Source organism: Anopheles funestus, chromosome 3RL, assembly GCF_943734845.2.
Source record: "Anopheles funestus chromosome 3RL, idAnoFuneDA-416_04, whole genome shotgun sequence".
In the NCBI taxonomy this organism is placed as follows: Eukaryota; Metazoa; Arthropoda; class Insecta; order Diptera; family Culicidae; genus Anopheles; species Anopheles funestus.
Genome location: NC_064599.1, coordinates 13,909,713 through 14,053,891, shown reverse-complemented (window position 1 = coordinate 14,053,891; position 144,179 = coordinate 13,909,713). Strand labels below are relative to the sequence as shown.

Here is a 144,179-nt window from a genome sequence, read left to right as displayed (position 1 = left end):
GGTGTCTGTGCCAGAAGTTATTCGAGAAACCAAGTTCCTTACCCTGTTTGAGAAAATGTAAGATGTTCCTCATTTTTCTGCAATTCAGCAAAATTTTTAAATGTGATATATTTTATTGCGAATTTGTTGCAATAAGTTTGTTTTCACTCAAATATTGCTTTAAATTAAAAAAAGAATAAAAAATCAGAAAAAAATTTCAAAAAAATTTTCCACTCGAAAATTTCATAAGGGGTACCCCTTGCCATTTTTTTGAGAAATTTAGCAAAATTTAAAAATTTGTTTTATTTTAATGCGAAATTGTTGCAATTAGTTCCTTTTCACTCAAACAATGCTTTAAATTAAAAAAAGGTAAAAAATAATGAAAAAAATGAAAAAATCTATAAATCTGTCAATCCAGTAAGGCTCATTTTCGCACCAAGTTTTGCCTATAACTCGGTCGGTATCCAACGGATCGCCAATCTTTAACCTGTGGTCGATAGATGGCACCAATGGCTACATTTTCTTCGTGGACGGCCATGCCCTCAGATGTCTGTGCCAGAAGTTATGCGAGGAACCAAGTTCCTTACCCTGTTTGAGAAAATGAAAATTTTTCCTCATTTTCGCACCAAGTTTTGCCTATAACTCGGTCGGTATCTAACGGATCTCCAATCTTTGCCTGTGGTCGATAGATGGCATCAATGGCTACATTTTCTTCTTGGACGGCCATGCCCTCAGATGTCTGTGCCAGAAGTTATTCGAGAAACCAAGTTCCTTACCCTGTTTGAGGAAATGTAAAATGTTCCTCATTTTTCTGCAATTCAGCAAAATTTTTAAATGTGATATATTTTATTGCGAATTTGTTGCAATAAGTTTCTTTTCACTCAAATATTGCTTTAAATTAAAAAAAGAATAAAAAATCAGAAAAAAATATCAAAAAAATTTTCCACTCGAAAATTTCATAAGGGGTACCCCTTGCCATTTTTTTGAGAAATTTAGCAAAATTTAAAAATTTGTTTTATTTTAATGCGAAATTGTTGCAATTAGTTCCTTTTCACTCAAACAATGCTTTAAATTAAAAAAAGGTAAAAAATAATGAAAAAAATGAAAAAATCTATACATCTGTCAATCCAGTAAGGCTCATTTTCGCACCAAGTTTTGCCTATAACTCGGTCGGTATCCAACGGATCGCCAATCTTTAACCTGTGGTCGATAGATGGCACCAATGGCTACATTTTCTTCTTGGACGGCCATGCCCTCAGATGTCTGTGCCAGAAGTTATGCGAGGAACCAAGTTCCTTACCCTGTTTGAGAAAATGTAAAATGTTCCTCATTTTTCTGCAATTCAGCAAAATTTTTAAATGTGATATATTTTATTGCGAATTTGTTGCAATAAGTTTCTTTTCACTCAAATATTGCTTTAAATTAAAAAAAAGGTAAAAAATCAGAAAAAAATTTCAAAAAAAATTTCCACTCGAAAATTTCATAAGGGGTACCCCTTGCCATTTTTTTGAGAAATTTAGCAAAATTAAAATTTTTTTTTTATTTTAATGCGAAATTGTTGCAATTCGTTCCTTTTCACTCAAACAATGCTTTAAATTAAAAAAAGGTAATAAATAATGAAAAAAATTGAAAAAATCTATAAATCTGTCAATCCAGTAAGGCTCATTTTCGCACCAAGTTTTGCCTATAACTCGGACGGTATCCAACGGATCGCCAATCTTTAACCTGTGGTCGATAGATGGCATCAATGGCTACATTTTCTTCTTGGACGGCCATGCCCTCAGATGTCTGTGCCAGAAGTTATGCGAGGAACCAAGTTCCTTACCCTGTTTGAGAAAATGTAAAATTTTCCTCTTTTTCGCACCAAGTTTTGCCTATAACTCGGTCGGTATCTAACGGATCTCCAATCTTTGCCTGTGGTCGATAGATGGCATCAATGGCTACATTTTCTTCGTGGACGGCCATGCCCTCAGATGTCTGTGCCAGAAGTTATTCGAGAAACCAAGTTCCTTACCCTGTTTGAGAAAATGTAAAATGTTCCTCATTTTTCTGCAATTCAGCAAAATTTTTAAATGTGATATATTTTATTGCGAATTTGTTGCAATAAGTTTCTTTTCACTCAAATATTGCTTTAAATTAAAAAAAGAATAAAAAATCAGAAAAAAATTTCAAAAAAATTTTCCACTCGAAAATTTCATAAGGGGTACCCCTTGCCATTTTTTTGAGAAATTTAGCAAAATTTTAAAATTTGTTTTAATTTAATGCGAAATTGTTGCAATTAGTTCCTTTTCACTCAAAGAATGCTTTAAATTAAAAAAAGGTAAAAAATAATGAAAAAATTGAAAAAATCTATAAATCTGTCAATCCAGTAAGGCTCATTTTCGCACCAAGTTTTGCCTATAACTCGGTCGGTATCCAACGGATCGCCAATCTTTAACCTGTGGTCGATAGATGGCACCAATGGCTACATTTTCTTCGTGGACGGCCATGCCCTCAGATGTCTGTGCCAGAAGTTATGCGAGGAACCAAGTTCCTTACCCTGTTTGAGAAAATGTAAAATGTTCCTCATTTTTCTGCAATTCAGCAAAATTTTTAAATGTGATATATTTTATTGCGAATTTGTTGCAATAAGTTTCTTTTCACTCAAATATTGCTTTAAATTAAAAAAAAGGTAAAAAATCAGAAAAAAATTTCAAAAAAAATTTCCACTCGAAAATTTCATAAGGGTTACCCCTTGCCATTTTTTTGAGAAATTTAGCAAAATTAAAATTTTTTTTTTATTTTAATGCGAAATTGTTGCAATTAGTTCCTTTTCACTCAAACAATGCTTTAAATTAAAAAAAGGTAATAAATAATGAAAAAAATTGAAAAAATCTATAAATCTGTCAATCCAGTAAGGCTCATTTTCGCACCAAGTTTTGCCTATAACTCGGACGGTATCCAACGGATCGCCAATCTTTAACCTGTGGTCGATAGATGGCACCAATGGCTACATTTTCTTCGTGGACGGCCATGCCCTCAGATGTCTGTGCCAGAAGTTATGCGAGGAACCAAGTTCCTTACCCTGTTTGAGAAAATGTAAAATTTTCCTCATTTTCGCACCAAATTTTGCCTATAACTCGGTCGGTATCTAACGGATCTCCAATCTTTGCTGTGGTCGATAGATGGCATCAATGGCTACATTTTCTTCTTGGACGGCCATGCTCTCAGATGTCTGTGCCAGAAGTTATTCGAGAAACCAAGTTCCTTACCCTGTTTGAAAAAATGTAAAATTTTCCTCATTTTCGCACCAAGTTTTGCCTATAACTCGGTCGGTATCTAACGGATCTCCAATCTTTGCCTGTGGTCGATAGATGGCATCAATGGCTACATTTTCTTCTTGGACGGCCATGCCCTCAGATGTCTGTGCCAGAAGTTATTCGAGAAACCATGTTCCTTACCCTGTTTGAGAAAATGTAAAATTTTCCTCATTTTCGCACCAAGTTTTGCCTATAACTCGGTCGGTATCCAACGGATCGCCAATCTTTAACCTGTGGTCGATAGATGGCACCAATGGCTACATTTTCTTCGTGGACGGCCATGCCCTCAGATGTTTGTGCCAGAAGTTATGCGAGGAACCAAGTTCCTTACCCTGTTTGAGAAAATGAAAAATTTTCCTCATTTTCGCACCAAGTTTTGCCTATAACTCGGTCGGTATCTAACGGATCTCCAATCTTTGCCTGTGGTCGATAGATGGCATCAATGGCTACATTTTCTTCTTGGACGGCCATGCCCTCAGATGTCTGTGCCAGAAGTTATTCGAGAAACCAAGTTCCTTACCCTGTTTGAGGAAATGTAAAATGTTCCTCATTTTTCTGCAATTCAGCAAAATTTTTAAATGTGATATATTTTATTGCGAATTTGTTGCAATAAGTTTCTTTTCACTCAAATATTGCTTTAAATTAAAAAAAGAATAAAAAATCAGAAAAAAATTTCAAAAAAATTTTCCACTCGAAAATTTCATAAGGGGTACCCCTTGCCATTTTTTTGAGAAATTTAGCAAAATTTAAAAATTTGTTTTATTTTAATGCGAAATTGTTGCAATTAGTTCCTTTTCACTCAAACAATGCTTTAAATTAAAAAAGGTAAAAAATAATGAAAAAAATGAAAAAATCTATAAATCTGTCAATCCAGTAAGGCTCATTTTCGCACCAAGTTTTGCCTATAACTCGGTCGGTATCCAACGGATCGCCAATCTTTAACCTGTGGTCGATAGATGGCACCAATGGCTACATTTTCTTCTTGGACGGCCATGCCCTCAGATGTCTGTGCCAGAAGTTATGCGAGGAACCAAGTTCCTTACCCTGTTTGAGAAAATGTAAAATGTTCCTCATTTTTCTGCAATTCAGCAAAATTTTTAAATGTGATATATTTTATTGCGAATTTGTTGCAATAAGTTTCTTTTCACTCAAATATTGCTTTAAATTAAAAAAAAGGTAAAAAATCAGAAAAAAATTTCAAAAAAAATTTCCACTCGAAAATTTCATAAGGGGTACCCCTTGCCATTTTTTTGAGAAATTTAGCAAAATTAAAATTTTTTTTTTATTTTAATGCGAAATTGTTGCAATTCGTTCCTTTTCACTCAAACAATGCTTTAAATTAAAAAAAGGTAATAAATAATGAAAAAAATTGAAAAAATCTATAAATCTGTCAATCCAGTAAGGCTCATTTTCGCACCAAGTTTTGCCTATAACTCGGACGGTATCCAACGGATCGCCAATCTTTAACCTGTGGTCGATAGATGGCATCAATGGCTACATTTTCTTCTTGGACGGCCATGCCCTCAGATGTCTGTGCCAGAAGTTATGCGAGGAACCAAGTTCCTTACCCTGTTTGAGAAAATGTAAAATTTTCCTCTTTTTCGCACCAAGTTTTGCCTATAACTCGGTCGGTATCTAACGGATCTCCAATCTTTGCCTGTGGTCGATAGATGGCATCAATGGCTACATTTTCTTCGTGGACGGCCATGCCCTCAGATGTCTGTGCCAGAAGTTATTCGAGAAACCAAGTTCCTTACCCTGTTTGAGAAAATGTAAAATGTTCCTCATTTTTCTGCAATTCAGCAAAATTTTTAAATGTGATATATTTTATTGCGAATTTGTTGCAATAAGTTTGTTTTCACTCAAATATTGCTTTAAATTAAAAAAAGAATAAAAAATCAGAAAAAAATTTCAAAAAAATTTTCCACTCTAAAATTTCATAAGGGGTACCCCTTGCCATTTTTTTGAGAAATTTAGCAAAATTTTAAAATTTGTTTTATTTTAATGCGAAATTGTTGCAATTAGTTCCTTTTCACTCAAAGAATGCTTTAAATTAAAAAAAGGTAAAAAATAATGAAAAAATTGAAAAAATCTATAAATCTGTCAGGCTCATTTTCGCACCAAGTTTTGCCTATAACTCGGTCGGTATCCAACGGATCGCCAATCTTTAACCTGTGGTCGATAGATGGCACCAATGGCTACATTTTCTTCGTGGACGGCCATGCCCTCAGATGTCTGTGCCAGAAGTTATTCGAGAAACCAAGTTCCTTACCCTGTTTGAGAAAATGTAAAATGTTCCTCATTTTTCTGCAATTCAGCAAAATTTTTAAATGTGATATATTTTATTGCGAATTTGTTGCAATAAGTTTCTTTTCACTCAAATATTGCTTTAAATTAAAAAAAAGGTAAAAAATCAGAAAAAAATTTCAAAAAAAATTTCCACTCGAAAATTTCATAAGGGGTACCCCTTGCCATTTTTTTGAGAAATTTAGCAAAATTAAAATTTTTTTTTTATTTTAATGCGAAATTGTTGCAATTAGTTCCTTTTCACTCAAACAATGCTTTAAATTAAAAAAAGGTAATAAATAATGAAAAAAATTGAAAAAATCTATAAATTTGTCAATCCAGTAAGGCTCATTTTCGCACCAAGTTTTGCCTATAACTCGGACGGTATCCAACGGATCGCCAATCTTTAACCTGTGGTCGATAGATGGCACCAATGGCTACATTTTCTTCGTGGACGGCCATGCCCTCAGATGTCTGTGCCAGAAGTTATGCGAGGAACCAAGTTCCTTACCCTGTTTGAGAAAATGTAAAATTTTCCTCATTTTCGCACCAAATTTTGCCTATAACTCGGTCGGTATCTAACGGATCTCCAATCTTTGCTGTGGTCGATAGATGGCATCAATGGCTACATTTTCTTCTTGGACGGCCATGCTCTCAGATGTCTGTGCCAGAAGTTATTCGAGAAACCAAGTTCCTTACCCTGTTTGAAAAAATGTAAAATTTTCCTCATTTTCGCACCAAGTTTTGCCTATAACTCGGTCGGTATCTAACGGATCTCCAATTTTTGCCTGTGGTCGATAGATGGCATCAATGGCTACATTTTCTTCTTGGACGGCCATGCCCTCAGATGTCTGTGCCAGAAGTTATTCGAGAAACCATGTTCCTTACCCTGTTTGAGAAAATGTAAAATTTTCCTCATTTTCGCACCAAGTTTTGCCTATAACTCGGTCGGTATCCAACGGATCGCCAATCTTTAACCTGTGGTCGATAGATGGCACCAATGGCTACATTTTCTTCTTGGACGGCCATGCCCTCAGATGTTTGTGCCAGAAGTTATGCGAGGAACCAAGTTCCTTACCCTGTTTGAGAAAATGAAAAATTTTCCTCATTTTCGCACCAAGTTTTGCCTATAACTCGGTCGGTATCTAACGGATCTCCAATCTTTGCCTGTGGTCGATAGATGGCATCAATGGCTACATTTTCTTCTTGGACGGCCATGCCCTCAGATGTCTGTGCCAGAAGTTATTCGAGAAACCAAGTTCCTTACCCTGTTTGAGGAAATGTAAAATGTTCCTCATTTTTCTGCAATTCAGCAAAATTTTTAAATGTGATATATTTTATTGCGAATTTGTTGCAATAAGTTTCTTTTCACTCAAATAATGCTTTAAATTAAAAAAAGAATAAAAAATCAGAAAAAAATTTCAAAAAAATTTTCCACTCGAAAATTTCATAAGGGGTACCCCTTGCCATTTTTTTGAGAAATTTAGCAAAATTTAAAAATTTGTTTTATTTTAATGCAAAATTGTTGCAATTAGTTCCTTTTCACTCAAACAATGCTTTAAATTAAAAAAAGGTAAAAAATAATGAAAAAAATTGAAAAAATCTATAAATCTGTCAATCCAGTAAGGCTCATTTTCGCACCAAGTTTTGCCTATAACTCGGACGGTATCCAACGGATCGCCAATCTTTAACCTGTGGTCGATAGATGGCACCAATGGCTACATTTTCTTCGTGGACGGCCATGCCCTCAGATGTCTGTGCCAGAAGTTATGCGAGGAACCAAGTTCCTTACCCTGTTTGAGAAAATGTAAAATTTTCCTCATTTTCGCACCAAATTTTGCCTATAACTCGGTCGGTATCTAACGGATCTCCAATCTTTGCCTGTGGTCGATAGATGGCATCAATGGCTACATTTTCTTCTTGGACGGCCATGCCCTCAGATGTCTGTGCCAGAAGTTATTCGAGAAACCAAGTTCCTTACCCTGTTTGAGAAAATGTAAAATGTTCCTCATTTTTCTGCAATTCAGCAAAATTTTTAAATGTGATATATTTTATTGCGAATTTGTTGCAATAAGTTTCTTTTCACTCAAATATTGCTTTAAATTAAAAAAAGAATAAAAAATCAGAAAAAAATTTCAAAAAAAATTTCCACTCGAAAATTTCATAAGGGGTACCCCTTGCCATTTTTTTGAGAAATTTAGCAAAATTTAAAAATTTGTTTTATTTTAATGCGAAATTGTTGCAATTAGTTCCTTTTCACTCAAACAATGCTTTAAATTAAAAAATGGTTAAAAATAATGAAAAAAATTGAAAAAATCTATAAATCTGTCAATCCAGTAAGGCTCATTTTCGCACCAAGTTTTGCCTATAACTCGGTCGGTATCCAACGGATCGCCAATCTTTAACCTGTGGTCGATAGATGGCACCAATGGCTACATTTTCTTCGTGGACGGCCAAGCCCTCAGATGTCTGTGCCAGAAGTTATGCGAGGAACCAAGTTCCTTACCCTGTTTGAGAAAATGTAAAATGTTCCTCATTTTCGCACCAAATTTTGCCTATAACTCGGCCGGTATCTAACGGATCTCCAATCTTTGCCTGTGGTCGATAGATGGCATCAATGGCTACATTTTCTTCTTGGACGGCCATGCCCTCAGATGTCTGTGCCAGAAGTTATGCGAGGAACCAAGTTCCTTACCCTGTTTGAGAAAATGTAAAATGTTCCTCATTTACGCACCAAATTTTGCCTATAACTCGGCCGGTATCTAACGGATCTCCAATTTTTGCCTGTGGTCGATAGATGGCATCAATGGCTACATTTTCTTCTTGGACGGCCATGCCCTCAGATGTCTGTGCCAGAAGTTATTCGAGAAACCATGTTCCTTACCCTGTTTGAGAAAATGTAAAATTTTCCTCATTTTCGCACCAAGTTTTGCCTATAACTCGGTCGGTATCCAACGGATCGCCAATCTTTAACTTGTGGTCAATAGATGACACCAATGGCTACATTTTCTTCGTGGACGGCCATGCCCTCGGATATCTGTATGGCTGTGTAGATGTTTCAGATGTTTCTATAAATATGCCAATCACCTAAGGCTGTATAGCCTTAGGCTTTTTTTTGAAGTATTATTGCTGTAATATTAAAGTTTATTTGATTGTTCACCACTTAGCGGACTTCGGATTTACACTTCACTTTTACATTACTTACACTGTAAAGCTTCCTTCTTAAACGTTGGTGTCATCGAGGCCTTACCTTCGGTAGGGGGACTCTCGATGCTCTTGAAATAACAACACGAATAATTTGATTTGGATTCCCAATTTTGTATATGATCCTTGACAACTGTCAACTCACGATCGATCACTGGGGACTGGCCGCGTTCTAACAGTTTTGGTTTATTTTATACTCTGAGTTGGGAAGGTGTACATGGTTTTTACATAAGGGCTTATGTAACGAATGTTTCTATTTCTGTGTTTCTATTTGCTTGTAATAATTAGTAATGCATTTCTGTAATTTTCGGCTGATGCGCATTAGCACATAAATCATGCGTCGAGTTGGTCTTGCGAAGGAGGGTTAGAGAATGAAAACTAAGGTAACTTTTTCAAGTGCAATTCACAGCGTGAGAAAGTAATGAGTGGCCTTCGATTATGTCAACTTTCAGGTACTTGAAAGGGATGAAACAGATGTGTTTAGAAAAGGCGTAAAACCCCTAGCCATGTGTTTTATGTTATGTGTCAGAATGAGAATGGAAGAAAATAGGAAAGGACCAACGCGGTTGTACTAACCGATTTTATATTTTGAATTTTAATATGCTATTTGAGATTTCCAATATGTTAGTTATTTAATGTTTAGCAGATATGCTACAATTATTTCCGTTGCTACATTGACGTTTAATTATGACACTGAGTTTAAGTTTTTTTTTTAATTCTTTCTTTATCAATTTCTTATCCTTCCCGTGACAAGATCGCTTTTTAAAATAATGTAGTATTAATGAATGTTTTAAAATACTATCTCAGTAAAGGTACAACATATTTAAAATCTTGGCTCAAGCTAGCAGCTTAAATTCTCGCTCAAAATTCCACGCAGTTCATCAACAACGAAGCATTCTCTATTATTGTACATACAGTAAGTTTCATGGTTTGATAGTATGGACGAACAGAAATGTAACCTTTTTACTCTTTTTGCACCGCGGTCGTACTCTTGTCAGTACAGTCAGGTTCTTCAGTGCCCAATGTTTTATCGCATACCTTTGAAGGAAAAAGATAATTTAAATGTAAAAACAATCCATTGTACTTTTGCTTGTTTAATCACTCACATGTAAACTGCTCGAAAGAAGTTTCTCAATCTTTTCCACGTCGAGATTTTCATCCATCGCGGACACTTTTTTCAGTGCGGACGAAACAATGCTGAGATCGCCACGCAACTCACTCACGACGGCGGTTATCTTCTTTGCGTTGCTCAACACTTCCACCGTTTGGGTGTATGGATTGTAACGCACACCGAATGGCCTTTGTATTGTGTCAGCATAATCCCTGTTCAAAGAAAAAAAAATGATTAAAAACATGTCCTCAAATTAATTTTTTTAACCAAATTTCACCTCATCTTCTCCTTAGCTTCCTCGAAAGAGTCCGTGTAGTAGTACGCATTCTGGTACGCCGTGATGATACACTCCTCCTGACACGTAATCTCCGGATCAAACCGCTTAATCTTGTCCGATGTAGTGATGGCATGCTGTAACTCCGCCACAGATGACAGTAAACCCGCTCCGAACACCTTGAAGCTGCCATCCTTCTGACGGCAAAGACCAAACTCCACCGTAAAGAAGTACAGTGTTGCCAGCTTGTTAATGTCATCCTCCGAAGCACCTAACGACGCCAGTCCAATCTCCTGCGAGAACTGGGCGAAACTTGAGTTGGCCAGCAGGGGCATGTGCCCCAACAACTCGTGGCAACAGTCGCTGGAAATACAAAATTTCAAATTATACTTTGCCCGCTCGCAGTTGGTATAATTCGAAATTTCAATTTACGGTTCCGGTGTGTAGAACGGATCGGACGAATGGCGGATGTACTGGGTGCAGTGAAACACCCGAAACGCCAACCCGGACAGGAAGTCTCTCGGCGAAAGATAGCCGGCAACGGGACGAATCTGGAAGCCTGTCTTGCGCTTCAGAAACACGTTGATATCCTGGAGCTGGGGCAGATTGTCCTCCCGGTAGCCGCAGTACTTTACCAGCTCGGGCCAATTCTCCAGATACTCCGGCACGGCATGTATGATGTAAAGTTTGTGCAGCTCACGAAAAACAGTTCCCCTGGTGAAAAGGAAGGGAAAAAGAAGGGAAAAAGGGAGGAAATGTTATCTATACCGACCACACGACTTCTCATCGACTTGAAGTGAAAAGTTGACTCTTGAGAACGTTTCTTCCGAGTAACTCAATTAACCCTTCTGAATGGAACACTCGTTAGACGCAACGGAACAACATTAGATTGATTACTCCGTCAAGCACAACCGGATATAGAGACGGGGCCTTTTCTTCTTTTAAAAAATGTCCACAGCTTGTTGAACGATGCACAACCCCGATCGATGTCTCGAGACATGCAAAGTCATTGAAAAGTGTAAATCTAATTTACCAGGTTTTGATTTCTTCCGGTGTGTACTGAACCCTCGGGATGGGACTGCCACTGTGCGTGCGTGAAGCAGATGAGGAAACGGGATTAGTGAAAATGCCCTTTCGAAAGCAGCACACGATCACACACACACAAACACTCACTGTTTGTAGGAGTTAGCAATGGCCGCAAATTGCTCTCGTCGCTTGCGGTAGACCGGGTCCTTGAAGCCAGGATGGTCCGCATCAAGCTCACTGCCGTACATCAGCACATTCTGGGCCCGGTCCAGGTCGGAAATTTTCCTTGGAAACCAGTGCATTTCTCCGAAATCTATAGAAGCGACAGTAAAGAAGTTAAATGTTTACAAGCTTATTCCTTGAAACTTACCAAAACTTCCACACGCGGACAGTGGCGTCGGTGGAGGTCCATCGCTGTTCACCTGTGCTGCATAGTTTACCGATTGGACCTCGCGTTTCAACAATCGCAACACTTGATCCAAACGATTTGCATCACACTCCACATCAACGAGGACGTCCGCACTGTCACACGTTTCGCCGCTCTTGTTCAGCTCCACGTGCAGGACGTTAATGCCGAGCTCTTGGAAGACGCGCAATGCACTGGCCAGACCTCCGATTTGATTTTTCAGCGTAAAAATAATGGAAGTACGATCGCCACCAATCCGTTCATTGCCATTGCTATGATCGACGGATTTCTGATGGATAGGAAAGAAGAATTGAAGAGAAAAAGAAGAGATTTACATTTTAAGATATTAAATTAACTTTTTTTGTTTGTTATTCAAACATTGTTCTTGAGCTTGGAAGATGGGTTTTATGTACCGACGGACATTAATTGCATATAATCTCGATTGATCCTCCGTAGCATGTAGCGAAAATTATGATACATTAAGATTTATTCACAAATATATTAATTTAATGGCGGGTTAGCCGTGTATGAGACAAACGATGCCAGTTCCACACGACAGGAGTGAGTATCAAACCTCGTCCGCGTCGACCGTCCCTCCGTAGGAAGGACTGACTATTCGACTACGTAAAAATAAGTCTAGTAGGCCAGAAATGGTCGGTTTAACCTGTAAGGTCGTTGTGATAAACGTTACATATATTTATTAATTTTTTATATTTTAAACATATTTCAGCAAATTTCTATCACTATTATCGAATCATTGTGATTACGAACCACCTCAGATCTGTAATTTCATCGTTAAAATAATTCACAGCGTTAATTCACAATAATTCACCTTCTAAACGGTTTAAACATTTGAATTTAATTTTCTGCTCCAAAAACCAAATTGTTCATATAATTAATGCTCTTAAAACAATTTTAAATAGGGATTAAGTCTGAATAACAACTAATAAAAGTCGAATTAAAAAATTATTTAAATCGTCATTATCTCAAAAAGATTTTCAACATTTACGGCATTGTTTTAAATAAATGAAGTATTTGAAAATAAAATTTTCATTACATTGTCGCACGTACAATTACACAAATTAAACAAACAAATTAAGAGTTAAAATGTTCACAATTCTTATTTATTTATTTCTTTATAATTAAGGATTACGACTTCGGCAGTATTGTCAGAATCAGAATGCTGAAGTAGTACAATTTTCACAGGGCATTTCCTCCTTGTTCTTTGCCTTATCCCGGGCATTCTCGAATGTTCACAATCTTTATAAGACAAAAAAAAGTTTTTTTTTAAATTGTTTCAACTAATTTGATCGATTAAAATTGATTTAAAAAAAAACTTGTTCAACGAACAGGAACTATAAGCTGTTTGAAGTATTCCAAATTTTTGAATTATTTTTTCTTGATTCCATAGAGGCCACCATTACAATGTATTTTGAATTATAGAATATGATTCAATTGAACAAAGTTGAAAAAGCACTATTGATAATAAAAAAATTAGTATCCATAAGCATAAAATAAATAAGTTACTACAGAATATTTATAAGCTTCGAACCACTTGCAAAATCCATAAAACTTTAGAGATTTTAAAAACTGTCCACACGAAATTAATCAGCTATGAGTATATTCCCATGAAGCACCGAGCAGCTTTAGCACGTTAATCCACACCATTCAATCTTTTCACAGAGTCACTTTTTTTTGTAAAACATTTACAACAAACCAGCATGGGCACTTCTTTTTTTTTAATAATTACAGCAAATTCCTTTCGCCGATGCAGTGGACTGCCCTCCTTGACTGCCCACTCCTGATCGCCACTGTGATACAGCCATAATCCCAGTAATCCTTTGCCGGAACCACTCATCCTGCTGCTCGAACTGTTTTCGGCTCCGGAAATATTGCGCTCCAAACACACAAATCGGTTGCACCCGTTGGGAAAACACTTCAAACTTTGGACCACACAGTATTAATTCCTGTGATGCACCCGGACGACGACACGACACGCACGACGTACTCGAATCAACTGGTGAGTTTTTCAATCACTAATGGCCCTTTTATACCTCCCGATGTGAACCTTCGAACAAGGCGGGGGAAGCTATCCCACAAGGTGAACGTTTCGTCCCACGACAAATGGAACGGGTGACTCCCGATTGCTCCTTCTCCTTGGGAAAGGCAAGTAGAATGAAGGCGAATGATTTGGAGAAGGATGGAAACGTGTGGAAATATATTCTAGGCTGCTTACCATTCATTCACATGCCACTCTAACCCGTCCCCTTTCAGGATGGTTTACGGTTTACCGTACCGTAGCAAAACCAGCATAAAATCTTCTCCTTTCAACACATTTCCCGACTTCCGAAGCATCCTTCCCTTGTTCATAGATCGTAAGCGTTTGTGTGTGTCCGTTTTTTTTTCCTCCAGTAACAGTTTTGCTCATACTCACTCCAACTTCGTCCCCAGAATTCCCGCACGATGACGATGGTGGCGCAGTCGGTTCGGTTCGATGTTCTTTCTCGTCGGACATCCTTAAGAAATTTTTGCCCTCCCGATTGGCTGAATCACGATAATGTCAGGAATAATCTAAACTTTATCGTCGATGTGATTTTATGCTGGTGCTGGTGAATTGGAGCACGCGAGGAGATTAAGGGAAGGCAACTCGGAATGAGGAATTGTGAAACGTTAAACCGAGCACGAGTTGTTGATTATGACCATTCGGATTGAACTGGGCGCATTTTGTACTACCGGAAACCAGGATAATGACGATGATGGACCCGTTTTTCAGCGAGTGAGACAAACTTATTACTTCCTAGTATACGGTGTGGCGTGAGGAATGATGGGGAAATTGAAAGCGAGACTGTTAAAACGGGCATTAAAATGTCTTCCGTTGGAATTGATGACAATTGAAAATAGAGGTGACAAACTTTTCTCGACGAAATTAATTTCTGTAAATGCTTTATTATTTCAAGCTTGAATGAAGCTAAAATGTGAGACATTTAACAGAAAGATTTTAAAGATTTATAAACATTGTTAAAAATCGAATGTGAATGCTTTTTGCCTCACAAAACCCTCGTTTTCCATCATAATAAATCAGCAAATCGCGTCACCGAAAAATCATTAGAAACGTTCCATCCATTCTCCATGGTGGATAATACTTACAGATACCAGTAAGCATCTCAGCAAGGAAAAAAAAAGCCAACGGATGAGAAAAACGAATCTCATCCACAAGTGTTTATCTACCAGCTCGAGTACTTACCGGGGTATTCTGTATAAAATCACTATTTGTTCCGTGGCTTGGCGCCGTTTATTCTTAGACGGATTGGACTGCATATGCCCACACACATACGCGCGCCTCCCCACGAAAGGGAATCGAGATCCCTTTTGCCCTCAAGTATCACTCGTCCTTGCTTGGTACCGTCTAGTTTTAAGGGGGTTTGGGACAAGCACAAAGACAATCTCCCTTTTCAGCTTCCCATCCGTTGTCACTCGAGACAGCGCTAAAATCATTCTGGGAAAGTCGACGTCACACCAAAGTTCAAACCTTCATGCGGAAGGAGTAGAATTAATTTCTTTTCACCATTGTACGCGTGTTCCCTAGTTCCATCTCGTTCGAACCATGTAGCGTTAAAGATCCAACACTGACCTTTTCCGGGAGGTACTGGATCGTTTGTTTTTTGGTTAATTTCACAGGATATCATTCACGTTGGCACAGTTCCCTGCTTGGAGAGAAGCGAATAAGATGAAGCGATGGAAAAGGAAAGTTCTGAAAACACCCACAGTAGGTCTTCAGACGGAATGCAGAAAAGGAAAAGCAGGATACCAAAAACTCTTTGAAGAAACGGAACGCTGAAGCGCACTTAAACGACCGCAAGCGTGCACTACGCAAAGGGACACAGACAAACAAGATACGCTTCAATCGCTGCCCCGTAGCTTTAGGAAAAGAAGCATTGCATGCGTGGACCGTGCGGTGGATAATGATAGTGATGATAAGGGAAAACCATGTAACAATGCTGGCAGCATTTTCCACTTGTTGCTGACGGAATCAGCCAGGTTCGGACGAGCGACGTCTTCCCATGATGGAGAAGAGTGAACCTAAGGGATGGGAAATAAAACCGATTCTCTGTAGAACCATCAGCACAACCGTCACCGTATAACGACTGTGAGGTTTGCTGGTTTTGTTCTTTAACCACAGCAAAGAAGCTACGGTACCAGGTCTCTGTTCGGTTTGATTTCTTCTGCGGTGCCACAATGTTTGAATAGGAAACCAATCGAGACTAGATTGAAAAGTGCAGGAAGATATGGGAAAGCACAAAAAAAAACAAACTACGCTTTTTCCAACAGGAAGTAGTTGATTCTATTGCTATTCTTTCTCGTTTGGTAGTGTTACGGGAAGTGAAATCGATTGACGACTGTGAAGTACATCTTCGAACTTCAGCACTGTCCAGTATCGATTCACTTAATGTAACGACTTGCGGGTTGGAAGATCGTTTCGCAAAAGTCACTCTCAAAATGGACGGTACGGTAAGCGATAAGCGCTAATTCATGAATATATTCATCAAGTGCGGGGTAGGAAGGATCGGAATCGGTTAGAATCAACTGGTGCTGCTTACTGCGTGGCAGATTGAACGTGAAAAGCGAGCGAAGATTTCTTAACGAACCTTCATTGATTGATTATCCTACCACGTTATCGGTTGGATGTCCATACATTTTCTTTAGCTGTCTGTTGTTTGGTTGAATTCGTTGTAAAATGGAGTATTATCTTTTATTTGTTAAAAGTTTTCCGAAACTATACGCATACTGACTAAACTGAGAAGTATGTTTTCATGATTTATGATAACTTCTTAAACTTTTGCTTTAGATTACTGATCAGAACACCTTAACTCGATCTGAACATAATTGACGGAATAAGTCGTCTGGTGTCGCTTTAATGACCGCAGTTTGACGAATATAATACGTTACACAAGCTCTCCGTTGTCCTTGTGTACACACAAGTGTGACAAATGCAATTCTTCTAAAAACTTTTCTTATAAAAGCATAATAGACGATCTCATTCGAGTGGGACAGGATCCTTGTATCAGAGGTAAATGTGAGTCCTTTACAGTTCAAAATTTTAATTCAGACTTCAAGGATACGATTAATTTTCTGTAAATAACTTCTGTGTGAGTTGACATTTGTTAGCAATACCTTTTTACCGTCCGAAACTTTGACAATGTTTGACGACGGGTTTTTGATTAAAATCCAATAGGACAGTAATAAACAATGTCTATGTCGCGAACTTGTTCTTCTTTGACACTAGAGATGAAAATAACTTTTTAGTGAGTCAACTCAGAGTGAATGAGTCGTTATTAGGAGTCAGCTCGTTTAACGACTCATTTTGGAATCATAATAAACCCGGCATAAAAGCATAAGTTAAGGTTCGGTCATTTTACTCAGTCATGAGTGTAAGCATGTAGCGGTCGTTAGTCGAGTTGCAAAAAGATTAAATTCGTGTGTTGTGGTAGTATCGCTATAGCCTTGGGAGATTTTCAAAAGTATAATTTTTTTATTATTTTTTATTCTTTTTTTATTGAAAGCATTATTTGAGTGAAAAGAAACTTATTTCAACAAATTCGCATTAAAATATATCAATTTATACATTTACACTATGTCCATTGATCGGGTACCACAAACCGCTGCAACGAACCATAGTTTGGGCAAAACAAATGTATTTAAGAGCACAACCTTCTGCATCAAATTGAGGTCTCTAACACGATGATGCCCGATCAGGTGACGGAAATGCTGCATTACGTTCTCCCAGTTGTGGCCCGCAGCCTCCCGTATGTTGTTGGTGAACAATATCCCGAGCAGGGGAAGACACAGTTTGCAGCCATGGAATATCTATTGTGGTGTTTGGTGCTATATGACGGATGTCCAGTGCTGTTGTTTTTTTTTCAACTTGTTTGTTGTTTTTTAAATCAATGAGAGGATTTAGATAGACTAATCCTGGATTAAAGCCCATTATAATAATTATAACAAGCTTATAATCAATATTAAGGAGGGATATGGGTCGAAAACAAGATACGGTGCCCGTGATTCCTTTCTTCTTCAGAAGAACTATTAACCCATCAACAAAGTTCCGCCAGTTATTGTTGGTTCGACAATCCTCTTGAATTATTAGATTACAGGTAAATCGTCTGTCGGTAAGTCTTCGTCAGTGTATAATTGTGTGTGTAGTATGTGTGAATGTGTTGTCTGATTTCTTCCTCATGATCAATCACTCCGCCATCATCAGACATCAGTTTGTCAATTACGGTTCGAGTCCGTCTGCGTTCCTCTAACTGGAACGAAGTTCAGAGAAAAGTCTCTGAAATGAGAGGATCTTTCCCTTCACACGATTTATAGTTACCAGCTCATCAGGATTTGTCAGATAGTTTTTTTTTTTTTTTTGCTCGGTTAGAACGGCCTGGCCGTATCAAGACTTATTTTACCACGTAGCAGGATAGTCAGTCCATGCTACGGGGAGACGGTCCGGATGGGATTTGAACCCGGTCCCTGCCGTGTGGACGGGCGCCGTTTTTCACATGCACCACCGGGCCGCCCCGTTTGTCAGATAGTTATCGTAACTGTTTTTAAACACTGTATAGAGAATGTCCTGTCGCAGGCGGAACGCGGAGTATTTGTGATTCGTATTCCAGCGAAAGAACGATTTAATTTTCAGTTTGGCGAAGTGAATCCACCAATCCATCCAGGAACCGAAATTCCTTCTTTGTCTTGTCCATCAATGCGAGAACCCGAACCACGTGTTTTTTTTTGCCTGGAGTTTAAAATCTTCTTAGACACCCATCGGGCGACATGGGATTTTTACCCATGTAAAAAAATCTCCTTGAACCCTATGCACCATCTAACGGGATCCCCTCAGGCCATTACTTCTTGAGAGAGGCAGGTTTGAGTGTCTTACCTCCGCATGTCGTTCAACTGTTGACGTTGACGAAGAAGTCTACGTGACCATGCGTCCTTCCAACACATGCCTCAACATCGGGAATCAGCAAGTATGTCTATCTGCCTTTTGCTGAACTTTACCAGCTGCTCTGCCATTTCTGCGTCGTCTCTGCCCTGATGCAATTCTTCATCGCTGCAGTGAGAGGTTCCCTCGCACGTGCTTTCCGGAAATTCTCCAAGTCCTCCTCAAGAATGATGCATAGGGGTACGGTGCAAATGGTACGGTAAGGACTAGCAACACGCATGACCAATCGCCGATGTACTCTACGAACAGAATTTTGATGCTGCTTTTCCGACATAATATGCGCCCAGACTGGCGCTCCATATCTTATGACAGATATGGCAACAGTTGCGTGAAGGCGTCGTATGCTGCTGCTAGGTACACCTATGTTTGGCATGAATGTTGCCAATGCATTTGCGGTCTTCATAGCTTTATTGCATGCATCAACCAGATGGTGCATGAATTCCAGTCGGTCATCGTTTCGAATCCCAAAGTATTTGAGATTCCTGACGAACTCAATGTGCTCTGAGCTCACCAGTATCGATGCCTTTTGCACCTCCTTGTGGCTGCTGATAAGCATGAACTCTGTTTACGCGTGCGCAATTTCTAAGCAGACTGCTTTCATCCACTCATCGATTCTACCAACAGCGTCCTTGGCTAACATTTCAACCTCCTCGATGGATTCGCCGGTGACTGTCAGCGCGATGTCGTCAGCAAAACCAGTGAGCTCAGCTTTTGGAGCAAGAGCGAGGGTTAGTACTTCGTTATACATGACGTTCCGCAGGCTGGGACCAACGACTTATCCCTGTGGAATCCCAGTTGTAATGTTGGACGTTTTAACCACCTTGCCCGTTTTGTATTGCAGTACGCAACCGTTGAGGTAGCTCCTCAGCACCCTGCACAAATTTACTTTTCAGTACCTGTTCGTGATACAGATTATACCTCTTACTTCAAATGAAATCATACCTAATATGGAACTACTTCAAATGTTTTTATAACCCTACTGCGGTCATACCATCCAACCTAATGTGTTCAGTGTGTCAGTACTCGAAAGTACTGATCTTTCAAGGCAGAGTACTTTTGTGCATCTGTCGACTGCCAGCCGACACACAAAGACAAACTTGTGTGTAACGCAAAGTACCAAACGATAGTATAAATACAGTACATTTTGAGAAAATTTTAAGAACCATATATTAATAAAGGAAAGACAATCCAAAGGCAAAATAAAATATTTTCTGATCAAACCGCTGTATGAAATTTAATGTCTGATGGGGACGCCCAGTACTTTACATATGTACCCGTTCTCAAAAAAGTTGGTTTTAAAAAACGGTCAGAAAAATCGCACAATATCTCTTCACCACGTGAAAGTACACATGTTACACTATTATGTGGTATTAATCACACGACTCGACAAAACTCCCAGAATGGTTTCAAGGCAAAATTTAAAAACATGATATTTTTCACGGACTTTTTGCAAACATCATCAAAGTTATTAGGGTTTTGTGTAGTATGTCACAAACATGAGTACATATGCATAAAGAATATTAAATTTCTTTTCAAAATCACAAAAAGTTATCAAAACCGGTCGAATATTTCATGAATTTTATTAATTGATTGAAAAACATTTTTTTAAACAATTTTCACAAATCTTTACTTTGACAGTCTCGTTCTCAGAAAAAAGATTAGTTTATTTCTATAGATTAAAAAAGCGTGTTTGGTTTGCCACCAAGTGAAAGTTGTTTTTTTTTTTCATTTCATCCCGGTTTATGGCTAACGTGCACTGTCTGGCGGTTAAGACCGAGTTCGTATTTTTTATTACATATTGGACTGTTTATTGCAAAGTTTGTTTGCTAAAGTGTGCATGGCAAAATACCTTAAGAAATTTATGAAGGAAAAAAAAAATCCGTTGAAGAATGGAGTGTGAAAAAAATGATTATTTTCTCTTTTTTTCTACGTGACTACGTAGTTAAACAGAAGAAAACAGAAACAGATACTCTACTTAATAAGAATCCTTTAGTAATCCTCTAGTAGTAGAGAGAGAGAGCGAGTTATCGTCATCAAGAGCATAACAGCCTAGTTTAATATTGAAAATGATATGAAGGAACGAAGAAGATTAGATATTGTTAAACATTCTTTTTCTTGGATGTATCTATTAATTAGTAGTGCTTTGGATTTTAGTGTGGGTATGGCAAGATTGAGTCCTCCTTCTGATTTTTTGAGAGATAGTTGGTCTATTGCTACTTTGAGAGAATGGTTTATTGGTTTGTGTATTTGCAAATAAGTAGCAATGTAGGATTTGAAAGATTAAAACGAGTTTAAAACGAAGACCACTTTGTCAGCGCTAATCACCGAATGTTGACAAAAAAGTTTCTCTACAAGGGATGATTCAACAATTGTGAAACGCAAAACTTTTAAATTTGTGGCTTCTTTTCTCATAAAAAAGAAGGATCGAATGAAATTAACACCTTCAATAATCCATCTTGTAACAAGATTAACAAAATTTAAGAATACTGCTAAGAATATTTTAGAGATCTTGTGAAGGTTAGCGACATACGAAAAAAAGTTTAATTTGTACTAACACATATCTTCTTCGTTTCTTCATAACATTTTCATAATGAAACTAGGCTGTTATGCTCTTGATGACGGTTCTTCAGGAGGAGAACTCTTACGCTGGTGCCGTAACGCTGATAGTAACCCTCTCTATCTTTCTCTCTCTCTCGCTCTCTCTTTCTCTCGCTCTCTCTCTCTCTCTCTCTCTCTCTCTCTCTCTCTCTCTCTCCTACCAGCGTTACGTAATAGTTGAATGATTCCTTTGAAGCCGATTTCCTCGCAACACCTTTCTTTAGCTTATTCTGAATACTGTTTAGCGATGATTGATTACTAGAGGATTCTTATTTCATCAAGTATCTGTTCATCTGTATCAGTTTTCTTCTGCTTAGTTACCTAGTTACCTAGTAGAACAAAAGAGAAAATAATCATTGTTTTCACACTCCATTCTTCAACGTATTTTTTTTTTTTCCTTCCTAAATTAGGATTGCGAGTTATTTTGTCATTCACACATTAGTAAACAAACTGATAAAAAGCAAAATTTTCCGAAAAGCAATTACATTTCAATATTATCTGAAGTAAACGGTGTTGCTTTCTTCAGATGAAAATAGTTAAGTTCGCTTTATTATTTATGCATTTGTTAATATTTTTATAAATTTAAGTATCTATCAACTCCTTCCTGTCCTGTCTCATAATGCAAAACGAAAGAGGTTATCAAGTTTTCAATTTTGGAGCTTTTTCTCGGCAAACGGCGTGGAGCTGCGTGTACTTATTAACGCGGATTGTGATCGGCACCGGATGGATGAGCACCCAGTGGTTGCGCCACTTGCAACCCGTTTCCGTCCACCAGCTACTGTAGCACATAGTAAATTCCATCCAGAGCAACGTATCGATATTATCTCGAGATGACGACTTTACCGGTTTGCGGATCCCAGGATGTTCTGGCTTTGCGTGTATGAACTGAGTAAAGACGGAATGTTTAAGGTCAAAAGAACCGGCGTTAGACACGTGAGTCAGTTTTATATGCGAATTCTCAATTTTCGTTTTCCTCTTTCTATTATTACTTTTCACATGGAACCAACATTTTATCGATATAAACCAGTTTTTGCGGATGTATTTATTTGGGGCTTGTTTCGCTGACGAAAAGGAGTGATATATTAAGTTGCAGACCAACGTTTTGTTTCAGTCTTCAATCGTCATTCTTGTGTAGCGGACGGAGAAACTTCTGGAAAACAATGGTAAGAACCATTGCTGCTTATCAAAGGAGAGTTTACAGACATGTTATTTCTTTCTTTTATCATTTAAGTATTTCAGATCGCTTTACTGGATTTTAGCTGCAGCGTCGTTGCTGATTGTAACGAGTGTCCTTACAGCGTCGGTACCAGATGGTGATGTCTACCACGAAAACACGCTTTCGGAAAATGGGCGTTTCTTTGCGAATCAAACTAAAGATGGAATCTACCAAGAGGAGGAAGGATCCCTTGAATCGTTTATTATAACAGTGAGGGGATTGATTCGTTCAGAGGGCACACCTGATAAAACATATGTGTACTTCCTGTATCCAGATGAAAATGGATATCGTCTCCAAGAAGAATGTCTTTTTCCTATACCAGGAACGAAACCACCTGCACCAATTGAACCGAAACTTATACTTTCCCTTCTTGGTGGTGGTAAATTTTGAATTACTCCTCGATGAACTGTAAAGACGACACTGTGAACAATGAGCTTTGAAATAAATTTTATGCTGCATTGAAACTATGACATGTTTTACACAGACTGACGATGAGAAACATAATACATGAAATGTTTTGTGCTTTGTAACCTCATTGGCGAGTTTATGAAAAATGGAACAATAACATGCAAGATAAAATTTCTACTGGTTGATCGTCTATATCCCTTCTACAAATTATGTTTGTTCGTGCATAAGAGTATACATAAAAACTAAAATTTGAAAATGTAATTGTGTGTTGTTTTCTCCATTGCAACTCCTGTTTCAATCTTCAGCCAAAGCAACAGCACAAAATCAACCATCGACGCCATTTAGCGTTGAGAATGTTAGCCAATGGAATATTAACAATGTTGTGATGTTTCCGATCCCGAGACCAACAGACATGATGTAAGCAAATAGTGATGAACTCGACACAAGATTTTAGATATTTAAAAGGTGTACGAAGAAAAGCAAACTTTTTCAGCGGTCAAACTCATAATCATTCGGTCCGAATCAATCAGATTTTATCAGCGCTAGCTGGTGTGGAGATTAAGAATAGCTGTTTCACTGACCCCGTTTGTTATCTATCGTTTTGTAGTTATTAACAATGTTAAGTATGTACTGCAGTATATACTTGTTTGCATATGGAGTTTTGTACGAAAATTATTGATTGATTTGTTTGCCGCTGAGGATCACTTTGACTGATATTGTAATCTTCTTGTGTGTAGCCATTTGTAAAATAAGCAATGGAAACTTACAGCAACATTTTGTGTAAATCTTCTTTTCTTCTTCTTCTTCTTCTTCTTCTTCTTCTTCTTCTTGGCTTGACTACCTCTAAGGACATGTCGGCCATTTTTGGCTTATTAGACTTATACTTCCCACGTAGCCGGGAAGTCAGTCCTTGCTACGAGAGGATATAATATTTGTTACTTTGTGCGGATGAAAAAAAATACAATGTATATAAAAACCAAAATTATACTTAGATAATTGAAAGAGAAGATGTGAAATGTGTTCATTATTCCTATCAACTGCTTCGTATTCTATCTCATGCACACATTGATGCAATACGGCAGAGATTACTAACGCTTTCTATACATCCAACGGTAGGAGCACAGTTTTGTAAATTCTGCCCGAAAACGGTGTGGAAAAGGTGTACAAATCTTCACGAAATCCGTTTTCATCCGCCACATACTGCACCGTGTGGGAGACTGCATCCGGACCAACTCGAGATAACGAGTTGGCCGAAATCTTTATTATACGGTCATTCTAAAGCAACCTACGATCGTTATCGAAACGGACGAAATCAACCATATCATTGAATATAACTTTGAATTATAAACTAGTTAAACTAAGGTCATGGGTCATAATGAAGTCGTTCAAATCGTTAACTTAGAAAGTGAAACCGGTCTGCAAGGAGAATGCAACCAAACTAACAAGGAATTTATTTTTGGAACCGTTACTAGAATATTTTTTTTTGATAACATACTGGGCGGCCTTGAAGCAGCATCTTTCCTGTATGCAGATGTGTACCATATCAGTATCTCTGACTGACTAGTAGTGTGGACGATAGTTTGTGTATTTACACAAACGAACTCGATATCGACACATTCTTGTAATCGCGAATGTATTTATTTGGGGTTTGGAGATATATAAAAGTCGCTGACCGTTGAAGGATTTAGTCTTGAATCATCTTCCTTGTGAAGTGGACGGAGAAATCCTTCAAAAAGCAATGGTAAGAAGCATTGTTACGTATCTTAGCTGAGTTTTCATACATGTGTGGTTTCGTTATTTTAACGTAGAAGCAGTTGAGGTCGCCCTACTGGATTTTAGCTGTGGCAGTGTTGCTGCTTGTAACGACTGTCCTTGCAGTGCCAGCCCCACAGGATTATGGCATCATGGAGTATGGAGAAGGTGGTGATGGAGGCAATGGTTATGGAGGCGGTGGTGAAGGCGACAATGGCGAAGGAGGTGGTGGTGGTGAAGGAGACAATGGATATGGAGACGGCGGCGAAGGAGGCGGTGGCGAAGGAGGCGGCGATGAAGGAGGCGGTGATTATTAAGGCAATGATTATGAAGGCGGTGGTGATGGAGGAAGTGTACTAATTTGTAACAGTTGAAAAAACGACATCGCATCGTTGGGAATGTTGCTGTTACCAGTAGTACGAAAAGATCTGTAAAGGAAAAGGTTTTGAACCAGAAAGTAAATCTGAAAAACAGCAAGAAGTCCAACAAATTCTTTTATCTGCTTTTCTTCGTGATAACACGCACAGTAAGAAGATAATGTGTACTATACATGTTGAAAGAAATGATATGCTATATTAAAACTTTTACCTGTTTTTTTATAGACTGAAGATGACAATGAAAAAAAAGTTTTAGGTAGTTGGTAAACTAACAAGACGATCGTTTGCATTTTTTGTGAAACCATCTGTTCCGTGTCGTCTGTTTTAGGGTGATTAATATCAAATGTGGACTCGTTTCGCTGGAGCTCCGTATATGTTTAGTTTGGGTAGCTATAAACCAGTTTTCGTGGATGCATTTGTTTCAGTTTTGATTCACTGACGAATGTGAGAGAAAATAAAGTCGCTGGCCGTTGGATGGTGTAAGTTTTAAATCATCGTTCTTGTGTAGCGGCCGGAGAAACCCCTTGAAAAAGCAATGGTACGAACCATTGCTGCTTATCACAGGAGAGTTTACATACGTGTAATTTCTTTCTTCTAACATTGAAGCACTTGAGATCGCTTTCCTGGATTTTGACTGTGACAGTGTTGCTGATTGTGACGACTGTCCTTACAGCGTCGGTACCAAATGGTGATGTCTACCACGAAAATACGCTTCCGGAAAATGAGCGTTTCTTTGCGAATCAAACTAAAGATGGAATCTACCAAGAGGAGCTAACAGGCCAAATTATGGCCGTCTATGAGAAGGTTCCTAGAGACGATATCCATCTCCATCCGGTATCAGGAGGTACCTATATGTTTTATCGCGTGTGCCCTCTGAACGATACAATCCCTTCACTGTTATAATAGACGATTTCGGATCAATTGATCCTTGCTTCTCGTAATATTAGCCATCTTTAGTTTGATTCGCAAAGAAACGCCCATTTTCCGAAAGCGTATTTTCGTGGTAGACATCACCATTTGGTACCGACGCTGTAAGGACACTCGTTACAACCAGCAACGATAATCCAGTAAGGCGATCTCAACTGCTTAAGTTAGGAAAGAAAGAAATCACACATATGTAAACTCTTCTTTAAAAAACAGAAATGGTTTTTACCATTGCTTTATGAGGAGTTTCTACGTCCACTCCACTGAAACGACGATTTAAGACTAAAACCATGCAACGGCCAGGGACTTTATTGTATGTCGCTTTCGATAGTGATTTAAAACTGATACAACTACATCCATAATAACTGGTTTATATTGCCAAAGTGTTTGTTTCTACACGGCTTGCATTCGTAAAAACCCAAACTAAACATATACGGAGCTCCAGCGAAACGAGTCCACATTTGATATTAATCACCCTAAAACAGACGACACGGATCAGATGGTTTCACAAAAAATGCAATCGATCTTCTTGTTAGTTTACCAACTACCTAAAACTTTTTTTTCATTGTCATCCTCAGTCTATAAAACACAGGTAATAGTTTTAATATAGCATATCATTTCTTTCAACATTTATAGTACACATTATCTTCTTACTGTGCGTGTTATCACGAAGAAAAGGAGATAAAAGAATTTGTTGGACTTCTTGCTGTTTTTCAGATTTACTTTCTGGTTCAAAACCTTTTCCTTTACACATCTTTTTGTACTACTGGTAACAGCAACATTCTCAACGATGCGATGTCGTTTTTTCAACTGTTACAAATTAGTACACTTCCTCCATCACCACCGCCTCCATAATCATTGCCTTAATAATCACCGCCTCCTGCATCGCCGCCTCCTTCGCCACCGCCTCCTTCGCCGCCGTCTCCATATCCATTGTCTCCTTCACCACCACCACCTCCTTCGCCATTGTCGCCTTCACCACCGCCTCCATAACCATTGCCTCCATCACCACCTTCTCCATACTCCATGATGCCATAATCCTGTGGGGCTGGCACTGCAAGGACAGTCGTTACAAGCAGCAACACTGCCACAGCTAAAATCCAGAAGGGTGACCTCAACTGCTTCTACGTTAAAATAACGAAACCACACATGTATGAAAACTCAGCTAAGATACGTAACAATGCTTCTTACCATTGCTTTTTGAAGGATTTCTCCGTCCACTTCACAAGGAAGATGATTCAAGACTAAATCCTTCAACGGTCAGCGACTTTTATATATCTCCAAACCCCAAATAAATACATTCGCGATTACAAGAATGTGTCGATATCGAGTTCGTTTGTGTAAATACACAAACTATCGTCCACACTACTAGTCAGTCAGAGATACTGATATGGTACACATCTGCATACAGGAAAGATGCTGCTTCAAGGCCGCCCAGTATGTTATCAAAAAAAAAATATTCTAGTAACGGTTCCAAAAATAAATTCCTTGTTAGTTTGGTTGCATTCTCCTTGCAGACCGGTTTCACTTTCTAAGTTAACGATTTGAACGACTTCATTATGACCCATGATCTTATTTTAACTAGTTTATAATTCAAAGCTATATTCAATGATATGGTTGATTTCGTTCGTTTCGATAACGATCGTAGGTTGCTTTAGAATGACCGTATAATAAAGATTTCGGCCAACTCGTTATCTCGAGTTGGTCCGGATGCAGTCTCCCACACGGTGCAGTATGTGGCGGATGAAAACGGATTTCGTGAAGATTTGTACACCTTTTCCACACCGTTTTCGGGCAGAATTTACAAAACTGTGCTCCTACCGTTGGATGTATAGAAAGCGTTAGTAATCTCTGCCGTATTGCATCAATGCGTGCATGAGATAGAATACGAAGCAGTTGATAGGAATAATGAACACATTTCACATCTTCTCTTTCAATTATCTAAGTATAATTTTGGTTTTTATATACATTGTATTTTTTTTCATCCGCACAAAGTAACAAATATTATATCCTCTCGTAGCAAGGACTGACTTCCCGGCTACGTGGGAAGTATAAGTCTAATAAGCCAAAAATGGCCGACATGTCCTTAGAGGTAGTCAAGCCAAGAAGAAGAAGAAGAAGAAGAAGAAGAAGAAGAAGAAAAGAAGATTTACACAAAATGTTGCTGTAAGTTTCCATTGCTTATTTTACAAATGGCTACACACAAGAAGATTACAATATCAGTCAAAGTGATCCTCAGCGGCAAACAAATCAATCAATAATTTTCGTACAAAACTCCATATGCAAACAAGTATATACTGCAGTACATACTTAACATTGTTAATAACTACAAAACGATAGATAACAAACGCTGATAAAATCTGATTGATTCGGACCGAATGATTATGAGTTTGACCGCTGAAAAAGTTAGCTTTTCTTCGTACACCTTTTAAATATCTAAAATCTTGTGTCGAGTTCATCACTATTTGCTAACATCATGTCTGTTGGTCTCGGGATCGGAAACATCACAACATTGTTAATATTCCATTGGCTAACATTCTCAACGCTAAATGGCGTCGATGGTTGATTTTGTGCTGTTACTTTTGCTGGAGATTGAAACAGGAGTTGCAATGGAGAAAACAACACACAATACATTTTCAAATTTTAGGTTTTATGTATACTCTTATGCACGAACAAACATAATTTGTAGAAGGGATATAGACGATCAACCAGTAGAAATTTTATCTTGCATGTTATTGTTCCATTTTTCATAAACTCGCCAATGAGGTTACAAAGCACAAAACATTTCATGTATTATGTTTCTCATCGTCAGTCTGTGTAAAACATGTCATAGTTTCAATGCAGCATAAAATTTATTGCAAAGCTCATTGTTCACAGTGTCCTCTTTACAGTTCATCGAAGAGTAATTCAAAATTTACCACCACCAAGAAGGGAAAGTATGAGTCTCGGTTCAATTTGTGGAGGTGGTGCGTCTCCTGCTGCGATAGTAACAGTAAGATCCAAGATACGATATCCATCTCCATCCGGTACCAGGAAGTAGCTAACCTTACTATTAGGGCCCTCTGGACGAATAAATCCTTCCACTATTATAGTACCTGATGGCGAATGTAAGATTCCTTGTTCCTCGTAATATATGCCATCTTTAGTTTGATTCGCAAAGAAACGCCCATTTTCCGAAAGCGTGTTTTCGTGGTAGACATCACCATTTGGTACCGACGCTGTGAGGACACTCGTTACAACCAGCAACACTGCCGCAGCTAAAATCCAGTAAAGCGATCTGAAATACTTAAATGATAAAAGAAAGAAATAACATGTCTGTAAACTCTCCTTTGATAAGCAGCAATGGTTCTTACCATTGTTTTCCAGAAGTTTCTTCGTCCGCTACACAAGAATGACGATTGAAGACTGAAACAAAACGTTGGTCTGCAACTTAATATATCACTCCTTTTCGTCAGCGAAACAAGCCCCAAATAAATACATCCGCAATAACTGGTTTATATCGATAAAATGTTTGCTTCCATGTGAAAAGTAATAATAGAAAGAGGAAAACTGAAGATGACAATTCGCATGTAAAACTGACTCACGTGCCTAACGCCGGTTCTTTTGACCTTGAACATTCCGTCTTCACTCAGTTCATACACGCAAAGTCAGAACATCCTGGGATCCGCAAACCGGTAAAGTCGTCATCTCGAGATAGTATCGATACGTTGCTCTGGATGGAATTTACTATAAGGTACAGTATTTGGTGGACGGAAACGGGTTGCAAGTGACAACCACTGGGTGCTCATCCATCCGGTGACAATCGCATTTCGCGTTAATAACTACAAGCGACTCCATGCCGTTTGAGGGCAAAATATCCAAAATTAAAAACTTCAAAAAAATCTCTGTTGTTTTGCATTAACTTCTGCATGAGACAGGACAGGAAGAAATTGATAGACACATAAATGTATAAAAATAAAAACAAATAATAAAACGAACTTAACTATTTATACCTGAAAAAAGCAACACCGATCCCTTAAGATTATGTTAAAATGTGATTGTTTTAAAAGAAATTTTGCTTGAAGTTTCCACTGTGTATTCAATTTATTAATTTCTTAGATTTAAAATAATTTTCCATCTTCTAACACTTTGTAAATATCTAATACAGGTTTAATTCTGTTTTGCCTCATATCGAGTTCGTCGCTATATGCCAACAAAAGTCTTTTGGTTACGGTCAACATCCGAACATTGTTAATGTTAATGTTAACGGTTAACATTTCCAATGCTAGATGGCACTAATAGTCAAATTCTTGTCACTGTGGCTGGCTGGAGATTGAAATAGTAGCTACAATGTGGTATTCAACGTACAACTAGAAAATTCTTAACTTTTAACAATATAAATTGCTACTGAAATTAACCATAAAATTAACACTTGAGAAATGAAATACTTCAAACGTAGGATTCTAGTTTTTTGGCAGTTTCTTACAAATTAAATTAATCGCTTATATTATTTAGCTATGAAAAAACGTTGTTGTCATTTACAAAAAGTCGAAAAAAGCAATAATAAACAAGTCAGATAAATCCAATTATTTTCCAAAACAAAGAAAACTAATGTATGTAGCTGTGTACGAAATTAAAAATTTTAATATTCAATACATCCTGAGTTATTACAGGTTTAAGACGAAAAAGTTCCACTCGCCATACAAAATATATGGCATACCCGGGTATGCCGGTCGTAGACTTGAGGGGTATGAAAAGAAAATCACGAAAAAAAATATTTTCAATTAACATAAAAATAAACTAAAAATGCATTCTAAAAGAGGATTAAATTTGCTACAGATACTAAAAAAATCAGCAGGATATCTTTTTTCTGGAAAAAGTTATTGAAGTTTGAAAATCAAAAACATACCCGGGTATGCGGTCGTAGACATTACGGTTAAGAACGCCCAGGCCGTATCAAGACTTATTTTACCACGTAGCAGGATAGTTAGTCTTACAAGGGGAAGACGGTCCGAATGGGACATAATACCCAGTCCTGTCTTGTGAGTCACATACACCACCGGTCCGCCCAATGTTTTTGTTTGTTAGTGTGCACCCTGTGATAACCCATCGACTAGCGGAGACGTCAAGCACTCCCCTTCACAGTAGCTGTCAAGGGAAGAGTGGCTTAGTTCGCTCTCTTCGCTCCCGATCGGCACGATCGACGGACGTATCATTGTAGTCCCTTTTTATGTAATTGTTCTGTTAACTAATTGTAACGTTTTTAATTGTAGTAAATAAATCATTGTAAACAATACAAAAGTTAGTTTCACAACAACAGCAAATATTCGTTTCTCCTTATCCACTTGAGTGTTTAGAAAACACATAGCTTTTGGTGCATTTATTATTATCTTACACGTACACAGCAAATACTTTATGTTTTATCAACTCATCGAAATTTACCACCACCAAGGAGGGAAAGTATAAGTTTTGATTCAATGTCTACTGGTTTTCCAATACGCCCGAATGGTACGATGCGATATCCGTTTGCATCTTCCTCAAGATAGTACCGGTACATTTTAACGACTGTACCCTCAAACCGATAAAAGCCTACCACAGCTATGACACCCAAGTTTGGCTTAAAGGTTCCTTGTTCCTCCTGATAAAGGCCATCTTCAGTTTGATTTACAAAGACACGTCCATTTTCCGAAAGCGTATTTTCGTAGTAGAAATCTTCACTGGGCATCGAAGAAGTTGCAAGGTTAGACGCTACAATCAGTAATGTTGTCGCAGCTAAAACCCAGCAAGGAGATCTCAAGTGCTTCTACAATAAAGGAAGAAAAAAAAATCATATGAAAACTCTACTACTAAGTTACTCTACTAAGTTCGGCAAGAATGGTTCTCACCATTGCTTCTGGAGGTGTTTAATCCGTTCACTTCACAAGGACGATGAATCAAGACTAAAATTTTTGACGATCAGCGATTTTATATATCACTGGAAATGGTTCTAAAAATAAAAATTCTTGTTTAGAACAGCATGTCAGTATGACTGGATCTTCCTCACCAGCCGGCTAAAATTTGAATAAATCTAGTCTTGCGACAGGTTTTTGTTCAACTACAAAATTAAGCAAATGATGAATTTTTTATCATGTTTCTTTTAGTCTGCTAAATATTGTTGTCGTTTTTGCTAATCTCCCGCTATGTTTTACTACTATCCTTGATTGCCTTCAATGCCAACCAGCCAAAGTTGACCGGAAAAGATGCACCAACACAAAGAATGGATGAAAATTTGAATATCTTCATCTCCGCATGGATTCTACATGTATTGCGTGAAGTCTACTGGAATGTGGTGAACTAAAACGGGTTACCACCACTGAGTATGGTTCGATCCCAATACGGATTCGTACCACGCCGTATGCAGGCGAAATTCTTAGCAAAAGGTTCCTATAATTATTAAGCACCTTTATTTGCATCTTTATTTGATTGACGATCGATCAATTGAGCAAATCTCACCCCCGAAAGGGTGACGATATCAGGATGGGATAGATACACCAGACCGGATGGCATTATCTCACGACCGTATTCGGTTTCCGTTACCAACAGCACTTCACCAAAGCAAGCAAGCGCTGCTATAATTTCAGCTTCGGTGACGTAAGAGGGAAGGTCGTGCAGCCGCATCTCCGTTGCTCCGTCCTCCAAAAGAATCGGCAGTGTGTAAGCTGTCCCGTCGATCTGCAGGAAATGCTTTCCCTGGTGCTGCTGCACCACTTTTTGCGCCACAAAAACAACAGCAGTAGACGTGCACATTTGAATCCTTGTCACGATCTCCCCGGCCTTCAGTGTGTATCGACTATAAAGTCGATCACTTCTGATCGAGAAGGGCGTTTTGGGATTCCCTCGTACACGATCTTAAAGGTCTTGTCAGTAATGGGCCTCACTCCTGTTGCCTCCATGGCTCTTCTTGTTTTTACTTGTATTTGTTATGATTTGTACTTTTGCTGATACGAAACACATCCGATCTACTCGACAGTCAAGAGCAAACTACTAACGTCTTAGGATATTTTCAAATTTGTAGTTTTTTTTTATTTTATTATTATTTTATATTCTTTTTCTATTTAAAGCATTATTTGAGTGAAACGAAACTTATTTCAACGAATTCGCATCAAAATACATCAATTTATTAATTTTGCTAAATTTCCCAAAAAAAAGCTAAGGCTATAGCCATAGGGGATTGGCAAATTTATTGAATTGTTTTATTTTTTATTTTTTATTTGAGTAAAAAAAAGGTATTTCAACAAATTCGCATTAAAATACATCAGTTTTTAAATTTTGATAAATTTCTCAAAAAATCTAAGGTTATAGCCTTAGGAGATTGGCAAATTTATAGATTTTTTAAATTTTTTATTACTTTTTTATTTAAAGTACTATTTGAGTGAAAAGAAATTTATTTCAACAAATTCGCATTAAAATACATCGAATTAACAGCTATTCTTCTGTTTTAAAAGTAGTATTCACATTCACATTCACAATAATTATATACAACACGTACGTACTTTAAAAAATATAAAGACACTCGATTGTTTCAAACTTTACAATATGTAATGACATTCAACCGATCTAATTTTTGAATTTGTATTTGTTTACCTTGTAATTGCCAGCAAAATCGAGCTATCCTGGAAGCCAATACAAAAACCTGTCATGGCGTCAAGTCACGTTTCGAATAGCTATTTTTTGTTGAAAATACACGTATAACGACTTTCGTTTGAAGACCGGTTTCGCTACATTTAGAAGGAACTGCGCCGGCAATGTCACAAATTGATATTTCGTTTAGAAGATGATCTTCCGAGTTTCCACCACCGAGACTTGCGGGGCCAGTTAGTACAAATTTGAAGACGGTGCACGGTGCAAAGAAATATAAATAGTTTAGTATAAAAAACCTAGAAACTAGAATTTTCTGTTTTAAAGTGGCAAGGACTTTGATGAAGTATATTGAAGACATAAAAATTGAGACTTTTAGTCAAATTCCATTTTCTATATTAAGTTACGTTCGAGTCTTAACTTATTTCTTCTTGATATTCACAACTGTGTATCGCACAAGTAATGCCACACGTGCCGGCAATATTAGAAATTATAGCAACGGCCATTTTCACTTTAAACCCATTTACGTCATCAACCAAAAGCGTTTCTTCGTCCTCCATACATCCCATAAACCAACTGACAGACAAGCTGTCCTGTTACGCCAAGGAAGAAACCTTCCACTGTTTCACGAATGCGCATGCACCCGAACACATTTTCCCCTCGCTCACTTTTGCGTGCCATAATCGATACGCAAAGGGCGCCTGGCACATGGTGACCGGAATGGAAAACATATACTCTCTCACGCTCTGCCTTTGCTTGTGAATTAAAAAATTGATCCCTGTTCTCTCATTACCATCATGCAGGAAACGTCATCATTTCCAAGGAAGAAAACGCTCTCCCTCTCATTTCGCTCAGTCGCTTTTCAACCTGTCAGTCGCAGCAATCGCAAGGCTTCCTTGCTTGGTCTGCCATGATGGAAAATGGTGCGTTCGGGGAAAACTGTCAAACGCTGAGAGGGAGAGCATATATGCCATACTATCTTCCCCGAGGAGGAGATCGGTGCGGGCCATCGCATAGACGCAGCCTCGCGTAGTAATCCAACTGAACGGGCAAACTTCAGTTGATTTTTCGCTGAGGTTTGCAGTGAAGCAATAGATTTGCCAACATTTGTGTGCTTAACATTTCCTTCGTGCCGGGGGGGTTGGGAGGAAAACTTTAACCAGTTGGGCCCTCGGTTGGGCCCCGGTTCTGACAAAACAGAGCACGGGTGCGGTGAGCTTATTAGGTGTGTGCGTGTGCGTGTTTGTGAAAATTGCAGAAACATCCTCTGGTGACAGTGAGAAAATTTCCAGCAGTCGTGCGCTTGAACCACACAATAGTTCAGTGTTGGAAAAGCTAGTTTTCCCTGAAAGCAATATAACCCATAAAAGGGCAAGTGCGTTGTGTTCGATATTTGTGTTACAGGCACGATTAATCTACCATGGCCGATACGGAGTTTGAGGAACTCCGTCAAAATCTCGACACATTGCCAACGTTCCGAAAGGCTCCAGCACCGTTCTATTCGTAAGTAAAGGCAACGGTGAAAGTGTGCATGTTAAAGTAGCAAAGGCACCAAACGTATAATTTTCTTTAAACTCCTATTAAAACCACTAACAAGCAAGGATGGTGAAGGCAGCTTAATTTTTCCTTCCTTATTTCCCCCGTCCTTGTGCAAAAAAGAAAATTCCTTCTGCTTAGTTCGTGTGCATGTGTGTGTTTACCTGTGTTTATGAATGTATGTGAAAGTGAGCGTGTGTGTGTGTGTGTGCATTGAATCAGTTCTACTAGGAAGGAAAAGGCAACAGCAACAAAAAGCCACAGCAGCATGTCATCATCCTTGACACGTTCGAGAGCGAAAGGGGCACCCCGTGCGAGTTTTGCACATGATGATGCATAAAATCGTGCCAGACCGCCAGGAGCGTACCCACTGGGCCTATGGCATCCCCACAAAAAAAAAAAAACATCCACTGCGGGACGATTTGCGTATTAGTTACGTACGTTCCGTCTGTACGTCGTCAGCAGTGCTCACGGCTACAGTTTTCGTGAGCGCCGCACAGAAGAGGATGTGGCTGTGTGTACACACCTCTGTTCCGGATGTGCTGGGCAATGGATGCAATAACATCTGCCCGTTTTGTGTACGTGTCCACACCACACCACAGGTGTATCTTCCCATATGTCCGTGTGAGAATTTGTGTTTGTGTTCCGGGGAGTTTTTTTTTTGTTTTGCTTTTCGAGAAAATGTTTTCCATCTCCTACTAAAATGGATCCTTTTTCCCTCTATTCGGTCCCTTGATGAAGGCGACCTATCTGAAGAGGAAAACATCATTGTAAGCAATGCCAAGGCTACACCAATGGAAGGAATAATGGAGTGCCAGTGCTATGTGTGTGTGTCGGTTGTCTCCAGCGTGGAACTGTTTGAACGTGATTTATTGAAGAAGTTTAAAAATAGTCACCTACTGTCCTGAAGACCCACCTCACGTCCTTCTCTCTTTACCCACCCTGGGAAGCATATTTTTGTACGATGCAAACTATTGACAATTCACTTTCCTTTCACACATTTTGCACTCTTGTTTCAACGTTGGTAAAAGTGGATGAGAAAGCTTCCACACAATATGACGAGGCTTTAGCAACATCCGTTTCACTATTAAATAGGGATGCTTCACGGATTGCTACCGGATGACACGGACGAAGGTCCTAACAGCGCGTGCAAATACGTACACAGCAAAGAACGAAAGAAGTTGTGCTTTTGAAAAGCTGAAATAAAGAGATTTTTCCACCTCCACCGGTTCATGGGTGGAAACTCATTTTCTAAAGATGCCCTGGAAGTGGAGATCCACGCCAAAGGAGCATAGTTATGAATTAAAAAACATTCTCTTGCCCATGCAAAAATGTTTGCCACGATTGTTGCCTTTTCCTTTTCTGTGAAATTAACATTGTGCGTTTAACATGAGGTGGCCGTTAGGTAGCAACCCACCCAAGACCCGCACGGATGAATGAAGGTAACCGGAAAGGTACAGGGAGTACGTGCAATTTGATGCTTGATTTTCCTCGCGCCTAATGAGTCACGTTTGACTGTAGCGGCTCCATGACGAGCATTTTTAATCACCACACAAATCGGGCAAGTGGACATGCATTTAGGAAGGTCAGGTACTGCTTGAATGCGGCGAACTTTGTTAGCATGTATCCGTTGATACTTTTTTCATGGTGACTTTTATATGGTTTTCCCTTTGCGATCTAAATTAAAGGGACACTTAAAATGAGTCTTGATCAACAATTAACTAATTATAACGTGAGAACTCCTTTAGTTTACAATAAAAAAATAACAGAAGATTTTAGCAGATTATCACAAATTCCAATTGGAAGTAAAAAAAGATAAACCCCGAGAACTATTTTACACCTCCCCGAGAGCATTCTGTTTGTGGCGCCTTAATCGGGGTTGTTAAAATTAATCGAATTTCCGCACAACCTTCACGGCCATTGCTTGATGTTCCATTGTGCTGCCTCCATAAACCTTCATTAGATGCATGTGTTTCGGATATTCGCCTTAAGGATCGATTCAATTGGATATCGAAAAAAACAGGGGGGGGGGAGTCACATACTCTTGATATCACTTTACGACGCCGGCAAATAATTGCGTTGAAGCGTGTCGCCCGCAACGACCGTATCGTTCTAAACGATGGACTGCGAAAGAGAGCGTAGTAGAAGACAAAATAAAAAAAAGAAGGAGATCGACACAAAAGTGATGTCACTCGAGGAAGATAAAATCCGATCAATACTTACCGTTCAATAGAAGCGCCATTAGTCTTCGGATAAGATGAAGCGGAAGTTTGCACGATTTTTCCCCGAGTTCTTGGAGTCCAAATGGGGATTGTCCCATTTTTTACGCCCGACTAGGTCGTCTCTGACATTTTGGACAATGCGATGCTGCTCCTTAATGTCTGTCGTTTGCAGCAGCAGCCGTTGTTAGCAACGTTCACACCCCAACTCGACCGATTGCGAAGGGGAGCGAATTGAAACTAAACTGAAAATGGGGTCATCCTTTTCCGTCACTGGGAATGGCTTTTTTAATTTATTTAGCAACAAATTTTCCACCTCGATTGCAGTTCTGGGTTTTTTTTTTCTTTTTGCAACTGAGATGAGAGCTAAATTAATTACACCAACCCAGAGTATCGTCGACTAATCTATTTCCATTTCGTACGCCATTCGTGATGTACTCCTGGTGGACGGTTATTTTTTTTATTGCAGATTGGTTGCGGATCTAGATTTGGATGATTCGCCATCCTCGAAAAGTGATGCATCATCCGACCACGAGGAAGATGGTCCGCTTTCGACGAGCGATGGTACGGCGGAATCAGTACTCAAAGGTACGCCCAGCAAGACGCAGCAGATCATCCAAACGATTAGTACGATCAGTAGCAGTAGTAGTACGGGGGAGGATGACGAAATTGGTGACGGGTTGCGCACCGTGACGCTCGGACCACGGAAATCGTCGATTGTGACCGACGACGAAGAGTTACTAGTGGTGTCCGGTGGTTCCGGTCCGGAAAGCTTACTGCAGCTGCACCTAACAACACACAGCCCCAGCGTTACGTCGGTGGATTCCAAGAGCGCGGCAATAGGTTCCAATGTGAGTGCAGCACATCATCAGCCGAATGTAGGAGTGTGTGCCGCCGTTACTTCTGTGCCGGCGGATATTACATCGACGAACAGTTCCCAGCTAGCACGGACGAGCTCTCTACCATGGATCCCGGGACAGGTGGAGCGAAGAAGGCGCAAGCTGCCGGAGATTCCGAAAAATCGTAAATGTAAGTCCAGTCGGTAGATACTCCCGTTGCTGAGATATCTCCCGGTATACTCCTTCTTTACATATTCGATTTTCGTTCTTGCAGCTTCCGTGCTACAGCTGCTAGCCGGTCAGACCTCGCTGGCAGACGAGCTGAGCGCCAGTAATCGAAAGCCACACTATCCTTCGGCACAGCATCATCCTGGTTCGAGCTTCTTCAAACAGAGTTCACTACTCGCACTCAAATGCAGCTATCTGCTGGACGAAGACTCGAGCCCAGACTCGGAACGGTTGCAGAGCCTCGGTGATGTGGATAGCGGTCACAGTACGGCTCACTCGCCGAACGACTACAAGAGCATGTCCCCACCTCCACCGCAAGTGGCATCACCGGTCACGTCACCCTTCCCACCGCCCTACGGTGGCGTACCGTTCAGCCAGCTGGAGATGCTCGAGGCCACCCATCGGGCACTGCACAAGTTCATACCGCGACATCACGACGAGATCGAGATCGAGATCGGTGATCCGATCTACGTGCAGAAGGAAGCGGAAGATCTCTGGTGCGAGGGCGTGAATCTGCGCACCGGTCGGCAAGGTATCTTCCCGTCGGCGTACGCCGTCGATCTGGACTATAACGATTTCGATCCGACCTCGATCGAGATGAAGCGGGAAAGGTATCTGCTCGGGTACCTCGGTTCGGTGGAAACGATGGCCCACAAGGGTACCGGTGTGGTGTGCCAAGCCGTACGGAAAATCGTTGGCAATGGGACGGAGTCACCGAAGGCGCAGCCCTGCATACTGGAAATATCTGACCAGGGGTTGCGAATGGTTGACCGATCGAGGGTAAGTATGGTGATGTTAATTTCTCCGAGTGATGGCTTTCGCGTGAGAAAAGTTTCAAACATTCAGAAGCGAAACGTTATTAACAAGTTTGTTACGCTTTGGCAACTCAATTCGGGGTAGATGTTGCATTTTTAATGTGTGTCAAATTTACGCAAAAACCGCGGTTAATTTTCGTAAACCTACTCTATCGACAGCTTCATTTCTTGAGTGTCAGAAAGTATAATTCGACCGATATCAGTTCCGCGTGGATGCTGCCCACGAACTGTAAAGCGTAACCGTTAGTAAACCTGTTAAATGGTCATGTTTACGCGAAACGAATCAAGGCGTACGAAGTAAAACATCGTCGAGTGTAGTTAATTCGTACCGGGCATTTCTTTATTATTTTTTTAGAATATCAAATCACCAGCTGAACTGAAAGGAACAAAATCCAGGACTTTTCTTCATTTCCAATATTTTTTCTCTACATTTTGTGTAGCTTAATTGTTTGTCGACTTTCCGTTCTCCTTCCGCAGAACAAAAAATCGAAAGGCCCCTGTATAGACTATTTCTACTCGCTGAAGAACGTGTCATTCTGTGCGTTCCATCCAAGGGATCATCGCTATATCGGCTTCATCACGAAGCATCCGACAGTGCAGCGGTTCGCGTGTCACGTATTCCAAGGTACCGAGTCGACCCGACCGGTAGCAGAAGCAGTCGGGTAAGACATCACAAACGATTCGGCAAGCTGCAATGAATATTGCATGGGCTACAGTAACGATTATCTCCCAACTTTCTCTCTCCCTGTGGCTCGCACAAAACAGTCGAGCTTTTCAGAGATTCTACCAGAAGTTCATAGAAACCGCATATCCGATAGAAGACATCTACATAGACTAAGCAGTTCGGCGGTACGGTTGACATAAATTATTCCAATGGTCAGATGAGCTGACCGGTGCTCATCGAGGATGTACAACTTCCACCTTATACGCTCCCCGACTTTAGCCAGTTAAAATCACGCAATAGCATCATTGGGTACAGAACACACGCTGGTCGTCTATGTGGAGCAGCCACCTCTATGTTTGTGCTCAGTTCAACCTCATTGTGCGTTTCAGTTAGTTACATGGTGTGGTTATTTAGACTTTTGTACAGGTTTAGTTCTTAGTAGTTTGTGATGGCTTCACTAACGCCCCCCCGAATGATACCAATGCAACCAAAGAAGAATAAATGTTAGAACAATTGGTCAGAAGTAACGTACGCTTCGGTGCCAGTTATTAGAATATGTTGTTTATGTTTTGTATTTAGAACAAAAAAAAAAGGATAAGGGATGCTTTTGCAATCGCTTTGATGCATTTTGTGCCACCGAGGGAATAATGTTTCGGTTGCCCTTTACGATAACGCTATTAGTGACGAGCATATGTACTGAACGGAACGCGGTGCACTTGAACAGATAAATACCACTTACATGCGCACGCTTTCTGATGGCTTTGCAAAACATTTTTGTAACGACAATTTTTTCTTCGATCTAGTGCAACGTTTTGCTTTTTTTGCAAACGAATCATACGAGGTATGTAGCTATGCACAACGGTAACAGCAAAGTTGCTGGAAGGCTCAGATATCAGAGCAACGCTCACGGTTTGGTTTTTTTTAGAGTGGAACGATGGTACGTGCATCAGATGTGAGGTTAAGAAGAAATAAAAACAAAATGAACAAAAGTCGATTGAATTGGATTTGTGACAAAATTTTTCACATTTATAGCAAAGGAAAGAGCGTGCAATTTGCAGCAAAACTAGTAGCAAATATCATCATTCCTTTTACAGCAGCTAGTAACACTTTTCCATAACTCTTGAGACTTTAACGATAGACAACTCTACAAAAGAAAAACTCCTAATTCTTCTGCTCTCTAGTCTTACGTCATTTTCGTTCACTGTACATAAACGGTAGATAATGGAAAACTTGTCACAAAAACCAACAAGAGATAAATTAAAGATAAAATCCGCAATGTAAGGAACGAGGAATGAATCGATAGTAGTGCTTTTCTGATAAAGAAGAAAAAAAAACAAAGAAAAATTCAGATAAATCTATATTTATAGCACAGAGAAAAGCAAAAACAAGCTTAGAAATAATGGAAGGTAAAAGAAAAAGGTACAGATAGAGCTATTTGCTTGAATAAGAGCACGAACAGAAAACCCATGTAATATAGTCGCTTCTCTTCCAACCGAAACAAAAAACGCGCTGTTCAACATATAATAATGGGGCGTATAGATTTGACTTGAAACTTAACTAATGCAATATATTTTTTTCCCCAATTCAATACAAAACAAAACAAAACACATATACTCAAAGAACAAACCGAGTGATTCATGTTTGTTACACTTCAAACGCGTGGAATGTAATACAATCAGCTTCATTAGGCAGTTGAATGTTTTCTGATTTACATTTCTTCTTCTCTGATTTTACATGATCACTTAAAATTGTGCAAGTTGTGCTAAGCGAGTGGCTTGAAGGTTGAATTGAAAGTGCAAAAAAGCTTTAGCGACAAAGAGTTTGAAAAGTGAACAAAACAAAAAAAAATCAATGAAACAAATGCAAATACAACATAACTAGTTAAATCGATCATCAGCTTATTCGAGCTATCAAAGAAATAATACTCTCTACAAAGAAAAGTAGTTACATTGAGCATCCAATGCAAAACACATATACACAAGCAAACAAGTAAACACAAACTAAACAAAAACTCGTTGTCGTTCTACTGTACTCATTTGGGCTCGAAAGGCTAACTATATACATTGTACCAATAAGTGGAAAACGGAGAAGAAAAAAAGAAAACTACACAAAACATATACTCCGAAGCATTTACACGAAAACTGGTTCACGTATAATTGCTATTTCCTTGTAAATGGAGAAAAGTTGACAAAAAAACAAAACGCGTTTTACGCAAAAACTTGTTAACTGACACTAACAACAATCTGATGAACAATAACATTAAAGCAAGTGAATCTAAAAACAAAAACACGGTAAACAACTCTATGTTGCACGTACTGTCGATGCAAACTCACCATGTATAGCATCGTCTCTACTCAAAAGAATAAGGAGCAAAAGCAAACAAAACAACTGAACAAATACTTTCTATTGCACAACTTGTGAGCGAAACATTCGAGTTGGGAGCACTGATATCAGGGAAACTGGATTACGAAATGATGAAAAGTGTCTTTTATCGTTAGCAAGCGCGTCCCGCATGGAACGCAACACAGCAGGATGAGACAACGGTTGCAAAGATGTGGTGTAATGGAGGGGTTGTGGGAGTACCGAACAAAGGGGGAAAAGGAGTAAAGCAAGCCTATATAATGTTTAGTGCAAAATGTACAAGCAAATAAATAACTGTGAAAAAGTCAACCTTAATTACATTAATTTGTCGCTTCACTGCTGCGTTCGTTTTCTGTCCGTTTGATACTCGAAACGCTTTTCGGAACGTTTTGTGTGCCTAATCAGGACCGTGTGTCGGTATTTTCAATTGGTTGTATTGTGTTTTATTTTTTTTTTTCCCGTTTCGTGACATGTTAATTTTTTTCTCCATTTTTTGGTTGCTTGCTGTACTGAACGCCTACATAATTATATGCAATTGTGAATCATCGAACAAAAACAGGGAAAAAGTTACGGATATTTCTTCACATAAGTGGTCAGCAATGGGGCAAGGGATGAGTAGTAATTAATTTATATAATAATGTTCCACGAGGTTTCTGAGTACAGAAAAAAAATATTGCCGGGATACTTGCTTTCACATAATTATCAACATAATCCACCGTGGTATGATGCCATAGCTAAAAGGTTACTGTGAGCGGGGAAGAGAATGGACATAATCACTAAAACTGATTTGTATTAACTAACATTGCATGAAATATCGTAGCGGTGTGATAACGCTAATAATTGGTTGTAGAAATATCCCACAGATTCATATCCCTTGCTGACCTGCATTGCTCCTATTCTCTCTCTCTTGGTGTATCGTGTTGTACCAATGGTAGGTTCCTATGAGCATGGTTCTGAATGGAAACGTTTAATAAATATCATAAACATATTGTTTTGCCTGACTCCGAACTGCTGGCACAGAATGCTTTAGTACATCATATGTGTTATTTTTTTGTTTGTATTTTTCTTCTGCTTTGTTGTAACGCTTACATCTGGAATTGACCAGGTTTTGCTCTTTGCACATCCGCCCGTATGTCGCAACGCCACAAAGGATAAGAAGATGCCGGTTACATCTTCATATCCTCACATATCCTTCCACACATTCACACACGCACACATATAAAAAGTAACGTTTTGTTCCATTCTACTAATTACACCTTATTTTATCAGTAACTTGTTTCTTTGTGTACCGTTGGTCGCCTTGCTTTCTATCACTTCCGCGCTGTTCAACGAACATTGTCGTTTCACTTAAGAAGCGAACTAACATCAACAAAATTAACCATTCTTTAAACATCTGTTTTATCTATCCATACTCGTCAAGCTCTCTTGCTTTTCGCTTTTTTTTAGTTCTCTTCTTAAAACAAAGCAATAAAAATATATCATTTGTCTTAGAAAACGATTATTCGCTTTCTGTCACCCCCCCTTTTTCCCATGTGCCGAACATGCGTAAAGCGTTGTCCGTTGGATAAATTACAATTATGAGACTTGTTAAACTTATTACACCCTACTTAGAGTTTTTTTAGATTTTACCTTTCATATGTAACAAAACAAAGTACATTGTACGACTCTTTCTTTGAATGTGAAAACAATAGAAATTAGGAAATCTTGTTCGTTTCTTCTTTTCACACAATGACTCTTTCCAATGCCTAGCCTACAACAAAACAGTAGCTAAACTACGCGTGGTACAATAAAGTTGAAGAAACATACGCAACATATTTACTATCATTATTTGGATTTCGTCACAACAACAAAAAAATCTTCCGAATGGTGGATCAGTAACGGAAGAGTTCTATTCACTACCGTGTACGAGAATACTTTATAATCATCACTTCCCAATCATGTAAATATATATGTAAAAATATATACATTCATAGCAGAAAGGTTAGGGGTTTTTCGTTAACGTTCTAACACATTCGTATGATCAATTCGTTGACTTTATAAACATCCCTGCTGTATGGGAATGTTTATCCCTTTTTTATCTCATCGATATCTTTCCACCATCTGCTACATGCATCGTTTATACAGTTCATTTCTTTTTTCTGCTTCATTTATCTGACTGTGACTCTCAAACAAGAAGAAAGATCAATAGAGCAATCGGTAAACGATCCTCATAGAACGCCCAACACAACGCTGTGGAATTTAAACGTGACTGAATCGATCGGTTCGCCCCTCTAAGAACAATCACCAAAACATGAGTACAAGCAAAATGCGTGTAAAACGTTCTTCGTGATTGTTCATTACCGATTCAAAAGACAACTTTTTAAAAAGATGGAACGGAAGTATCAAAACCAAAACAATCTAACCTAAATTATTCATGGCATGACATTAACACACCAACGTTGATTGCTGATCAAACAACGGAAAGGAACAAAGAGTGAATAGAATGTTTTGATTGACAGCTATTAACTTCCCGCATCCTTTTCGGATCGTACATTGCCACCGTTTGGCGTCCGCTGAACAACGGTAGATGTTATGACGGAAGGCATCATTGACGTCGTTGTCGTGGTGGTGGTAATCGTGCTGACTCTTCGCCGTGCGAGCGGACCCTCGGTTAGGGAATTGCACAGCATTCCATCGGCACTACCAAACAAATGTGAGGCGGCTGTTGTGTTCGTTGCCAAACCACCGCCACTGGCCTCATTATGTACAGCTACGGCCCCTATTGCATCACCTGTCCCGTTGGATTGCATTTGCAGTTGATACTCTTCCTGAATTGACTGTAACATTTCCCGCTGTTCCTGATGTTCTTCCTGCAAAGAAATCGAACGAAGGAAAGTAAGATACGGTTACACTTTTGAAACGACTGTGAACAGCTGTTCTACACACCACTATCCTTTCCAGACGATCCTGCGATTCGTGTAGATTTGAGTAGTTGCTTACTCGATCTCGGATGAAGGTTGTTGTTGTTTCCATCGTTAGTAACGATTGATCAAGCGCATCGAAAGAGTTCGGTAGCAAAGAAGTAAGATCTATGGTTCAAGCAGAAACGTGGTAAATGGTATTGTGGCACTATACAAGCTGCACTTGACGCGATAATAGCCTTACCTGTGCCAGGATTAATTAGATCGCTGAAGCAATTGACCAAATCGGTGTTTGCCAAATTCATTCTAGTTCGCTTGCTGTCACCAGTACCAACATCACCATCCCCAAAAGTATCTAAGGAATTAAGACTGCTGATGCTACTGTTACTGTACGTCCGCTTCAGCACGGACGTGCTCCGATTCAGCAAGCCTCCACCACTGCCTGAATGTAGCGCCGCAGGAGGGGATGCGATACCACCGCCACAACCACCGTACGGACTACGGGAATTTCGCTGACTGTAATGTGACGAGGCCGGCGATAGAAGCGATACCGGTACGGTTCCTCCGCTACTCGACGGTGAAAACGGTTGCGTAAAGTAATGTTCGGAACTCGGCAAAGGTGGAACGCGTTGTTCTACGTTTGCTCCACCTGCCCCTTCCTCCATTAGCTGAATGGTTGGATCGGTTTTTTGCAAAACCGTGGGCCTTTGGGTGTGTGCCGTAGAAACGCTCACTGCAGGCGACAGCGACGGAGGTGGCGGCGATGAAATCGGTTCACTCGACGAGCCACCTCTATCCGTCCCTAACGCACAAGGACTTGCAACACCGGTAGTGCTGGTACTGCTGCTTCCATTGCTGTTCTGCTGATCACCATCCATCGGTGACCATTCGCCCGACACCGACGAGCAGCGAGTTTCGCGCATCGTTTTAGCGGCAATAGACACCACATTGATGCTCTTCACAATCGCTGACTTGACGGAATTTTTCTCCGGCGCAACGATCGCCAACGGTGCACCTTCGCCGAAACCCGACTTGATGCTACTCGCCGGTGAGGCGGGCATCGTATTTAGCAGCTTATCCTCACTGTCCGGCTGCAGGTTGGTGATCAGATTTAGGACGGCTTCCTCGATCTGTTTCGGATTTTCCACCACCGGTTCGCCACTCTCATCCGGCAGTTCCACCTTGTCCACGATGACGGAAAATTTGCGCTTCATTTCCCGCACCAACCGTTGTCCTTCTTCCTCCGAAACGAGCGTGTTGATGCAGACGAACGACTGCACCACTTTGGTATCGCTATCCACCTCCAGATAGCCGCGCGTTTTTAGATAGATAAAGTCCCCGGTACGCGACATCAGTCGGTAGCAGGATTCACCATTTTGATTATAGTCATACACTGCAAACGGATAAACATCAGTAAATATGGAAAACTTTAAAACATTAGTTACAGCTATCGATAACCTACTTTGCCGTAACGCTACTATCACCCATCGGACGTCATCGCGATGCATAAAGGTGAACGGGGACAGGCCGGACACTTCGTCGGTCAGATAGCCGGCTACTATCGATATACGCTGATCGCATTGCACTATTCGCCCGTCGATCAGGTGGCGTGTTTTGTACTCATATTTGCAAGCCTCAATCAATCGATCACAGATAGATGGCATTTTCATCACTCGCGCTAAACCAATTAGAACCTGAAATGGTGGCATGGAAGCGAATTAGTGCAAACAAATAAATGTCCCTAGACAATTGTACTACATTGTAGCGTTTTCAAATGACGTGCTAAATTGAATCCGTTACAATGTAGGCTTCTTAACACTCTAGACCTACTAACCGTAGAGTTGGCAACCAAATTTACACACGTAAGTTGGCAACCGGCATACCCGGGTATTCCATACGTTTTGACGCATACAATTAATGGTTTTTTTAATTATATTATATAAATTATATACTATATACTATACTATACTATAATATAATATAATAATAATAATATAATGATAATTAAATATTATCATTTATTATATTTCTTTAGATACGATAATACTAACGATCCATTTGAAATTCTAAATCCGTAAAGAAGAAGAAGAGAAACGTCATTCTCCATACAAAATGTATGGAATACCCGGGTATGCTGGTTGCCAACTTACGTGGTAAAGTTTAAAATAAATCAGAATAAAATACTTACAGCTTGTTGCAAACTACAATGTATGCTCTTAAAAATCGGAAATTAAAAGTTGGGAGGCTACTGAAAATTTCAGGTCAATACAAGCAATGAATCAAAAGTTATTGCAGTTCAAAGTTGAAAAAAATACCCGGGTATCCGGTTGCCTACTTGAAGGCTAAATAAAAAAATAATACCGAAACTCGACAAATATTAATTTTTATCAGTTTGAAAGAATAAAGCATAGCACAACATAGGAATCGCTCGTTAACTTTTGGTGCCGTGACCAGGATCAGTCGTGAAAACTAATCAGTTCTAACACTACAGAAGCATCATGGCTTAAGAAATCATCACTAAGTTTATATAAAACATTCTAATAATAAAGCAACTAATCGTCGATATGTTTGTGGCAACTCATTTTGTAGTACGAAAACAAACAAATTGATATATTTTTTTAATAACTCTAAAGAGCAGAAATAGAAAACCATTCACTTACGATATCGTTCCCATTGATGCTATGCAACGGCATAGCATCGTCGCGGCCACGGGCTCTCCGTATCATCTGCATACCGGACGTACCACCTGGTTTCGTGGTACCCCGGGGTGCTGCGTCCGCCCGCCGAAAGCTTCCATTGATCGTAACAAGCTCGTAAGTCGTTGACTCGGATCGTGGTCCAGCACGGGCCATCCTGCAAGTCAAGCCACGTAAGAAATTTATTTTCGGTTACTTATGCTGCTTTGTAAGGTCGGTCAACACCGTCCGTCAGCTGCCAGTTCTTACCTGATGGAGAATCGGCGATGATCCAGTCGCAGCTTTTTGTCAATATCTTCCTCCTCATCATGGGTTCGCTGGAACTCACCGCTATCTGTACCGTTAGCGGTTGCCCCGTCGGTTGGACTGAGCAAGGCAGGCGTGCCACCAGAATTGCTGCTGCTTGTTCCGGGCCCGTTGTCAAACATGTTGACCAAGTTCGACGGTATCAGCTGTTGTTTGAGCAGCGCATGGTCATCCGGGTGGGTTAAGTTAAATAGATTTTGTCCGTAAAGATCAGTCTGTGGAAGGTAGGAGGGAAACGGAAGAATGAAATAGTCAGGGTCAACCAGTGTCGCGTGTGTTTGAGCTTTAAACCATGTCAACCATCCGATGTAGACTGTAACCTATTTCCGGCGTAGATAATGCACTCAAAAAAATGCCGCACATGCGTTGAAATATTGATATTGTTGTCTGCCCGAATGTAAATAAAATTAAACACCTTGAAATGATACTACGATGCTGACAAAGTTTAAAGTATCAATGAGATCCATTTTGTAATGGTTTTTGGTATGATTTATCAACGGTAAACAGTTTTGCTAACACTGCTGGGTTCTGCTTCATAAAAATGAAAGAACCTCTTGTGATCAGCCAACGCTAATCTTGTTGAGATTACAGAAAAACTCACCGAAAACATGTTTTTTGCTGTGCACATCTTTTGTCGAATGATTATTTTGTTCCTTTTTCTTATCTTTACAACACCACCCAGCTCTAATCAAAAACCTAAGACAATGAAGCATACTAATTTGCTACATATTTCAGCACATTAAGCCATTGCTCTGTTGATAAGTATTTGCAATCAAGTAAGAAGTTGTGTTACGTGGCTATGATCACCAAGTGAAATTGAATGTTAATGTGTTTCACATGAGCTAAGATGTTTCCGCTGGTAGTGAGACACAACGTAAAACGCTTTAAGTTTGAAACGATTGAAAAATCTTTTTTTTACGGAAAATAAATGTATAAACCAAGAATTATAAAAGCACGTCCAGAGTTGGCTACAATCCATGTCACGATCCACAACCAGGGCATTGCTTGTTTATCTTTAATCATAAAACAAGGTATATATATACACCCAACAAACCGGCATATGTTAGGCTGGAACTGTACAGATGGTGCGCTTAAATTAAAAGCATTTATGTAGTTGTTTAATTTTTTGGCCAGTATTGCCGTGACAGGCGTTGCAGCATCATATTTTAAAAGCGGTCAAGATACGATTGGATGGAAGAGCAACATAAGCCGGACGCGGGAAACCGCGCACCGTAACGGCACTTAATATGCTGACATGTTATTCAGGTTTTCGTAATCGAATAAAGTGCCGTACTGTCCGAAAGGGAAGAGGCGTAACCTTTTGGTTAAGTTTTTTTTTGTTTTTTTGCAAAACTTGGCAAAGAAAGACAAACGAAACGGAAACATTAGGCGAAATTTACAATATCTTTTTACAGCCGACAGTAAGTAGAACGAGGAAAACGGAAAAAACCAAGCAAGTTTCGCCAAGATAGCTCTCTCGAGGTTCGCCCACTGTATCTCATGCACTGACCTTGAGAGCCCCTGGTTGGGGTTGCTGGTCAGCTGGCCAATAACGGAGAAATCGCGCACACTCACACGCACATAGCAACATTCGACATCGGTAAACAAACAAGTGAAGACATCCTTCTGTTAGGCACGTAGTCACGAATGTTTAAGTTTTCCTTCTCTGCCCATACGGACCGTATAAGGGTAGTTGGTGCAACAACAGCAACAAAAAAACGGTACAATAGTGGCCTCCCATTGCATTCCGATGAGGATGCAATCGACTGTGTGCATCCGTGGAATGTGCCACGATGATGTCGCACAACCGCTGGATGGATGGTGGTTGGTGCTGCAAATGCGTTTTCTGTGGTATACAAACAATATTGCTATCCTACAGTGATATACTTCGGTCGCAGCTATTTGTGGACTCTGTCCTCAAGCGTGTGGCATTATGTTCGACCGCGAACAGGAACGGAACCATTCTTAATGGAAGATCATAGCGTTTGTCCACTGGCAAACGTTTGTCGACTTTGTTTTGGGGCTATTCATTATTTATTAAACAAAGCAACAAGTTTGTCTTGCAAATGTCTGTATTGTTTTGTCTTTTGAGTAAATCTTTTTACAAAGTTTTTGTTATATTATAAAATATATATTTAAGTTATATATTTAAGTTTTTTTATATCAGTTAAGAGTACCAGATACTAAACTACTATTTAAAATAAATTATAAACAATTATAATTACTGTTTATAATTTAAGAGCAGTAAAAAAAAAACAAAGAAAAAATGGGACAATGAGCCTGTTTGTTTTACGAACAGCAATCAACAAGAAACAATCACACACAGCATCTTAAATAACAGTTCGAATTCACGATGCACTAACACCATCATGTAACTTCTAATGTTTTTTTTTCAAAAAAATAATATTTTTCACAAAATGTGCATGCATCGTTTAAACTCGATTTAATTTCTCTGTTTCTTTATTTGTTGCTTCTTTGTGTATAACCATCATACACCATCACCACAACTGCGCCGTTGACAGTGCGCTGACATTTGATCGTGCGATCGTGTAAGAAAGGCATTAAATGGATCATTAAATTGATTTCGATGCATTCGAGGGCAGTCGCACACAGAAGAAAAAGCAATAGGCAAAAGCAATTTAAGCCCACCGAAACGTTACTCCCTCCGCTACATTTTGATAAATGTTTGAATCAGTGAATACACACGGGTAAAGGGGATTTGACACAATTAGTAAAATCAGCTTTGTGTTATGGTGCGTGCAAGATACACTGGATCACCAGCAACTCGTCACGTGATAGCGAATTTACAGCAAAGATAGTCATCATTTCGCACGGTTGTGCGGGCTTGCGTCTTGCGTCAATTCGAAAACAAATGGTTGGCAGGCCAGATTAGTTATGTATTTTCATAGTGGCATTCGGCCCAATGTGTTTGATGCACAACTTTCAAGGTTATCCAGTGTCGAAATGGCCGGTTATGCGTTTCCACATCGAACGTAGATGATTTTAGCTGAGGACGTACTGATAATGTCAACAAATACCAAACGAAACTAGCTACTTAACGGAAAAAATAGCAATATTTATTAGCAACTTATTATTGACTATGTATGCGAAGGAAAAACACACACCTAATTAAGATTGCACGACGATAGGAAGATGTCCAAAATAAAAAAAAAGATTTTTACAAAAAAAGTCTTAAAGACATAGATGAATGACATCAGAAAAATGAGGATGATAACATCTAAAATGTCCAATGTTAAATCAATTACAACATTTTAGAGAAAGTAAATTACAAAACTTTATAGCAAAACATGAACTGCTGAACGTGATATATTGCATAATGCAGGCTTTCATTAGTTAGAAATAAAATAAAATATTAATATTTATATTTTGTATTTAACTTAAAACATGCATCGAACAGTGAGTAATTAGCCGGTTTCACCGTCTTCCATCGCATTCATTTTCAAAAATATTCAAAAAGCGTCTCGACTAGCGTCTAGAGCAACCAGCTGTTCAAATATGGTTCAAATATGGCTGTCTAATGCATCTTTAGCTAATAAGACATTGTAAGAAAGAAAGAAAAACACAATCCCCACCCATTCCTTATATTTAAGCAATAATCCATTTCGTTCACATGTTGTGTAGATCGTTCTGATAACTTACCTGACAATGTCCCAAAAATTGTTCCACCGATGGTGAAACCAACACGATCTGTCCTCGGCATGTCACCGTTAGCAAAAACCCATTCAGCATACGAAACAGTGAGTCCTGTGCTTCCGGTTTGACCGTTTCATCCGGTTTGGATTTGCCGAACACTGAAAGCAACAAGTTGATTCATTTTTTTTTTAACGATCATGCAGCGATTCAGCTACAATACAATAAATTAACACTTACCGTAGTCCACCCGCAAACCGTGGGCTGAAAATCGCAGCACGGCCGTTTTGTCCACACGCCGGGGTGATTCCGCCACGTGTGGGACCATCGCGGACAGTTCCTGTATCGATCCATTAAGCTTGTCGCGCCGATTTTTCTCCGCCCGGTTGCGCGCTTCGCGTCCATTTCTGTAAACCAAAACAAAAAAAAAGGAAATAAATAATGGATTCCGGGTCAGTTATCGTACCACTACAGCAATATATTATGCTGAAAAAAAAACTTGTTTCTCATTTTTGTTTTGTTTCCAACGTGATTTTCTATCATTCCCAACATTCTACCAGATTGCGAATGGACAGTTGCGATTGTTCCGAAGTTGACCTATTAGATAGACATTAGGCCACAGTACAGCGCCATGATTAATGGTTAGGCGTATTGAAACAGACTAGTCGTTACCCAAAGTCCAACTGGCAGGTGAGATTCGAAACAAAACGCAAACACTTTTAATAGCTTGTGCTACTCACACGCACACCAGCAGCGAAATATAAATTAAACTCTCCATACTCGAACGAGGTTAGCCTTGTCAGGTAGCTAAATGATCACCTAATTTGCTACCATCCAGTAAAGGGGATCTAATTTGTTGATGATTAGCATTGCTACTGCATCGTACTTAACAAGCTTCGTACTTAAATCGTCACTGAATTGATTTGTCCGAAAAATGCTTACAATATGGTAAATGGTACTTGTGCACAACAACTGTCAATTCATCGAATGATTTAACGGATTTCGTAGTGAACAAAGTGTTGATGCTCAAAAGCTTTTACGAACGCTGGCTTCACTTTAAAGGCATGGATTTTCTGGTGGATGGGTAACTGCGTTTTGATGAACAAAAAAAAGATAATTTTTTAGCAAAGTAATGAAAAACTAAAGATCAATAATGAGTTTTTTTGTTTACCACATTTTAGAACAGTCTTTAGGTTTCTTTCAATTACGCTACACGCGTTCCTACGGGCGTTTAGTCGTGATTGGGTTTTAGGAAATCATCTCTCGCAAGTAATTGATAAGGAAAACGCAAAAGAGCGTAAAACTCCTGTCTAGAAACAAGAACGAGGCGACCAACACAAATCGTTTACCATTTCCGGACAGCACATACATTTACTTTTCGAATGCTTCACAGACAAAACCTAAAAAAAAACTCGCGTACACACACACATACGAACGAGCTTTTAATATGCAATTCCAAATTAATATACTTATTTCATTGCTGGTTCCGATCATAAATTGGATCCATACATTTTGGCCCGTTCTCAATTGGCAATACACAAGCCGGTAACAGGACGGTAAAATGGAAATGGAGAGGTAATTATTAACGAATAACAACAATCGTCGACTTGTTTCTGCAATACGCACTACCACCATAGCATGAATGTAAGTCCAATACGTGGATGTAATTGCGCAATGTTATCATACGGTTCGCTAGAAACGTTGGTGGAAAATATTGGAGCAAAATAAATCGATATTTGTGCGCCCTGATATGGATCGCTACAATAAATAAAAAGCACAGAACACACATTCGAATAGCGTACCTTCAGTTAAAATTTGAACTTGAAACTCACAACCATTGAAGATCTTGTACGTAGAGGAAGGAACGATACTCAAACGGTTGCACAGAGCAAAGAATCTCAAATGCGATTCAGATAGCTGATTTTTTTCCCCTGTTTTCCTTCGTTGTGAAGTTTCCACATAAATGTCTTTACAGAGAAACACGGACGAAGAGCTTTGCTAAGTAGGATTACTAAACAGGGCAACGGAGCAGAAGACCGAATGTGCGTATTTCGTGCAAGTGGAAAAGCGTTGAATCATCCGTAATTAATTTATTTTCATTAATTATCCTAATTCTATATAAGAAAGCAGATGTTGCACTAAATCTTGAAAATGAGAATGTCAATGGAGCCAGTTGTCGAATTCAAATCAATGTCACATTTTACAAAACATTGAGGTATTTCAGGAGGAAAGATTTCATTCTCCATATTCTATTTATATTTATTTGTAATAATATTTTCACCTATATTTGTAATGTTTATACAAACAAATTTTATTTATATAAATTCCGAATATATAAATAACAAAATATTCCCACACTTGGCTGTTAGCCAGAGTACATTCAATAGGTTGAATTATGAGCAGGATTCTTATGATTGCCGAAATGAAAGCATCACAATTGAGGATGCTTATCGTGAAGATATGGTATGTGATTACGCAAGAAGAGAAATTAATTAATCAACCATGCGCTATAATACGATAAGTCTCTTTATGCTGAAAAGCATATCGAATATATTTTAAGCTGTACTAATGAACTTCGAATGGTTATTATTGTTCAGGCGCTGCGGTTGACGGGCGAGAGCTTAACAGCTCATCACTATCAAAGGCAGGCTAATATTTTAATATTGTGACTTAATGTAGTATAATAGTCATGTGTAAGAAAAATGTATTAATAAATCTTTAACTTATTAAGAAAAAATATAATAATTACAATAACTTCATCACGTTTAAGCTTTTGCTGTGTTATGGTTTCTTGAGAAATACGACTGAATATCCTTGAGCACACAAATTTGATGTTAGTTTACGTAAAGATTTGCTGTCTCGGCAAGAAACTAGTATCAAATTATTATTATCTATGAGTGATAACGAGTTCCACCGTGATAAACCTCACAGATGAAGCCGATTGAAGAAGAATTAACTTAAGACACGTGAACGTCTAGACACTCAACTTTGGACAAATTGCTACGAAGTTTGAAATATCAAACCTTCCAAACCGTTTCAAAGTCAAAGTGCAGGGGGAACCGGTGTGGAGATAATATTCGAGTGCGGATGAAGGCGGAAACTTCCCAAGATCTGAGTTCTCACGAGTTACCCGGAACGATGGTCGAAACTAGCGCGCATTCGTATACTCATATCGCTGTCTTTCTATTCCTCAAACATTCGTACCAGTAAGCCGGGTCAGCCTGTCAGGATTTAGAGACCGTGTGTGTGTGTGTGTGTGTGTGTGGGGGTAGGTCCGATGCGGTTTGGAGTGTTTGTTTGCGGTTTGCCCGTTGCACACCGGCATCGAGTGATGAAGGTGCAATTGGTGCATGGACGGTTAGTGCAATCGGTGCCCTCCACTAATGCGCGCTACCACTTTGTTTGGATAGGCAACAATGTTGCACACGGACGGGGTTGGAATACATACACTCCCCCGTTCATCAATCCACTACCCTTGCCTCGCTACCCATCAGCATTAACTATCTTCATGGCACGCGGCCTGGCACGAGCGAAATACGACAACAGTGGCAAAAACTTCGGTTGCATTGAGAAATTAGTTTCGCTGTCTGTTGCATTCTAAACCAAAGTTTTTTTGTTTGTACTTTTCATATGGAAGAAAACCCTGTCGATACTTTTTTTTTGCCTTGGGAAACAAACTCATGCCGTCTGGGTCATATTGCAAAGGGAGATGAAATAACAGCACACAACCGTCTAGGAACAAAACACTCACGGTTGGATCATTTCTTGGGCGCTAAAGAAAGCAAAAAAAAAAGGAGGACAAGGTCAACCCGTTGTCTAGCGCCAAATACTGTCTGGTGTCTTGATCGTTTTTTTGCCACATTTGGTGTTGGAAATAGAAACCTTATACAAAAACAACAAACAATTAAATAAAACCCCCGTCGTTCTTAATTTCACTTCCGTTTAAACTAGCTCGATATAATCGACACACACAACAACAATACAAATTCATGATCGTGATCATCTATATTTAACCTGCCCACTTCGGAATCCCTAACAGGTCCTGCTTTAATCGGCATCTGTAAACTATATTTATACATGGTTAAGTTTTCACGCTCCCGTATTTTCCACACGAAGCGCACATTTCATCACGAACTGTTAAAACCTTGACTGTTGGTCGAATGGTTGAAACCGAGCACCAACAAGCGGTGATCGTTTTGGTGATTTTTCCGAAACATGTAGGAAGTATTTGCATAATTTCCAACCTCGTTCGAAAGAGTGCTTTTGTGTTTATCTTCATTTTACACGGAAGGAAAACTTTATCTGCAAGGGATGTTTGGTTCGATAAATTGTATAGCAGTTGTATAACAGTAAGAAGTGATATCAATTTTTATGTTAAAGATGCTAGATACATTTAGATATTTATGTTATCATCCTAAAGGAAGAATTAAATAATGGCGAACGACCTTAACTTGCGTTTGAAGAACGGTAAAACGTTTATCCTCTAATTAATAATATTTGAAATAGCGAAACAACCTCAAAAGCTCGCTGTAACGGTGGCCAAAAATTAGAAGCGTGCAGCTTACATCATTAAGAGCCGTTTGCGAATAAATTCGATGATTAATTAAATGTCTCATTCAAAACTTCCCACACCGCATACATTCTTGAAAATTTCTTCAATTCCTCTCTCGCTCTCATTTCCTCCCCGTATACCTTCGAAGGTGATTTTTGATCCTTTCGATATTCCACCCCCCCCCCCAAAAACTTCTCCATTTATCATGGGGCGTGTAAAATGAATAGCATAAATTATAGACGAAGGTGACACTGGCGGAAAGCATGGGAAGCAAGCACACGGTGAGTACTCTTAACCGTCCTCTACCGTCCGTAGTCGTTTTATCCTTCGCCTCCCGGAACCACTCGTTCGAAACGTTGTAAGAAGAGAATCTTAAGGACGTCAAAGGATTTCTGAGAAAGCTCCTTAATACGGCGAAGAGGACACGCCGGCAACGGACCCTTCAAACTGGGTTCTTTCTTGTCATCGACATTACCGTTTTGTGTGCGATATCTCCAAAAATCCTTTTACCAGCATATGCGTCTGTTCACCGTTCTACGGTTGAAGAGATTTTTCCTTTCCAACTTGGAGTTCACCCAAAAAGGATGACGAATTTTTTTTATCCCTCGTAGCTAATTCATCCTTAAGCACCATTCTGGCACTGGGATACATACATTCGTTAAAGAAATGATAGAAAATCTAAGAATTGTACGAAAGCTTCGAATAACAGAATCATTCCAGTGAACAAAGAAAGCAAGCTTGAAACTCGTGCTTTATTTCAAATGGGATAGAAAGATTGGAATGGAGATCGAGAAGTATAAATAAACAAGAATTACAATGTAACATACCATTTCTTCCCTAGACACAAACACCGCGTAAAACGCCACTGGTACTCCACAGTACACTTCACCCATGCTCAGTCTCGCTAATCCTCACAACCATATGCCCTGCCGTATCTAGCTCGTTGAGCATTTCGTTTCAAATCGGAATTATTTGGACTATTTTCTCTCAGCATTAGAACTCATCAAAGCTGTACGTCAGCCAGAAACATGTTCAACAACAGCAACAAAATCAAATGGAAGCCATCACGAGCTATGCTTTTCCGGAATCTCTTGCCCAAAACTGACAAGACTCATCATCATGGCAGTGTAGGTTTCGGTTTAAGGAACGGAACAAATGTATGGCTATAGGGTTAGGCACCCAGGAAATATGGGGCGAACTTGCAGAAGGAGAAAGATTACGTTTCACTTTCTCTTGCGAAAACCCAAAAAAAAGAAAACCAGCGGAAGCCGAACAGTTCAATAAAGCAAAACAGGGCACAGACCTTTTTACTCTCCTGCTCATGCTGCTTGTACAGGACCAGAAAAAAAAACTTCACCGAAAGAGAGTCAAAGAGAGCCGATCCTTTACGCAATATTGCCGTTTCAAGTGCACGCTTTTGAATGGCATTCCAAGAATTCGCTAATACAAGGTCGAAAACCTGTATCAAGCTATTTCCCGGGACCGGGTTCGGAAAACTGAGCCCTACCGCCGAAACAGTGAAATAGACGAAAGCAAACAGCCTCGGGTCGAATGGGTCGTGAAGCTCCCCAGTCTGTGCGTTAGCATCTTTATTCCCGGGACTAAGACTATGGCAGAAGTTAGTAACCGGCAGTTGCTGGGAGAAACTTTTGGTACCGGATGAAAACTGTAGCTGGATGTTTATTTAAACTATTATTATGTACTTTTGGGGCATTTTAATGCCATTAACCGTTGATAGGGTTTGGCCGAGTATGAATTATTCTAAAAATAAACCTTTTATACATTCATTTTTGCCAGTTAATACAAAAAAGTGAAATGAAACGATCAATGAGTGCTGTTTAGCTTCTGAATTATATATTGGAGAAAACCGATTGTTAGATATGGACCGTACGTAAACATCGATTCCAATCTAGCTCGAGTACCATGTTCTATCGATACAAATAGAGATGCTCCGATAATGATGCTAAGAAACTCTTGAGGAATTTCCCAAGGAATGACAGGTGAATGGCCGTTTCGGCTTTATGGACTGAGAACTTGTTATTGTTAAGTTCGCCGAATGAAATAATTCGCCGAATAAAGCATTCTTCCATCTTCAGGGTAACTTCAGGGGCTTTATCATCCCCTAATGGAATAAGGAGGGAATTAAAGCAAACACAACACGATGGAGCCGATTCAGCAATAGGAAAATGTCCGATTAAGCTTGATAGAAAGAGAGTGTATGATGAAGAGTAGAGAGTATAGCATGCTAAAGGGATTACAAAAGTATAACAGGAGAGTAAGAAAGTTCACTATATTCAAGAAATTATTAACATGTTTTTTGCGGCACGTATTACAGACAGCAAAAAAAAAGTGAATTGAGAAATTAATTACCCAATACTGGAAAGCGCGTAGATCATTAAGTAATTGGGCAATTATCCTTTTAGTTGGGAAGCTGTGAGAGGGTCAGCTTTGTTGGGGAATAACCAATAAAAGAATTTACCCAAAAAATATGTGAGAATCATTGAGAGATTAGAATATTAATTGCTAACATGTAGAATTAATTGCATTGCTTCCGACATCTTGGGAGCACTAAGCCGAATGGTAATTACAAAATGGCCGATATTCAAGAAACGCAAGCTATTTTCTGCAACCAGTATTCAATACTAAAGGGTCAAATTATTAAATTGTTGCAATTAATAGTGAACGATGATGGAGTAAAAATGCTTCTAGAAAGTAATTTCATATCACAGAAGAGACAAACCAATCAGCACAGGAGAACGGTGTCAGAGTTGCATGTTTGTCGCAACAATGTTGCACCACGTATCAAACTACCGCACGTCCCACTTGTTGACGTCGCAGTTGATAATTAATCAACTATAATAACAGAATTTGCCACCAACGATTGCCGGACTATGCGCATCAAATACGAATCAGTTTCCCGCCATATTGCTAACGTTACAGGGGTGTAACAGAGGATGTTTACGTGCAAGCCTTTGGTCGTTTGAGAGGGGTCACAACGATTAAAAAAGATCACGATCATCAGTTGACGATCAGTGACGCGAACGTATTACTGATGGAGCTGAGCAAATAGTTTGCAATCGTTGTGTCTAGTGCAAACCGACAGTTCTACACCCCATCTGCCTCTAAATCCTTAAACTATTAACGCTAAAGCTAAAGGACGCTACTGCCTCAGGAACATTGTTCAATTAGCGTGCGCTAGTTGAGAGTAACTTTTGACGCAGTTGCAACACTCCTAACAATCAGATAAGCCTTGTTGAAACATCGAACGATCGAGTGACCCATCATCTGGCCGTTATGGGAAATGAATTTATTAAGCGTCCGACAAATGGTGTCCAGTGAGCGTTACTAAAGAGCAGAAAAAAGAGGTTTAAATGCGCTCAAGTGGTGCAAGTTTGTATGGTTTCTAGCCCCAGCGTAACGATCAGACCGGCGGCACCATTTGTTTTTGTTTGACAGCGACAAGATAAAGCATTAACTATACCTGTGCCCATTGAGCGGAATCAAATCCGGAAGACAAGGTTTGGGATTTAAGCTAAATGCTTCACTTGTCCATCTTGGCGTGGGACTCGAGAACCGGTCACGTGTATCGCTTGCCACTGGTTCCGAGTGAACAGCAAAAAAAAACGGGGGGACCGCTTCAAATCGCGACTAGGTCAGCAAACCACACCACCATAATCAAGGCATCGCACACCCTCCTACTACACCTGCTACTGCGCAATTTTCCAACTGATGTGCTAGAACGTGAAGTGCCCCAATCGAACAATGGTAACACTAATTGTTGCTTATTACATTTACATTATCGAACCCTTGGAAAAGCTGATAGTGGTCAGAGTGGTGTACCGTACCTCTTTCTCTACCTGTGCGGTAAGCTTGTACGGATCTAACCAGCATTCCATTACCCAAAAAAAAAAAACATGTACATACCACCGACCGAGGATATGGTGACGCATGACGAATGCCTTTTAAAGTTCGCCCCGTTTCACGAGATCAGGTGGGAATGGAGTTGATGATGATGCTGATTATTCAAATCCTTCAATTTACTACATTGCTTCCAGATACAGTGTGTACGTGAAATTTTTCCACACTGTCAACAACACCGCACCGTAAATTACACCTACACACCATCGCACACCGCACCACCACACAAGACTAATTCCAATCGGCAGAAACATTGTAAATATGCAAATAATTACTGGACAAACAGCAAACGCTACTAGTGCGAGAAGCGCAAAAACGACATTGGCACCGCCGACATCCACAACTCCCACTGTCACGGCTGGTAACACCCTGCGGAATAACACTATTTACCAATATTTTGTAACAGCGCCTGGAGCCATTTCCTTCATGCTGTAAAGCGAGAGTAAAACAATCCTTTTTGGACGCGGCGGAAAGAACCCTTAAAAAGGGGTAAGTGTGTGTTTGTAGACAACTGAATTGGAGGGGTGGGCCTGGGTGATTATTTCATCCCCCATCCGAGTTGGGGGGTGGTTTGTTGCACATTGTGCTGCAAGGAAAATGGAAGCCGCAAATGGGGCAGATAAACACACCCCTAAGGGTCCGTGCAGGGGTGGGTACGATGATGGAACAGGCGATAGGATACTGAAACGCTTAGTTTATGTCCGAATGAATTGGACCACCTACATGCATCCTGCATACGGTACGATGACGGTAGAGTGGCTTCTGCCAGTTCGATACTTCATGGGAAAATTCACTGCTCGAGGAAAACAAAATAGTCGTAAGAAGCTTACAATGTACGGAGGCAAGACATGGAAGCATTCAAATGCAATTTGATTCGTTTCGAACTCGCGCCAATGCAAGAAACAGATACCTAGATATTATATTTAGAAATTCCCTTAATTTATTCATGCTTGTCAGGTAATTAAATTTATTTTATTGTAGTTTTTGTGGCTGTTTTTGAGAATTTTCAGACAAATTCATTCAACTTCAACTCGCTGAACTTCAGAGAATTCGTATTTACTGACTGCTAGTAGCTCGGTGTAAAAAAAACATCCTTTTTATTACGTTTATTTAAAAAGTTTCATAAAATAAAGTTCCATTTCATTTAACAGCCAAAGGAAGCATCCACCAAGTAAATGAGTAACGAGTAGAGATTAAGACAAGATTAAGGAAAAATAAATCCTAACACTTTACGGTCACACGGTGAGCATGATGGCACGGTCGCTCATTGACGCACACTAATAAACACACTTGACTTATCCGCCCTACCGATGAGGGTGTTTCGATTTACCGGCCAAGATCGAGGGTGGTGTGGTTGGCATCGTCGTAGGGTACTGCCGCACTCAACCGTTCTGCACTCACTTGTGCAAGTGCAAATAGTAATAAAATTTGGCTGTAGTAGTGTACGGTACTTGTTGCAACAATGTTGCAAGTTTCGCTCAAGTGGAACGTATCATCATTTTGCAATCGATACAAATCGCACCACCCTCCTGCACCCCCGGGGGCACTGCAAAAGCTGTAACCGACCGTTTGAACTACGCCCGGCAGAGGTGCAACGTTTTTGATTTGCGTTTGCCGCGCACCCTGCTCATGCTCATCGGAACATGGGAATTATTTTCAATAAAGTGAAGTGATGAAAACGTTCACTGCTGAGGTGTGTTGGGCAAAGTGTGAGGAGACAGTTTTAAGTTTTCATTAGTTACAGCGCAACTTGATGAGTTCACATGCTTCTATTACAGATGGTGAGTTCTGTGCTAATAGTTGAGCAGCAATTCTGGATTCATGGGATCAGCATGTATAGCAATTAGGAGCTATTATATTGATTTCTGTATATTTAGATTATATCGAATGAATTTTTCTCTAAAAGTAACAATATTTTTTCTAGGTTTATATAATCCAATTGGTACATTAATTTTAAATTCTTCAAACTCTCTTCAAACTCAAACTAATGATAGATTCAATAATTTCGCTTGAAATGGAAATGCCCATTTTGCAAAACGCTCCACTGCAATGTGCACACAAGAATACCTTTTCGAAACTTGTAACTTAACGACCGCCTGACACAAGGGTTTGATTTTCGGAAGTTTCTGCATGATACGACGATACCTGCTGTGACGGAATGGACAGAAACGTCAAACTCTTCTGAAAAAAGAAAAACAACCATTACCTTCAACGAAACCGTACTCAATCGACGGAACACACGAAACCGGCTAGAGTTTGGCCAATCATTGGAGAAGGCGAAAACCTTACAATCCTACGGTCAGGAATGGGGGCAACCAACGACCAAACGGTTTCCTCTCACTTACCCCACCCACGAAACCTATTGCAAAAAGATTTACTTTTTGACATTTTGGTACAAATTTTCTACCTTCCGAGAAATGGTTTTCCTAACTTTATTTGCATTGCGAGATGGAGCCAATGTCGCGAATGTCTGGAGTTTATTTGATGTTCCTGTTACTCCACAGTTGGTCGGAAAAAGAGCAAACGAAAGATGCGTAATCACATGGAAATTTTCTGGGACGAAAAATAATTCACAGAAAACTCCAGTCGCATAAAAGGAGACACGAAATACGCCATCCGTTATTGTGCTTATTTTATCTCCACAAGTCGTTTCGAGTGGGTGTTGGAACGGAGTAACAAGATTTGGCACAGGACATTAAAATAACACATGCTTCGGCGGATGTGAGTAATATAAAACATTTGTCGAAATTAGTTTTTCCACGGTGTATGAACATAAAATGGGTACTATGAGTTGAGAAAAAGAAAAGTCTAACAAACGAATGCCGGGGATTTGTTGGGGTTTCTTGGTCTAACTTGGACGAGTGAGACTAACTGTGGGGGAAAATGTTGGAGTTTAATGTAGCTTTACATGACCATTGAACGTTTAGGACACCCATAATCGAATAAACGATCTGCATTTGACAGATTTCGGCCCTCAGAGAAACATTACCTGTTAAAGTTAAACATATTGTACATATGTTCCGGTGGCATCGGATAGCTTCTCGGTGTGACCGAATGTTGCTGATGCTGCTGCTGCTGATGCGAATGATGATGACCATGGTGTGGATGATGATGATAAGACGAATGCTGCTGATGATACCATGGTATAGGTGGAGTTCCGTAACATCCTCCATAAACTCCATGCTCCGGTGGCATTCGCAGCATACCCTGTTGGGAATAGCCTGCCGCACCGTAATAATTTGCCAGATACGCTGGGTGTCTTTCATCCGGACCCGACGATGCATAAGAATCGGAACCGAGTGGTGGAGGTGCATAGAATGGCTTTTCACTTCCATGCGATCCACCCGTATCTCCGAAACTTCCGACCATCGTAGTCGGTGAATGTTCATGATGGCGTCGAGAATGATGTCCATCCATCGCACCGGTGTACGGCGGAATATTTCCCGGTCCTGGGCTACCCGAACCGGCATAGTACCGGCTGTGGTAGGATGATCGTGTGTGATAGGATCGATTCATTCCGTCGGTCGGTGCGTACTCGGTGGAAATGTTCATCGTGTGCCGCTCCTCCGGATATAATTGTTGGTGGCGGGATGGGTCGCGCACTGACACCGGTTGATTAGCTGCTAGAACCGTTGATACCGTGGACGGTTGGGGTACGGTAGCTGTGCATGACGTCGGTTCCGCACGTTGCTTACCGCTGGACGAATCCAGTTTGGTACGGTGCTCTGGGCCCGCTTGTCACAGCAACGAATTGCTGCTCAGCTTCGCTGCAAACATTCAATTCCCAACGTTGCAGCACTGGTAAGCATCATCCTCGATTTTAACTGGTTTTGCTTCGAACTTGCACACTTGAAACACTTGGACACTTGGTGTGTTTTTTTTTTTACTTTACACAATCGAAGAATACACTTTGATCGCTTTGAATAAGCAACTCGTTTCAGTCACACAACTGTTCCACATTTAATATTTTACGCCACAAATTTCTACTTTTAATGCTTTGCAGCGGAAATCCTTGGAAATGGAAAACAAATCAACAATAAATTTAAAACCCCCACTAAAGTTGATTCCGATATACGAAATAAGGATATAAAAATGAATTCTATTCTCACTGTGCTATTTGCATCCCATTACTAATATTTAACAGAATGATTTAAGGTCAAAGATTTTCTGTATTATGTGCCGACTTGCAAGAGTTGATACTGTATGTGCTTTTATTTTATTTTCGTGACCATTTTCAAAACTTCTAATTTTATTCTACATGCATCATTCTTTAGCAATGTAATCAACCTATTTGTTTCTGATTTCTCACCCTGCCAAACGCTGAACCTTCAAGAACAAAAAAAGGGCAACCGATAAGACCGGAACCACAACTAGCATTGGAATCCAATCAGCCCCCAAAGCCAAGAGAAGGTGGAGGAACATTCCCTATCAATAAAAGATGCCTCTGGTTTTTGGGTGCGCATGGTGGAAGGATTTGATAAGACGCTGCGGTATTTTGATTTCACGACGCAACAAGATGCAGTACAAAGAGAGAAGTGTCCGGGGGTTTAATCATGGGTGTATGTGATTTTATTGCAAAACTGTTCCAATTTACACATCGGTGGGCAAACAAAAAATTAATCAAACCATGTTGAATGGTTTCAAAAAGGAAAAACTTCATTGACGTAGCGTAAATTCTTAATGTGGCCTCCCTTGTACTGCAAAGGTCTATCATCAAGGGGTGTTGTTGGCTCTAATCTGTTTTTACAAAGCCTTTATTATTATTCGATCTCATATTAATGGATTGCTTGAGGTAAAACAAAAAAAGAGCTGAATTATGATTGGCGTTTCGTTAAGCGCGACCTTGGCTGCAAACCATTTTCAAACCCATCAAAAGCGATGTTGATATGATAAGCATACAACTACATCAAGGGTTACACTGTTACGGACAGGTTTTAAAATCGGTAAGACAAACTTCAGTCACCTGCTCAGCAACTACGTCACATCTCCCGACTTGCTTCTGGTGCCTGGTACGGGGCAAATGGGTGGGAAACTCCTTTAATCACAACTTTTCACCACCATCCCACTCCACCTCGGTTTTCCCACACTCTGTTGAAGACGTTTCGTGTGAAAAGAAAACCCTCCCATTTTGCATGATAAGAAACCCGTAACGACCAAACCCCGGTTCGCAAGGATCAATTAAATTAATTAGACATTTTCCAAAAACTGAACAGCTCGACGGATTGCCGTGCAAGCGGCGATGAAAACTTCTGGAACTGATGCTGCTTTTCTCGGGTTCAATTACTTTCATTCACCCGTGAATGTCAATCATTTCTTTCGTCAAAAAATTCGCCAAAAAGCCGTTACCGGGTGGTTCTGCAGAACTCGCTCGTATAGCAAGAGAAAGGGAAAGTGCTCGAAACATAGAAAATGGCAACCGGGACCAGCAGTTTGCATGGAAAACCGGTACGCCAAACGAGCAAAGCTTTTTCATTAGAAAGAATACCTCCAAGCGGTAGATGGTTGTTGGTTATTTAAATATTACAATCGTGGGTTTTCGGGGATGGTTCAAGGTCGCTATTCGTAGTAATACCGAATCTAAGTATCTTGAGTTCCGCCTGACAGCTTTTGCTATCATATTTCGTACACAATTATTTCCTCGCTGTGGGTAGCAGCAGTGACAGAGCCAGAAAAGGAACACGTGCTAAATAATATGTTTTTCGCACTAATAAACTTTCCTAACATCCTCAAAGTTTTTTTTCTCTCTCTCTCTCTCTCTCTCTCTCTCTCGTTGCCGGCAGGAACCGACTGTTCGTAGAAGGCGATGGAACACCACACAACTCCACAAACCCTTGTCCCCCCAACACACCAAACACATTCACTTTTTTTTGGAGGACCAGTCGAATTCGGGACGTATGTGGCGTTGGCACTTTTTGGGGGCCAAGAGTTTCGTTGGTTTTGGTTCGGTGCCGAAAGGAAAACGTAAAGAAACAACTCTCAGGCCCAAAAAACCGAAGCAAACGCACGAAATGCCGTTTTTGGGCGTTTTGGTAAAGGTGTCCGCTTCAGTTCCTTCCATTGGTGAGGTTATAGGAAATTCGTCATAAGTTTTCTGACAGCATCCATTTACCCGGGGTTACATACGAATGCACGCGATCCGTTCACACACATACAGCGATATGTCGCAAAACCATTATCAACTGCAAATATGAAACAAGCTTTGGCTTTCCTTTCCGAGACCCTTCATGTTTCGTGTGTGTGTTTTTTTTTTAGTTTCATTTGATCCACTATTTGTTTATTTATTTTATTGTGCTCGTGTCACATTTTTTTATCGTTTTCCATTCTTTACACATGCTTTATTTTTGTTTCTTTTTTCCACTCTCTGTCTCTCCTTTTCTGACTCCGCGGTGAAGGCAACCTTGTGTTTTGGCGCCGTAACATTTTTGCAGATTTTTTTTTGTTCTTCTATGTTTTTGTTTGACGACACACCGCATGCCACAGGTATTGGATTAGGTTTTAAGATACCAAACAAGTGCAAGGTGGACGAAACTAAAGCAAACATTCATAGCAGTTTGTTATTAGTTTTGAAGCACGAACAGAGATCTACCGTGTGGAGTGGGTTTTTTTTCTTCTTCGTCTTGTTTTGCTACTTCTATTTTTAATCTATCGTTTAGTAATGCTTAACACTTCGGTTTGGTTAACCTCTTTTTTTTTGGCCTGGCAAAAAATTAACAATTTTAAAAACAAAATAATAAAAATAATTTTAATAATCACAATAAAAAATCACAACGAAACGGCATATGCAGCGAAACGGAACGGTTTCATTAATAAAGGGAAAGCTTAAGAAACAAAACAAAGAAGAAAAAAAAACTTTACTGCATCGGTTTTCTTATATATGTTTTGCCGGGCTACACGATTTTTACTTTCGTCATGCTTCACCTGCTTTATATTGGCCAACTAAATAATAAATAAGGAAAGATACAACAAACGAAGAAAAAAAGCTTGTCACTCAATGTAATCTTCTGCACAACGCAGTGCGTATTGGGTGCTGTTTTATCCCAATTCGCTTGGTATGGGCATTTTCTCACGACCCGCGCGCCCCATAAGAGACGATAAACTTTTGCAACCACACACTTACACAACTATCTTAGTATTTTTCATTTTTTTTTTTGTTTTGTTTATTTTTGGCACATACAAACGCAACCGAACCGAAACCGAATAATGCCGGCGTCGCCGTCGGTTTGGAAACCGTTTTTCCTCCGGTTACATTTCGCAAAAACTGTTTTGATAAGCGATGCAGTCGGGCTGGGTGTAGCAGAAGATTTCTCTCGAGAAGCCACCAAAACGGCAGCAAGGCACATGGTCACACATCAGCCGTTTTTTTGCGGATGGGGTGTTCTTTAAATAAAACACATTGAGGGTGCTACTTTCCTCCGAAAAAAAAGCCACTTGCAACACCTGTGGAATATTCCAGCACGAATGAAACAGACACTTGTCTCGGGACGAGATTCTTTGTAAGCATCCATAACAAAACAGCACACGAATGGAGGAAAACATAAACGCACCACACCCCAAGTTTATTAACCTAATAAAAGCGCTCAGAAGCTTTACGCAAGCACGCATTAAAAAACACTACCCTCTAAAGCCCTATATTTCTTGCAGCAACACAACGGGTGCATATGTGTTCGTCAAACACTAAAGGACGCACAAAAACGAACCAAAATAAAAAAAAACGACCCTCACAAAGACAAAACAACGCACCGGGACCGGGAAAATCGGAAGCCACAAGTTTCACCTAACACTGTCACGAAAAACACTTTGCTGTCTGTCTTTGTCGGTTTCGATTGACAACGTTCCGTTCTGGTCGCGTTTTCCAAGCTGTGGCAGCTGGTAAAGACAGGGATGACAATAGTGGAAAGGGCATATTTTAGGCACACATTCTTTCGAAACCTCACGGACGCACACCTACACATAATACCACACGCACATACATCCCTTGGAAGAAGAATGGTTCCGCTTTTACTCAGCGCACAGGACAAAAAAAGAGTGTCCTCACAATGTGTAAGATCGATCAGACACTAACCCGGACACAAGTGGAGAGATTGTGAAGGAAAAAAAAAACGATAAAAAGGACATTCTCTCCATCAGAATATTCGGTGGTTGGTCGCTCGGTAAATGCTAACCAATGACGCAACAGGTGGTGAGCGTAAAGGAACATCTTTGATTTTTGCTTACACGACGAACGACACTTCGTATCGGTTGACACTTTCGATGCTGTATCGAATTAATGCCATTTTTTCTGGCTTGTTGTCATTTGTATTAAATTTAGATTTATACAAAACACACACACACACACTAAAACAACAAGATCACACCACCAGCGAATTAGTTTTATAGTCACTGTTTTCAACTAAAATAAAATCACACGTTTGCACAGGATATGTGCGTACAAAAATTTTCCATCCGATAAGTGGCCCGAGTACGCCCAGCTGTGGCACGAGGCATTCGCGGTGTGCCGTTCAAGGTGACAGACGGGCCCGACCGCTAGGGCATCAAATTCACGTACGACCCGCAACACGGCAAAGGAATTCGATTGCGATTTCGCACAGCAGCGCTGCTAACCAAACGAACCGTGCACAAACAAAACTTCCCGATAGTACCACGTGCAAGATGCGACTGAAACGTTCGCGTCCGCCAGTCGGTCGGTCGGACTGTCGGGTGTTGTTTCCGTTCGGTACCGCGCGCGTTCGGCCCCAGCATCGGTGGGTGGTGTATTGTTGGGGCTGGCACGGCCTACCTACCCCCAAGGCAATGGGGAGCTGTCGATGTGATAACGTCGTCGTCGTAGTCGTGTGGGAGCGATTGAGAGTAGCAAAAGTGTAAGCGCACGGGCACTCGGGCACGGTGTGATAATGTTACCAACATTGCTAATGTTTGATGTATGTTTTTAGTGCTTCGGCTGTGATGGTTCCCGTGTCATTTCCCAACACACATCGCGCGCTACTTCTTGCTGTGTGCGTGTGCCGTTTGCTTCTGTACTGCTGCCGATAGTACTGAGTGTCCAACATTGCTACTTCGCAAAATATTCTGAGAGCAGACATCGAAAGCTTCTTTTGGGGAGGTGTAGAAATAGATTCTGTTAAAAATTAAATTTACTAACGTTTTAGTCGCTTAATTTGCTTAACGATTTAACATGTTTTACTCACCATTTAATGTGAGTACTCATCAATAATTATACTCACTAGGACTCTTCAAATATTTTAAAACATTAAAATATGTTTAATAAAAATACAAGTTAATATATAGCTATCAAACTATTAATCGAACTCACATCAATGAGTGTCTCGCATTCATCAAAAAGGTCGCTCAGTAAAAAACAACCCCCTTTTTCGCGAGTATCGCCATGAGTAACCAACCCCCCAGCGGGGCACTCAGAGGAGAAATTCGTTTCGTTCGGGGTAGCGAAACGAAAAACACACATTTCCACACGGGGAAATGCGTGTGGTTGTGTGTGCGATCGTGTCGACCGTGTCTGGGATAGCCGAGTGAGAGATCGCGTAATAAATTCATAACTATGCCTACAATGTAACCATTTGTTGACGAACGCAAATGTACCACCCCATCTCACGACACCTTTCGCTAAACTCACCCTTCCACCAGTCGCCCCCCTCCTCCCCCCCAAAAAAAAGGTCCACACACCGTTGGAAATGCTTGTTGACTTGGCAACCATGACCAACCGCACACATACATGGGCAGCCACATTAGCGATAGATTAGAAATGGCCGATGGTCTAGGGGGTTTAGAGGTGCCGATGGTGCGGACCGTTTCTTTTGTGATCGAATGCAAAAAAAAACCAACCGGCCACTCAAATTGACGCTAGCGAAAACAAGACGTAATGTATTTTGCTTCGTTCGCTGATTATCATTAAACAGGTTGATTTGTCTCGTTCTCACCGCGGACGATCGGCTTTCTCATTGCACCGCATGCTTATCTGTGATGGTTGTTGCTTTGTCTTTGAAAGGAAAAAAAAAATCATCATCACACAGTCTGCAAATGCTTTGATTGGATTCGATTTCATCTTCACTTCACATCCCAAACCCATTAACCCACCGAAAGATGTCGAACATTCAGCGTGCTAATTTGTGCTTGCCTCCTTCGTTGATATGACAGATCGGGTGGTGGCTTCCCACTTTACGACCATTTTTTTCCTATCTCTCTTTCTTCTTCCCGTCCCCCCCACTGCTTCTACCGTCCCGATCAAGCTTTCCTTCTTTTGGAAATGGTGTGTACTTTTGGTTTAAAGCTTGTTTTTTTTGTTGGCAATCTTTAAGAAACCAGACCGAATGGCATCAACAACCGTGGAACGGGAACAACACACCGAAGCGTTACCATTTCTCTTATACGATAGTATTTGCCGTGTTTTTTTGTTTTGTTTTGTGTGCGGCAAGTGAAAATTAGAGGCGTCATTTATCTGCAATTTTAGTTTTTTTTTTTATATGCGGGTGCAAAGATCGAGCGTAGATTTTGATCGTTTTAATGGTTATCGTTAAGCATGAGGTTGAAATGAAAATTATTTTTTAACGACGCACTTATGCTCTTTTCAAAGCATTTTCATGCAATTCAAATATAAGGCAAACCATTGATAAATATTTTTTGTTCACATCTTTCTGTGATGGAGACGGATGGTCGTTCACGAGAACAATTTCCCAAAGGGAATCAAATTTAAAAAAGGAATTTTTTTTTTATTTATTTTTTATATTATATTGATGAGACGAAAAGAAAACTGTTTTAGTAGAATGTTAAAAAAATCCTGTTTGTTCCTGTGAATCCGATCTGTCCGTTATCATACTCGAAAAGCGTGTAAATTGCATTACACAGATGACATTTATTGCAAGCTTTCCATTCCTGGGCAAACGAAATTCATTTCGCAATGAAGCCACACCAAAGCATGGCCCTTGCAAAACTAATGCACTGGAAACCATTGAAATCACTGTCGGGCAACCATCGTAGAAGAAATCTATCACATTGAGAGAAATAAAGTATATATCTGTCCATCCATTGCAAAACTCACCTGGAAGAGCTGTTATCGTTGAGGTCTTTCAAATTCGTGCTCGGATCCTTTCTATCGTCGTTCGTGTTACCAGTCGATGGGTCTTCGCCATCGGAATCGTAGCTCGCAATCGAACCGGGCTGATGATCGGTACCAACACCCGTGGGACTGAAGGTGGTTCCACTGGTACCGCTCCTTCCCGATGGTGTGCTCTTGTCACCTTGGATCAGCATTGCATCGGTTCCATTTTTAATGCCCGCACTCGAACCAATCGACGACACCAATGTTGCACCAGAATGCCCACGCGATTCAACACCTACAGTAGGAACAAGGCTTCGGCGGGATTCGTTCATTCCGGCAACCGGCCACCGACACACCAGCAGAACTTCCTCGTCTGGTGATTGACTTCCACGACTGCGCCACTCGGTTGGTTGCTTTGCTTCAGTTTCTTTATTTATTTTATTTTTTTATTTAGTCAATCTTGAGTCGAGCTATCGTAGCACTTCCACTTTTTCAATGATAAACTCGTCCGGCAGGAATCGTCCAGCTTGTTTTTACTCATATCCTAGTTTTGCATTCGAGTGTGATTAGCGTTGGATACTGCAAATGAAACAAATAACAATGACACAGAAACAGATCAGTTGCAGATATATTTCATTCTCGAACTCGAGCAAATCATATAATGAAGGATATGTAGGAGTAAACAATCAAAATAACAAACAGAAAAAAGAAGCTGCAATTGACAAACAAGGGAAGAGCTAATATTGGAGCATATGAGGAGGTAAGGAAGCAAACTGTAACTGGAGTATGCATCCTGCGCATAACCGACGCAGACTGCGACCACACACTGGAACACTAACAGGTTTTGATTAGAACACCCGTGGATGGAGGTTTCCATTCATCGCTGCAAAGAAAGTTAGGTCGTTAGATATGCGAACAAAATATTTGCTTATCTGGAGGAATTTTCTCGTGACGAGAATAGTGGGAACATACTAGCGGCACCATCCATCTTCTGCTGCCAATGCCAAATGAGGACACACCGAGCGACAATTGGACAGGCAATCAGAGGCACATGCTACACCATAATGAGGTCCATAATCTTGCTGCCATAAAGTGCTTGACAACCAGGCCCCCCCCAAAAGGAGGGAAATGGAACCACGATCGACCGAAAATCAGGATACACACACTGTTCAAGGACTGTCTATTTACATTAGAGGGTGCGGAAAAAAAAGCAACTTGGTTTAGTTATTTTTTACTTCCAGATATAGAAAGTTAATCATGGTTGGTGGCTCGCAACATGTTACGTCGCACTTGGTTTTGATTGAAAGAAACGGTTTGGGCGGGTAAATGTGTTGAAAGTAGTTTACACAAAACTCCCACATCCTGTGGAAAGTCACCGGGAATATAGTCCGTCGCTCTGTACGCCTTCATTAATCACGTCGCATACTTTTGATTGTAAAGGAATTCTTCCTTCCTGTGGTTTCTTGTAAAATCAGTCATTCGGTCACGTACGCTTCATACAGTAGCGATTGCACGGTTAGCTGCGAACTCACCAATGTTTTAATATTTATTTCTCAAGATATTTCGCAAAAAACATGATGAAGAAACTGTAGTAGAAAACAATGTTTTCCATTACATTCACAGCACAATAGAATCGCACCATAGACAATCCATACACATCTCGAAGTTCATTGATTTCCAGCACAAATAATTGTTTGTACACTTTACCTGACTTTGCGGGTCAGCAACTTCAGTCACAAGCTATTGTTCAGCGTAAAGGTCAGCGGAGGACGTATTGAAAAGTCTTAGTCTTAGATAAACAACCTGTTTCATACTTGGAAACATTGTCTAGGTTTGTACCAATGACCGCTGATGTTGATTGCCGCTTGAGAAAAAGAAGGAATTCCATTCCTTTATGCTATTCCATTCTGAAGTGATTGACCCTATGATGTAAGGTGTCACAAGGCATTCAACGTTAAGGTTGAAGAACTTGCTGGATAAACTGAAACTCAAATAATTTTTAGAAATTGCCAATAGAAATCCTAAGTTAGTCTAGTTCTCCAATGTTCGCCTTAACATTCCTCAATTTTTGAGGGTAGAAATTGACTGAGGTACTCTTGTTCTCCAATGTTCGTCTTAACAGACCTCAATGTTTCAGGGTAGAAATAGAATTTGATTTACCACAAAATATTACTAATTCAAGAATATTCTCAAGCTTGCTAGTGAGTTACCAACGAATCGCAAAAACTGTTCTAAAAAAATAAATATACGATCATGGAAACTGAATCATGTAAATCGCAAAGCAGAGTTAACAAAATTTAAACAATTTGTCCAATAAAATCTAATCACTACAGGTTTGTGTAGTACCTTGGCGTCTGTTCTGGGAATGTAAAGCATTATGTTTTTTCCCCACAAAATGTGTCACATCATAATGCATACCTCTAGACAAACAACCACGGCTTATGGGTGGTTAAAGGAAACTCACATCATGTTCAAGCTGGTAACAGGAAACTGCACGCAAACAAATGGACAAAAAACACCAGAAGAACCAACAGGTTGTTTGTGTGGAACATGAGTGTGATAGCGGAAACGGTCAGACATTGGGGATCTTGCGCACGTTGAACGAACCGTGACCCACGTTGTTTACCAAGTCGAGAGAAGGGTGAAAGAAAAAAAAACACACACCGACATTAACAGCAGGATATGAAAGAAGAATAAAATTATGATGACACAAATAACCAATCAAAATAAATCGCTGAAGATGAAGGCTATCTGCATATGCTAAGAATAATCAAAATATATCATTCTCATTTAGAACATTTTTGAAACAAATTTTCCAATGGACATCGTATGGTCAAATGCAAAAAGTTTTACTACACAATTCATTAAATTACTTACTGTGATTAGTGATAATGCTTACAATATTTTCAAACACATATAACTACCCACATTGTATATTAATACGTCCCATTACGTTGACTTTTTTTTACAAGCACTCTACCTATTTCGGTGCCAAAGTATTCCGTACAGCGGTAGCCTGACCGTAAAAAAAATCAGTGAAAGATAAGCAACGACCGCAAAACAACATTAAATCACGCAAACGAATGGAGATTGAACTCACATGCATTACTGTAGCACTTCGCGGTAACCTTCACTGCACTTTAATAGGCGATCTATTTTAAGAAACTCTTCCTAATATAAAGAAGGACGTTATTTGCAACAGCAACAAAAAGCGCCCCGAGAGAAAACGACAAGGGCTTCAATATTGCTAACAACTCCATTACCAAACTGTTGCAAATGTGCTTCTATGACGCTCTACAACGGGTTTCACACCGGGCATCACGTTTCGGGAAAGATAATGGTGATAATAAAACGACAAATACGCGCCAGCTTAATGCCTGATGGACGTCAAATGGATGCAATAAGACAACAGTACACGAAACAATTGGTGACACATTGTGTTTTCGTGTTGACCGTGACAGGTTGGGTACGTTAGCAGCGAGAAAACGAGATAATTCATTCTAAATTTTAAAAAAAAGCTACAAACCCTTAGAAGATAACGAGACAAATCACTCATACAATCTTAAAATTTCAATATCTTTGTTGCTAAATGTCTAACTATTCCAGACCTGGAACAAAGGTAACATGGCAAATCTTAACGGATATTTTGTCCAACATACTCAGCGCGTTCTTGCTGACCGCTTGCACACATCCAACCGGTTCTCGTTGAAGCTTTCACAAATTTGCTGATGTTGCGACCGTACATTCTTGCGTAAATGCTAACGCGTCGACTTTTGAACCATTGACTTTTCCTTTGATTTCCTTTTTCGTCAATCATCGACGGTGTTGAATTACGCTCATTCTGCACACATACACACAGAAGGGGGTAGTTCACTTGCCCTACGGGATGAAACCGGGTTAAAACGAAGGGAACTTTGAAACTTCTTCCTCTGTGTCAAGGTTTCCTATTATCGTCACACTTCTAGCAAATGATTGCATTTCGTAAAAGGCGCTCTCCATGTTGCCGTGTGTTTCCAGGGATAGTTTTTCGACCATCAACACCACTAACACCACCGACCATATCACCACCACAAGCTGCACAATCTCACCAAACAAATCCACAGTCCGAAGGGTCTTATGAGACCGATCAATTACTGAAAAGTTCGCCCCTTTTTCTCTGGCTCGAACTTTGCAATTAAGTAAATCATTTCCTTCCAGAGAGTTGGGAATCAATATCCTGATACCCAGCGGAATTGCAACGTATTGCCAGAACTTACTACTACTTATTCTTACTTTTGCTCGTTTTTGTGCCTGGACTATTCTTGTGTACCACTTCCACATAAAGTTTTCACCAAATTACACCCTATACCGTAGGGTTACTGCTTTTGTTACTCCACCACGCAACGGACTTGTGCGGGCCTTTGTGGCCCTAAAACTCACGCCACATACCCACTATTTACACATGCAAGGTAATGGGGGAGGGGGGAGGACCCAAACCGGCCAGATCCGCTCGAGTGCCAGAGGTCCAATTGCTTTGGTTTCAGTTTTGCTAGCAATGCACGTTTTGTTTGGTAACAGACATTGAAAAACCGTCAACGGTGAGACAAAAGCGTTTCTTCAGACCAAGTAAAACGGTTACAAGCGGTTCTACACAACGGGTGCAAAAATGCGCCCGACCGGAGTTTTACCCCATATATGCTTACATGGATGTAGGGGAGACAAAAAAAAATAATTTCAGAGACGTCACCCAAAAAGGAAATCCTTGGAACACTTGGAGTTGGAGCTCGAAAACGATTCCGAAGGGGGCATGGGGCAGGTGAAGTTGTAAAATTCCATCCTGTCCACCAACATTAAGAACATTTACATAACTAAACAGTACCAGTACGGGACGCACGAGTAAAATTAGCATTGGCATAAAATTATATGTGGCAGCTATTATTGTACCTACCAGACCTTTGGAAGGCTGGAGGAAAAGGGTTCACATGTAAACATACATTGTTCGGAATGTAATCACTGCATCAATCGATAGGTTTGATTAAATTCTGGGAAGCAACTATAACTATTCTCCAACGAAACCACGATACAATGTATGCAACGGAAAAGTGTTTGTATTGTAAAATACAACTATAATTTTAATGATACACTGGCTGGGTAATCAACTTTCCCATCCCCCCCAGAGGTTGATGAGAAGTGCAATTTGTAATTGCTATTGAATGCGTACCATTAATTACATTTGCCTTTTTTTACACACACCTTTGCGCTGTCCTATCGGTCGGTGTCTCAAGTTCGGTATCGGAAAAATCGGAATTGGAGTACACTGCAAAAAATATACTTCAGCACAACAAACCGACAAATGGTGACAAATGATATTAAATAAAGCACCAAATGATTATTTATTTTTTTCAGGTCCACGACTTTATTCCACGTTCGATACACATTAATTGAGAATTCAGCATAATTCACGTTGTTTACCGAGTCGAGAGAAGGGTGAAAGAAAAAAAAAACACACACCGACATTAACAGCAGGATATCAAAGAAGAATAAAATTATGATGACACAAATAACCAATCAAAATAAATCGCTGAAGATGAAGGCTATCTGCATATGCTAAGAATAATCAAAATATATCATTCGTATTTAGAACATTTTTGAAACAAATTTTCCAATGGACATCGTATGGTAAAATGCAAAAAGTTTTACTACACAACTCATTAAATTACTTACTGTGATTAGTAATAATGCATTAATTGAGAATTCAGCATAATTCATACAAGTGCATTTATGAAAATTCATTACTCCCATTGTGATGGAAAATGGGTGAAAAGTTTCACGTTGGATTTAAAAACCTTGTTGGAACCATTAATTAAACTCGTAGAGAAGAAACCAAATGCAAAAAAATGTAATACATATAGATACATTAAAACATCTTTTATTTGTTATTGGTTATTTAAATCGAAAATATAATTACGGAGAAGGTCTCAATTTCCCAAGAACGTATCCTTTTTCTTTCATCGTATCCTCAAGTAACATCGAAAAGAAACGATCCAACGAAAAATTAAACAATGTTCTTCTTATGTGGGATTTACAACGTTAAAGGGAGATAGTCTTGACCTGCCCATTACTGGCTTTCCTTGACCCGTCGTAGCACGACAGTCAGTCCTACGTACGGGGTTTGGCCCCGATGGAGTTTTGAACTCCGGTCCTGTCATGTAGAACTATCTCACCCTAAAAACTAAACAACAATGATCATATAATTTCTTTACTTACTCCAAATTATGGTATTTAGAACTATAAAAATCACCTACAAATACTGCTCGATTACCTACTTGAATGGTGCGAAAAGGTGCTCGAAAAATATTTCGCACCAGCAAACTCCCAGATGGCGCTGCGTCTAGTCTTCCCGATAGAGGACGCAGCGATAGAAGTTGCACCTTTCCATTTGCATTAAGTGTTTTCAAAAGTAGCAATAACATTCCCTCTTATCGGTATATAATTTTACCAGTATTGAAACGATATATCACCTGTTGCAACCGAAACCGAGTCCAACGCATTTTGAAAAGAAAAGAGATCAGGGTAAAATTTATTCAAATAGCACACTAATCATGGAACAGAAAAAAACTTCAATTACTTACACAGACACAACGGTCACAAGCGAAAAGTAAGGGTTGTGCTGTGGAAAGCGGTTTGCCTGTGGAAACCCATGTAACGCATGTAACCAATATAACAGTACTAACGCGCATTTATCCGTAGGACTGCGACATCGTCCAACGTTTTGCGCCCGGTCGTATGAGTAAATGGTAATAGCTATATGGTGGTAGTAACATCGATGTTGAGTGTGGTCGAGAACGATACTTTTCCGACGGTTTTCGTGTGTGGTCCCTGTGGCCTCCGTTTAGAGCCGCGCAAGAACGCTTGATAGACACCAACACCGTACGGAGAGACGTGTCAATGGAAAACAAACAACCACACGAACAATGGGCAAAAATTGAGTGTCCAAAATTGCAGCATAAACAAAATTTAAAAACAGTAAAAAAGTATGCAAAATTTTATCTAAACAAATCGAAATCATACTTTTACTAAAAACAATACAATTTAATTAACCATTACAACATAATTTGTTAATAAAGCAACCATACAAATATCATACAACCATTGCCTTCCAACCAAACATAACTAAACACATCATCACAAAGACATGAAAGTCCTAATGCTTCGTGAACCAGTACAATCTAGACATTGCCAAAAATCTAAACATTTTCCTGAAGATAATAAGTACAATTTTGATAAGCTCTATCTTTATCGCATTTATCAGTTTGCACTCAATTGCCTTTGGCTTCCAAACTGGGATTTGTACCTATATCTGTCATATGACGCATCTAATCGTCAGCATTCGAACTTAGTTCGAACGCGATAAGCGAAATGTAGCCTTGAAGCAATTTTAAAGCTAAATCTGAACGAATGATGCGACAAGAATTAAATCCGTTTCACAACTTAACAACGCTTAATGTAATATATGTTCGATTTATATTTAAATTGTTGCAACCAATCTAATCTTGTACGTATTAATACAATCTCCTTATAACTCAGTTCATTTTGATGTCTCGATCATTCGATGATTCCTTATTTTATTTGCAATAAAAGTTAAGCAGTCTCTAGCAAATATTAACTGCAATTGGTGTGTCTTTAATTTGGTTAAAAATTAAATTAATTTCATTAAAGATCACTACACCCGGCTAAACATTTTTGTTACGTGAGAATCCTCTAAAATGCAAAAAAAATGTTACAACTATTCACAACTATGAAATGTTTTGTTCCGTATTATATATCTCATGAAACAAGTTACAATTACGTCTTTGGGGCTTGTCGTTCGTGCACCTTTTTTCAAAAAACCCAAAAACAGCAGCATTGCATTAATTTGCAAACACGTCCAAAAATAATTCATTTCGCTCGACGATGCCTCCGAAAAAAAAGGATGCCAAAAAATGATTGTCCTTCCACAGTTCCCCAAATCACCCACGGCTGGCGGGCTGATCATCGGTGCACCGCAGCGAGATGCATGAATCCAGCGTCGTCTAGCCATTTCGCGCCGCATTGCCGACGGAACCCGGGGGACCTTGAAATCAAACTCAAACCCCTCGCAAAACCATTTTGCTTTGGTTGGTGTGAGGGAGCAAAACAGCTACAGAAAAAGAAGAGAAAAAAACCCGCACACACAACCCAAACCAACCCACCCACCCACAGGGCGTATTGCATAAAGCCCTTGACAGTGATATTGAGGCAGTTTAATTGGTATTTGTGCCCGGTCGTGACTATATTTATATTACGCCGGCCGGCAATGGTGTGAGATTGCAGTTGCAGTTGCTGATGCAACGTTGCAGTTGGCGAATAGACACACCGAAACGTCTCTCCCATGCCCAGGTAGTCCCTACCGACGAGACGCTCCTTGCTGCTCCCTCCCATTGGTGATGGCGTGTTAGACAATTTTGCTGGGAAGCACACAGTGATTGTGATGATTGCTGTTTTAGGTCAAAATGCAACAGAAAGTGCATTCTGTTGAAATGTTCTAATCAAAACAATTTACTTGGGGAAATATATGGTAAACATGTTCGGGAAAAATGAAGTATTTTTTAACACCATTTTCTTGAAGCATTCTTCAGGAATATCTGGTTGAAATCAAAACTCAATAAAGCGACAAAAAAAAAACAAATTAAATTCCAAAAATAAAACGCAATAAAAATCTTTTTCAACAACTTTTTGTTGATCAACAAAAAAACAGACAAATAGCGGTTTTGTAGAGCCAACTACGAAAAAGGAAATATATACGTACGATAATAATTTAATTAAAAACAAAACAAAAGCAAAAACAACCCCAAAATTAACATACCGATACAAATTCCATTAATTAAGCCATTTCTGCCCGTAACACGTTAATGAATTCATAGACGACAAATAGCTTGTAGGTGCCGTCAGCAGCAATTAGAGCCAACCTGAAACGTGGAAAAAACGTCCTATTATCATCCAAAATTGACCCAGTGTGCGATGCATTGATAAAACCAGCAGGCACAGGTTGCATTTTTCTGTTTAGATTAATCTTTCCCCCAACACACACACACTCATACACAAGAAGTAGAAAAATGTGTTCTGAATTGTGTCGAAGTGTATGGCCATCGTTAGTGGCAACCCCCAAAAAATGCATATCGAAGGGTGTCAAAATGCACTCACAACCTTTGATACTCCCACAACAAATGTCGAAACGAAAAAAAAAACAACAACGGTCTTCGGTTGGCCATTTGCATCGGAATCGATCGGTTCAAAGCAAATGGTAGGTCGTGTGCCAGCGGGCAAACTACTACACACTCAACTGCCAACGGATGCTTCCATTCTGCTCGATTATGCAACGGGTCCGCTATGTCCGCCTCCCTGTTTGTTTCGCCCGGTTCTTCGGTTGACGTACGGGACACGGAGACAAGCTTCTACTGATGACTTTTCGTGACAAAACCGACTCCTTGGCCGAGCGTCTTATTTGCTGGACATTCTCTAAGCAACAATCAAACCGGTAATGGACAATCGTTTCGCATAAGGGTTTGTGGCAGGGCTGCGGAAATGCGCCAGAGAGAGGGGGCGGCGCATATTCAAATGATTTCATAGCCATAACCGTTCGGTAGGTGTCTGCTGCGACATTTTTGTTGTCTCCGGGCGGGCGGGTGATGTGTGATGATGCGTCTGGGACATCCCTACGCCGCCGTTGTTTACTTCCTCGCGCCACCAAATGCCACGAATCGTCATCAACCATTGGACCATGCTCCGTTAATCTGCGCCGATCGCAATTCAACTAAAAATAAACAATAACACAAATCGTTCCAATGTCAATCCCGTGCCACCGTGCGGCCGCTATTTGCGTCCGTGCGCCATACACAGAGCGGAGACGGACGCAGATGACGATGATCGTGGGCACAGGTCGGAGAAAACGCACCAAAGCACGGTAAGCATCGGCGGCACGGTGGCCTGTTACAAAATGTGCCGAAAAATGTTGAGATAGGTTGGAAAACAATGACTTCCCGCGCAGTACGCGGTGGCCAAGTATCGCGGGACGGCGCCTGATTTGTTGCCGGATCGGAAGTGCTGGTATTGGTGTGGGAGGTGATGAACGCGTTTGAAGCGCTGATGGACAAACACACAGGCCCACAGCGTCAACTGTCGGCGGGGAGATCTTGTGTCAGCGCGTAGAGGGCTGCAAAGGAGAAACGCAGAGAAACGCAACAAAAATCGCTATCCCCGAATATAACTGACCTTCTTTCCGTGGTTTCATGTGTTCGGGGGTCCGACTCTTCTTCGCTGATACTTCGCACAACTTCTCCGGAACCAGACCAAGTCAGGCGCGTGTGTATGAGTGTGTTGTACGACGTTTTTTTTGCTTGCTTGCTTTCTGCTCTCCGTTGTTTGCGTTGTTCGATGCTGTTGTTGCCGTTGCCTCTATCAGCAGATGCACATACAGCAGCAGAAACAGTCACACAGTCGTTTGTTGATAATGGGACACGGTAGTATTGTTTGATAGTCGGAAAGTGCGTGCCCACATTCCCGTACTGGGAACAATTCTTGGCCAAAGCACACACACACACACACACACGCAGTTAGGCAGGTTTTTTTGTTTTAAAGAATCATAAACATGACTAACCAGAGGAAGTGATCAGTAAATATTGCTATACGTAAGCATGTCACACTCCGGTTGCTTTGATTGCTGCCACCATGGTAGCAAAATACCACTGACGTTCGATATCTAGCCACCGTTTGTCGGGTGAAACACACTTTTCCATTATGTTTAATTACACACTACAATTCCGAACGATGCGTTCACTCTTTTCACCTTTTCTTTGCTCCAAAACAATCGAAAACCTTGGACCACATTCAAGTAGCACTTTAAACAACAGGAAACAAACAGCTTACACGGTATTGCTCACAGTAAGGACAGCTCGGAACTGCATGTTGATACCACGCACATTATGCCCACTGCATTCCCGGCGTTTTGTGCCGATTCCCGGACAATTATTTGGATGCAGCACTGGCCTGCGTTCCGCTCATACTGTGCCATTTGTGACAGGCAACGAAAACACACTAGACATCGTACACACACGCACAGTCACACAACAGAAACAACGGTGTACGGGTCGCGAATAGATCGGCACGAACGTGTATAACTGGTTACGGCAACCTTAAGGCAAACCCCAGCAGCACAACAGCAAACATTAGCGGCCGCTCTATCTCGTAGTTTCTATGATTGTGTACTCTTTTTTTTCTCTTCTTTTGATACGCGCTCTACCCGTTCCCGTAATAAAAACAGCCCCCTTACCAGCCCCGCGCGACCCATACGGTCTGCTGTGTTGTGATGGTGATCGTTTCTTTGTTTCGCGGACACGGAACGGAATTTGTCACCTTTTGCACCACACGCGCAATATGCGTTACTGTTGTGCTGTTACCATTGTTTGGTAACACTTTTCCCGCAATCACCACCAACGCGGGCGATCGTATCAATTTTCCCGACGCAAACTCTACCGAAAGATGGAAAATAACTTTCGTGTGTGCGTATTTATTTATCTTCAACACGGAATTTGTGCATTTTATCGTTTTTGACAGCTTGCCCTGTCACAAATGCCAACACTGACAGGTGCAAACTTATCGTTTTTTTTTTTGTTTCGTTCGGCCGTGTAGGAAAGATTGGTAAAATTCCAAATGAAATATTTCGCGTGAAATATTTCAACAATGGCGGTTACTTTTGTCAGTGGAAGAGGAAGGTTTGTAATGTGGATGTAATGTAATTCATTTAAAATGTTTGTTCGGTTCTCGACAATTTACATATTTGTTCAATATTATAGTTATTCAAGTTTATACTAGATCATTTTTTCTATTTAATTCGGCATTCCATTTCCCTCTTCCCATATTTAGTTAATTTAGTAGCCGGATACTCAGTTGTGGCAACAAGAGAACGGTCCGTATGGAGTTTTCTACCAGTCGTGACTCGCGAAAGACTGGCTTCTCTACCACATCATGAGGCCTCTCCTGTATATCTGATCTTTTTATATTGAATTTGGCGTTTGAGCAAGTCTTTTCGCATTATTGGTGTGTTTATGATTTAATTCAACTATATCCAAGTATACCACTATTTATTGTGTTCTTTTCAATTCTCATACTTCAGTAACAGTTTTAAACTTGAAGGTGTGTAACATACATACATCGTTTAACAAATTTGCCATTCTCTTTTATAAAAGATCTTCCACAGTATTGCTGTATAAGCCAAATTTAACATACAATTTCAAAATGGAACAATTTTGGATATTTATTTAATTTCTACAATATGTAAGATTTAAAACTGTTGGTCGATTTTTTTAAATAAATTAATAAATAATTTTTTTTACTACTTCTTACTAATTTACAAGTACTTTGAAGGTTGAAAACCTTTTTTAGATTTAGAGAAATTGTTGTTTTTTGTTGCAAAAAAAATTAGAAGATTTATCAACTTTTGGTTCAATGTTTTCGGAAGTTCCAAAGCAAATAGCAGATGAAAACTTACAAATGCGTTTTGTTTGTGTTTTTTTTTTCTCCTTAGTTTCTTTTATTTGCATCGCTACTTTGTGCTGGATAGCTTTTACATATAAGATTTTCATGAAGACGGAAAATTTTTACCTGTATCCATTTTTTTTTGTTTACATTTTTTCACTTTCTTAAACGTGCGCGTGCTAAGATTGTCTCGTATAAATATAAATAGAAATTTTCCGCTCATGCTCATTGTTGTTGTTGCCTTTATACACAATAATAAAAAAATACACAGTTATATAAAAAAACAAACATGAGATTACAGACAGTCGAGGATGAATTTTCGTTGCAGTGTGTTGTCTTTTAGGATTGCTTGTCTTAACCTGTCCTGAGCCGTGAATGTTGCGCGCGCCGTTTTGGGTCGCGGATTTTGATTACTACCAGAAGAAACCTTTCCTACCAAGCCTAGCTTACGGCTTGTCACCTTCATCTCTAAGCTTAAAGCGTAAAGTAAGCTCACTAGTAGCTAGCTGTGATCGGAACGCGGTGGAATGGTTCCCAACCAATAGAAGCTTCCACACGCACAGAAATATCGTATGCTCTCACCGCTTGCACCTTAACAGATGTTAGTGTATCGTATTGGACAGTCACTTCCTTTACGATGGTTTAAGGCAAATGCAGATGATCGTATACACAAGCTCTGTACGTCTGCTTGGTTCTGTTGGCCGGATGTCCAACCGGTATCGTACCGTCGAACGAACTATTCAAGCCGCGATCGCGATCACGTTCACTTCTTCTGCCATACCTAAATCCGATCCCTTGACAAGAAGGGATTGCCGCAACATTCCGCCTACATTGGTCTGCATATAACGAAAAACAAAGTATCTGCTCAAGTCAAGTGAATAATTTAAGTTTAAACACTAACTTTAAATAGTATACAATACTTAAATTACGTTAAATAAAAAAATATGTTCTCTTCAATAAACAATACTCTTCTACGCTACGTTGACAGGACGTACACATATTTGGAAGGGATGGGACGCAAGGGGATCGTACGGTATTAGGGTTAGGGGTTGATGGGGTGTGTAGGATCGGGAAAGGGGGAAAGGAACTTGCGAGCACGCGAGAGCGAGTGAGAGAAACAATAGGAATGGGGGAATGTAGGAAGGTGTAACTCTCGATGTGGGAAAGGAACCGGAGTACCAGATGGCAGTATGTGGTACACCACCCACCGCCGGGGAAGAAGGAACAAGGAAGAACGGAATTTGGAGTTCAGGATATGTCAGGCATTTGGTTGGTGTGTATGTCTATCCTGTTGGACTTGGACTGGCAGGGATCCGTTTGGAACAATACTGAATGTTGTTCATCCGTCGTAGCGTGTCCTTTTCGTTGGATGGCTCACATGCGTTGGCTCGCATGCAAGTCGCTGGAGAAGAGGAACGGGACGCTCAGAACACGAACACGGGTGATTGCACTACTCGACAACCGAATAGTCGTCGGTCTGAGGAATTTGAAACGTGTTGGTGCCACCGGTATGAACAGGTGATGGCACGTTGCGATGTTATTGCGATGAATCCTTCTTTCCGTTCGTCGTCCTCCGTCAATAAGGGGGGGGTGTGGGCGAGGAGAAGAAAGCGAGAAGAGAAGATCAAGACGATGGAGATCGACCCCAAAACTCTTTCTATCTCTCTCCCTTTCTCCTGCTACTTCCTTTCCTTTTTCGATTGCGAGGGCTTACGAGCTTCGAATACCGAAGCTGTACAGCTGTGGCGTTTCGTTGGAGCGAGATACTCCTGACGCTTCTCCGTTTTTTTTTCTGTGTGTTTGCGTGGGAACGATGCGGGATCCATACTTTCCGGACAGTATGGACGCCACAGGCGTCACGCTTTTATTGGGTGTTTGGTTTTGGGATGATGCAAAACAAGGATCTGATCTGCTTCGATTGCACAATTTTCCTTCCAGCAGGGGTTGTTTGCTGTGCTTCGCCAAACCCCCTGGTCGATAGTGATTCGATCGTATGCCGTCGCATACGTGATTGTAAATGATACGAAAAAAAAATAAACATAAAAAAGGATATTCGCACCAGCATTCTTCTTTGCGAGTTTTGGTGCTCCGAGTGGGTGCAAAATACTGTTCCGTATAATAGTAGCAGTAGTAGTAATATGTAGTAGTTGTAGTAGCAGTGGGTAGAAGTAGCGGATATAGTATACATCGTGTTTAGCGTAGTCCGCAGAATGGCGGGAGCTAACGTGCCCCTTCACTGCTGAAGCGTCGTCCAGGACGCTTGCCGCGAGCTACTTCCACAGGATGAGGGGGGCGTACGCATATATTGTCCTTGTCGATCAGACATATTTCCTTTTTTTGCTTTGCTTTAGTGTCTCGCTTCTCTCTCTCACTCGCACCTTTTTTCTCGTACGCTCTCTCTCTCTCTCTCTCTTTCTCACTCACACACACACACGCATCAGATCACATGCTGCTGTTTGGGAGTGGGTCTTCTGTCGGCGTGTGCCGTTTCGGACCCGCGAGACTTAGCAGAATGGCTGCTTCAGCTTGGCGATGGCATTTGTAAGGTGCAGCACTTCGGTGTTCAGCTGCGAGACGAGCGTTTCCAGCTTGTCGACCGAATCGAGCACCTCCACGCGCTCGGTGTGCGGGTTGAAGCGCACCTCGAACGGTCGCGACATGGTCGAGACCCAGCGGCGGAACTTCTCCTTCGCATCCTCGAAGCTTTCGGCGACGTAGTAGATCGGTTGGTACTCCTGGTCCTGGTACGGCTGTACAGCGGTCGAAGCGGGCTCGAACGGGCGGTGCTCCGGCTTGTCGCTGATGGCGTGCAGCAGCTCACCGTAAGCGGACAGCAGACCGGCACCGTAAGCCTTGACCTCGTCCTTTTCCTTGCACAGACCGAACTCAACCGTGAACCAGTACACCTGTCGGGGTGAAGTAAAGAAAAAAAACACAAACAGGTTAAAAGTGTACACCTCGAAACGTGATCTGTTACAGAATCGCTGCTGATGAGTGACAACCAACGCATGTTGTTGAAAAAGTGGCACACGGCTTACCAAGCCCTGTAAGCTGTTAAATTTAGTACCGACCCAGCATAAGTACTGTGCCCGATGTAAGATTGTGCGCACATAACTGGATCGGAATAAATCATAACGCTAGAATGCCATTGATACGGTTACTACGTGCGGACGGACAGCACGCAACAAGGTACGTAGGCATCCACTACGTCCACTCGCGCGAAAGTCTATTGGCTTAGAGTTCATAAGAACACTGCGAACCGTAACTGACCGAGAACGAGATCTGGCCTTCGTGGCCTCCTTTCCGGTTTTTTGCTGGATTTGGTTTTAAATGCCAATGGCAAACTTCACCATGGTTAGTGTAGCGTTGCCTACACCAGCTGCTCGAATCTGCTCGAACTCGAATCGCCCGGCCGATAGATGGCGCGCGGGCTCGCGATCGCTTGTAAGTAACACTTAGGAGAAGAAAAACAAAACCACCAACGCGATCAAGCTGTGTTGTGATGGCCATGTGATGATGACCTAGCGAAATTGCGACCGCTTTTCAGTTTCCGAGGCGCAATTACTGCCACCGCGTGTATGTGTCCGTGGTACCGTTTTTTTCTTCTTTGAGCGAGTTTTGCGTTCGTTGTACGTTTGGTTGCACCGTATTGCGACTTTACTTACCGTCGAGAGCTTTTCAATTTCCTCATCCGAGGCACCGAGCGAGGCTAATCCGATTTCTTGCGAGAACTGGGCGAAGCTTGGGTCGGCAAGCAGCGGCATGTGACCGAGCAGTTCATGGATGCAATCACTGGAAGGAAAAGATTTGAAGCGAGAGATGAGCATAAGAATAGTCGACGATTGCGTATAAACCAAAAAAAAAACGGCCGAGTTGAAGATTTATATGACGGGGGAGGGATGGCTCAATACTGCTATCGCGCTAGGAGGGATTTTTTAATTCACTTTTAACAATATCTTTACAAGAAACGGATGCATTACTGGCCCATTGGGACACGATTTTCGTTCCTAGGATGCGTACCCAAGGGTTGACGCTATGGTAACTTGCCGCTTCATCAGTCATAAAGCTCCACCAATGGCAACCATTTAGCAGCACCAAGGAGAAAGATCGAGCGACACCGATTGAAAGCAATCATCATCGAGCGTCATCGACGACATCCTATCGTATCGGAAAAATCAATTAGAAAACGGCCACTCTTTTACAAGCGCTTCCTTTGTTTCCCGTTCGACGGTCATAATTGAGTTTCCCTCGGGAGCGAAAAAGTTCATGAGCCGAGTTATTGTCGGTATTCTAGTGTACGCTGAACGATGGGCCCACTTGTTGCACCATCGTACGTGTTGTGTTTGGCCGAAAGGTGAAGAAGGAGACATTTATAAATTCTCCTACTACTGCACCAAAGTTAAAAAGACATCAAACGAGCGCTCGCTTCAAATGGCGCGTGGGAAAATTGGGAGAAGCTTTTGAAACTCCCGTAGGAAATGACCCCATTTTGGGACCAAAGCCAAAGTTGCTCCAACGTGAACAGAAGGAAGTCTGGTCTGGCAGCTGTACCGGAAGCGGTGCAAAAGAGAAGAAAGCTGCCGTTAAAATCATTTTATTCTATTATGACATCTTATGCCTTTTTGCCACTTTCACACAACGGTTATGTTTGATTGTGAACCAAGTGTGCCAAAATGGCTGGAACGGCAATCCGGCGTGGGTGGCGAACCCCCTGTACGAGTATGAATGAAGGATCAAGGAGGTTGAATCGAGCGTCGACAGTTAAGTGGTGAACTATAGGTCGAATGAAACAGTTTCAATGTCAGATATTCCCAAATTTAAAGAAAAAATATAATTGTGAGCAGTATTTTTTGGAGATTTTTTAAATTAAAGCATTCTACCCCATATCTTCAACATTTGAAGAACGTCAAGAAAAAATATAAATTTATCATAATTCCCTCTTAGCAACTGCAACATCACAGTGTGAACTTTCACTTTACATTCCATTCGAATGTCCTTTGCCACTGTCGGGAAATGCTTTGGTGGTAAATGGTGGCGATAAAGCATAAGAAAATGGAACACTACCTTCCACTTTCCACCACAGCTATCTCACATGGCCACACTACACAAACACAAAAAAACCACACACACACATTCGCAGACAAAGGAATCATAAATTGTTCTACAAGTGATGCTCGTCAAAAGAGAAGCTCAGTTCTAAAGGATGGGAAGAAGTCAGCGGCACATACATAATGGAGCTAAAAGTGGAAGTGAGGTTGACTTCCGGATTTGCACTTTGTGGAGGGAAGCAAGATAGGGCAATGGAAAGAAGAAGTAGAAAAAACCAGTCAACTTACGGTTCCGGTGTGTGGTAGGGTGAGTTGATGTGTCGCACGTACTGCGTGCTCTGGAAGATACGGAACGCCAGCGAAGCGAGGAAATCGCGAGCCGTCAGCAGACCAGCGGCCGGTCGGAGCGTGAATCCGGTGTTCTTGCGCAGGAAATCGCTCATTTCCTGGAGCTGTGGCAGGCGCTCGTTCACGAAGATCTTCTCCTCCTCGAGCTTCTTGAAGACGGCAATGTACTCGGAGCAGGCATGCTTCACCATCAGCTCCTTCACGCGTGCGAACACGGCCGACCAGGTCTTGTTTTCCGTTTCGGTGTAATCGATGTGCGGGATTGGGTCTCCACTGTAGGGTTTGAAGGATAAGCGTTGGTTGGTTAGTTGATGTACAATCACCGATCAACTCGCACCATGGGCGAACAGAACGGAACGAAATACTCACTATCGGTAAGCGAATGCGATTTCGGCAATTTCCTTACGACGAGCACGGTACACCTGATCTGCGAAACCGGGATGGTTCATGTCAAGATCCGGCTCGTACTTGGTCATCAGATGGTTGCAGTTGTCCAGCTCGGAGGCGTGCTTGGGGAACCAGGGCGCCTTCACGTTGACGTTGTTCTCCGACAGCAAGCTAACGCTACCGAAGGACTGCGTCTGGCGCAGGGAACGGATCAGCTGTAGCAGATTGGAGCGGGCCATATCGACCTTGACCAGGACGTCAAACTGGACGCCGTCGCTGCGCGACTGGCGCGACTCCAGATGTACCACGGTGCCGTGGTACGCTTCCACCGCCTTAAGGATGCGTCCAAGCGATCCCATACCGTCCCGCAGTCGGACGACCACGGCGGCACGGACCACCTCCTTCTCGGCTTCGGGCGATTCCGAGGCAGCGTTCTGCAGCACAACTTCCTCCTCAGTTAGCCCAGCGTCTGTAGCGGAATTGCGGAATTGACAAAAGTAAGAGCACACGATTAATAATGGTCTTTGTCAGTCCGGTGCGCTACCATAACGCCATCGAACCGTGTCCCTTCGTTTCATCGCTCTCTAATCGTACAAGTAAATCCTTTTTCCACGTGCGAATGCTTTCTGCACTCTCGAAAGGTAATTTATTGCTACCTACGCGAACGACTTCCGACCGCTTGGATTATGGTGAAATTGGGGGGATTTTTTTTTTGAGAAATCTACACACGATTACGTCACGCGTCCACGGTTGACGGAATGGACCCAAGCCCAGCTAGCCGTTAATGGGTAGCCATTTTCTCACTGGAGAAAGGTCCATTCGAAGCAGCTTATTTTTATTTCCACCCAAATGACCACAACAGAACATTGTCAAAAGAGTGCTTCTGACATAAAGCATGAATTATGCGACGAGGAAAAGCTTTCTTGCTTGCAAGGGATCGTTAGAATGGAGCCACGAAGCGAAGGGTTATGGTTCTGTGCTGGACGATATTTACGTCCTCTCGTCTACCATTCGCGCTACACCACGACACACATCACGTACCTGTTTCCTTGTCCTCATCGTCGGCACTTGGAACGTGTTCCTGCGGCTTTTGGGGTAGCTCATCAACTACGGATTGGTAAAAACGACGGCCACACACAAAACAAATAGCACAATAAGCACATCAATAATGTCATGCAGAACGTTTCGCAAATTAAAACAGCATTCCAGCATTGCTTACCTGCGACCATTCGAATTTCCTCTTCGTCATTATCCTGATCCTCGACTGTCTGTTGAACCTCTTGCGGAATTTTGTCTTCTGCACGCAGATCAACCCAATATCACGTCGGATCACGGATGGATGATTTAACCAAACGGAAATAATTGGCAACGCAAAAACGCAAGCGTAATGGAAAAAAATAAATTGAAGGTAACGAAACAAAAAAGTTAGATAAACGAAAACTTTACATAAATCGTAATAAAAGACAAAGAACCGAAGCGGTAGAACTTAATTGAAGGAAAATTGTTCAACAGAGTGTAACAAATGTGGGGTTGGAGGGGTAAGGAAAAAAAATATACTTCAAGACTTCAAAAAAATAATTCCGTACGAAAGTGAATGGAATTGTGTGACCTTCGCTATTTGGTTCAAATTCACTCGATACTACTACTATTACTACCCGGTAAACGAGTAAGAGGTTTGGTTTGGGTCAGTTTGTGACAACTATCCTCTCGTGTTAGCGGGTCGTAAAAGGAGAGAAGACAGATGCGGAGAACACTCCCTTCATTATCTGGTTTTGTGCGTTCTAGGTTGATCGTAAGTTCTAGGAAAATTAAACGCGGTGCTCTCTCGTCCAACTTCAAGTTCGGTTCGCTTGGTCTTTCAAGGGGTGGACAGTCGTCGAAGTCGCCGTGGGCTTACCTTGTTGATGCTGTTCTTGGGCCTGCAGAATGGTACACTCCAAACTAGAGTCTAGAGGCGGTGCCAGGAACGGGTTTTCGCGAACGTATTGTCATCGGTTTTAATCGCAATCATCAGTCGGGTTTTTTTTTGTTGGTGGAACAGCATACATGCAGAACACGAGTGGTGTGTATTTTGAGCAGCCAAATTGACCAACCCAAAATATAACGTGCGACGAGAGAAGACGAAATAAAAGGAAATAAAATCATAAGTAAAACAGGATTATCCACTTAGCCGTGAGACAAAGAGATTACAGGAGTCTATCAACATGAAAGCAACAATAATAACAACACAAATCACATGCCCACAAGCCGGAAGACATTCACTACGCGCGCTTACTTACCGTTGGCCTTTGCGCGGGCCTCGTCCAGAACGGTTTGTTTGGTTTGCTTAACCACAATCGTCTCAAAGCGGGCATCGTCGACCAGAGAACGGCGCCGGGACGGGTATCCGTTCTGGAAGGGGTGGAAAGATGGGGGGAAAAAATGGTAAATTAATTGTTTCTTAATCATCGGCCAATCACTGACCGAAGCTTGCAGCTCGGGGTTTTACATCAAAATGTTTTAATTGCAAGGAGAGTAACGCTGACGTGACGGCGCAGAAAAAAAAGAGTATCCTCCGAACGAAGAACACCACATAAAGCTGGCAAGGCAATATGGGGAGTTGATGTGGCCGCTAAAAATGGTCAAAGCCATCCGGACAGCCACTCTTGCGGCTCGAGGCTAGATTAAAGCTGCATGTTTTATGAGCCTAATGACCATCGCACTTGTCGCTAAGGTGCCGGTGTAGTACCGATCGCACGCCACCTTAACGCCTTGGCAGAGTTGGGTGTCCGGTGGGCCGTGATTGAAATGTTTCGCGGTGCGCGGATGGGGCACATGGCTAACGTACGCGTGTGCTTGCTGATGCAACGGCAACCACTACCAGCTGCCGCTTACTGGACCCGAGGGAGTACCCTCCCCCCCGCGAGATGGGTACCAGCGATGACGCAACCGCGATGCAACTAACACCGGCATTAGCTGCAGGTGCAACTATAGTGCTCAGTAATGGTGATGGTGTTGATGTTGCTGTTGCGAACCATCAATCCGTCGGTTAGCTTCCAGCTACCGGAACATATGCGTGCACGATCGTGCGATCTCGGTGCGAATGGCGATTCGGTTTTTACGGCCGAAACCTTGACATGATCGCGATCTACCGGTGCGCAACGAACGAACGGATTGACCTGATTAGTAGGCTACCTCCTCACAGTTTTCCTCTCTGTCCCTGCCTGTCTGTTCCCCCCGGGCCGCTGTTGTCAATGATCACAGTGGTGTTAGAATATTTTCCCCACCTTAAGCCATCGATGAACTTCACGCGACAGTTCGATGGCGCTGGTGGGTAGTAAATACTGACCCGAAAATCGTATCGTTACATTTCCGCATTGATGCGGTCGAAACGCTTAACAGCGTTGGTGGTTTTTGTTTCAAGAGCAAACAACAAGATTTCAAATCCCATTCGAACCAGGAACCCTACGCCGTTAGCTCACCGCAAAACGGGCCCCTTTGTGGCAAGGGACGAGGAATGGACCTTCACGTCACTTAGCGCACTGGCACTGGGTTCGTCATTGACATTGGCAACGGTTCGGAGCGCCTGAACGGCCCGAGTTGCGTGTGAGCAGGTGCTACTGAGCAACATTCACGCCACGGTTGTGGGTGCGAATAAGTTGTTACAGCGCTTGATCGCTTACGATACACTGCTAGACACGCATTATCGTTCGTAGTAGAGATACATCACCAGTGACAGGTGTTAGCTGTCAGTACCTCCAATAGAAGCTCAATGATGGCATTCCACCCTCACAACGTAATCTGCATTCTGCGCGTCTTGTCTGGTTGGAGTTTGCATCTGCTCACACCCCGCAAACCGGAGTTCCTTGAGCGGAAAACGAGATCTTGTCGAAAGATTCCCAACTGCCGAGTGCTCCGGAAGGTCTGAGGAACAAGCCTATCTGGTCGGTAATGAGGACCGGTTTAATGACACTCACTATGCGCTGTTTTGCTGATTTCTGCCAAATTCAATGTCAATAAGTAGATTATGTGTTATATGTGTGTCCCCGCGAGGTGAGGCGAGTGAACGTGATCTTGTGTTTCTTTGCCAGCATACACGCATTACAACGACAGCCATTCGTTGGTCGGGCTTCTACCGCCGCCCGCGCCCATTCTATGCCCTTCCAACCCGTATCTTTTCATCCAGTTTTGACGTTGACCTTGAGATAGAAATCCCTCGCGCACGGGCACGATCACCTGCGCCTGTCCGCAATTATGGCCGGTTTTGCCATATTTTCGGTTGCGCCCGGTGAAAGGAACGTCTCGCCGAACAAGGGACACGCGATATTGCTTTGCCCCCGCTCCAGGACGTGGACCTGAAGTACCGTGCGCGGGCAATCACTTCCGCAAACTTGGGCCTGTAACGAGTTTGTTGATTTTTTGTGCTAAGGAGACTGGACTCTAAGGAGTGTCGTGTCCAGCACGAGATACTTGCTGGACTTTGCTCGGTCTCTTTGATGTCGCTTGGTGGTCAGTTTCACCCAGGGCCCAAAGAATCTGGGGTTCAGAACTCTGTTCTCAAACCACTCAACGGAGGAAAATTGGCATGACGGTTTGTGACTCCATTGTTTAAACAGATGCCCATCCCATTATTTACCTAACGGAAGTAGCATCTTTCAACGGAACTCGTACAGCGTACGGATAAACATAGCCACCACCTTCCAAGCTAACAAAGAATATCATAAGGATACTTTAATAAGGCATCTACGAACGTTGATGCCATCCCCTTCGTGTCTCTTACCACCAAATGTCTCCTTGTGGGGGAAAAACTTTGTAACGCAAATTAGCATCATTTTCTTGGCCGCTTTCCTCCAACCATCCACCAACACCGCTACCCTCTAGTCTCAGTATGCATAAGCAAGCCGTACGCGACATTCGATGTGTGATCGTGTGTCGGCAATGGTATGGACGATAGCGAGCGAACAAAATGGGCCGACCTTCGGTAGATGCATTTGTTCGTCAGGCTTCAGGTACTGCGCGGTTCAGTTTCCTTCCGTTTTCCGAAGTGGCCAGTGTGGCCTTAACCTCAAGCCGATCGAGAGTGAGCGGGGTGCGAGAATACAGTATGACGAGAAGGAAATTGGTCATAATTAGGTTGGTTCCATTACGGTGACCAATCGATGATGAATCGATTTCGGTGCAGGGTAACCGCTCAAAAGCTTCACCACCCTACTGTACGATTGACGATCGTTTCCTTTTTCCTGTTGTTTGAGAATGTTTTTACTGCGTGCTAAAATCATTGACGCTGCCCAGGTGAAACTTTTATATGTGGGCTTTAAAATTTTTAGCGGTTTTTTTTACTTTACCGTTAAAGAAAATTTTATTCTATCTGAGGATGGAACTGGAAATTTCCAACTACAAATAAATGATAAATTTTAACTCAATTTGGGGAATTCTTAGCATCTCCAAGCTAACGACGGCACTTTAAAAGAATCATTCTCAAACGGCCAACATTGTGTTATGGAAAGAATATCAGTTTTTGGTAAGGTTTTTACCACACAATCCTCGATGTTTTTCAATGAAATGCTAGTGCACCACTCTATCAACCACCTGTGGAGCTAGCTTTAAAGCTGCTCCAAACGAAAAACATACCATTGCACAGATGCAATCTAGCTTCGGTTTCAGAGCTTACCCTTCTACTTTAGCGTGAAAAGATCGTTCTAGAACAAATGTTCACGATTTTAGATTATTCAAGGATAAGGCTACGAGTCAGCCATCGCTATTACGATAAGTATTCTTAGTTGATTTTTTGTTTGTTTCGCTCTCGATCTGACACTACACACTTTTTAACCCGCTGAAGCCTTGCAAAAATCACATTTAATCTGTTCCCAGCAATTAATCATACGTAAGTGGTAGAATCTCAAACAAACGAACCACCTGGTTGTCTGTCCAGCTTGGACTAAGGGCTCACGATAAGTGCTTTTATTCAAATCTATCGCACTCTGCCACAGAGTAGGGATGCAAACTCACACTGCATTGCTAAGGAAGTAGCTACAACTTTGTGTATGCATATCTATAACCCAGGGCAAGCAATTAAACATCGTCTTATCGTACGATCGTTGAAGCACGATTCTGATTGATCTTTCCCTAGATAAAGCATTGCTTACAAAGCGTTTTGCCAACTCGAACTATTGTTTATAGCTTTTCAAACGTTTTTTGTTTGTTTTACGATAGCAAAACTACACTGGACACACAAAACCACACTCGCACTCACACTCAATCACTGTTCGAGTTCCTTTTTTTGCTTCAGATGCTTTTGTAACTTGGATTTTGCTTGATGCACACTGAACGACCGGCTTTCCCAGCACTTGCTACTTAGGACCTTACCCGTTAGGGTCCGGTTTTAAGTAAACATCCCACCCGTATACAATTCTTACCTCAATGCTGTAAGATTTCTTGATCGCGAACATTTCACGGTTCTTCTGGGCAGCAGCGACAGCCATCATGTTTTTAGGATGATATTAAGCTTCTTGTGTTAAAGTTTTGCAAAGTGCAACGTTTGGTAGCCTTTTTGTAGCCGTAACACTTAGCACGCGTTCTGTGTTGATTCGGCAAAAACTGCTCTCGTTTCGGAAGGCGAGTAGCTCTCGATTCGTCGTCTAATTAGATCGTTGATTTCGCTTTAGCTCGTTCGAAGCGACTCCCGCTGATTTGGGTAGGATTTCGCTACGTATTCTTGACGTTTGACCACAGGTTTTCAAATGCTACTCGAGTCTAGATTGGTCGTGACTGTTACCGATCCGGACTCTGGAATCCTGTCTGTTCGTTATACTTTGTGAAGAACACTGGTCGTCAACAATAAAAACTCGCACTAACGCACCGTTTATAGGGGGTTGGACGTAAAAGCGAACGATTTTAAATTACTACGGCGAACTGGCGTCTCGCAGGACCTTCTAGTGTGTTTTCGCTGTCTCCGAAACTTCGGCACTTTGCAAAAAGCAAGCAAACCAATGAATGCATGCCGCTTTTGGTTTGCATCAGTTTAAATACCCGCGCCGGATCACCGGTCCGGTTTCGGGGTGGGCAGAAAACACAACCACACCACGAACACCACCACGCGACGTAGCACAGGCATCCCTCCCCTCCCCTACGGCCGCCCGTTTGCGAGACGACACGCACAGGCAGCACGATTTGCTACACGACTGCAACAAAGCAAAGCTCGCGTGAACGGGACGGTTAGCTTACGCGCCGTGCGCGAAGGAACGGATCGGAGCAACAGAGTGTTCGTGTTTGTTACACCTGCTACAACGACCGCCGGTTCGGGATGCGAGAGTGAGCAAGAGAGCGCGTGCGCATAACAAATCCGCGTGCAACATACATCGCCGTACGACACAAACAATAGAACAAAACGCACAACCACAATGTGCGACATCGTACGCACTTGTACGGCGGTGTATCCAGAAGAATAATGGTGTACGCGCCAAGCTTTTGACCTGTTGGGCTTTTGGTATAAACATAATTTTGGCATCAAAACTAACGAAACTCCACAGGTAGTGATCTGACGCACAAAATGACGAGACGTAGGATCGTCGTAGCGGTCGCCAGGAATCAGACCCGGGCCCGGACAAGGTGAGGCGGACATTGGTGGGACCTGTGGGATTTTTACCTCCAAAAACTCTCCATAACTTTACAGGCGTCTCGCGTCGGGTATGTCGGGTTATGGAAACAGGTTTGTCTGGTGGTTCGGCAGTACCGGTGCCGAAATACGAAAATCATTAGAGGTGGCAAAGTGTTTCCGGTCGCCAGCCGAGTTCTTATGCTTTTCGATAGGTTTCATTCTTGCATTTGTTGAACTGAAAGTTGACAGCAGCTTATAACTGGGTAGGTAGGCAAGGGTATCAAAACAATCGTCAAAAAGGTTTTGTCTTTTCTTACCGAACACTAAAGCCTTTTTATCTGTTACCTAACAAATATTGTTGTTTTTAACACGGTGCTGTCTATAATATTGTGCCAACGTTTGACGTCGCAACATCCTCTCAGTTCTTGAGGTTTTGTATTGTCTCCAAACCCCTCGTAACATATTTCATAATTTAAACATCCGAGTATACGAACGATCAAAACGAATTTTGGTGTAAATGTCACCCATGCCCCGGTCGCTACCTGGAGTATTTTGAATATTTTCATCAACACATCTTTTCACCATAATTACCAATTTGATAGCTTATAACCGAAACGTCAGACATCGCAACAAACGGGGTAGTTGCGTATTCAAGTATTTGGCGCGTAACCGAAAAGAGGTCGCCACTTGACCAAATAATAGGATAAACAACAACAGCCATACACGGTAACTTTGTGTAGGTTCGCGTTGTTCACTACATATGTTTGATCTTGGACGAAAAACATACAAATGTAAAGACAAACAAGAAATGCCGCACACCATCCCCAGATTTCGCGAAACCATCCCATCGATCGATCAGTTTTCTTGATCATTCTTTTCGGGGGGAAGTCCCTTCAACTTTGCAAAAGGGAATCTCCCAGCGTCACTAGTCTGCTGGACTTTGCTAGCAATTGTCGCGTATGAATCATCCCGTTTCCGGCCTGGTTCGGCTGCTTACGGCAAAAGCTGCGCCGGTGAGCTTACGTTTAAACGGGTGGATTAACCTCACCACGCACGCAGTGGAAGAATACACCATTCGAAGAATCGAAGAAGCAGAGATGGAGTGGAATATTTTGTCGGATATGTGTGATTTTTTGCAAGTTTTAATTCGTTTCTTCTTTCTGCTAATCTGTCATGGAATTTCTATGGATTCCACCCCTTTTACCGTCTAGTGAGTTCTTGAGCGATCAATCATTCCGTTAACGTCCGTTTAAGTCAATTACGATGAATTTATCGACTATTTATTGCGTATAAGTTAAACCGAGATGATGCGTGCCTCGAGAACAATAAGATAATGCACTAGTGAAGAAGCGGCGATTATCGGGACGAGGTATTAGATAACGCGACCGGAATTGATGAATGAAGGCGAAAGATGCTGTTTTTCCTCATTCATTTGTTTTTGTGCAAGCGTGCTCGTGGGCACGTTGCTAACGTCGGGAACTTAACATGCCGCTGCGGTGATCACTATCGGAAATAAGTGGAGATCACTTTCCCATCGATCTGGCTACCATTCAAGCAAATCTATTGTTGTTGAAGCTTCAACAACAAAGGGCCACGGGAGCAGGTTTGGTGTCAGGGGGAGTTGTTGACTACACTTTCATTCATGAAACTGAGCCAGAATAGAGGAAGCTGTTTGGTACTTTGGAATAATCTAGACTAGCATTTGCACGTCCCTTTCCAGAAGGCTGATATAGCTAGCAGTGACCTTCGCACACGAGTCACGTACGCAATACTTTCTAAATGTAGAAAAAACACAGCTATTGTTTGCGCGTATTTCATTGCGTTTTTTCGTTGTTTTTTTTTTAATCCTATTAGTACTGTATAAAATGGTTGTTTGTAAATGTGTAGTGTATTCATTTGATTTGTACAATAGTTTGCAAAATATAAAGCTGTCAAAGAAAAATGTTACCATTCACTTTCTAGACTACAGTTTGAGCGATTAAATTGATCGCATATGCAATGTACATAATTATGCTACTCTTCTCCATACCGCCTGACCGGTAAATAAAAAAACCTCCAAATTAAATAAACAAGGACACACTCGTAGGTGGTTCATCTCTCTGCGAGAGGAAAGTGTTTGTGTACGCTTGGTAAACATAGAAGATGAAGGCAGTTGCCTCTCGCTCTCAAGTGCAAGCTTTATTGTTTGGGGTGCACATCATACATCCTCGAGCACCTGACGCCGTCCAAAAAAGCATATGCTCCATTGTGTAAATCCCTCTAAAAAATAGCAACAAAACTACGGCTCCATGCGTACCGGCGCGATGCCTAAAAATAACACTTCAGTGCGAGTAAGCGAGAAAGAAAACGGAGCTATAAATTCTGCATAATTATGGCGCTTGGCGTGTGAAGATTACAATGAGCCAAAATTGCGGCATCACTGTAAGGCCCCGGGTGTGCATGCCGAAGCGAAAGTCCATCGAGGTGGTGACTGTCAAACAAGTGCCGGTTGAAGAGGATCACCCGTGCACGATGATTGACAACGATCAGTAGCGACGCCGAAGCGTTGATTGAGGCACCGCAAGCAGCAGGCGATAAAAGCAACAAGAAACATGGTGGACAATGTTTCTTGGGCCCGTTACACGTATGACGCCATGTGCTAGCGCTAATGTGCTAAGGTGAGGTGGGCAGCGATGTTGGAGTCCTGGGTTAATTGATTCAAAAGTGCGTTCACATGACGTCCCGACACGCGAATCGCCGAATGCCGGGAGTTGGAGAGTATGTGCGGTGCGTGAACATGGTCACGTCTTCGTCTACGGATGATGTCTCTGAACGATTCTTCGCTTGTTTCGAGTGAGATGTCCAGGAGTCGCTATTCTGTACCCATACACGCAAGAGAGACGCAAACCTAAAAAAGGGGTAGTGAAGAGTGTACGCCTAGGTCTCGAAGATTCGCGCAGACTTGCGTTCAGCCTTCTCGGTACCAGTCCGGGAGATGTAGTGTTTTTTTTTCTCTGAAAGGATGATGCTCAGAAACGAAAGTTTGCATCATCCTTTTCGTGTATATAAGATGGTTTTTTTTGTTACTGAAGCATGTATGTTTATTTTGAGGAAACGCTCGGTAACCAGACTGCCGAAAGCTATGCAATTATAATCGTAATTAGACGTAGTATAACAATATAACCTTGCAAAACAGGTGCCAATTTTTTGTTGTTGTTTGCTGGTGATGTGTTTCACCATCGTTTCTAAGCTTCGCCGTAAAAACTCATTAAGATTGAAAGAATCGTGCCATTTTTTTATTGCCGTTTTCGCCTGGTAAGTTTTGTGTTCTTGGAGTAAAGCGCACCGCCAAACAATCTGCTGCGTGGTTTCTGCTGATCGCGATGTGTGTGTGTGTGTTGAAGATGGTGGTGATACTACACGGTAAGAGGTGTTGACACATGCGATACGGATTCATGACATTAGACCAGATCGTTGACCAGCGGCATAACGGCGATCGTGGTGAGCGTACCGAACGGCGCAATGGTGCAAGCCCACCACGATGGAATCCCCTGCGTGACTATATCGGCCGTGGTACGTCATTGCAAAATGCACAGACCGTAGCGAGCGTCTTCGGAGATTCCCCGATTCGGCGAGTTCCAACAAGTCGATCTACCACGCTGTATACCCCCCAAAACACCTGGGGAGTGTTCTACTATGAAGACGGGCCTTTTACCGTAGCAAACTGCAGCGTGACGACGCTCGATCAATCCCCACTTCCCACAAACTTTCCCTTCCACTTCCATGGGTGCTCCGTAATGCCCATGCTGTCGTCCATACAGGTGAAGAACCGGTTCCGGGTAATTCCAACGCATCGGCGTCATTTTCGAACTGAACGCACGACGTACGGGGTGTGTACGTAACGAGCGAACTTGTCGGTGGTACTCATGGTTCCAAAATTTCCCATGTCCAGGTTTTTCACTAACATTTGCTATAAGGGAGGTGGACGGGAAGTTGTGGCTGTTTTGAAATTATCTACAAACGGCGACTTTAGGAAATTAGACGACGCTGAAAACAAACAACTGGAAGAAAGCAAAAGCGTTTCCACGCTAATCATGACAGCTTTATTGCGGGATCTTCCAAAATAACTGTCCATTAGAGTGGCGCTGTCTCTTCCGCATTCGGGAATGAATCTTACGTTTGTTCTTCATCGACATTTTTGTTTTTTTTTTTTGTAAATTGTTTGGAAATCCCATGAATTTCTTCTCAGTATATTATTGATTGTTTATGTGCGTGGATAAGCTCTGTAAGGATGTTTTTTTGTTGTACAAAATCCCCATAATTGTCCTTACTCCAACCGGTTTTATTTATCTGTTCGTGGTCCATGTGTAGCACGTAGGATAGGCTAGCAGCTTTAAAAACTAAGACAGGCAGTATTGACAAACCTGGTTTGGAAAATTGCATATTCAACGCACTAACTGTATTAAACGGTTTCAATTATCAGCGAACAACCTGCTAGATGCTGTTCCTAGTTAACACCTGCCGGTCGTGAGGTGTTCTAGGTTGAAATGTTAATTTTAAACACAAAAAAATTCAATCAAAACCATACACAGGCCGGCAATGACATATGATTTACGCAGGCAATGGTGGTTCAGATCAGATTTGCGCTTTATGTATCAGCTAAGTCTTACGTGGTAGGATGATCGACAAGTTCTGACAGACATTATGTGTTTTGCTCTTTTCCGGTTCACACAACGAAAACAGCATCCAGTGACATTAATCGACTTGTTCTAAAAACCATACTGACTCATATGGTTATGGCAGATAAAAGGATCAGCCAGTCATGGATTGTGCAGGGTAGTCTGTATACATTCATATCTGGACCATTGTTTTAAGCGTTTTTTTTTTTGTCGAGTAAGATGCTCGTAAAAAAATAAAAATTGTAGCTCCCTACAAGGTGTACCGCATTGCATGCGGTCAGAATCGATTCACCTTATCATTCTCCGGACTGACGTTGATTACATATTAGCTGGCGCGGAATGGAATGAGCAAATTAACCTACTCGCGTCGCGGTATTTCCTACCACTTATTCACCATTCCGGCCGCTGTGTAGGTGGAAGTGCGACACTACCCGTACATGCCGTACATGCCGCGTACGCGTACTGAAGTGTTGTTATAAGACACTTCTTAGTAACAGGTGCGCTGAAATGGTACTACGGAAAGCGTTAGCGCTAGTTCACCTGTTTAATGGAATATATGCTAATAGAAAATCGTAAGAGTGCGAACGAGAATTATACTTTTATGAGCTCGGAATGGACTCGGTGGCCCTTGCTCTCGACGGTGTTGTGCAACACGCTGTAATCATGCGTTGACTGATCTTTATCATTGATGTCGAAGCAACAGAATTTGTTGTGCGTACTATTGCATGGCGAAAATGACCTCTAACATGAAAATGGTACAATTGTAGCTTTGGGTTTTGTTCTTCACTGTATCCTGGTGGGGATCCTTCACCGGGAGTAGTGAGTAAATAAAAGCCATTATCCATGGTATGTTGGAAGACAATTCTCTACACAACAAATAATCGTTCCACAGATGATGCTTCACAGAACGATGCATTAATTAAAGTAGCAGACATCGAGTCACCTGTTCCACGTCTAAGGCATCTCGTTATCAACCATAAAGGCGTTTGCTTCCGATAATTCGCTTTGTCACAATGATCAGCGTACCTTGCTTTTCTTTCTTTCATTCATCACTCATGGTCTTCGATTCGGACCGATGAGGTGGCAAGATAAATTACACCCTTCGAGCCAGATCGAAGCACCCGCCACGGAGGACATACACGGGTGCAAGAAAATGCAGCTAGAACTCCTTACTTTCAAGGTTCGACCGGGTCCAAGGATTGCCGACCCGTGTGTGTGTGTGCGTTTGTGTGTACGTTAACCACCTGCACACACGCGCTTTTGGACTTGCCGTGAAGGCAAGTCTCATTGTCTCCGTATCCTTTCCCTTTCCGTGTACAGAACGAGGTTCTTGAGATTGACGCAGTGTGGCGGAAGCCCACTGAAGGGTGCATAACAGCAAGGACGTGTGTGCAACGAGGTGGGTTTAGAACGTTCTCTCCGACCAGCAACCCGATTCGCGTGCAGTTTGTTGGCCCCTAGAAACTTGCACCGCCAGAGCGGTCCTGTAGCGGTCAGGTTCCAGGTCGTGGCCTGTACCTGTTGCGTTGGTGTTGGTGAGAGTAATTAATTTATTCTTACGATTGTGCACGAACATTGAAGTTTATTTTCCCTTCTTTGCGATCGTGAGGCTTAAGAACACGATCACGGATCTAGACGGTGCTGGCGAGTACTAGTGCGAATAGTGTGGACATGGAGCCCCGAGCCTAGGCTCTCTATCCCGGCAGTGAAGTGTCATAGTTGGGGTCCCTCCAAGGTCTCTTCCCTTATGGGCAGCCTTACCGATCTGGGGCCTGTCTGTTCCGTTTCATTTTCCAAAACAAAACAAAACAAAAAACTTGTTCCAAAACATTTGCTCCAGCTAGCCAAAGTTTTGCATTGTTCTCTTTTCGCTCGAAGTATTACTATTACTTTGTGCGTTGGTTGGATTTGTGTGTATGCATGTGTGTGTGTGTGTTTGGTGTTGTTTTTTCTTCTTCAAAACATTCGTCTTTGCTCCGTACATTAACCCTCGGTGATTGGGTTTTCGCTGGGCTTACGATGATGGTCAACGGTAAGGCCACCGAGGCCGCTAGATGACTGTCGCCATATGCCGCGGAGATTGGAGATCGAAGCCCGATCGTGCAAACGTGACTCGATGACTCGTACCGATCCAACTGGCAACTTCCCATTCGCCATCATTATCGCCGTCATCATCATCATCGTCAACATCAACAGGTAACAGAGCATTCGCTGAGCCTGATGGACGGAACTGCTCCAACTGACACTGACATTGAACTTCGGTGGACTTCGGTTCGGAGCTGCGGTGGCGGTGATCCGTGTCCGACCGAGCCGGTCTTCAAGCACTGTTCCGTAAGTTGAAGCTTGTTCTTCACCGGATCAAACCACCCTACACCGTTTTCGGGGACCTCCGGCGTAACCGAAAATGTTGAATCTTCTTTTCCACCAAATTAGCCTTCCTGACAAACTTCCGATCTGCCGACTGTCGATCAGTTTGCTCCTTGAGTGAACTAATGAAAAAATCAAACGAACCGAGCTTGGGACGCATTTCGTACCGATCGGAGAAACACAGCATCGACGATAGCTTAAAAGCACGCAAATCGGAACCAAAACACCCTCGTCGCCGACACGTCGATTCGATGGGGACTTTGTTTGGTTGTTACACCGTGCCGTTTTTCGATCAGTTCACTGTAGGCTGAACGCTGAGTAACGCGATCGGACAGTTTCTGGTTGGTGGAGGTATGCGGCCAAAAACTCATACTACCTCTAGCCCATAGCACACCCCATCTTTCCGCGTGCGAAAGAGCCATGATCCGGCTGAAGGTCGACATAATAAACATGAAAACGAAACCGAAACCGAAAGCAACCGTGTGGAAGACGGCGATGAAGACGCGAGGTGAAGCAGGAAAAAAAAACAAACATCAAACACACACAGCCGTACGCTTCATCAGTGCGATCGAATTGGAACTGAAGCACGAAGTTGATGGTACGGGTACTGCGAAAATGGAGTACAACAACACTTAATGGGTGTACATGAAATAAGAAAAGAAGAGAACAATCCTTACGCCGTGAAATGATCTTAATTGAAATGAAGTCGTTCGGATGGAATGGCGAACAGAACACATTACCGCACACAACAGTGGTAAAGAAAAGGAAGGAAAAATCAAAACAAAAATTATAGCATCTCCAAACGTACTTCACCGGGCAGGCAGGTCGTTATTGTGTTATTATTGTGTTCGGGACAGCTCACAAAACCAAGCGATCCGGCATTACATTGGAACAGAGAAAATTAATTAAAGAGTTTTGTTTTTTTTTGTCGGTTTGGTTCACTTTCTTAAACCCAATCAATAAGAATGGTTTTACGATCGACTATCGGCAACGTGTGATGACATGATCACGATTCGATCGAAATAAAACCAACCTTCCGGGCATGACACTTGGCAGGGTGATTTGTTAGCTAGTAATGATCTTAAACATACACATACAAACATTCATTTAAGCGCATGGAATACATTGTTTTTGTCCAATTAAAACCGTGTTACGTCGGGATGTAAATGACAAACGATGGATGTAATGATATCATACTTAAGCGCGTGTGTAACATTGCGCAGTTAGTGCTATTTCAGCTTGTAATAAGCTACAGTACCGAAATCGTGTCCAGTTTGTCGGAAAACCCCCCTTTCGCATTACAATCTATCCACCCGGTAATCGGCTGTTCATCATTGAACTTAACCTCAATAACCCGCCGCATGAGTACATTGCGAGCGTCTCCATCGAACATCTCCGGTGGCCGGTCGCCTTCAAAAAAGCAAAAAAAAAACACTGGTGCAAATGTGCGGAAAATATATCGGACGCAATGTTTTTTGCTTCTTTTTCACTCTACCATTCGTTTGTTTTTACAACCATTTCCCGTACATGACCAATGTTTCGGTCGGTTGTAATGGAAATGGCAAAAAAAATAAATAAATCTAATTGTAATTAGCAAACACCGGAACGACGAGTAAACACGTCGGGCTTGTCCGATTGTGACTGATGGTGTAGCACACACTGTAGATGTGTTTTCCCGCCGTTCAAAAAGGCCACATCATACTGATATTTGGTACTAGAGTTCGTTTTGTTTATGGGAGTAACATCGACAACTCCGAGTTATGTAAGGCCCGATCACAAGAGGAAAGCATTACGATGAAGTTGACAACCGTACGATTTCGGGTGTGGACGAAGAAAAAAGAAGCCCCAGAATCGGTAGTCGCTTATTATGATGAGCTTTAAAGCGATGATGGCAGAAACCGTACAAGACAACGTAGTGCCGATGGGTATGGTAATTGGTCGAAAGTTGACCCCAACCGCTTATCAAGAGGTGACCGGGCTCAAGTATGTCCATGCCGCTTTACAGCACATGTGTACACGAAACACAGAGCCGGTCAAATTATTCTCGCCTCACTCGCTTCACCCCTCGTTCACGGAGTTGTTCCATCACCTGGAACAAGTGTCATGCGGCGAGCTGATATCGGTCAAGTGCTAACGAGTCATCGATTTTCGTTGCGCTCTTCAGATGTACGACAGATCGAAAGAGAAGGGTATGGAGTCAGGCGGTCCTGAGGATACAACGGGGGTCCTTACTGGTTTGGCCAACATCAAATCTGGCGGTGACGTTTTGGGTAAGCGTACAGCGTACATTTTGCTTTCACCCAAACGCTCTTGCGTGCTTCCGGGTGCAGTACCGCTGATGCACTTTAGCAGCGAGTTAATTTCGTAGGAGCATTTCATGGGGTAATGCCGAAAATTGGAATAAGCGAATGGTTCATTGATCGCTTAATAAATCACTCCACTGCCTTACATTGTTCTGCACATGACTGCCATTCACTTTCTACCCGTCGTAGCTACACACGTGTGCTTTTCACGTATTTTCATGGGAACCAAATAAATGATGCATCGTGCGTCAGTACGGCACAAAGCGGAACACGTGGAAACCATGCGGAACACACCAAGATGGTCAATCTGTTCCCTGTGCCGAATGGGAACGGCCATCGTGGAAAATTGCACACGGCAATGGCGGAAAGGTTAGAACGAATCTTCTTTCCACCATTTTGTACGCCACACTCGTGAATGCGCCCATCAATGTGCGGCCACACGTGTGTGTGTGTGTGTGTGTGTGTGACGTGGTTCGCATCACGATTAGTGCACGCTGCAATTAGATAATATATTTTGCCCTTCCATTTCTACCATGGCCGGGCTTCTTAAATCCGATGCAGATATTAAACCGCATTTAACGCGGGCACGAGAGCACCATTGAAATTGCAATCGAGATTTCAGCGCGAAGGGCGCGACAAATGCTGCCTGCATGCGCACGAGGACACTGGAGCTTGGGTGAGAAGAACAGGCGGTTACATTTTAGCAGCCGATTTTAATCTTTTACCAGTGGCACGGTCAGGGTCCACGCAAAATGGGCAGATATCGATTCTTTTCGTTCCGCTCCGTTGGTTTTATAAAAGAGTTGCTTAGACACTTTGCGATGCAGAAACGGAAAATGGAAATCTTATAAAATGGAAATAATTAAAAGTTTTTTTTCGGTAGAGAGAAAGAAGAAAAATCATCGCAAGGTTCCATTTTCAAAAAAAAAAAAAAAAGGTAACATAACCTATGTTTCCAGCAGTAATTTGGTCATTTAATCGAAGCTTTTAGCATGGCGGAGAAATACGTGGAGTTTTACAAAATTCCCAAAAATGCAATAAATTCTACCAAACCTTAATTTGCTTACGAAAAAAAAATAATCATATTGAAATAAAAAGTGCACTTACCTCGTCGCATTCCTCCAGGAAGATCTGGATGATCTGGAATTGCATAATCTTCGATGGCGAGGTATGCATGTTTGCGATTTTTAAAGTTTCTTTATAAAGTTACGATGTAAAACACGCAATCGAGCGGTAGTAAACTTTGAAGCAAAATTTCTCCGGTCAATCAATGGAATGGGCGCTTGTGTGCAAAAGTTGCCTTTATCGTACAATTTGATAGCACTGGGCTAGTAACGCATATATTTCGGCAAAATGACTAACACACGCGCACACACACACATGCACAAACACACATACACACTCGCAAGGAAAGCACAGCTCACCGGGAGATTGAAACGAAACGTTATCACTTCGCTGGCGATAGCAGAACGAATGAGGATATCGTTCCCGGGCGGATTCCTATATCGCTCGATCCCATGCGGGATGAAACAGGATGTGCAAGATCATCTAGATCAGAAGCTGCTCTAGATCGTTTATGGCAGATGTTTTTGTTTCGAAATAAAATTCGAAAGTAAATCTTATACGGTCGCGTTATATGCGATTTTTTTTTCAAATAAGTTTAGAATTATATGTCTGGTTTTTTTGCGGAATACTGTTTTATGTTTATTGTTTATAATTTATAGTATTTTTTATTTTTAAATTATACATAGTGTATTGATACAACTAAACATTAGTGAAAGAAGGGTTGTGATTTTGTTGTTGCTTACAATCCCACTTCAGAGCTTCTTCGCAATTAATTGTTACGAATAAATTTGGAAGTTATAAATCATAATAAATTAAAACCAACGAGCTGTTAATGTGCTGCTTATAAATTATATAATAAATTAGATTTGGTAATAGAACAAATACACCTATGGAAGTATTGTGTGCAAACATTAATTATGTTCCCTTTGTTTAACAAACAAAACATCTCAGTAAAGTAAAACTTACGCTAGGCTTGGAAGCGGCGCCTTAACTCGTTGACAACTCTGCCCCAGAACAGGTGCAGGCACTATTGACATTAGACAATTTTAGTCTCACTGTTTGTTTTTTTTTTCATCCTCTAACGCTCACGTACCATACGATCGTGTATTTGTGCGTCCAAAGGTGTCACCGTGGTCCCGTATTAGTGCCGACACGGCAGTACCCCGATTAACGGGTACGCTAAGTCGATGGACCGGTTAGTGTATGCCGGTAGTAAACGCTTAACCGACCGGGCCCGCGTACTATAGGAACGTGTTTTGCTAAATTATATGACGATGCCCGTGTATGTTTGCCGTCGTGTGTACACGTTTATCTCGTTGTTTTTTTTTTGTACTTTCGTTCCACTCCGTCCCGTACCAAACAATCCGGCGTCCGATGAGACCAAAAGCTTTGTCCTTGAAACATAGATGATCTATTTTTTCGCTTGATTTGTAGTTGCTTAACCTTCTCCCCTTGTTGGAGCGGTTTATTTCTAGCAGTTAGCGGATTTGTAGAAAAAGTAACTGCTGCGTTGACATATTCAGGTCTGAGGTTCCGAACCGGCCGGAGAAGGTACGGAGGCATCAACGAAAGTGTGCGGTACTGAGCAATGTTGTGAAATTCGCCGTGAAATGATCGATGATGGAGAAGAGTTTTGGCCGTGGTATGGCATTTGTTTTTTTAACTTCCGACGAGGAAAAAAATCAAGTTGGTATTGGAATGTTGTAGAATGATACAGATCGCTTCCTGAGGTGTAGCGCATGCACACATTACCCTATCCTTCAGCCAACTAGTGCATATCTGATGGTTGTTTCCGCTGACACTTTACTTGTTTGGTTTGTTTTAGGTTTGGCTCGTCGCGTCGGACGTTGGAAGAAGCTATGAAGGTCCCGTTCTATCCATTGGAAGGTTTGCAAACCATCGACGCTACTGACCGCTTCTGTACGGTTTATTGGCGAATCGTACATGTTGGGTGTACTTACTACGTTCTCGATACTACCCCTGCATCCTTCCGACGTATAGCGAACGGTGTCAAATAAGGCAATTGTTCGTACCAGTAAGGGTGGTGTACTGTTGCCATTCACCTCTGGCTGACTCACTGTTGGGCAGGTGGGGTGGTGATACGATCGTCGATCGTAAAATTATACTTGGTTAATACTGCTTGGTTCCGATATGTATGCTTGAGTGCATGTTACTTCCTTTGGTGGATAGTTTTCAGCAGGAGAACCCATCTTAATCGGGCCACAGTCATGGGTAGTTTAATGATATGGTGATTAAGAATTCCGCTTCGTTTACCATCAATAAAAAATGAATTGTTTTAAAGTTTGAGTGAGTTGTAAGTAGTTGTATGAGTGGCTAATGCTTTCAGTTATTTATTGAAGAAAATCTAAAGAAATACAAAAGTTAAGCAGAATGAAGACTTATTTCAAATATCAATATTATTTATGAACTGAAGGCATAGATATTTGAATTTCATTCATGACTTATAGAAAAATGTGTCATTTTCTTGCTGTTTTTTTTAAATAAATCAAGCGCTATATAATGCACCAGCAAAAATAAGTTTAAAACATTACAAAGAAAACAGAGCTTACAATTTATACTTTTGTGGTTTAAAAGATACTTTCGTTCATTGAGTAAAAATGCCTCAACAAACAAAACTAAACAACAAATTATTTACAAAATTATTGTCAAATATGTTATTAATAATAAAGCAGCACTGATAAAATTTCATATTATTTCCGTTAGCTTCCGGAAAACAGTTTGTACGTTTCTGTCCTATAGCGTATCGTTTTGAACTAAGAAATTGTCATATTATCCATGGTAACTCAACATTCAGATCTCGCTTGTGGTATCGTTTTCATTTCCATGGCTCCACCGTCAGCTGCTCAGCCTGCCGAAAGATCAATCGAAACAATGACAGTGGCTCGAGCAATAAATAAATAAAATTAACTTCCACCCCCAATATCGAGTTATCAAGCCCACCCATCACGCGACGGATCTTTCGAGAGCTTAGGTCCGGTTTTATTAGACTCGAGAAAGATATTATCTGTTCCATGATTTATGTTCGCATCAACACGAACACAGTTGTCCTAGGGCTGGGTTTGCCAAAAGCAGTCCCAAACAGTGCAAAGATGCCATAGCCATCGCACCTTACAATATCTGGCCACTTAGCACCCACTGTCCTCGGCAGCTTGTTTGCGAAGAAATAAGACATGTATTTAACGGGTTTAAGATGGAGAATAGAAAACAAGAAGGCTTTGTAAATTTAATGTTGCGCCCGATCGCGTAATGGCACCTTCAATGACCGAGGGGAAGGGTGAAATAAAACAAAACCGGACTAATGAACTGTGATTAAAAAAGAAAACAGAAAACTACCAACACACCTTGGACCAGCTTCCTGAACGTCCAGAACGTTCCGACGCGTCTTCGGGATCGTTGCGAATGGGAGGATTAGTCGAAACTGTTCGAAACTGGATTTTTTTGGTATGAATTGGATTCACCACCGAACCACCGGGTGTTTTGATACGGGTTAGTCACGGGCAAACCGTTGGGAATTAACCGCCCCATTGGTGCACTTGTGCTTAATGTTTTTTTTTTTCTTGTAGAATTAGCGATCGAACCGTACGATCATGGTTGAGTGAGTCTGATCGTCAAACGCGAAAGTGATTCACTTTTCATAGAAGTAAATATTAATTTGTAGGTGTGTGGGCACGTTTGTACACTATATTATTAAGCTATCTTGCATTTCATCGGGCACTCTATTTTGGCACCATAAACACCGTTTATGAGACACCAAATTGCCACCACTTGCCGGTAGCCGGTAGGAAGTGACTCGGAGTTGGATGGATGGAAAGGCTTCCATAAAACTTCTCTCGCGAGGAATCGTCACCAAACGCTATCGTCAAGGATGGAGGAAGGTTTAGTTACGGTCCGAGGTCATTTCTGTTTGGCCGAATGGCGAATGTTCCGGTACCGCGGTAGGCTCGATTTGAACCACAATGAACTCGACATAATTTAATGTCTGAACCGCTTTGCCGAGTCGAAATGAAGCGTGTCGATGTTTTTGGTGTTTAATTTTGCGAAAAATTCAACCATTTTTCAGCCCACATTCGATGGCGAACGTGACTGACTGCACATCCTGGATGGTTTATATGCTGGCGGAGGTTTTTTGTTTTTGTTTTGAAGTCTAGATCTATTCTATCTGTTTTGTTTTTGTCTAGATCTAGGATAGAAAACAGAAAGAATAACGAATCCAATTGCTAGTTTTCGTATATACATTTGCCCAGAAAAAAAATCTGTTAAAAAGATCTAAAAAAGATCCCCCTACACAATCCTCAGGTAAATAACGGAAGCAATCAAAACAACCATAAATCTCGTTGTAACAGCGTTGTAACATAATCGCCACCTAATCGATGATCGTGTTTGAGCGCTGTGCGTCGTGAAGGCTTGCTGAGGCGAATTTCAACGACTCCTGACGAGGGCCGTTACATGACTTCGCTAGGTAGACGGTCTTGAAATTCAGGGAAATAAGATGCAAGGATTAGTGCGAGCCGGTTTAGTTGCTATTGCTGCTAAAATCATCCTCTAGAACGCTGAGCTCATTAATCAGCCTGCAAGAAGGTAAGTAAGCTTCTGTACCACCTACGGGTGGAATGGCACGGCCCCCGGGGGGGTACGTCACGTTTGGAAGGTTTAGGCTATTTTTTGTTCTTCGTTGTCCAGACTCGAACCAGATCGCAGATTGGACGCTTTCAGCAAATTGATCAAGAACAATACGAAACCAGTCCAGCAGCCCTGCTGTTTGATGGGATTATGTTAATTATCGATGGTGAACTTTACATGATCGACAATCAATCAACCGGTCGCGAACCGGGTGGTACGGAAGCCGGGATGTTTGGGACGGTACGTGGAACGGAAATACGTTTCAGCTATCATTATTTCCCGTTCCACTTTGTGTATGTGTGTGTGTTTGCTACACTGTATCTGCAGACGAAAATTCCATCGCCGATCGTTCGAGATGCTTTTGACAGCTAAGTTGTAAAAGAGGAAAAGGAACCCTGGACGGGGTATTTCGACGGAGGTGGTACGGATTAAGTAAATATTTTGGCAAAATTTTGTATGGGCGTTTGCAATAAATCGGGTCGTCGTATCGTACGATCTTTATACCGCAGACAAACAAAAACCAAACGAACAAACTTCCTTCAAACGAGCGCGAAGGAGGCGAGCACTTGACAACAGCCGTGTGGAATGAAAAACCGGCCGGCTGACTGTGGAGACATTTACACACGCTAGAGGACAACTTTTTCCACCGTGTCGCCGAGTCCGGACGCGCTTCCATTCGTCCGTACTTGGCCTATGACAACCGAAATTGTGTTACAGCTGGTTGTGAGACTCCGACTCTGGAGGTGTGTGTTAGTGGTGCTCAAAGGTCGTTTATTTCAAGCATAGACGGCGGTAGAAAAGAAGCTGTTCGGCAACGGTAGAGATAATTCTCTGGACTGAAAAGGTATGGGGACTTTTGCGGTACCTTATTTGGACGCTTTTACATAGTATGATTGCTATAATTTGCTATAATATCTTAGACGAAACGAATATAGTACTATGGTAAATATTCTAACATGTAGGCATAGTGTAGGATTCTGTGGCGAAGCCATCTCTGACGTCACCAACGAAATTGATGGTCTCGTGCCAATGATTCAAGGATTTTGGGAATGGTTGGGAACGATACGAAAGACGCGAAATTTCTCATCGTCATTACATTTAACGAATGTCTAAGGCTCGTCAACTACGAAGCGGAAAACCCGTGCAACATATCATGGTCACGAGGATAGTGGCGCAGCAGTTTGGACAATGTTCCACACCACGCAAGTGCGTTAAACCATCGGAACATATCATACCAGATGATTGGTGAACGGTTTCATTGATTCCAGACGCAGACATTTGTGTCCAATTTGCGTCATAAGAAACCGGGAATTAGCGGGTGGAGAAAAACAACAAAAAAAAACAATGCAGATCAAAACTTCATGACACACCTCCTCGAACGATCGTGATCCTTGTGCTGACAGTGAACCTTCATAGTTGATTGGAATCGGTCTAAAAATAGTCAACAAGTACGAAACTTCTAGAGCACTCGTGTGAGTATTACAGGATGCGCGGTAAATCAGGAAACGTGCATATGGGACAGCAAAAATAAAATCCAAACAAATGGGACACAATCCAAAAATCGAACTCGAAACGGTACAGCAAATCAATCGAGCGGTATAAAACTCAATCATCACACCAATGCCATAATGTTCAGTCAGGCGTAACGCGCCTATGGTGCTGAAAACGGTCAAGCTTCCGAGTGCCCCTTTCGTGGGTTATTAATTCCATTGTTTTACATTTATTCACTCGTTCGGCTGCGTTTCTAGGGGGTTACGTTGGAAAAAAACAGGGTAGCGGCAAACCAGTGGTAATGATTACAGGTGTCCACCGTACCTTCAATGATTGGTGGTCTACGTGACCGCAGGAGCAAATCATCCAAAATATCAACTCCCCACCACCATTCCTTCGGCCCTCTTGGGTCGTTCTTACCGATGACTAACCAGCCCTGGCACAACATTGTTTCCTGGTCTCGATTAAGAATACAATGTTCGGTTTTTTTTTCAACGATCTGTTCGATTTGCAACTGCTTGCATGTACGTCTTCTCTCAAGTCATCGCAAGGTTATCAAGGACGGAAATCGATTCCGTCGGAAGTACACGCTACTTAGTGTACGAATGGAAACCAAATGGAGAAGGGAAGCTTTCTGTACTGTGTTGGGTAGCTTTCACCTGCTTAGCCTACTTGTAAGCGATTATGTAACCGTAGGCTTAAGCTCGCTTTACAAGATTCAACCCCTCCTTGGTGAAGTGTGAGTCGATCGTGCGGCAGCACGTTCTAACGTTCTAGCACTTATCAATGCCATAATGTGCGATTGTTTTATAGCGAAATGGTGCTATACGTGTGATTAATTAGCGCGCCATTTGCACGACCAGATCGGACCGACACTATTGCCACAATCAAAAAGCATTAAGCGTAATTATACGATCTACACACATACCCGGGTACCGCTTATATCCACAAGCACAGAAACAATCACATTACTCGATAATGTGTCGCTGGTAACGATTCACCATTTTCTTATTACGCTGATGGTGATCAAATGAGTGCTAACCTCCTTCCCCTGCCGAGTTTCAATCAGCGAAGGGAAGCGTGTTTGTGTCAAATTAGAATGGTTGAGATCTGTTCACCTGATCACTCGGACACTCGGAGAAGATTGACGACCGATATGACGAATCTTTGCGGTGACATAAGCGATTGTACTTCCGGTCTGTGTTTTGCGTTTTGTGAGGCGTGAGTGTGAGGAAGGCTGCGCGTGGACGGGGATATGGGTTGGTTGAATTTGAAGGGCTTGTGCGATGTTATTAATCACGCTCATAAATTCATAAATCCGATTCTACTGCTTGAGTTCTGAATTATGCAACGAATCCCTGTCTCGGATCAACGCGCAATAATAGGAGGGAGGGAGCGTATATAATTATCGTTTCTTCCAAAAAACAAAAACCCTTTTGGAAGGCCATGGATTTCTGTTAGCCAATATACGGTGGTAAGCTTCACCAGAGGCTGTATCATTGCGCTGATCCTAATCGTTCGATGATCGTTTATTGTAGAAGCTTTTAATGATTTTTTTTATTGCGGCTATTCTAGGACCAATCAGTCCGTTAAAGTTCTCTGAACCGAACCGAAGCGAGTTTGGAAAATTGGAAACATCAGCACAACTTCGACAGAATTAGTTAAGACATTCGGTCGGTCTTGTCAAGGTCTTGTATGCTGATCGATGCACTCAAGCTTCTCCATCGTTTTGTCGAGAGATGTCTGGTCTGGTTTTTTTCCCTTCTATTCCAACACCATTTTACCCATCTCGCTCTCAAACTGTACTTGTTTCACGTGCACGGTTTCACATGTACAGTTTTGCAAACAAATTCAAACAAATTCAGCATTATGCCGGTTGTATCGGTAAGCGGAAATGGTAACATCGCGTGTTCTACCCGAAACATAAGAACCCGCCGGAACACAAGACTTCGATCGCACGTTGATCACACTGCTACCGGTGGTAGGAAGTGATCTACCGGTACACGAACGACCAGAAATGTTGGAAGCCGTCTCGAGATTCAGATCGGCAAGCCGGAAAACCTTCTCGATACCAGCGTTTCGCGCCAGGTGTCTAATAGTGTGGAGGTTTACACCGTTTTTCTTTCTTTTTGTTTTACATTTGACTGGCGTTTTTTGCACCTCTGACCCTGCTGTGTGGAGTGGAGGTAGCCGACAGCATCGATCGTTCAAGGATCGGACGGGCACGAGCAATCAAGAAATCAATTCCGCGTCGTGTCGTGCCGATATGAGCTGTATGGCAGCCGTTACAGTACACACGCTAGAAGCACCGATAACTTATCGCGCGTTATGATTCACGTTGTGCAAGACAACGCTACAATCACCTCGTCTGGATATGTGCGGAACGTTATTGATTTGCTAAGCGATATAAATTTTGCGGGGAATGGGATCAAACTTCATGATCGAGGACGATCGCGTGACGGAACGTGGTACGGTGTGAATGTTGAAGAAGGCATTTTCGAACTAATTTGACTCTAATAACTTCAACGTGAACCTTTTTCAATCAACAAACAGATCAAAATTAATCTTTTCCTAAAAGTTACTCTTCGCAAACTAATTGATCCCATTGTTATGAAAAAATAATTGCGATTGCTAAGGACTGCAACTGACAAACAACAGATGCAGCTTGAAGTCTCTGCGTGTACTGGACGGAACCTATACTTTTGAGCTCCAAATTTTCAATGTCCAAGTACGAGGTTTTTTTTTCGTTAACTTGATTGGATTTAGTTAGTTTTTTTATAGTATTCCATTGCTTTCAGTCACTCAATCTGTCCATATTGTGTGTCACCCCGAAACAAATCACGAAGCAGGTAGAGAGTAGAAGCTCGAAATCCGGCCAAGGAGTCGGTACGTCATCTGTATCATTGACGAAATGGTGCTGTGTCATTTATCTGAAACTGTATGGAGTTGTTGGTGTTTTTTTTTGTTGCTCTGTGCATTAAATCCTTCCACCAGACTGGTGGCAATGAACTGGCCACGAATTTGCAACGACCATGTCCTCGGGATCGATGGCGAATATGGCGAATGTTTGGCACTGCAGCAAAATGGCATGAGCAGAGACGTTCAACTATCCAAAAATCATGAGCTATCGTGATCACTGTGCAACTTCCACGTTTTTTTGTTGTTGTTGGTGTTGCTTGCCATGTCACGAGACGTTAGCCGCGAGATCTAAACGTGTCTGAAGGTCTGACAGTCAAACCGGCACCTTCACCGCCCACTCCGTCCGCTTACCCCACCGTACCGTACCCGACCCGCACCTGCTTGACCGTTTCCAGCTGCAACGAAGCTGGAGTATGCGTGTGGCCGGGCAAGCATAAGACGCATAATGACACTGAAATGGTGTGACTCGATGAGGCCAAGTTCAGCGCCAAGTTCGTTCTGCCGTAGGGTTGTGCCTATCCGGGGGGCTTTTTTTTACCACGGTCATTACCGGCCGGCGAATGTTGCGGTTAGGTTACGGGCGTTTGTGCAGAACGACCCGCTTTGGTAATGACGTTTAATCTCCTGAAGGAAAGGCTCACAGAGGTGACTTTGTCAAATGCGTTTAATCCTTGAACTAGGACTATGTAGCGGGCAAGCTATTTTCTGTTCTGTTGTGTGTGTCCCACGTTAGTACACTGTGTCAATGGCATACATTTCTGCAGGGGATTGTCGAGGAGTTCCGGTACTTTGTTACGTTTTCCTTTTCGGAGTTTTCAGTAGCCCAGTAGACTAGCAGCTTTAAAGTGCATCGCGAAGAAAGCGTTCATTAGAAGGCTAAGGCTAATCCGAGGACAAAGGAATAGCTGCAGCGACGACGTTGGTTGGAATTATGTTCTCTCCAGTTTTATGTTCCGGGTCGTATTGCACGTATTTATAGAAAAATGTGGTTTTCTTTTTGAAAAGAAAGAAATTTTTAAATTAAAAAAGGTTTTAAATTGTAATTCATATTATCGGATTAAAATTGGATTTTGTACTAAAAGTGTACTAAGTATTATTGTTAATTATTTATTGTGTATGACTGTATTAAGTATTACATAGTATTTTAGAATTAAAGTATTTATTTCGATTATTATAAATATTACCACTTAGAGCAGACATGTCAAACATACGGCCCGCGGGCCGGATCCGGCCCGCGAGGTCCTTGAATCCGGCCCGCGAAGGAAGAACGAGAACATCGATTACTATCTGACAAGAGTGATGTTTAGCTTAGAAAATTGAGGAATATTTTGTATATGTTTTGTGTGTACTCTTTTACATTTCAGTAATACGCTCTTGAATTCCTCTTGAAGTCCAAACAACTGTTAAATTTTATTTCCTTAAGACTGCTCCCTCCCCTTCTGACTTATCTTGGCCCGCAAGATAATTGTTCTTTGCAAAGCGGCCCGCAAGCCAAAATGAGTTTGACATCACTGACTTAGAGGAAACAAAAAAAAATAGGAAAACTATATTTTGGAGCAGATTGTACAATTAATTAAAATAGGAAGTATCTAGATATGATTTCATTCGTAAAATAACGAATCAAAAATTGGTACAACCTCCACTGTGTGGAAAGAAGCCAAGGAGAAACGCGTTTGCCCCAGGTTCGTCGCTTTCACACCAACCCAGGCATAAGAATTGCATTGGCATTGACCTGCGCACGGCTCCAGGTGTTCGGAAGCGGAACCAACGGGGGAAACGAATCAAACTACTACCGGCCACCCAATCATTCAATCACAACTTGCGAGTGGGACATAATTTTCCACCTGCTCTCATTACACCGTGGGGTCCGTGTCACGCTGCACAGCACATTAACGCCACCAGCACCAGCGAGAGTTATGGATTGTTTGTATAAAGGTGCACATTTTTGCTAATAAATTAAATGCACCTTCTAGCTCACAGTCGTTGGGTGGAGGAAGCGAGGGATCACACGTAAATTGGAATCGATATTCCGACACTAATGGGACGCTTAGTACGCCCAGTTCAGGTGTCAATCGGTTTGAAATGGAGCGATTGAACCGTGGGGTTGGCAATGGAAGTGCAAATGTTAATCGCACTACCCTCTGTTTATGTCGTATATAAGATTGAACGTCTGGTGAGTGGTTTGCATTGATTGATTCCATTTGCTACGCTCGCAGAGTGAAGGGATTCGTTTTATAGGATCTTTGCATCTAACATGCGCAGGACGTCCCATTTGAGCATTGCTGATGATCGCATATTCCTGTTTCATAAAGCAATAAAGATGCTGCACGGTAACAAAGGCTCTGTTCGATGCACATGCTTCTGAGTGTAATTGAAAGATGATTACATAAGGCAAAAGCGCATAAAGCAAGCAATAATGATGATCACGATCACAAACCGATACGATCAACAGGTGCAGAGTACTTCACCAATTCACCACAGCACAGCACCCATTAGAACCTATCGGGAAGGCACGTTCTAGGTGCTCCAGATCCTAGAGAAACCAATCCCAGATGTACCAGGTGTGAAGCTAGTTAAGGGTGAACGCATAAACGACCCGGTATGACTGCATTCCACGTTTCGATGCACTTATCGGTGCACTATCAACATTATTAATTATTGAAAATTGCACTGCCGCATTCGTGCACCAAAGTCGCGCCACTTCCCTTCGTCCCGTGTCGAGTCATTGTGTCTGGTTGCGCTGTACTACCGAAAGGTGATTGCGTCTAATCGACCTTTCCCTCCGGTGTTTCCTTTCGGTGCCGGGTCTGCGACTAAGTAGCGCACGTGTAGAAGGATCCGGCAGTTAGTATGCAACAGCTAGGTACTGTATCATGGCTGTTGTAATGCACTGTTGGAATACTTCACATAAGCGAGTACAGTGTACCTTTCTCGTGAAGAAGTAATTACTTATAAATGTTCTTAGAAATGTGCTTAACCTGATAAGCTTCAGTTTTGGGGGGTTTCTGTGCGGAAATGGTAAATGATTTTCTCCAATATTGAAATACTTTGGAAGCATCTTCATATCTATCTGCCTAGTACAAGAGAATACAATTGGATTGCATTGTATACAGATCTACGCATCTCAGTACTTCAACTCTGCAGATGGAGCGAATTTCTAACATCCTGTAAAGGCTTGTCCCTCATCTGTCGCAAAGGAAATAGTCAACACGTCAATCAAACGATCCATTAATTGAAAACACTATACTCACCTTGCGTTAAAGGTGTCTTGTTTTTTTTTTGCTACCCAACCCCGAACCCAACACTTCTACCTGTAGTACTTCGCTTGCAGTGCAGATCCTTAACCTGCGTGATCGTGATTCCTGCCTACGACAGGCTGAGCGGAACCTTGCACGCACGGCTGACGTCACTGTGCTAGTTGGAGAGGAAAAAAAGGCAGTAAACAGGAACTCCAGACCCGGACACGACCGCGAAATGTAACTAGATGTGCGGATAGCTTAATGTGCTGGAATCAGCGGTTTTTTTTTGCTCAACTCCTTCAATCTAGTCCGTCTCGAATTGAGCTTAATCCGGGTAAAATAAATTACGCACCGCGTATGATCTTGCACAAAAAAAAAAATAAAACAAACGATCAACTTAGCGTTACAGATGTGCTCAATACCTGTTCTGTTCAGAACTCGGACGCGTTTGCGGTTTACCATTTCAAATGAAGGTAAAAAAAATGGACAACAACATTAGCGGCCGGTGCGTCCGTTCGGTGTCCTTTCCCAAACGGTTCCGGGTTGTTTCGGTGCGAGAGAAAGCAATTTGCGGTTATTTGAGCGTTCTCGGCGAGGGTGGCAGACCGGCATTTGCCAACCATTTTTTGCTTTCCTTCTCTCTCTCTCTTTCTCTTTGTGCCGAACTCAGCCCGAGTTGACAAGGTGTTTAATGTGATGGTAAAGTTTCGTAGGGCTCGCACCGATTATCGCCACCTATTAGAGCGGGAACGCACGTCATTAGCACGTCAACGGGCCCACTTGATTGGTGGTGGAATGGGTTTGAAGCGGTGGCAGGTGGGAAGGTGACCCGCCCGGACACTCGACAGACGGTGGCCCCATCGAGGAGCGAGCAAGGAATTGAATTTGTAATAACTGGTGATTATTGGATAACTGCATATCAATTGCGGTCAAGAGTTGGTCGCCGGGGCACTGATTTAATGGTTACCGCTGGATAACCGTCTATGATATTGGTGCCGTTGTATGATGTTTTCGTGGTTTTGCGATACAAATTATCAATTGTATGCGCCAGACGCGTTTGTCCTTTGGCGCAAGGAAATGAAGATAAATTGGAGCTTGAAATTGAAATTAACAAAATTATGTCTGTCCAAAACTATTAAATTTGTTTACTGAAATGCGTTGCTTATGTGATTTGAAATGCGATACGCTTTTCAGGTAAGCTTACGGGTGTAATAAAATTTGGGTATAAGAAACTTAACACAAACTATTTTGTTGCTAATTTCTTTAATTTTTTAAGTACATTTCTAGAATTTTTAATGGAAATAGAAGTACGTCTAGGTAAATTATACTTTAATTATCCTTATGTATCCACCAAATTTGAATACTTCTGTGATGCAATTTAATGGGAAAGTGATGCATTCTAGCGTTAGAAAGCTGGCATTACAGAACGATTTGTTGACCTGATTATTGTAGTTGTGTTGTAAATAGTTTGAAACAATGAAACCCAAACCCTACCTGGTCAATAATGCTTCTTTCCTCGGCCAAAAGCCAACGTTGATGCTAAGCAGTTTGACTTCACCTCGGGACTGGTAGGACTTTAATTGCATTATGTGTTACCATTGATGAGTTTACTAATTTTGCACATTATTACGATCGAGCCAGTTCGACGATGTTTGCTGCCAGTATTGTTCCCATTTTCGCACTGCTAACAACATCATAATAAGGTGTGAACCTGGAACCAGTTATAGGTGCCGTGTGCCGGACGGTGGGTGTATGTAAAGATGAATGGAAAGTTCCCAAACAATTTTCAAATGTTTACCTAATACCTGAATGGGATGGGTTTTGCATCTGATTTTGTATCGGGTGCCGGGGGTATTTGTTGGAAAGGAAAGTTTTATGAGCGGTGGACAATGTGATTACATGCCGACATGGGGTGTGGATTAGTGAAATCTAAATAAAGACACATTAAAAGATGTCTAATATTTATAAATTGTCGCAATTCGACGAAGAAAAGCATATTTCATGTCTTTTATTTCTTTGATTTTCAGAATGTGTGTTGGGCCAGAGTATTGCAAACATTTTTTGAGAGTGATTATTATTAATTTATTTTAATAAGAAATTAAGTTCAAAGGTCTGGAAAACGTGTAACTAATTAAATAACAATTACAAATAATTCTACATAAATTTCCTGTCCTAGTATACGCGTGAAATTCGACCACAATGAAAATGAGCAGTTTGCTTGTGGCGCCACCTATGTTCGGATAGCGCAAGTACTGTAATATTTCGTATTTCTTACTGACGCTTTGTATCCCCACCAACAGAGGGACGAATATATTTAATTTTTAAATTTTACGTTCATGAGAATATTAGGCGAATTCGAATAATTAAAATAAATCACAACATCAATGCATAGCATTTTTGCCTGCTAATTTATGGACCTAATTTTATTAACTGCAGATTTAATGAAAAAATCCGTCTTATTTATCCCCCATTTTTCATGAATTATATTGCAATCGCTCTATATTACGAATGAGCAATGAAAGCGTATTTTCCGCCTGTTCTACACGATCGAACAGTGCTCGCAACGCCTGCCCCGCTGCATTGCTCGGGCATTCCGATTGGGTCACAATTAATGATCGCAACTCATCTAGCTCCCTAAGCAGTCGGTCGCGAAAAACCGGATCATTAGTGTACTGGTCGGTGATGCTTGACAAATTGCAGCCATTGGATGTATGCATTGCCATCAGTAGCTGATTGATGAGAGCGAATGGTTCTGAACGTGGTCGTTCTGTTGGTGGGCGAATAGGCGTCGAAGTAAAGCCGAGCGTAGAGCTTGGTGGTGTATCGTTGGGCGGCGTGATATCTTCCGGTGGAGTGATATTTCCACGAAATTCAGCAAAACGTTCCGTTGTCGTCTGATGTTGAGGTGTCGGATGGAAATGATAATGCTAAAAATAGACACAAAGGGTATGTGAGAAGGAACAATGAATTGTCCCAGCAAAGATGTTTTGTGATTCATGTAGAAGTTGATGAAAGTTTACTTACTGGTAGCGAAGGTAGGGTTTGAAATGATTGACCAGGATTCCGTAGCTGGTAACTATGCTCAAACGAATGCGAATGAGCGAATAAAAACTGCGTCAACTCTCGGTGCATGGACATAAGGGCTTGGCGAAATGATGATTCTTGAACCGGTTCGCACCTCGCGTGATTTATCAACTGTTTGACCAGCGAACTAATATGTTGAGCCAGAAAGACAAGCAACTGATAATTTTGTCGAGGACTTCCAAACGCGTCCATGTTGATGTGCTGAAAGGAAACAAAATTAATGTAAGAAATGGAAATTAGCCTACTGAGATAATGTAAAGCAGCTTGCATGCTTGATACAAAACCGTTTAAAGAGAAATTAAAGCATGTCCAATTTTTGGAGAAACAATTTCAATAATAAAATGTTTTATTTGTTTGATTATGAATGTTATGTTGTGACGCCAATCAGGAAGACGAAAGTTCGTCAAAAAAGGTTCCACAAAATGGGATGGTTGGTGGAAAAAAGAGGAAATCCTATGAGTTACGTCTACGTACGGTACGTCTTTTATGTGTTGACGAATATGGAGATGTAACATGTCTAAAATAGCAAACTTCCAAAGCACCCAGACGAAATGGTATCCATTCCTTGTGAACAGTGAAATTAATTAGCGTTATAATTAGCACATGACCATTAGAAGTCCTAGAAAGGATGACAATCTGCAATGTGATGTGTAAAGAAAGCTGCACGGAGCACATTATCTGGATAGCAGATATAAGAGCATGGCTACCAGATATGACTTCAAACACAATCGATTGATTGGCATTCCTTCGGTAGGTTGATGACGGGCGAAGTGACATCATCGAAAGCATGTATTTTGGTTGCGGCAGGCCATGGCTTTTTGTGGGAGCGAATTAAACTGACCTCATCCTTAGCACAGCTCTTGAATAGGGATGTGAGAAGCAGTCCTTTAACTATCTTTAAGCAAAAAAAAGTTAAATGGAATCAATATATCCTTTTTAAGACATATGTAAATTCTTTAGTGTTAAGGTAACGTTGATATTTAACTTTTTCCATTCTTTTTTTTCTAAAGCCAAATTAAGTAATTGGGATTGAATTGTGGTAATCGAAGATTCGTGGCTGAGTGAAAAGTAATTTGGAAGAAAAAAACACAAATCGACACCAACGAAAAACAAAAATCCCCCTTTGAAACAGGGGCATCGACCCTTGGACGTATCAAATGGCGTACGTTCCCAGTGTCTAGGGAGTTAATTTAAAAGTTTTCAAATATAAACTTTCGCCCAATGGTTTTCCGTGAGTGGACTTTCTTGATCCCTTTATCCTTAAATCCAACAGCTCAAGGCTAACCTTGTCGAGGGACTTGAAAAAGGTAAATAATAAAAGGGGATAAAAAAAAGTGGTGGCTATGCATGATTGCGGTCAGTTTTGAAGCCACGGTTAGGTGGGGGTAAAAACTATCGAACCGAGTGTTAAACACGGTATCACTTTTGTTGCAGGATCTGTGTCCTCCCGGTACTGCCAAATCGTTTCATGGTACTTTGATTACCTTATGAAAGATATCCTCTGTCAAAAATTTGTGGCAGCACATTCTGGCAGCAACCCAAGGAGGGGGAAAGATATTGAATGTGATAACTTTCAGTTTGTTACAGGGGATAATGTGATAGTTTCCCTGAAACCGTATATTAACCGCTGGACCGAGCGAAACTTTGACACAACGCTTTGAAGTTTGTAAATAATGTCCGTATGAAGAACAACACCAAACAAAGCCAGAAAGATCGTTCAATACGAACGTTTTCCACTTAGTTTGGGTGTTTATCGCAACACGGTTTCTCATGAAAATCCCATGCTCCAATTGAACGTTCAATGAAAGTGTCCTTCGTTAGATGACGCTATTCGGTAGGACGCAAAATATTACACATTAATTCACGATTAGTGTTTCCAGCGTGCAAATGGCGAAGGCATCATAAGGGGAAAGCGGGAAAACGCAGAGTGGTGTGAATGGGCATTAGCTGGTCTCATAATGAGGGCTTTTGCTATTTAACGCAACGTGAATAGCTTCCAATCGGGTCACGATTCGATGATGGCTGATGGCGATTAGCGAGAATTGGCATAGCGCGAGCCTGCCACCATACAAAGAGACGATCGTTCATTAAAGTTTAAAAAGCATATGCATACGTCAAAGCGCTTAAATGAGTTTATATAGCGTTCAAAATAGGCTATAATTTCAACAGATTATAATTGAAAAGGTTGCCCACTAATAGGGACAAATAGCTTTTTGAGCATAATTGCACTAGCGCTTACATATTTGAAAATATTTCTGTGAATTCATAAATCTACAGCAGGATGTTTGACGCATTTTTTTCAAACCAAATTGAAACGCAATTCTTCGTAATTCGGGGTAAGCATTTACAGCTCACTGCATACTTTTATACAAACAAGCAACACAAAACGTACAGCGTACGGCGAAATGGGCCATCAATTTAGCTGAAGTCCGTAAAGTTTTAGCTGCAAACATGCACCTCATAAACGATTTACACTAATAATACGAGTGTGTACCTGACAGGTTTTCTAGCGGAGTTTGTCAACCTGAAAGTTGGACGCCCAGCGTTGTTTGCATGTGCATTTAACCGAAATTGTAGATTTATGTACCAAAAACACAGGCGCGTGTTGTAAAACACGAAGGCAAAAATAAACAGTCTGCCGGGTCGGAAAAACTTCGGCTCGGTCACAGCTGTATAACGTTTCCTAATGGTTTCCAATTTCTAAAGGCAAACCTCAAAGCAAATCCATGGCAGCACTGTTATCACAGCACGGGGAGGGAAACGGGTGCAGCAAAGTAAAACAACCTCTCGACCGACCTGTTGTCGGTAGCCATATTGCTGTGAAAGAATGTATGAATAATCGATGTTTTAGGCAGCTGGTTACCTGGGAAAAAACCTGTTTCGATCTGGGTGCTAAGTTTATAATTAAAAGTGGCTAAATTATCTGAACCTGTGCTCTGCTGCTCAAAAACCGTATCGTGTACATTCGGTACAATTCTTTGTGGTACAAGTCTTTTGCTGAAAGCCTTAAGGTACTTTCGCTCTCGAGGAATGGGTTAAGGCTACCATAATTACTGCGCAAGCACGGAATGTGTCTACAAGGGTACGGACAATTCAGCAGCAGTGTTTTACTGCTCGTTCCAGTACCGATCAATAATGACCTTTTCTTTTCGGGGGAAGAGATCTCCCCCTCCACATCCGGTAGTACGTAACGGTCGGTAGGCTATGTTTCAAAATTGTTTCGCAAACATGCTAGAGTCAATAGGAAAACAAGAGCCTTTAGGTTTTTTGCCAAACGCTTTCCACCGCCGGCAGCAAGCTGTAGGTTCTAAAAGTCGAAAATGATGTCGATGTTCTGTACTTCTTCCCACCCAGAGGTGCTGACAATTACAACCGGGGAGTAGGAAACGCAAGTGAAGCTTGGTTTAAGCAAACAATTTTACGTGCAGTTGATGCAGTGTTTTTCGCTTTTTTTTGCTGTTGCTCTGATGCCACTAGGCTCGTTTATTCTGAGTGTCTCGTCTGTGCTGGCTGGTCACAGCTGATGTCTTGTACCGCACCGAAATATGTGGGAGAATTTCAGTGAGAGCAAAAGTTGCCCACCTAAGCACGACATTCAGCAAGACCGTCACGTTGCAGTCTGGCATGTCTGGCGTGTTCTGACATCATCGTTGAGTTTAATATCACCGGCAAGGAACAAATATTTTCACCTGTCTTCGGTAGAGAAGCAACAGTAAAAACCCCCTCGGAGGTAGGGTAGGGATCTAAACCCCAAAAAAAACCCATCCATTGCCAAATGTTGAACTGTGGTTATAACGATGCCAATGAAGCCAATAGTCGGATGTAAAAAAACCCAAAAATAGTGTGTTGAAGAAATGAGAAGGAAAAAGCGTATAAAACAACTCAATATTTGGCGGCATCAAATGTTTATGAAGGTTGCGTTTTTTATGGCAAAGGAACGGTGGTATACATGCTAAATGAGACTACAGATCACAACAGACGCAACGTACGAAAGCGTGCCATAAAATTTATCGTGGGCTCATAAATCCAGCCTTGATTTGAGCATGGCTCGTATTTTGAGCCAAAAAAAATATTTAAACACTAAAGATAAAATTTATTCGCTTTGTTTTGACTACCAAAAATATTTGAAAAGAAAATGCAAGAACTTTTATGCATAACTATTTTGGTAGATTTATTGATCGAAAAACTAATTAGTCTGTTGTTATTTCGGGATAAATTTTCTTCGGGAAACGATTCCAAAAATTAAACTACAAGGTACGTTAATCAGTAACTACAGATCTGTTGTGTGAAAAGTTCCAATTTGTTAGCCATCATTAGTAGCGTAAAATTTCATCATCATACACTTATGCAGTGACCCCCGAAAAAAAATCAGTCCAGTGTTTGCATCCCTTAGGTAAACGGAATGAACAATCCAATCCCGATACATGCTCAGTGCCACTCGGTGGTACCCTGGGAATGTGGTTGAATCTAATCGCATCGATCCATCAAGCAGAACTCCGTGACTTTCTTTTTGCTCGTGCGGATGATTCTATACCGCCCTCGCACTCTCGGCAGCGATCATCCATCACCTGTGAAGGAAAACGAAACGAAAGATAAGGAGAGTGATTGGTATAAAAATAATGGCCCACCATTGAGACATGACGGTTAGGTGAATCGAAAAATAACTCGTAAATAAATATAAATATCTTCATCACCTTGTGTATGAAAGATTTCAAATTTTTATTCATTTTAAGCGACAATCAAGCTTTAGTATTAATAATTTAAGAATAATTTTTGTTTTCTTTGATTAAATAATATCTTGTTGAAACTCATAAAATTACTCCAATTATTTTAAGTGTCTACAATTATTTGAGGCATTTATTTTAACGAGAATGTTATGCAGTTTCAACTGGATCGAAATGATTCTACCGTATCTTGATATATCCTCCTTGCACGGATATAGTTTAAAACCGGCTATAGACGGTAGTGACCTGGAATATAACATGATGAATCTGACATGAATCTGTTAAACAGACAACCTTTCTCCCCAATCCGGTTCAGTCCCCCCCTTTCTCCCAACAACACGTAAGGGACGAGTAACGAGAGCACGAGCTACAACAAGAGCATCGATATCATGCTTATGCATGTAGCCTTCAGCATCGTTATGTGTATGAGGATAAAGATAATAGATAGAGCAAAGCTCGAGCTATGACTTGCAAAAACCCCAGTAGCTGGTAGCTTCGACCAGCCTGCCATCGTCGTCAGCATGGGCAGCAAAACGTACGCCGAAGTGAAAGCGGAAGAGCAGTCTATTTATGTTAAATCATATAAATTGACTGGTGGCCGGGTTTTGTACCGTGCTTCACTTCTCGATTCTATTAAATTGGTGTAAGCCCACCCGGGGAAGCTTGCGAGCTCGTGTTTTGCCTGCACGCGTTTGATTCGCATTTTGATTTCGGTTCCGGTTCTGCTGCCAGTTTTACAGGGGCAAAAAAGGCAAAGGTTGCAAGGGGGTATGTGTACATTCTGGATAGCTGAAGTGCGCTTCGCTGATGGCATCCCGGCGGGGAGTGAAACATGAAACACACCGATCGTATAAATCGGAAAACCGTCCCAACCGATACGGGATGGATGTACGGGATGGCGACAAGATGGAGTGTGGCCTTCTGTTTGGAAATCGTTCGAAGTTAGCTTCGATCGTTCCAGAAACTTGAATCCCCGTTTTTGTATTGGTGTGAGTACACTCACCAAGCAACAAAAAAACATCATTTCGGCAAAAATCAAACGGTTCGGATGGGATTTCGAGGGTGGGAAAGGGGGAGGAATTGCGGGACGAACACGAACAGGATACGATAAAAACAGCGAGGAACCGTAAAAGTTAGATAAGATGGTAAGTGATAGATGGAATAAGCATCCAAGATAAACGGTGTGGGATGACATGGCCAACGAGATGGGCCGTCCGAAGGTCGTTAGTAATGTTCGTTTTGGGTAACGCGCACGAAATCCAACCGTATCGGATTGCTATCGGAGTAAGTGTAAGGCATCCAACATGGCTGACATGGAGTAACCGGTAGTTCGCCATAATGGTTGTTTGTGTTTCCTTTTAATTTGACAGGGCGTTTCACTGGTGTGCGAGAATGTTTTATTTTATTTTCCATTCAGTGCAAATATGCTTAAAAATGTTTGTAAAATTATGGAAATTGCCATTTTTTCTGTACCAACCGAGTGAACAACTGGGCGTCTCCATCGAAAGCTTCCCGGTGTTGGTGGCAAAAAGCATGTTGGAAAAAAGCTTTCAAATATTTGTCTATTCGTTTCAAATTATTTTATATAACTATTTTACTTATAATTTAATACAACTTATCAATCTTTTATTGGATAAAAAAAAATTCATTGTAAAAGTTACTTCAAGCGAGAAGAAATATTTCGTCTGCTTCGATGATTGTCTAATGTCGCGTTACATGAAGCAATTATTCTTGAGGATCATGCTGCTTCCCATCATGGAGTTGACCAGCCAAACAAACCTCAGAACAAATGTACGAACTACCGAGTCGCTAACAAGTTTGTGCAGGCTGTGGTTTTGCTCCTGAGCTCGATATAAAGCAATTAGCAACATTCCATTAATGATGGAATAAGGGTGGCATACCGTTGCTCCAATCCCCTTTTGCAAGAAGCTTTTTCCCATCGCCACTTAACTGGCAGCTATGCACAGCATTTGGTTTGAGTGAACGTTTTCTCTGCTCGCTCCCAACGACTTCTGTCCTGACCAAACCAAGCAACACGAAGCAAACAACTAAGTACCCAGGCAAACAGTGAAGGAAATAATTATTTGCATTTGTAAGGCTTTGGTATCAACATGATTGGGTAGCGTTGGTTTTGCGAAATATCAATAGCCGTTAAACGTGTAACATGCTCCATGCTCCTTTACCTTTCATTCCATTCCATAAACCCCAACTTGCACGATAAAACACGACAGGGAAACCTTACTATTTGTCTGCAACATTTGGAATGATTGAGTGAAACATGGTTACGGTTGGGGGTTTTTCGGTCGACATTGATCGCTTGTTGAGCAACGATAGCAGGCAGCACAACATTTTGCCTCGCCATATGTTACTTTCACCTTTGCCCAGTTTGGCGAAGAAGGGTTGGGTGGACGGGACTGGTGCCTGGGGTCGATGGTGCCGTACCGGTCTGTTTGCGAATCTTGTGGTGGTTAACCGCCTTTGGCTGTGTTTCTGGCCGTAGGACATGACGGTGCGGTAACGAATTCGGTAAACCCCGCACGAGTGTATGGTAAACGGGCGTGATATATCGATGCTGATGACGATGGCTGGTAGCCGTTTGCTTTAGGGATGTTGTCGTGATTGCAGACCATCAAACGACTCCCGGGATAACAATAGATGACCGCTACCATATCAGTGCCCTGATTGAAACACACATTTCGCCCCCCCCCCCTTCACCCTGTGTGCTGCTGTGAGTAGAGAACGGTTCTGGTAGAAGCTGTACGACATCGTAAAGGAATGTATTTACCCGAGTAGCATAGTTCCTTTCCGGCTGCTGGACAGTAATAGGTCGACCGAGATCAGATCTTTCCCTCAGATTGTACCCTGTGCCCTTGAGGCTGTAAGTAGCAGCGTTTCACTACCGGCTGCATGTGTTGGTGTGCAGGGAACAGTGTACAGGGTCAGTCAAGGGCCACAACAATTTCCTCGTACGAAATGGAATGCAAATAGAAATTTTCAGCTGAATAAAATTCAATTTGTTTCCATGTTGTGTTGAGTGACGGAACCCGCATTTCCGTACAAATCCCGTTTGACCTCGGCTCGAAAGCGACTACCAGCTTCAGGATGGTTTTCGTCTCGGAGGCCATTGTTTATGAGCGTGTTGCAGCTTTACCGCTGGATGAAGGAAACATCAGCAGTGTCTAATTCTTCGTAGCGATTGTTGCAAGCATTGGCCACGTGTATGCTTTGTGGTATTTGTTTCTCAGGAATGAAGCCGGCATGTGTCATGCATTAGTATCCGGTGCATCGTACCCTGTTCAGCATTGGTGGAGAATTTAATTTATTTTGTGTTTAACTTACGCTCGGAATCCGATTTCGAGATCGGCAAATAATGCCACACGGATGGAAACGGTACAGATACATTTCGTCGAGCTAGCCCATCATCGGTTTGGTTGGTATTTATGGACACTTGACTTGTTTGCTGGAGGGTTAAATTTTGCGCTATTCGGCGCACTTTTTTTTCTTATAAGGATCTTTCAATTATTAAGTAACGAAGAATTAGCACTAACAAAGCATAACAAAATGTATCGCTTTGATTATGTTACAGGATGAACCTCTCTCTCAGGTCATAAAAATAAAAAAAAGGAATTTTGAATTCAATTGACTTCTTCAATAATGCCTTCAATTGTAACAAAATTTATAAGAGTTAAGGATATTGTCGGGCACATTCTAATAGTCCCGCCAGACGGGGTTTACATATCGGTACTGATTATTTTAATTTGGTATCAAAGTTTATCATCTTAACCTTTTGCTAAATTTTTTCTACTTTACTGGCGTTTCTAGACTTCTTTTGGACGCTGTTATCTTTCTGCGGAAGAAACAAAATGCTAGATAAGCTGTATATGATGGACAAAAACTACATTTGTAGGTACTCAATGTGCTATGTGGTTCTGAGCGCAATAGGATAATTTGTATTGTTTCAAGTATGAAATATGCATGAAAAATTTTAGATGAATCTTATGTTATTCTATGTAACGTAAATTTAGGCGCCCCACCTTCCCCCTAAATAACAAATCGTAACGCTGGCCAATCCCATTCCACCCCTACCAGCGCTACGTAATAGTTGAATGATCCAATAAAACTTATTCTTCTAGTAACACATACAACTATTAGAATTTTAATAAAATATTAAAAAAAATATCAACTAGATACATTTTAGCCTCCCAGCAGCTAGTGCTCTTCAACTATTCACTTCAACAAAATTTACAGCACTCAATCCGTCATGATGAAGGTGAAAATTGAGCGCAATAAGAAAGGGATTACACGGATTAGATAGCTCACACTGCACACATCCACAGCAGGGCTTTAAAGTAATTTGTTAATGAACCCGTCAGCCCTATGCACTCACCATCCAATTATCTTGCCCTTTCACAACCGAAAATTTAATACCATCGGATCATACCCGTGCCTTGCCGTGCTTTTTTTTTTGCTGAGTGGGTGCTATATTTCACTGCTACGTAGCCCATAACCAGCAGCTGCCTTGCTGGATGCAAACAGACGAAAGAAAGGAGCGAACAGGATCAACCGAGCATCACCGAGAGAGAAAGAGTAAGAAAAAAAGGTACAAGTCTTTGTTCCGTCATCTACTGTCAGAGGCTTTCAAGCGTAACGTTGGAGAAGACACCTCCCTGCTGATGCTGCTGGTGGTCCGTACGGTTAATGAATGAAGCTTTCATCCGGTTTTGTAGCAGGAAGATTGCTCCTAAAAATAGCTACCCTTATGGAATGGGGGAGGCGACCAAAACAAGCTGCCGCTCCTGGAAGAGTGAAACTGAACCGGCCATTTACTTTTGCGTATACACTCTCGGTCTCGTATGAATAGCCCTTATAGTGAATGCTTCATATTATCTTCAAAACTGAATGTTGGATGGGTTTTTTTGAGGGAGATGGGGAGCTTTTGCTTTTTGCACACCCGCAACATAATGCTATGTTGACATACGAGCTGGTTTTGCTGGAATGCTTTCGTGCTGAGGCAGTGAAGGATATGTGTCTTGTGGCGCGTTTTGTGCACCAGGTCCCGATCCCTGGAATGGACACTTTTTGGCACCGGCATCATCCTGCCAGTGGCATTCCAACATCAACGTTGGCAAGGCGGTGGTTGGGTTTATACAGTAAATTTCAAACAGCTTTGCACCCGGTTTTTCCTTTTCCACCAGTGTGTGGTTACTTCATGAAACGTGCCTGTGTGCCTCCATTTCGTACGGCTCCTGGAGTACAGGAGTAGAGAGAAATTATAAATAAATTTGCAAATGGATAGATCATCCTCAGTTGCCTCGAGCATCTTGGTGTAAATCAAGTTCCTACCGTAAATTATGATGTGCTCTAATTGAAATATTAAATATAAAACCCAACAATAGCAAAATTCCTTTCCGGAACTGGATGCTACAGACTGTTTTACGTTCCCAAGGGTACACACAAACCTTACCAGCTCAGAGCAAACAGGACCTAGCAAAGACATACATATTACGTTAACTTTAATGAGCAGAAGCGGAGACATTGTGGTTCTCTACACTAATTCCAGCCCGATGTTGCTATAGTCGGCCCTTCCAGGCGACGTTTCCAAATGATTGATCCATTTAACATGCGGTTTAATGTGAACCTTCTTTATCCATAGGTCTATTCGGGCTCGAGTACGAGTCCTAGAGCAACACATACTTGTAGTGTTTGTAGTTGTGTAATATCACGCCTATTAATTGAGCGCCATTTCCTAAACAAACCACGTTAGCAGACATTCCAGACCCGTTCCATCCCTAGCTGTGTAGGTTAGACGGTTATGAAACACACCTTCTGTGTCGATGTATGCAAAACGCATTTAAAGTTTATGCTTATTTAATATCCCGGTAAAATAGCTCCTGTTTGTTGCCGTTCACACTGGCAAGCGATTGTTCTGATTTGAGATGCATGTAAAAGCTTCCAAATAAATCAACACTAAACGTGAGTGGTGAAGATGGTTTGTGTGGATTTTGTTGTAAAATCAGCACTCTAAGCTCTAAAGCTTTGAAAGCCGGCCTACACACCGACGAAGGCAATTACGGTTAGAAGCCACCTCTCATCAATCTTACCACTTTTGCAGGTGTAGAGCTTCGGGGGAAGTCCACACACAGTCACGCACACAAATGGTTGGTGCGACCGAAATTGCCTAATGTCGTGGTAATAATACTCTTCACAGAGATGTGTGTCTTCACTGTACGGCAACGAATGGACGAACATCTTCGCACGGCTATATTGTTACCATAATCCCTAAAGCACTAGTGAAAGTTTCACCAATCCACTATTTCATCGTCTCAGCGATGGTGTTCTTGTGTTGGTAAATGCTTTTGATTCGATTCGGGCATGAGCATGAGAACATGAGCATTCAAATCTTAAGGTAACAATCATCAACAAATCGCTCGTAAGCCTTATCATCTGCTTAGGGGTTTTTGGGCAAGCGCTCGACCACTTCCCAAACAATGCACGGAGACAAAATATGCAAAGTTGAATGTTGCTTGATTGGCAGTGTTGTGGCAGAGTTTCTGATTGCTGCACTTTGCCTTTGCCGAAAAGCTTTGGTGGCTGTTTGTGTGCCGTGTTTATGGTTTAGGCTAATCACCTTCCTTCGCCTTGTTGCGTGATTGAGGTGGTCGGCGTTTGTGCTGAGCTGGAACGACCTCTTACAAGTTTTTCGTTTACACGTAGCAGAGAGACGGAGAGGTGATGCGGTACCTTTACATCCTGCAGGTAAGTTTCTTCGTGCCAAAGGACAATTTGAGATGAACGTGTATGTGTGTGTGTGACATTCTAATAGGCTAAAGGAAAATTTGTGTTCCGTTAGCATGCTAGTGCCGCTAAGACGACAGTAGGTATTTCTTGCTTTCGGAGCGTAGGATCATCGTGAACTATAGCATAAATTACACACTTACCATCGAAGCAAGGCAGGTGATTTCATGCAATGTTAAATAGGATGCTGCCAAGCAAAAAGGAAACCAATTACTAGAACGACAACGTGAAATATTGCGAAACGCGAAACATCGCACAGACGTGAAGTTTGATGATCATTACCTTTCTTTTCGCCCTTTTGCATGGGTAATGAAACAAAATGAGATGGAAAAGGTGAACACTGCTAAAAGGCTTCGATTTCTGCTGTCGTCTCGTTTAAGATGAACATTGAGCTAGATTTTGATAGCTTTCAGGAGATGCACTGGTAGGAGAAAAAGTTGTTTTGAAAGGTTTTAGATACATTCATTCAATTTTAACACACCTTAAGCAAGATTGAAAAGATCTAATCGGTTGTTTAAATTTACACAAAAAAGGTACCACAAAAATATGAAATTAAAAACATCTGGACACATATTCATGGAAAAGGCTTATTGCATTAGCAATAAAAGGATTATGATAAAAAAAATAAAACCACAAAAATTTCCCGAAACAGACCTTCTATGCACTCGATGGAAAATGAAATTCGACCGAAGTAACGCCCACAACGATCGACAGGGATCTGCGTGCGTGGGTAAACAGAACCTTTTTTTGGCCCGAATTGGCTAAATAGATCGACGGCAAGGCGTAAGATGATGTTAATTGACAAGCGTAAAGGTAAAAGTGTCCTCTCTAGGGTGGCTTATACAGGTGGCTTAACAGGATGTGTGCCTTGATTCGGCATCATGTTTTTCTGTTACTGGTTACTGTCTACCGGATGTGGGTTTTACCCTAACACAACCGGCTTATGGCACCGGGAAGACAGATGAAAATTGGCATGCGTACGGAGAATAAATTGTATTGAATTAACGCTTCAGGCGTTATCTGCTTTTACCTTTTCGATCGAAGCGTTACGGCTTACGGAAAAACGGGAAACTGAAGCAAGTTGGAACTGGTTGAATCAACAACGTAAATACATTTCGACATACCGAATTTTCGCATGAATTTCCTTGAATTGAGTCTAGCTGCATCTCCATTGATGCGGGGTTTTATTTTCTCTTTTGAAAACCAACGGTAACTCATCTTACATTCCCGGAACTATGAAACAATGGACACCCTGACGGGTGTCTTTTTGGGCGAACAAAAGAGATCCTGTTAGTAAGCAGAGCAGATGAAATTTTCGTTTTGCCAGCATTCCTTTCATTGCTACCTATCAATGGGTTTGTTGATACGTTGCTTTTGTTATTTGTAATATTTGGGTTAAATCAAGGAAAACGATATGTGATTAAAATAGGTAAGCGTACAAATCTTGGAATCGAAATTTCACAACCTAGGAAACTAGCTCGCAAGTCAGTTAAATGGAAAGTATGATGCAAAATTTAATCCACATTTTGTTACAATCATTTTGATTTCTTCAAACAATAAATATTTAAGATGAGATGATATTAGTTGGAAAGCTGTCTCTTCCAGAAGAAGCCATTTTCAACTATGCGATAAAATAAAATAGCTTGTTTGACAAGGAATACTGAGATACTAAGATAGATCACTGAGACAGATCAAAATCAATCATGTAAGCTTGTCTTCTGTCTGTTTTTGCTTGCATCAAACCTCTTTCCATGAAGTTTGTAATTTAGACGGATAGATTTTATTTGATTTTTTTTTCAGGAAAAGAAAGTTCCTGGAAAGCTGGAACAAAATTCGAACGTACCAAAACGTACGTCTTTGGTAGGGAATGATAATTGAATATTCTGTTTGATGTATTCATCACGTGATTCACTCTCATTCGAAGAAAATCATGGTCTTAGTCAAAGACTAATCCCCTGCTGCTACTGTTTCTGCTAGTAATGGGTTACATTCTATTTTTCCGGAGTCGGTGTAATGCAACTCCTTTACTTCCGAAATATGAACGGCTGTATTAAAACTGTTTAAATCAAATGATCGATGACAACGGAAATATTCGAAGCGTTGGTACTTAATTTCAATACCAATTGAAAACTATGGAGAGTACCAATGAAAACTTTGGAAAACCCAGATGAAAACTGTAAAAAATTACATTTGAAAAAATCCCCCAAAAAAATATTATTCGTAAACTTGTGAAAATCTATTAAAAAAGCGTTTTGAAAACATGTTAAAGAGTGCTGCGAAACACTAATTTGAAAATTAATTTAAAAATGGTATATATTCCGGTGTCGACTCCGGAATCCGTATCAAACTCAATTCCGACGTTGACTTCGGAATAAAACGGAACTTGATCCTGGAGTTGATTCCGGATTTAGTTAGAGTTGAATCCGCACTCCGGAGTCAGAGTGGATCCATAATTCTACTCCAGAGTGTTGATCACTAGTTTCTACAACGAAAGCTAAACAGAAAACTTCATATCAGATATAGAACCAAAGGAATTGTTAGTAGAGATGGTGATTGAATTTCGTACATTCGCGAAAACTGCAACTTTAAGAATCCACTCAAAAATAACCCTGTAATTCTGGTGGTTGTGTGTTTTTTTTGCTTACTCCTAATCTCAGTGTACAGTTTTGACACTTCGTTTAACACCTCAACACTGGCGTTTGAAGAGTGAACAAAAAAGAAAACATAAAACGGTGTGGCAACCAAAAACAAAAAAACAACAACCATCATGCAAAGAGTATCAGATAAAATATGCTGATAAGTAGCCCGTACAAAAAAAAAGATACGATAAAATGGTGGGCTAAACTTTTCGCTTCAAAGTTTACGGTACAGTAACGAGAGCTTAGTGTTCGGCGTTGACGATGCTGTTGAAACTGAAAGCGGATAAATTCCGGAAGAATAATTGCGGGATTAAGGTCAGAGAAAATAACGGATGAATGCGGCAAAGAGCTTATTTGTTCGGTTGGACGACATTCCCGTACTAATTACATAGAGGCGAGTAAAAACAGCACCGAATCAGGAACGACGACAAAATGGCGACGACCAACCGTCAGCGCGGCAAACTAAGCATGGACAAAAAGGGCGTCAAGGTGTAAGTGTGTCTTGTCTCTCGGTGGACATGTCTGTATGTTACGTGGATGATCATCAGCTCCTTTGTGTTCCGAGGCTTGCAAATGGTGTTTCCGGTGCGAAAAGTTGTCCCGTTTTTGCCAGTGTCCGAACCGATGGAAAAGAGAACTACAATGGCCTCTGTTTCCCTATGTTTCTATGCACATGCAATACAGTTGTACATCCCTTGCATAATGCAGAACCCGTATCCTCGTGCAGGGGATACCACCATCATCGCCTTATCTCGATACACTGTCGTGCATAAAACAAGAAAATGATGTACGAACCGTTCCGGGTGAGTGTATATCGGTGCAAACCGTACAGAAAGTCTTCCCATTGTAGTGTGCGTGTTTTCCCCTGTACGGAGATAGGGGGTGGAGAACTGTAAATGGCAGATGTTGGCCTTAAAGGCCTGAAGGCTCCATCTGCTACGGACCGGAGATTACAGCCTTTGCGTCTGTGGTCGTGGCAGTGTTACTCGTGGCCAAACCACCATTCACCAATGGTCTCAACTTTTAGTACCTTTTTCGTTTTGTTCCCCACACAGGCTCGTCAGCGGCTTTTTCCTTGTAACAGACATTAGTGTTTAGAACCAACAATGAATCCCTAATGCCTACGAGGAATAAGTGGAACCTATAAATGAGGAGACCTTTGCCAGGATAGGACTCCCGTACTCACGTCCTGTACAACAGCAGTCCCGGAGCATGCAAAATGTTTTGCTGGAACATATTGTCTAGCATGGGCAAGCACCTTAATACCATACTACGCCAAAGTACGGGAACAATTTCACCCATAAATCAACAAAAAAAGCTGTATCATTATGGTCTAAATCCTTGGAACTCAAATATCGCTGCGGGGTGATACGGTGTGTACAGCGGTACATGTACATGGACTCTGCACGCTAAGAAAATCCAAAACGAAGATTACACACGACACGGGATTGCGTTTTTGAGCACAAGCTTTGACCAGGTTTGCAGGTGAGGTGTGGGAAATTTGCATGAAAGTTCTCTTCTGAATGTCGTTTCTTCAACAGAGGTAAAATCCTGCTTCAAAACATTGGTCGTAAAAAGTTTTTTTTTTTTTTGTTTCTTAAATTGATGACAGTTTGTAGATTATTTTGTACATTAGATTCAGGATATTGTACATCTGTTATTTGTTGTACAAAATAATGAGATACTTAAAAACCTTCCTTGCAGTTCTTCTTTTTAAAGTCTGAAGTCTGACTGATGACATTGTTTTGAATAAATATTTAATCACCATTGATTTGTTTCCTTCCCCAAATCTTTTAACGTCTTTCTTATTGCTAAAATGCACTAAAATATCGTGTTTTCAATGTTTATTTTTACCATAAACGTAAGCCAAACGTTCGTACCTATTAAAGTAAAGCTATCTGCCGCAAGAGCATTCTCATTTCAACTGTGCTTCGAAGTAGCGGTGGAATAAGAAAGCAAAATCGTGCAAGGGTAGGTTTCTTGTTTTCCTACTATTTCATTTCCTCTTTCGAGTATTGGCTTTTTTTAACGATTTGCTGGAGGAAAAGTTTTAGTACCATCGCTGGCTGCATGTGTTCGTTGAGCGTGTGTTTCATCGCACTTGAGACTCGCTCGTCTTACATCGCCTTACAGCCAACCTTCATAGTGGCTTCCGTGGTTCATCCATTCGGAGAAAATGGCCATGAAAAAGGGCAGATTATTGGATTGGGAAAGTGGGGAAAAAAGTAAATGTCAACATAAAATCAACACTCGTTCATTCCGCTTAGTGGCCTCCGGGTCCGCCTTTCTCGGGTTTCGCTGCGTTGCTGTAGCGATATAAACATTTCCCACGGTAAAATCTTGTTATCGTCCAGCACAAAAACAGGAAGGAAGCGTAGCATCGCTGAGGTCCCACCCTTGGTCGCATCCCTACAGTCATACAGCACACAAACATCGGACGAAACCCAGTTCGGCAAGTCTTCGGAGATGTGAAACCCGGGTGAGGCTGCCGGGCAACTAGACTGTGCATTAAGCTTTTTCGCCCCCCCCCCGGGGAAGGATGGTTAGAACCGGCCTGCATTCTGGAGTGTCGCTTGGGAATGAGGGAAATCCTTCAGTGCGGATAAATTCGCAATCCTCACCAAAGCGTCACTCTCATAGGAGCACACTCAAGGGACACGTAGTGCCTGATTCCGGTGACAATATCAGATATCCAAGCGTAAGGACCGAAACCAAATAACCGCGCCAAAACTTAAGCTCGCTGTTTTGTGTGCAAATAAAGTCGAAACCAAACAAAACTCGTCGTTCCAATGGAAAAGGAATTGTCTTTCCACTAGCAGAAAGCACACCAAAAAAGGGAGATGGGAAAGAGATTTTCCACTGCACTATTTGCCATAAATAGTGTTTTCCACATATGTTACGATCCGAACAAACATCAGAAATCGTCAGTCCATGAAACGACGGGATCGGTGTCCTGGGCGAACATTCAAGAATTATTTGACAAGAGGATGAGAGAAAAAATGTAATGCTACCTAGCAGGGACAGTGCTTGTTTTGTAAAGACAAACAAACGATTTGTAGCAAAAGGTTGAGTTGAGTAAAGTTTTTCCATCCCAACTATGGACACCGCACGATGAAGTTCCCGATCCCGAAGAACACTGTTTTTCCCAAAGAAGGACATAAGAGAAGTTTATTTCCGGGATGTGACCGGTTCCAGCTGGATTTAATTGAGTAATTAATTGCAAAATAGCTTTATAGACGAAAGCTGCAGCTAATGAAATTGTGCTTTAAAACTTACTTAAAATAATATTAAATGGGAAAAGATGTTTGTTGATACAAAATCCTCGCGGTTTATTAACGTGAAAACGGTATATTAACTAGTGATGGGAACTCCGGGCCAGATTCATGAATCCACTCCGACTCCGGAGATGATGAAAATCTGATTCCAAAAAATTCGGGATTCAGCTCCGAAATCAATCCTGTATTTCTCCAGATTAGAAGCCGGAGTTAATTTAGAACTCGTCCCCTGAATCTAAATTTTCCAGGAGTGTATCACATACTTTTTAAATTATTTTCAAATGAAGTTTTTCCAGTTTGACTAAGGTTTTCTTATAATTTTCCTCATATATTGTGCTTTTTTTGTATTCTGCACATGTTTTCGCATAATTTTTAAAAGATTTCCCCAACTCTTGGATTATTTTTTTTTGAGGAATTTTTCGAATTGGAGTTTTCTCTTCACTAACATTAACCCATCATAAGACGAAAAAAACATTAACTCTGTTAGCGTTCTTTTCACTGTTTTCAACCATTTCTCTGTCTGAGCTGCATCCTTCAAACTAAATGGCAAAAGACGCACCGCTGAGCAACGTAGATTCAGTGCATATATTTTTGTCCGCTTACGATCCCGGTGCTGCATTCTTCCTTTGGGTTTTTGCAATCCCTGACTGTGTGTCAACAGTGTCTTGACGGATTCAGGTTGTGGATCTAAAGTGATTCCGCTTTCAATTGGCTGCAAGCGTTGTGTTTCGTCTGCAAACAGAAACGACTGTTCCTTTATCAGCCAGCTTTTGCCCAGATCGATTGCTACGCCAGACAAGCGAGTCAGTAGCCTTTTGGCTGGCAGATACGGCTACCGGTAAACCATACGAGCAATGATGCCAGACGGTAGAAAGAAAGAGACAGAACAAAGGGAGGGACTTTGTGGAGTACGAGATGTTGGAAGTGTTTCCTTGCAACATGACTTTGTGCTAGATTGGATGGTTGATTTGGTTGGTTTGACTGGATTATCAACATTTCTTACCGTGCTGTTTGTTGTGCATGCGGTAGAAGATGCACATGCTGCCATCGACCGTTGCCTGTGTACGACTGCTCGTTACATCCGTTTTGTTTGAGCGCACTATATATGGGCACGGCTGCAATGCTATTGTAAAGCGTAGTTTCATTTCTGATGAATTCCAACCTTTGTTGCAGTGTAGTGCTTGTTTCTCTTTACGCTTCATTTTACATTTACATTCTCATCTCTGTTTGAATAAATTCGCTCTTGATGTTTGCTAGCGGGTAATTTTCTTCATTACCTCATATGCAATATTGTTAGCCTGGAACATGCTGCCTGCAAAAAAACATTGCCTCGGTCGTAACGTTGCTTGCTGTAAGCTTTGGAATTTATTTAACAGAAATGCATTTGATTGTGTAGCGTATACCAAGAACACACCATGCGTAAAGGAGGAGAATGTTAATACGCTTTTCTGTTGCAGTATGGAATGTTTGCTGTAGGAAGCAAATTCTGTGTTCAGTGTGTGAGCCTTTCGAAAGCAACTTTCTTTCTTTGTTTGTGTAACATATTAAAAGCAGCTATTTTATGTTTCTAAAATGCTCTAACCCATGGTAATCGAGATCAAAAGTGGATTAAATGTCCGGCCAATATGCAGCATGGAAAAACATTCAAGGATAAGCTTTTCTTTCACTTTCATCGACACATAATTTCGATCCCTGTTCATGGTGAGGTCCCCCTTTCATAAAGGAAAAGTTCGGAATTTTTCTCCTCTTTCGGCACACATACATACGCACGCACTTAAATAGGACATAGGCTTTTCGTGGGAACGTGGGTCGTGGGTTTTCAGCGCATTTTCTCGGCGCCGGTTTTGTTCTTGCTCGATGGAATGCCAAAATAGGATCAGTAATATGGAAAGTTTTATACGTTCACCTTGAGGCATGAGGAGGAAAGTGGCAAGAGCAGCACAAGAAATCGTTACTACTTATCGGACGCGGTTCAGAGGAAATTTAACACAAAATGGAACAAATATTTTAAAGTGTTCCTCTCCGCCCTGCAAAGGTTTATCCCGCAGTAGAGAAAAAGTTTTCGGAAAGAATTTTATTGAGCTTTACAGAGCCTTTGTGGGAAGATGAAACATTCCGTTTGATTGAAGGGATCGAACGCTTCGTCCAGGACATTAAAGTAACGCTCTTGAATGAAAATATATAAAGCAATCAATATTAGACATCAAATACACAGTCCTAGGGAATTCTAAACCTTTAACGTTTAAGAGTCGGAGTTCCTTCGTGGTATTTTCAGAATTATGAGTTATGCACGGAATACGATTAGGGTGATATGTAATTTGCATAATCCTCCTTTCTCAAGCGGATCCTATGACTACGTTCCTTGGAAAAGAAAAAAAACATTATACTCATTTACTGCGGCAGCACACTTAAAGCTAGTTGTAGAAAGTTGATCATTCTGCCGTAATGTATGGGAACGTGTTTTTATTACTTAGCCAATACTATGTGCTCGAAGTGTGCGAGAGCTCCACGGAAGATAGTCTTTCCATCCAAAAACCATGTAGTGCGCTTCAATTTCTTAGATTGGATGCCTCTGCTGTTAAAGAGGGTGGTGTTGATACAAGAGGCAAAAAACAGGATCACACCCTTTTTTGGAAGTTTGGGGCTATGGGGTGTTTGTTGGCAAGCAGCTAAGGCAACTACATAAATCATCAGACTGAAGTGATTAACATAAAACTACAATAAATATTTGAAAACGATGGGCATATGCGAGAGTAGGAGTGGATTTTCTTGGCTGTGCTATCGACAAGAACGCAAAAGAAAGGATATGTGTTTGCACGAAGTACACAACACACGTTTTTTTTTGTTTAGTAGCTGATGTTATGGATAGTCCATCGTATACGCACGTGTGATGTTTCAATCTGAGCATAACTATTACATGAAGGGAGATGTTTTTATATTTTCATTATGATCAATAAATTCTTGTGTGCCATAATGGACCATTTATATTTGTATATTTTATTTGATTGGCATTACAGTGTGAAGTATTTTCACATGAGAATCCATTAAATGCGCTTTCAAAATTTTCTTTCCCAGGCAAACAAAAACATTTGTGGTTTGCATTAATGGACAGATTATATTTAGAGCTTTCGAGATTATGCTTTGAGTGACACCCGTGCTATTTTGTGTTGAAAGTTTATATTGTTTCTGCTAAGTGTTAATCACAATTCTTCACCGAGCACCGTGTACACTTAGCTGCAACGGTTCAACTGACATCCCTCGACAGCTTCCTTACAACAACGCTTGTGTGCCTCCCAACGACAAATGTCACCGTAAAACGTTTGTTCCATGCTGGCTGTCACTTCAAAAGTCATCACTCTTTCTGCGGGCCGCTCAACATCAAACAAGGAGTTTGGAACGGAAAGAGTTGAAACCCTCCTTCTCCCCAAAAGGTTGAAAGGATGGATGGGCTGAAGTATTGCATACATCCACTGTATAGCCAACCATTCAGGGTGTACTATTCATGTACTTCAGGCATACATTCACGTACCAGGCGGCTGATGAAGATGAATGCAACACGCTGCAAAGTGCTAGTCTTCGTCAAATAGTGCTGCTAATACCATTTGTACGCGAGAAAAGGCTACAGAGCGCTGTGCCTTCTGCCACGCATGTGAGAATGACGCGTGACGTGCGGCTGTGGGACGTGTCGCAGCATTGAAGTGCCAGAGACAAAAGGACACCGGAACTTCTCAGCAAAGAGGTTTCACCGTTGTGAAGAGTGGTTCAAGCGACAAGAGGTTCAGCCAGCGTGTGACATATACCTGCCTAGTTTAGGATGGTTTTGGGTTTTTTTTTATTTTCGAAAAAAGCAACAAACACTTCTCCATCCGGGGGGGCTATCAACCCGGGTGGTGCCATGCTTAATTTT

General features: G+C 41.4%; 5 protein-coding genes and 3 long non-coding RNA genes across 16 annotated transcripts in view; 3 read left to right on the top strand and 5 right to left on the bottom strand.

Annotated features, from left to right (window-relative positions):
• LOC125770370 (uncharacterized) overlaps positions 1-2,418 on the top strand; it is an 11,552-nt gene extending 9,134 nt beyond the window's left edge. The window contains exon 3 of the long non-coding RNA XR_007419193.1: positions 2,300-2,418. This is a non-coding gene — a long non-coding RNA (uncharacterized LOC125770370). The remainder of the gene's footprint in view (positions 1-2,299) is intronic.
• The window catches only part of LOC125770369 (uncharacterized), a 12,892-nt gene extending 7,597 nt beyond the window's left edge, over positions 1-5,295 (bottom strand). The window contains exon 1 of one of the 2 annotated variants that reach the window (XR_007419192.1): positions 4,747-5,295. This is a non-coding gene — a long non-coding RNA (uncharacterized LOC125770369). Of the gene's footprint in view, positions 1-1,704; positions 2,267-4,746 lie in introns of those variants that run through there. The other variant, XR_007419191.1, reaches the window with a different exon arrangement.
• Positions 5,296-8,861: 3,566 nt separating this feature from the next.
• Positions 8,862-14,250, bottom strand: LOC125770368 (tryptophan 5-hydroxylase 1). Its single transcript, XM_049439863.1, has 8 exons — positions 13,336-14,250; positions 11,550-11,874; positions 11,327-11,492; positions 11,187-11,237; positions 10,586-10,867; positions 10,157-10,516; positions 9,875-10,091; positions 8,862-9,806 (listed from the first exon to the last, which is right to left on the bottom strand). The coding sequence occupies exons 1-8, from the start codon at positions 13,441-13,443 to the stop codon at positions 9,732-9,734; spliced, it is 1,584 nt and encodes a 527-aa protein (XP_049295820.1). The 5' UTR covers positions 13,444-14,250; the 3' UTR covers positions 8,862-9,731.
• A 19,406-nt stretch (positions 14,251-33,656) lies between these two features.
• On the top strand, positions 33,657-42,424 carry LOC125769987 (JNK-interacting protein 1). 2 transcript variants are annotated; one of them, XM_049439111.1, is made up of 5 exons: positions 33,657-34,950; positions 37,672-38,231; positions 38,316-39,049; positions 39,562-39,746; positions 39,850-42,424. In XM_049439111.1, the coding sequence occupies exons 1-5, from the start codon at positions 34,868-34,870 to the stop codon at positions 39,920-39,922; spliced, it is 1,635 nt and encodes a 544-aa protein (XP_049295068.1). In that variant the 5' UTR covers positions 33,657-34,867; the 3' UTR covers positions 39,923-42,424. The 2 variants fall into 2 exon arrangements, with proteins under 2 accessions (XP_049295068.1, XP_049295069.1); XM_049439112.1 differs by having other exon boundaries at positions 33,657-35,561.
• Positions 42,425-42,529: 105 nt separating this feature from the next.
• On the bottom strand, positions 42,530-82,777 carry LOC125769984 (hypoxia-inducible factor 1-alpha-like). Of its 6 annotated transcripts, none has more exons than XM_049439103.1 (10): positions 81,452-82,777; positions 71,183-71,761; positions 51,903-52,069; positions 51,672-51,823; positions 47,955-48,226; positions 47,670-47,862; positions 46,472-46,703; positions 45,254-46,402; positions 45,035-45,177; positions 42,530-44,958 (listed from the first exon to the last, which is right to left on the bottom strand). In XM_049439103.1, the coding sequence occupies exons 2-10, from the start codon at positions 71,512-71,514 to the stop codon at positions 44,611-44,613; spliced, it is 2,988 nt and encodes a 995-aa protein (XP_049295060.1). In that variant the 5' UTR covers positions 71,515-71,761; positions 81,452-82,777; the 3' UTR covers positions 42,530-44,610. The 6 variants fall into 6 exon arrangements, with proteins under 6 accessions (XP_049295060.1, XP_049295056.1, XP_049295057.1 ...); XM_049439099.1 differs by lacking the exons at positions 71,183-71,761; positions 81,452-82,777 and adding exons at positions 63,122-64,143; positions 68,466-68,795; XM_049439100.1 differs by lacking the exons at positions 71,183-71,761; positions 81,452-82,777 and adding exons at positions 63,122-64,143; positions 68,678-68,790.
• On the top strand, positions 68,877-69,782 carry LOC125769991 (uncharacterized). The gene is made up of 2 exons (XR_007419123.1): positions 68,877-68,990; positions 69,063-69,782. It is a non-coding gene; the product is annotated as an uncharacterized LOC125769991 (long non-coding RNA).
• A 970-nt stretch (positions 82,778-83,747) lies between the features above and the next one.
• On the bottom strand, positions 83,748-107,853 carry LOC125769985 (tyrosine 3-monooxygenase). Of its 2 annotated transcripts, none has more exons than XM_049439105.1 (9): positions 107,508-107,853; positions 91,776-91,887; positions 91,394-91,444; positions 90,716-90,793; positions 90,538-90,603; positions 89,479-89,965; positions 89,050-89,382; positions 87,379-87,505; positions 83,748-86,619 (listed from the first exon to the last, which is right to left on the bottom strand). In XM_049439105.1, exons 1-9 carry the CDS (start codon positions 107,574-107,576, stop codon positions 86,218-86,220), a joined length of 1,725 nt encoding a protein of 574 aa, XP_049295062.1. In that variant the 5' UTR covers positions 107,577-107,853; the 3' UTR covers positions 83,748-86,217. The 2 variants fall into 2 exon arrangements, with proteins under 2 accessions (XP_049295062.1, XP_049295063.1); XM_049439106.1 differs by lacking the exon at positions 107,508-107,853 and adding an exon at positions 95,892-96,478.
• A 14,294-nt stretch (positions 107,854-122,147) lies between these two features.
• On the bottom strand, positions 122,148-123,040 carry LOC125769988 (uncharacterized). The gene is made up of 2 exons (XM_049439113.1): positions 122,780-123,040; positions 122,148-122,682 (listed from the first exon to the last, which is right to left on the bottom strand). The coding sequence occupies exons 1-2, from the start codon at positions 123,029-123,031 to the stop codon at positions 122,230-122,232; spliced, it is 705 nt and encodes a 234-aa protein (XP_049295070.1). The 5' UTR covers positions 123,032-123,040; the 3' UTR covers positions 122,148-122,229.
• Positions 123,041-144,179: the final 21,139 nt, after the last annotated feature.

Bases quoted from the DNA above. Each gene is read 5' to 3' on its own strand.
- LOC125770368 (XM_049439863.1), bottom strand. From the start codon at position 13,443: ATGAGTGGTTCCGGCAAAGGATTACTGGGATTATGGCTGTATCACAGT. The intron at 11,238-11,326 runs GTGAGTGTTTGT...ACGCACGCACAG, and splicing joins ATTGCTAACTCCTACAAACA to TGGCAGTCCCATCCCGAGGG. The intron at 10,868-11,186 runs GTAAATTAGATT...CCTTTTCACCAG, and splicing joins CCGGAAGAAATCAAAACCTG to GGGAACTGTTTTTCGTGAGC.
- LOC125769987 (XM_049439111.1), top strand. From the start codon at position 34,868: ATGGCCGATACGGAGTTTGAGGAACTCCGTCAAAATCTCGACACATTG. The intron at 34,951-37,671 runs GTAAGTAAAGGC...TTTTTATTGCAG, and splicing joins GCTCCAGCACCGTTCTATTC to ATTGGTTGCGGATCTAGATT. The intron at 38,232-38,315 runs GTAAGTCCAGTC...TCGTTCTTGCAG, and splicing joins GATTCCGAAAAATCGTAAAT to CTTCCGTGCTACAGCTGCTA.
- LOC125769984 (XM_049439099.1), bottom strand. From the start codon at position 63,684: ATGAACATTTCCACCGAGTACGCACCGACCGACGGAATGAATCGATCC. The intron at 52,070-63,121 runs GTAATGTTTCTC...TTTGGTTTACAG, and splicing joins AATATGTTTAACTTTAACAG to AAATGGACGCGAAGCGCGCA. The intron at 47,863-47,954 runs GTAAGAACTGGC...CTTGACTTGCAG, and splicing joins CATCGCCGATTCTCCATCAG to GATGGCCCGTGCTGGACCAC.
- LOC125769985 (XM_049439105.1), bottom strand. From the start codon at position 107,576: ATGCATACCTCGCCATCGAAGATTATGCAATTCCAGATCATCCAGATC. The intron at 89,383-89,478 runs GTGAGTATTTCG...CAAACCCTACAG, and splicing joins ATCGCATTCGCTTACCGATA to TGGAGACCCAATCCCGCACA. The intron at 86,620-87,378 runs GTAAGTAAAGTC...TCACCCCGACAG, and splicing joins AAATTGAAAAGCTCTCGACG to GTGTACTGGTTCACGGTTGA.
- LOC125769988 (XM_049439113.1), bottom strand. From the start codon at position 123,031: ATGGACGCGTTTGGAAGTCCTCGACAAAATTATCAGTTGCTTGTCTTT. The intron at 122,683-122,779 runs GTAAGTAAACTT...GTCTATTTTTAG, and splicing joins AAACCCTACCTTCGCTACCA to CATTATCATTTCCATCCGAC.